The sequence below is a fragment of the Eulemur rufifrons genome, chromosome 3 (assembly GCF_041146395.1).
Source record: "Eulemur rufifrons isolate Redbay chromosome 3, OSU_ERuf_1, whole genome shotgun sequence".
Classification (NCBI taxonomy): Eukaryota; Metazoa; Chordata; class Mammalia; order Primates; family Lemuridae; genus Eulemur; species Eulemur rufifrons.
In genome coordinates, this window is record NC_090985.1 from 32,715,956 (window position 1) to 32,858,396 (window position 142,441).

A 142,441-nucleotide genomic window follows, 5' to 3' on the forward strand; every position below is an offset into this window, starting at 1 on the left:
AGTATCAGAAAAACTAAAAGATATCAATAAACATGCTTTTGTCATTAAACATCCTGAAAGTGTCTAACTGTGTGTTTTGGGGCAAGTCTTTGTCTCTCTGAGCTTTGCACCCTGTTCTGTAGGAGGGAATGATCTTGTCCTGCCTGGCTGAACTGCTTTGACAATTGTCAGATAGATGAGAAAACATCTGATATCGACTCTCAAGGGCAATTTTTAATGAGAAAATAAAAAGATGGCCCGGCGCGGTGGCTCACGCCTGTAATCCTAGCACTCTGGGAGGCCGAGGCGGGTGGATCGCTCAAGGTCAGGAGTTCAAGACCAGCCTGAGCAATGAGCGAGACCTCGTCTCTACTAAAAATAGAAAGAAATTATCTGGCCAACTAAAATATATATAGAAAAAAAAAAATTAGCCGGGCATGGTGGCGCATGCCTGTAGTCCCAGCTACTCGGGAGGCTGAGGCAGTAGGATCGCTTAAGCCCAGGCGTTTGAGGTTGCTGTGAGCTAGGCTGACGCCACGGCACTCACTCTAGCCTGGGCAACAAAGCGAGACTCTGTCTAAAAAAAAAAAAAAAAGAAAAGAAAAAGATGTCAAATGCCCACTTGATGTCAATTGGAAATCAACCCCATACATTTTTCCCTTCTCCTTTCTTCTAAAATGTATTTTACTCACTGGCCCGTGTAAATCATCACTTAATTATACCTTCACTTGTCCTTAAGTATTCATCTCCAACTATAAATCTTAGCACTTTACTATAAATCCCTCAAAAAGAGAGAAAACATCCATATTCCCCCTCCAAGCACCAACCTGGCACCAAACACACAATAATAATGGTACCTCCATTTGAGGTGCTTTTCCTGGGCTGGGTGAGTCCTTGGCGAAGCCCTTTATCCAATTGCATTTTATTAAATTCTTGCAATAATTCTGGGAGGTAGGTATTAATATTACCATGCCCAGTTACAGATGAGAAGACAAGTTCAGAAGGTGAGTGGCTCGCCAGGGTCACAGCTGGTGGGTGGTAGAGTACTAAGATCTGTCTGACTCAAAGCCAAAGAGTTTCCGGGGGTGGGGAACCCACGGTCTTCTGATTTCAAGATTGTTCTTTTTTAAGCATCAAAGGAGGCAAGAAAAGCTTCTTCTTTCTCTGTTGCACCCCTTTTAATAAAAGGATTTGTTCTGTAAAATTTGGATTCAGTCAAAAGGCCATGCTCAAGGATCTAGAAGGCCACCCATCCCCCCCCCCCCCCGGATCACATCACAAATGTCTTTCTGGGTTAAGTTTAATTTGTGTTCACAGTTGGATATGAGCTTTGAGAGAGTGTCTGTGGGAAGAAATGGCAGCAGGGTGACACTGTCCGCTATGGCCATTTTCCTGCTGGGGCCTCAGTTTTCCTCTCTGTGCAATGGGAATGCTGGATGGCCCCTTCAGTTGCTATCATGGCATGGGTACCTGAAAGAGACTCTTCACCTAACAGTGAGAATTTCAAGCTGCTCTGTTTTTTTTTTTTTTTTTGCGGCGGGATGGGGGGGGGTGCTCTTCAATTTTTTTTTTCCAGGGAGAAACCATAGACAGTCATTTTAATATTTGAAAAATTGCCCCACTCCCATGTGGTCACCTAACTGGTGGCCAGACAAGAATCATGACAAGGTCCCCTCAACTCACAGTGGCAGGGTCAACACGGTGCGTCCACCTCTGTGCCCCACCCAGCACGCCTGCGGTGGGTGTGGCGGGCTGTGTCAGGAGCTGCCAGGGCCCTTCAGGGAGACTCTCCTCCCTCAGCTGCAGGGAGTGTCGGTGGCTGTGAGCTCAAAGGTGAATCCCTCCCCATCTGGAGCTGCCCGTGGTCAGAGGGAGTGCCTCCCCCAAGATCGTGCTGCTGTCCCCAGGCTGCCTGCATCCAGCGACAGATCTGTGTAGGGCACAAAGCCAGGCCCTCTGGCCCCACCTCAGCTCACCCCTGCAGGACCATCCATCCATCCCCAGAGCTCCCCAGGGGCTGCTGAGGCCACAGGATGGCGCTGTGCCATCATGACTTCTTGGGAATTCAAATTCCCTGGGGTGGGGAGTTTCCCAAGTCCTTCATACATGGCCATTGTATTTTTATGACCATATTCAACACATGCCCAGTGAAAATATTAATAATAATAGCAGCAAGAGCAGCAATCAACTGGGGCAATTTGCTAGTCAGCTTCTACTTTGCAATGTAGTGCTGCATGTTGAGGTCTTTTGCATCCCGCCATAAGTTAGGAGCTGGAGGAAGAGAGAGTAGAAGGGAAGGGGGTGTTGTGCCTTGGAGCAAGGGGAAAAGGGAAGAAAGAGACACTTATATTAAGAATTCTTATAATAGAGGAGGCTGGGGTGCTGAGAATGTTGTACAACATGTGATCAAGGTGGCATTTCTGTACCCAGAGGCAGACATGTGTGAAAAGGCATTGAGCTTTCCACTTAAGGTTTGTGCCTGCTGTATAAGTCACTCCAGACACAGAGGGGAAGGGCCCCTGCCGTGTGATTTTCTACCACAGGCCATTTTCACTCGCTGTCTGAGCCGGTCCTCATCGAACTCCTGCGCGGAATGGTGCAGGTTTACAGACGAGGATCTAAGCTCTGCCATTGTCCATGCAAGCTCAGACTGTCTCCCAGAAACTCTACTTCTTTACCTGAAAGTGGCTCGTGTTAAATTAGATTGCATGGAATCTTCTGACAACAGTGGGTCACAGTGGAGGTGGGGCACATCAGCCTCTGTGGCCAACCCCCATCCCCGCTCCCTGCTGAGCGGTCTCATCCTGCTAACTGGTGTGGACACCATTGTCTGCCCATGAATCCAACAACAGGCTGGCTGTTGGAACAGCAGGGTGCCTGCCATACAGAGAGCGTTCATGTCCCACTTCCCCCTGTGCTTGCTGCTTCAGCCCGAGAGCAGCTGGAGCACGTGGAAGGATGGGCGGGGCTCGTTCTTTCTGCTCCATGTGAGATGTTTCCTTGCAAACTTTGATTAAGCAGTCATAAGCCTATTCAAAACCCTAGCTGGAAGGAGGCGGGCCCACTGTTTCCATGCTACTTGAAATAAGATTGCCCACTCTTAAACCTGGAAAACTGCTACCGTGTGTGTGTGTGTGTGTGTGTGTGAGAGAGAGAGAGAGAGAGAGAGATGAATGCAGAACACAAACACCCCAAATTTCTTTTATCTCAGAGCCTGTCTGCTTGCTTTTTCTGCTGAGCTGTTCGTCTGAGCAAAGGACATGGACAAACGTGTATTCATTAAAAATGCTCCTCCAGTGGCTAATTTGTGCAGGGGTTTGGAAGAACAGGCATGATAAGCCCAGAAATTAGGGCAGGGCTGTGTGTTATTCATAAGCACCAGCCCTGCCTTTGCCCACTTCAGCCTCATTGTGGATGCGAATGAAATGTTGGTTGAACTGAACTGAGCACAGAAAAGCCAAAAAAGAATCCTCCTCAACTGCGTCCTCCTGGAGATCAACCCAGGCACGCACAGATCTAACCAAGTCAAGTCCCAAGTCACCAAGTAATTGTTGAATTCCTACTATGACCCAGAAAATACTGTCTTCAGTTGGGTCCTCCTCTATTCAATGGGCATTTAGCTATTAAGTCCCTGCCTATGTGGAAAACCGTGCTAGGCTCTGGGGTAGTGACTGACTAAGAGGTAAAACCAGAAGCCTTGCCCTCAAATAGCTCTGGGAATGGACACATAACCTGATAAATATAACACAGTGTGCTCACTCCCGAGGCATGTGCGAAGTGCAGAGAAGCATCTTGGCTGGGGGCATTTGGAAGGCAGGCAGATAATGTTGCAAACTAATCTCAGTTGAAGTTCAGGAGTTCAGAAGAGGAAGGGGAAGAAAACAGGCATTGACAAAACTCTCCTGTGTTCCTGGCACTGAATTAGGGTTTCTCCACACACTGCCTAGCTGCTCTTCCCAAGACCCTTGTAAAGGAAGGGGTTTTCCTCCTTTCGTAGGTAATAACATGGAGGCTCAGAGAGGTGAAGATGACTTGTTCAAGGTCACAGAACTAGAATGCAGCAGATTCAGGTTGTGAGTTATGATTTTCCTGACCCAGGCCGAGGGGGCATACTGTAGAAGGGCTTGGAGGGGTTGGGGAGCCTAGCTGGGTATCACATCCTGCAAAGAGTTTACACTTTATCCTGTAGGCAAGATCGCAAATCGGCGGCCTAAGGGCCAAATGTGGGTTGTGGTGAGTCTGCAAGAGCGTTAATAGAAGTCTGGAGCGAGAACTCTAGAACAGATGTCTGGTCTGTGATTCCAATACCACCTCCTATCAGCTGTGTGATGTGGGGCAAGTAACCGAACTTCTCTGAACCTCATTTTCCTCATCCATAAAATAGACATTATATTCATGGCAGCACCTCTCTCCTGGGGCTGTCGGGAGGGTTGTGTGAGTTGTGTATGTTGTCCCGCACTGAGCAGTATCTGGAATATAAAAAGCACACAAAACGTGCTAACCATCTGGTTGGTTTCCAGCACCTAGCATGGTCTCTGGTACCTATGAGGTGCTTAATAAATGATCATTATATTTAGAATATCATATTTGACCAAAAATTACCAAATATCTTAAATGCTTAGTTAACCTATTTCATAATAAGGCAAAGAAGGGGTGTATTTTTCATCTTCTGATACCGTCTTGAAACAGGGGCATTCGTCTACACATTGAGCATAAAACCTTTTTTGACAGCGCAGGCGTTAGGGAAGAAGGGGGCTCACTTTCTTCACTCCGCGTGAGCTTCCACTTCCAGATGTGCAGCAGGGCCGCGAGGGACTGACCAGCCATTTACAGACTGTCCCCTTCAAGCTTGTCACGTGGGGTCCTTCAGCAGCCAGCTTGGAGTCAGTCAAAAGTCTCTTACTCTCAAGTGCCACTTGAAAAGTATCCCAAGGGTCCTGGGAAAGCCAGATTTTCCTCGGTCTCTGCCACCGACTTACATGTCCCTTTCCTGTTCGTGCTCTTATGTGATCTGTGTCACATCTCACCTCATAAATGGAAAAAGGACAGAAATTAAGAGACCCACCCAATTTACAGACAAGTAGCCTAAGGATGAAATTGAAATGAGGAAAATGCACCAGACTGGGGACTCCTGGCCAGGTCTGCGTGTCCGGAGGATTCCGTGCTGCACCGGGCAGGTGTATCAGAAACCCTCGACTCTACACGGCCTCTCCCGTCTGTGCACCCAGGGCCGCTTTTCCACCCCGGTTCTGCACTCGCTCAGCCCCTCCCACCGCGACAACCTGCTCAGGGCATCAGTCTTTCTGCGGCTTCCAGGGTGGGAGATGTCTGTCACCCAGCCATGGCCACAAATCGGTAGCCTGGGCAGTGCAGAGGAGTTACTGCCCCCGGGGCAAACCTGGGGCTGCTGGGAAGTAGGCACCAGTGGAGACAATCTTCTCCCTCCCTCTCCCACCCCCACTGTCTGTTCTGAGGTGCAGTGGTCCCTAAGTATCTAAAGGCGGTCCCAGGAAATAAGACAATGAGTGGCGCTTGGCACCCAGCGGCGGCCAGCTCCGTAACACAACCTCAGATCTGTTCCCCTCCTTCCCTGCCTGCCTCCCCTTTTCTCTCCCTCCAGCTTCTCTGGGATCATTCTCCCTGGTAAAGTAGCAGCACATAAGGTTTTCACCAGCCTCCACTTTCCAAGAAAGCCAGGCTGAGGCAGAGAGAGTCAAAGAGACAGTAACTTCTACTCTCATTAGTATTAATCATGATGGCTAAAAGGCGGGAGGAAGAGAATAAAGGGCAGGGGAAAGAAAGAACAAGAGAGAGAGAGAGAGATTGGCTGTATGTGGATATTAAAGAAGCATGATGTGTATTACAGGAGTTGAGAGCAGTTCGATGCACAGACTTTGGAACCAACACCCCAGGTTTGCATCCCTCTTGCAAGCCTTTAATTGGGCAAGTTACTCAACCTTCATTTTCCTTATCTATAAAGTACAGATAATAATAACCCTAAATGTCATAGGGTTTCTGCAAATATTAAATGTGCTAGTATTTGCAAAACTCCTAGAAGAGTGTCTAGCACACTGTAAGCATTATCTATGTCTTTGTTAAACATACAAATCAACACACGCCTCTCCCTTGAATTTATATGCAGGAGCCTGAGGAAGTCAGTGAGTTTCTCTGGGCCACAGTTTCTTTATCAATAAAATGAAAGATTTGATTTAATAACCTTTGAGTACCTGACCGGTTCTGACTCTTGATATTTTAAGGTGATCCCAAGCACCAACACGAATCTAGCACCTTTGTGGCTCAGTAATAGTCTTAAAATCTTATATAAATGATCTCAAGATTTATTATATTATGCCTTAACTAATCCTCATGAGAGCTCTGTGAGGTTGTGGTGGAGTTTGCCTGTGTTTCACAGGTGAGGAAAAAAGGCTCAGAGAGCTGCAGTGTCTTGTCCGCGGTTGCAGAGTGTACTATAGGGTTAGAATACAAACCTGGACGTGGGTGAGTGGAAAGCCCTGCAGAACAGGCTTGTGCTACAGTCCACTGACAAAGTAGAACCGTAGATAGCTAAGCTTTGGCGCTGAAGATGTGAATAGTAAGGCTGGTTGCCCTCTTGGCAATTTCTAGGTTATTGACTGGGTACCGTTCTGTGTACTTGTTAGATCATAATAAAAAGGGTGACAATTGCTAAAGGGCCTGAGGCAGACGTGTGAGATGGGATGGATCAATATTCGTGTTATGATATCAGGGTCTAAATAAAGAATGAAACAAACTCTGGAGGAAAAATACCATTTGGATTAGAATGCACACATTTGTTTCTCTGCACGCCAGACTGTGTGTTAAACCTGGCACATGGTGGTCACACAGCCCAGGACTCCATGTGGCTTCCATGTGCATAAATAAGTGGGTTTTTAGTTAGTTTTTTTTTTTCTTTTTACAAGATGCTGTGTGTTGTCATAAAATACTTCATATTTTATTAAAGAAACCATTGCATAAAATAAACAATATACAGTTTCTTTTGTCACCTTCACAGAAGAACGGCAATGGGAGAATTTCGGAGCCTTTGACTTCCTTGGTAGGTTTAGAAGGTAACAGTCTGTGAGGTCACAGGTGGGGAAGCCGAGGCAAAGAGCCAAGTACCCATGCTGCTGTCATTTCCCTCCCTGGGGTCTCATGTTTGTGACATCCTAACACATCTCTCCAGTCCAAGCTAACGGCATTGGCTGGGAGTTTGCTTTGACATTGCCACACTGTCCCCAGAGAGTGGCACTGACATGTTTTCTGTTCACCTTGGTATCACAGGACCAGATACATTGCTCACAGGTGTCAGAATCATTTCATGTTGACACCAAACCTGGGCATCTAAAGATTTCAAGGAACATGCTTGTGCTTCTGGGGAAGCTCAGACAGCCCCTAATGTCAGGGTGAGCAGACCCTGAAAGCCCAGCTATTTGGCCGAGATCACCTCCTCCTTTTAGGTCATGGTGGGCTTGCACTCAGGGAGATATGCAAATACATAGTGGATGAATTTGTTATTCTACTTAAATCATGTTCTTTTGAGCATCTTCTTAAATCACTCCTGTTAGGCATTGGGGATCCAGCTATAAAAAAAAGAACACAATCTGTGCCCTCACAAAACATCTGTTTAAGAGGAGATGCAAATTGTAGGCAAATAACAAAAACTCAAAAACAATGGACAAGGCTAGAATCTCATAACCTGTCTCCATTTTCCCATTTTCACTAAAGACGAATTGTAGTAGGAACAATTTATTTGCAAAATAAATTTTAGTGTCATTATACTTGTCCTGATTATTTGCATACAGTATAACAAGAATACTTATTGGCCATATAAGTCTTTTTTAATTGTTTTTTTTTTTTCATAAGGAATCTCAGGTTAGACTTAAAAGCTATTCTTTAGAAACCTCTATACCTCATTGAATAATTGAATCTTCATTTTCTGGGAGCTCCCTTGTATACATATTAAAATAAATTTGTATAGCTTTTCTCTTGACAGAGAAAGAAAGGAAGGAAGGAAGGAAGGAAGGAAGGAAGGGAAGGAAAGGGAGAGGGAGAAGGAGGAGAAGAAGGAGAAGGAGGAGAGAAAGAAAGAGGGGAAGCAGAAATTGACACCAACAAGCAACCCAGCCGGGAAAGTGCTCTAACAGCTGGGCCTGGGGAGGAAAAACACAGCAGAGAAGAAGATGTGGTCTGTGGAAACCAGTTCAGGAAGTGTTCAGGACCATAGACTCCGTGTCAGGGACTGGGCGGGCGGTCTGTTCTCAAGGAGGTCAAAACCGATGAGTGCAAAAATGGGGTTATGCAAAAGATGCAGTGGGCAGCAGAGGAAGCAATTCAACAACATACCTGGAGAAGTCAGGGACTGTTTCTGGGGAAGGCAGCCTGTGAGCTGAGGCTTGAGGACAAGTGGGCATTGCCAGTGGGCCAAGATGGTGAGGAGGGAAGGGAATACACAAGGTACGGAGGCACTGAGAGCATGGAAGGAACAGCATGTGGCAGGAGTGTAGATCTGTTGGAACATAAAGTCTGATGGGAGGAAGGAGTTTGGGATGGGGAGTAGACAAGGACAGTACAGGGAGGTCTGTGAGGCATGATATTTGTCACCTTTATTTTGCAGATGAGAGGGGATCATAGAAAAACATGTTAAATGGTTAAATACAATGTCTATGTAGTCCAGAGGTAGCAGTGGCTGTAGCACTGTTGTTGTTACTGATCTTCCTCCTCCTCCCCTCCCCCTCCCCTCTCTTCCTCCCCCTCCCCCTCCTTCTCCTCCTCCTCCTTTCTTTTTCTTTCTCCTCCTTCTTCTACTTCTTTTCAAATTGGCCCTTGTTGAGTATATTTTAAAATATATTGTAAAATAATGAGTTTATTTCCTTGTTTTAACAAGAGGATCTCTTGTGACTACCACAGATCCTCCTTGGACATTGTCTGGAGTGCGAAGTCACTATTCTGCACATGACCCTGATGGCCCAAGGCCACAGATGTCACTGGAGAAGGAGAGCAGAGCACACAAACCTGGAAGGATCCCTTAGCATAACTGAAGCCAGTGGGTTCTGAACCGTGTTATCTGGGCCACCCTCTTACCCGTGGAGGTGATCTTAAGCTGTGGCAGGTCAAGGGAGGTCAAGAAGGCAGGACCAGGGCTTTTTCTTCCTAAACCAAGGAAATCTTCTTTTATACTAGGCTTGCCATGGCCAGAAAACATTGCTTACAAGGAAAAGAAACTAACTCTAGTTAAAAAGTAAAGGGGACATAGCTGGGCACAGTAGTGTGTGCCTGTAGTCCCAGCTACTCGGGAGACTGAGGCGGAGAAGGCCTTGAGCCCAGGAGTTCAAGGCCAGCCTGGGCATCATAGCAAGACCCCATCTCTAAAAAAAATAAAAATAAAAATAAAAAAGAGGGGCAGAAGGAATTCAATGGGAATACATTGTTTCATTCAGATAATTGAAAGAAAACCTTAGTAACTAGGTCCCAGTAATAATAACATGGCCAGGAGCCGTGTCTAGAGCCTATAATATGAGCTATTTGGGAGGCTGAGGTGGGAGGATCACTTGAGGCCAGGAGTTAGAGACCAGCCTGAGCAAAATAGTGAGACCCTCTCTCTACAAAAAATAAAAATAAATTTTAAAAATTTAAAAATATATTATCTATGAGAGTAGCTTTTACACATAAAAATATAATATATATGGTTGATTTTTAAAAATGTATTAATATGAAAATAATAAAAATCCATTTTTACTTAGGTCTTTGAATTCATTTTGCCAATCCATTTAAACATGGACTATATTTTAACCATTACTTTCAAGGAGTCTCTTATTCAATGTTGAAATAAAACTAGCTAACTTTAAACAATGAGTTCAGATAACAACTCAATTCATTAAATCCCTTCCAATGTTTAAACTGATATGACAAGCAAAAGTATTCAAAACATCTGGTAAAGTGTTAACTAAACTTACAGATAGAGGGACCTCAGGTTCTTTTAAACAATCAAACATGGTAATTTTTTTTAGTATTTTCTTTAATTTTTTTCAATGAAAAATTATGTCTAAATTAAACTAATACCCAATTATATTTTAAATTGCCATTATAAGGCTAACCTGTCTTTAATATGTTAAAAACTATTTTTGTTATTATACAGAGCTCAAATACCAAACATATGTTGATTTCCCCACAAGCATTATGTCTGTGATTTACTTTCCTACCACTATATAAAATTCTAAATTTTCCCAGGGTGGAGAACACTAGAATAAACAGGTCATGTTTAACATCACGAGAAAGTTTCATGCTAGACTTATGACTTATCAGGCTAAGATTTCTGGCCAGAACACAATTTTTTCTTTATCTCAGTTGGGCATGTTCAGTCTTTTTTCTAGTTACTATGGCAACAAGAAACTCCAAGTCCACACTTTACAGACGGGACTAGTTTTTGCACCGTTGGCCCTGATTTAGTAGTCAAACCCCTTTTACCCTGCAGTGCAGACCCCTGAATACCAGTTCCCCTCAGCACATGTGTTCCCAGGATAAAGACTATATTTACCAGCATGCTTTGCAGCTAGACAACTAGGAGTAGCCTGAAGATTAAGATGTAGCAGAAGTGTTGTGGGCAATCTGTAGAAAATGTCCTTATAGGTAAAGGACATGCTCTTATCTCTGTTTCTGAATGTTTGGAATAAAGATTTGATGGCTGGAGCTAGAGCAGCTGACTTGGACTATGAAGTAAATGTGGGGAAGGATGGTGTTTCTTTATTATTTACTATTGCGGAACAGCAAGGTGGATGAAACCTAGGTCCCTGACACTGTTGAATGCCATAGCAGCCTTGTCTATTGAGATTTATGAAAGGGAGGAGTTAACTTCTACCTGATCAAGCCACTGATCTTTTTAGTTTTCTGCAGCAAAACCTGATCCTAATGCCTGCAGACACTATCACATGATTTGCATACATGAAATTCTGAACACTTACCCCCATTCCACACAGGATTCTTCCAGCTATTTTACTGCTTGATAAAATTCAGCCTTCTCCCCATATCTGCCTATACAACACATTCCTGGGGTACCCCAATGACTTAAACAATTTTACCTAATTGACATCCAATATTAGTTTTAGGATATCACATCTCCTAAAACTGAGGCCATAGCTCCTAATATAACTTCAAGGTAGATTTAGCTGCCTCCAGGATCATTAAATACATATCATTAAATTCACAAAGCTTACATTATTTTATATTTTATAAGAGTTTGCAGTTCAAAATATGTAAGTTAACATCAAAATATTGAGTGACTGGATACACATAAAAATAGCAGTAGCTAACTTACTGAGCACTTACTTTGTGCAAGGCCCATTTACTGTGTCACTTTATCTAACCTTCGCAACAGTCCTGGAAGGTTCATCCTATCACTAGCCCCATTTTAGAGACGAGAAAGCTGAAGCTAAATGTCTTGCCCAAGTTGACATAGGCAGTTCCATTCCGTGAACCACTAAGTGATAGAAGTGCCCCTCACTTCTGCATACCCTGAGTTAACTATCAAAAAAGAAAAAAAAAAGGTTTGTGGGTTCAGTAAGGAAAGTTAACCTATTAAACTGCCAAAAATCCACAAGCATAATTTCTGGGTTTCTTTTTAATTTTTCAAAACATATATAGATGTTATCTTCATTCTTTGTAAATGTGGACACTGTATATCCAAAATTGAAATACTTCTGCTTGGTTTCAGCTGGGAAAAAATAATCTGCTAATCTGCTCTCCTTTGCAAAAGCAAAACAAGAAAAAAGAACAAACAAAAATTTTCAGGCCACCCCAAGCACATATTGTAAAAAAGAATCACAGGGCTTTCCTCCCCAGAGAGATGCACTTGACCTGGCAGATCTCTGATATTTGGCAACTCCCAAACTACGTAATTTTCCATCCTCATTTATAAAACATTTGCAGATATGTTGACAAGTACAACACACATAAGAGAGCTGCTTAAATTAATAATGGCCACCATTTATTGAGTGCTTACTAAGTATCTGGCACTGAGCTAGTCATTTTCTATACATAATCTTTCTTCTTAAAGTGATTCTGAGAGGGAGGCACCATGATGCCCATTCTGCAGATGAGAACCTGAAGACTCAGACATGTCAATCACTGGCCCCACACATCTGGCGAGACGCTCAGCCACACGTGTGCGAGCCGGGAGCCTCCCCCTCTGCTGCTGCCTGCGTCACGCGGGGCTGTTTCCGTTTCCTTCATCTGATCTCTCACTCAATTTCCCAAGTCAAAGGGCTGATTTTTAAATGTCATCAAACCAAGACATGCCGCATTTTGGATCCCTGTGGAGCCCCACAATGTCTTTGCCAGAATGAAGGTGCTAACCTTGGAGTGTTAGATTTCAAATCCAGTCATTGCATGCTGCCTGAATGATTTTCCTCAGAGGTAAAATCATAGAAAGACATCATAAAACAAAAGGTTCCAGTTACAAGGACCCTTAGAGATCACCTAAGCTCGTGTTTTCCATCCTGCGAACGGTTTGTCCAAATGGCAACCCATGCGGAAGTGCACACATGCAATGTGAGCCTTTTTGTCCACTGCTGTGCTTTGAGTGCATGCGTCCCTCCAAAATTCATATGCTGGAACTTAAATCTAAGATAATGCTATCAAAAGATGCAGTCTTTGGGAGGTGAATAGGACATGCAGGTGGAGGCCTCATGGATGGAATTAGTGCTCTTATAAAAGGACTTGAAGGAATGAGTGTGTCCCTTTGCCCCTGTAAGGACACCTAGACAGCACCATGAATGAACCAGAAAGTGAGTCCTTGTGCTTCTCCTTTGAAACACCTTTCATGGTGATAATTAATCACTGATTCTGGAATTCCTGGCCTTCCCTCCTAGAACGTCAGCTCTCTGAGGGCAGTCACAGGGCCTACCTTGTATGCCATTGTAGGCCCACTATGCAGCCCAGGAACTGGAATGTAGCAGACATTCAATGAGTATTTGGTAAATTGATTGATGCAGATGGGTGTTCAATGTGGCACCCCTCAGGTTCCATAGAGCCTAGTTTGAAAACACTGCTCTAACTCAACCTCCTAAATGTGCAGATGAGAAAATTGGTGTCAGAAAGAGAAACTGTCAGAAGTCAGGTGACTGAAAAGTAGCAGAGCCAGGCCTTGAAGCCAGGACATCTTAACAAAAAGACTGCCTTGACCCCTTGGCATTTATGCAAGTGGCTAAGTGCTGACTTAGAGTCCCTAAGAGTGATCAGCCCAGCTCCTGCAGTCGTATTACAAAGGGACGGGTTTTAAAAAGGCAGATTCCTGGACCCCAGTGCAGGTACACTGTCTCAGTCTGTTCAGGCTGCTCTGACAAAATACCTTAGACTAGGTAATTTACAAATAACAGAAATGTATTGCCCAGAGTTCTAGAGTCTGAGAATTCCAAAATCAAGGTGCCAAGCTATTTGGTGTCTGGTGAGAGCCAGCTCTCTTTGCACTGCAGGTGCCTTCTAGCTGTGTCCTCACACAACACAAGGGGTGAATGAGCTCCCTGGGGCCTTTTTTAGAAGGAAGTAATCCTATTCTGCCCTGATGGTCTGATCACTTTCTAAAGGCCTCCCCTCTTAATACTACTGGGGATTAGGTTTAAACACATGAATTTGGAGGGGGGAGTGGCACAAACATTCAGACCATAGCATTTACTGTATCAGAGTCTCTGGAAGAGGGAGCCAGGGGTTTATATTCAGAATAAGACTCCTGAAGTCATTCCTGTGCATACTAAGGCTTGAGAAGCAGGACTGTAAGGGTTCCTTGTCTGTCTAAGGGTTCCAGGAGGTACCTGGAGGCTTAATCAACTGAGATCCTTCTCTTGCTTGGGCCAGCTTAAAGAATGGTTGACCTGGGGAGTTACCAAATACAGTCATATTCCAGAATGAATTATTCATTCCATAAGCTTTTACTGAGAATCGCCGTGTCTCCAGGGTTCCGTCCTTGGCTCTCTCTTCATTTTCTATGATATCCCCAGGTGAGCTCATCCACACCTGGCTTCTACCACCACCTGTTGGCTGTGAATCCAGTCTGGTCCGGCAATCCTGAAAATGCCACCGCCTGTGGCCGTATGGCTTTCTAAAACACAGCCAGAAACCCTTTGCCACTTTTCCAAGCAAGAGGCATGGGGTATAGTGAAGTCATGCTACGTTATTTCTGGAGCTAAGTCGTTAGAGGCATGTGGCTTCTATCCGGTTCCCTGGGGAGCCTCCCTCTTGGAATCTAGCTCCCGTGTTGCAAGAAGCCCAGGCCACGTGGAGAGGCCACACAGATGTGCTCCCGTGGGCAGTGCCTGCTGGGTCCAGCCTTCAGGTCAGTTCATCCCTCATCCTAGACACACGAGTGAAGCCTCCTCTAGATGACTCCAGCCCTCAGGCATCTGAGTTACCTTCAGCTTCGTCTTCCCAGATAGGGTGGGGCAGAGACAAGTCCTCTCTGCTGAGTACCGTCCACGTTTCTGACCCACAGATCTATGATCATCATGGAGTATCAGTTTTATGCCTCTCAATTTTGGGGGGGCTTGTTACGCAGGGTGGGCAACTAGCATAATCTGCAAGTGAATGTTCCACAAAAACTGAAATGTGACAAATAAGGACAATACTCATCTCCTCTCTTCCTTTCTGGGATTTCTAAAATTGCCACCATCTACCCAGTGTCAGTTAGGGTTGTACTTGTGTGACAAGTAACAAAAGCCCTACATATGGTATCTTAGAGGAATAGGGCTGAGTATTGTTGCATGTTTTCTTTCACGAAATAAGAAATCCTGAGATAAGATGCTGCTGGCATTGATTCCAGTGCTCTGGGATGATGGGATGCCTTCAGGGGCCAGAGATCTTTTTATCTCTTAACCCCATCTTTCTCATGCTGGGCTTGCCATCCAAGACGCCTGCTGCCTCTCCAGATACCACGTGTGTTCAAAAAAAAAAAAAAATAGTGAGGCAGGGAGTGGTGGGTCATGCCAATCACAGCACTTTGGGATTTAAAGTTTTAAAAATTAGTGTGGGCCTGTATTCCCAGCCACTTGGGAGCCCAGGAGTTCAAGGCCGCAGTGAGCTATGATCAGGCCACTGCCCTCTAGTCTGAGTAACAGACTAAGACTCTGTCTCTGGGGGGAAAAAATAGTGGCTCTCATGCAGGAAAGTAGATGGGTGCTAGGGACAGTGTAACTAGAAATGCCTCTCCAGCTCTGTTGGAAAACAGAATTATGAACTTTTCCCTTCTCCCTACTGCCCCTAGCAAATCATGGCTGTGTTCTATTTGCTCCACCTCTTTTGAAACTCATCTACCTCTTTCCAGGCTTCTGCCACTTCCTTAGGTCAGACCCCTGGCACGGATGATTGAAATCACAGTCTCATTGCTTCTAGTCTGGACAGCCCCCTCCCCACCTACAAGGCCGCTGAGGGGTCTGCCCAACACGCAAATCTGTCAATGCCCATCATGTAAAGCCCCCCAAGAGCTTCTCATGGCTCTCAAAACAATGGCCACACTCCACCTGGCCTCCAGGGTTCTGCCGGACTAGAGGATGCACCGCACACATCCTGCTCGCACACCTAGGTCACGGTGAGAGCCTGGGAGTAGTGACCTTGGAAGCTGACCCTCTAAGTGATCTCATCACACCTACTTGTTATCAGATCACAGCACTGCCCAAATGTGGTGACATAACCAGAAATTTGTCCCTTGCCAAACTGTGGACTTCCTGAGGATGGCAGCTGCGTTGTGTCCACCTCCACTTCTCCAGCACTTAGCACAGTAGCTGGCACATAGTAGGTGCTCAACAAATTTTTGTTGAATGAATGGATGAAGGAAAAGGAAGGAAGGAAAGAAGGATTGCACCTCTTCTTCAGGATCATTCCATCTAATAGGAAATACAACTTAATAAGCATGTAACCACAAAGGTACAAAGTAATGACAGATTTTAAGAGAGACACAGGAGGATTTTGTAAGTGGAAGGGCTGAAGGATGCATAGGGGTCAATAGTGAAGGCTTCACTCAGCAGCAGTTCTTCCAGCCCCCTTGAGGAGAGCCGTACACATCAGACAAAAGGGACTTGGCCGGTGGAGACCCTTCCAGGGAACTAACAGTCCATATGCAAAGCCTGGTGGTGGGTATTCTAGAAGGAATGGTGAGTGTTCTATTGACTGCTGTATGCGGAACATAGATGTAATAGGTATGGCAGGGCACTTTATTTTAATATTGGTTTGTGTGTTAGTCCCCTATATATTCCCACTTCCCCCATTTCAAGCCTGAAGTCAGGCCCTGGATGTTTCCTGGCTTCAAGGACTGCTGCCTAAGGGAAAATTAGAAGTTGCCGATGGTCTGGCTTCTTGGAAATCAAACTTAAACCCATCTACATAGGAAAAGGGGCCAGGAGCCTGATCCTGAGAACATTAGACAGAAAATGACAAAAAGGAACTCCAGGGCTGGATGTGAGCTGGAGCTGTGGAGCGTGGAAGCCGCCATGTAAGGGCCGCCCGGTGAAGAGGGCTGGGCAGGGGGAGATGGGGTGTCCCTGGTCCCTGGGTTGAATAATGTCCTGGAAAAAATGATGATCACTGGGAACCTCAGCATGTGACTTTATTTAAAGATGGAGTCTTTGCACATGTAATTGGTTAAATTAGTTAAGATGAGGTCAGATTGGATTAGAGTGGTCCCTGAATCCAGTGACTGGTGCTGTTACAAGAAGAGGGTGCACACACACACGCGCACACACACACACACACAGAGCCATGGGAAGAGGGAGGCAGGGACAGGAGTGCTGGGTCTGCAAGCCAAGGAATGCCAAGCATTGCCAGGAGCCACCGTAAGCTAGGAGGGAGGGGACAGTTTCTCTCTGAATCTCCCCCAGGAACCAACTCCATCAACACCTTGGTTCCAGACTTCTGGCCTTCTGAACTGTGAAATAAATTTCTGCTGTTTGTGGCCACCCACTTTGTAGTGATTTGTCATGGCTGCCCTAGGAAACTCATATATCCAGGACATCTGGACGCTATGACAAGGATGCTTATGAGCCACAGTCCTTATGGATCCTGCAGCCCAAGACAGTGAAAGGCACCGTGGAAGCAGTGAGGACTGCCAAGAGGAGGGGCTTCCTCACACCAGGCCTTGCGTTAGCCCTCTGCACTATTGATCACTTTGGGGGCTTTGCCAGCCCAGCAAGATGGAGACCTATGTTGATTTCAAGAACATAACAACATGTAATTTAGTCAGAGCTTCTGGTCTGAGTCACATCTGTTAATAAAGAGCTTGTGAAGAGGAGTATTGGAAGAAAATAAGTGAGATGCCACACACTGGGACTATATCAAGAAGGTCCTTAAATGCCAGACTCAGAAATTTGGACTTACTTTCCTAAACAACAAGGAGCCATTAAAGTCTTAAGAGTTTTTAGCTTAGGAATGACTTGCAGCAAGGAGGGGGCTTCGGGAATCCAGCCATAGTTATCAAGTGTTTGGCTGCAAGTAACAGAACTATGACCTAAAGTGGTGTAAACAAAAGAATTTTATTGACTCATGAAACAGAATGTCCAGATATGCTTCAGGTATGGTGTGATCAAGACTCTGGATCTATTAATACTTATCTTTAATTTGGTTTTCTTTACAGACACAAGATGCCTCCCAAAGAAACTGCATTAAAAATACTTTCTTGTTTATGTCCAGTTAGAAATGGGCTTTCCAGGGCTTACTCTTAAAAACATTTTTCCTGGAAGACTCAAGTATATTTCTATCTTTATCTTGATGGTCCAAATAGGGATTAAACCTATTCATTCCTGAGCCAATTTCTGGCAAAGAGATTAGAGTGGTCATGATTGACTGAGACTACTCAGCTGGCTTAGCATGGATATGGGGTCTAATACAGGCATGTGCAGATCAATGACAGAGATATATTCTGAGAAAGGTATCATCAGGCAATTTCATTATGCAAACATCATAATCATAGAGTTAACTGTGAAACAACCCCAGGTAGGTCCTACAGGAAGTATCCCAGAAGAAGGCATTGTTATTATAGGAGATGACAGCTCCATGTATATTATTGTCCCTCAAGACCTTCCAGTGGGACAAGCTGTGGAGGTGGAAGACAGTGACATTGATAATCCTGACCCTGTGTGGGCCTAGGCTAACGTGTATGTCTGTGTCTTAGTTTTTAATGAAAAAGTTTGAAAGTTAAAAAAAATACAAAGATTTAAGAAGAGAAAAAAAGCTGATAGAATAAGGATATAAAGAAAGAAAATATTTTTGTACAGCTGTACAGTGTATTTATAGTTTAAGCTAAGTGTTATTACAAAAGAGTAAAAAAATAAAAAAGTAAAAGTAGATAAAGTAAAGTTAAAGTAAGCTAAGGTTGATCTATTATTGAAGAAAGAAAAAAATTTTTTTTATAAATTTAGTGTAGCCTAAGGGTACAGTATTTACAAAGTCTGCAGTAATGTCCTAGGTCTTCACATTCACTCTCCACTCACTCACTGACTCACTGACAGAGCAACTTCCAGTTCTGTAAGCTCCATTCATGGTAAGTGCTGTATTTTTATACCATATTTTTCTATGTACCTTTTCTATGTTTAGATACATAAATACCACTCGGTTCCAACTGCCTACCGTGTTCAGTAGAGTAACATGCTGCACAAGTTTGTAGCCTAGGAGCAATAGGCTAGATCACATGGCCCAGGTGTGCAGTAGGCTGTACCACCTAGGTTTGTGTAAGCACACTCTGTGATGTTTGCACAAAGACCAAATCGCATAATGACACATTTCTCTGAATGTAGCCCCTTCGTTAAGTGATGCACGATTGTATGTCCATGTTGGTTGGCTTGGATGGTTTCTTTTTTTCATCAGAAATTTGCTTGTAAGCAGATAATACACTATGAACCTTTCTGTCTATTAATGAAAACCTTTTGGTGTTGAGGTCCATGTGAGAAGCTTATAAAAGTCTGCAAAATCTGCTAAGCTCTTCACTGTGAATTTTCTGGGGGGCTCTTCGTTTCCTTCTCCTGCAGTTTCTTTTTCTCTTGCCTCTTCTTCAGGTCCGCATTCCTATTCCAGTTCCAACTCTGCATTAGTCAGTCCCTTGGAAGCACTTCTGGGAGCTCCTTCATGTCCTCCTCACCCCCGCCCAGGCTAACGTTGTTTGTCATCTCAGCCACAGCCGTGGTGATTTTTGCAACTTCCTCATCCTTAGCACATCCTTTGAAGTCATGGATGAACCTCCTGAGTGTCTTCCTCCAGATGCCTTTCATACACTCCTCAGTGACGTCACAGCAAGTCCAAGCAAGGTTCCTGATGCAGTCATAAAAGTTATCATTCTTCCAGAATTGCATCAGTGTCTTCTCAGTGTCTTCCTTTGTTGCAGCAATAGCCTTGTCCTCCTCAGGTCATAGACCTTAAAAGCTGCTATAACTGCTTGATCTATCAGTTGGACCAAAGAGGTGGTGTTTGAAAGGAGGATGTGCAGAAATGATGTCAAGAGTAAGCAAACTCTTGAAAGGTGTGTTACTCTCCAAACAGTGCTTCTCCATTGGGCCGGCAGAGCAATTCAGGAGGGCATTTTGGAAGAGGAGCGGGGTCATCCCTGACTTCTTACTGCTCCTGCAGTGCCCTGGCAGTTTACTCACAGGCTTGCGGGTGCTGGGGTTCTCACCAGCCTGCAGCATTGCCCCCAAACAAGACTGTTATCCTGTCCTTAAAAGCCTTGAAACCTGGCACGGAACTGGCCTCCTTATGGATGAAAGTCCTTTCAAGCATGAGTTCCCAGAATAGGGAGGTTTTATTTGTATTGAAAATTCACTCTGACAAGTAATTTTTCTCTGTAACCAAAGATTCTTCAGTGGCCTTCACATCAGCACTCACAGACGCATCACTGACTTTCACATGATATGATGAATTGTTTAAGCTGCCCAGAACTAGCAGTAAATTCAACGTCATAGTTGGACCTGGCCTTTTCTTGCCACATTTCAAACTTTTTGCTTTGGCTGTGATCACCATGGTGCCAAGAGGTATATATGTCCCTGTCTGGTCTTTAATCCAGGCCATTAGAAGTTCCTCCATCTCCAACACAGGTCCTTCTCAAATTTCTGTACATCTCTTGCCTTCAATGAAGCAGATCCTTTCAGCTTTGTCCTTGTTCGAGCTCTTAGCTATGGTGGAGCGGGACCTGGCTGCCCGGTGTGCAATAACCACCACTGGTTTTCCACCTTTGCAGTCCTCAGTAATTTTTAATTTAGTCTGCAGCTCAATCATTTGAAGTGGCCTCTCGCTGGCAATGTGGGCTGTGGATTTTGCATGCTTAGGGGCCATGATGAACAGAACAACATCAGATTAAATCAAGCACAAGAGAAAATGATGCAATCAAGACATGGGTAAACATGAGATGTATGAGGCTGCTGCCGCTGTTACACGGGATACTATTTTACAGTAAACTAACTCCTGGCCTCAAGCAATCCTCCCTCCTGGGCCTTCCAAAGTGCTGGGATTACAGGTGTGAGCCACCACACCTGGCCAAGCCCCGTTATAATCTTATGGGACCAGGGCATACATGTCATCCATCTTTAACTGAACGATCATTATGTGGCACATGACTATATATGTAATAGTGTAGATTGTATGGGTTCTGCTAAATAGTTCTGCTAACTCCAACACCGACTAAGATCCTCACGGTTGAGGGGGACTTAAGGGCCACGTCTCCTATATTCCTTCAAATGCAAAATCTCCCAGAAGGCTCTCCCTCTACACAGTCGCCTGTGGAGGAGTCTCATGTTGCCTGGGAAGTCTATTCAGAGTTGGCTTGGTGACCCATGACCCTGTGGATGAGGCCAGTCAATCAGATTCCTCTCCTGGAAAAATTAAAACACCAAGTGGATCAACAGTAGGAAGTAAAACTAAGAGTGGTTTCCATAGTTGTCAGAATATAAAGAGGCTGGAGCCACAAACATGAAGAAAACTTTAGGGCAGGCTCCAGGATTTAACAGAGGAAGCCTGTGGGCAGGGACAGAATAGAGGAGGGGAGAGAGAGTGTGTGTTTGTAAGTGTGGCGGGGAGGAGAAAGAGAGACATAGAGATGAGCTGTTTCTCGCATTTCCAGTTTCCGTTTTTTGGCTCTGGTCTGCACATCCCTAAATTAAACAGCTTTTTTCTAAGGCAATCTGAACAAGTTCTTCACAATCCCAAGAGCTCTAAGTAAAACACTGTTCAGAACACAAAACGCCACATGCCTAGCACCTCTGAACTTGTCTCTGACAAGCAAGGCAGCCCTTTCATTTTCTGCACAATCACCAAAATGGGATCAGAACCCATTAGGATCTTTCCACTTTGCTGTGCCAAGAAAGGGGGTAGAAGAGGATGAAATCAATTTCCTTAACCATCATTACTAAGAGCTTTGCTGGTGCTCTGAAAACGTGGGAGGTGGCGGTGAGCACTAAATCAATGTCAGCCCTCCAGGGGGACCCACCGTGCAGACACTCCCAGTAATGACTGCTACACATTGTTCTCTGGCAGGGCATGTTGGGAGACACACTTGGGGTGACAAAGAGGAATACATGCACACACCTCTGACACATAGTCCCAGACCTGGGCTCTGGGAACAATCCTTGAAGCAGTCCTGGGTGGCAAGAGTGCTGCTTGCATGAAATGTTGCAAATCCAGAAAAAAAAAGGGAGGGAGAGGGGTAGTCCATGACACCTGGGAAGAAACATATTGTGACAGAAAGTGGAACTTGGAGAAAAGGCCTGACCTGGGTTAACCCATAAGAAATTGGAAAAAGATATATCTGATATACAACCTTTTATATAGATAAAAGGATGATTTTTGCATGTTTCACCAGTACCACTTAATAAGGAATTTCCATGTCACTATGGAGTCATCCAAGGTAACTGCCAAGAACCTAGAGCGGAAACTGAATTGCTTTTGGACCAAAGTGCAACAGCTGGATGACCTGGGGCTACTTAGCTTGCCTAATCTGATCCTCTTTCCACAGAATCCACTAGGATAGAGTGGCATAGTGTCATATTAGCATAGTATGTTCTATTTTTAAAAGTACTTTCCCATACATTATTTTATTTGATCCATGCAATAAACAACACTTCGTTTATCAATTCATTCAGGAACTCTTTATTGAGCATCTAATATGTAACCAGCAGCAAGACAGGTGCTGCAGTCAGCAGAACGCAATGCATTCCTTACCCACAGCAAGCTTAGAGGCAAATCAAGAGGCAGTCACCGCATACATAATCATGTATATCAACGGGGCACCGCAGTCAGTTGTCCCTAGGAGAACAGTGGGATCATGACTCTTGTATTTCAGACGATGAGGTGGGCTTGGATGATGCTCCGAGCCACACCTCCAGGTGCTATAGAAGCCCGAGTGGTCCAGATTAGGAGGTTTCCCTTACTGGAAGATGTTGCCACTGCAAAGGACAGTGGCGGATGCTGTTAGAACTCTCTGCTCCCCTCCTCCCACACATATAAGCATCTGGGTAAGACCAGGTGCAGTGAACACAATGACCCAGAGTTTCAGAAAGAGCAAAGCCCACCAGATGCTTCCAGGCAGGCCCTACAGTAACAAAAACCAACAGGGTCAGGCAAGAGGTCTCAGAGCAGGTCATGAAACATCCAAAACTTTTCTCTCTACCTCCTGGAGGGCAGGAAACTTAGCCAGGCTGCAGGCCCCCCCAAAAGGCAGATCAATGTGCTTTTTATTTGTTTTATTTTGGCTTTTTTTCCCTCCTGACATGTATTTTGCAAGTTTCCATTCCTCTTTTCATTTCCTTTCTAGTAGTTAATTTTCTGATTCTCTCTTCTCACTCTTTTAAAAATCTGCTTCTCTTCTACTTCTCTGAATATCTCTCCTTTTCTCCCCCAAGTCCCTGAAATCTTCCCCCAAGCCCCCCTCCCCCAACCTCTAGGGTAGGCCACCTTTCTCCAGGAGGCAGGGACCTGGCACTGAGAAGCTCACCATCTGCACGGCTAACTTTGCACACTGACTGTATGCTAAGTACAGTTCTAAAGGTTCTACGGGTATGAATTCACTTAATCATCACAATAACCTTGGCAGAGACAGACACTTACTAGGCCCTTTCTCACAGATGAGGAAACTGAGGCACAGAGCTACCGAAGGGATTCAGTAACCAGCCCAAGATCACGCACCCGTTGAGTGTGAACCAGAAACCTGATCCTGCCGGCCCTGCTCTGAATCCCTCCACTACAACGTCCCCGGGAGAATGCACGGCCAGGGTGCGCTCCAGCTCTTCCACTGCAAGAGCCTGAGCTCTCCGACTGCAGCAATGGGAGCTGGAAGGGCGCACTGACCCCGTAGGCCAAGCTGTGCCTCTTTCCTCTTAACATAGAAAAGTTGCGAAAGAGGCAGTTCCAGTAAGGCGGTAAAAGCAACCAGATTTACACGACTTGTGTACAGCATTCAGCATCCAAGACCTGCACTCTGTCGCGCAGCAAAGTCAAGTCTCCACCGCCTCCTCTTTCCCTCTACAAGAGGGAGGGCTAAATAACTGCAAACCCCGAGTCCCAGCCCCAGGCCGCCTTGGGGCCGACACCGGCTCGGGACCACACTGCAGCCTCTGCATCTGGGAGGAAAACACAGCGGCGGGCACGCGAGGCAGGGCAAGGGCTGGGCCGGGGCCGGGACCGGGGCCGGCCGCGGAGCCCAGCTCTGCAGCTCCGAACCGCGGAACCGGCCTCATGAGTCCCCGAGCTCTGCCACGCTCCTCCCTTCCCCCTCCCTAAATCCCACCTCGAGTCCCGCGCCCTCAGAGCAAGTCGCGGGCTCTGCCCAGTCGCCAGCAGGGGTATCAGCCCCGTCTCGTCACCGCGCCCCCGACTCGGGCTTTTTCGGGCACCGCCAAGTCCTCTCGGTGCGTGCCCGTCTTCTCCTTCCTGTGGCTGAACCCAGAGGCCCTCGGGCCGCCCGGCGCTCTTCCTTAACCTCGCCAGCTTGCAGGCGGAGGTCCAGGCGCGGGGAGGCACGGAGCTGTCCCCGCAGAGCCGCTCTCTGGGCGGCGATCCGATCCCCGCGCCGCCACTGCCGCCGCCGGCGTCACCCTGGCCCGGCCCCAGCCGAGCCCGCTGCGGTCCACGTGGCTCGGTGGAGCTACAAGGGGCTGGCAGGAAGCCCCAAGCTAGGGGAAAGCCGAGCGCCGGCGGGGGGAGGAGGCGGGGAGCGTGGGCCCCGGGGGCGGGCACTGGGCGGAGGAAGGGGAGGGCCGCGCTGTAGAGGCGTCTGCCGGCTCCGGCGCGCCCAGGCTCCGGGCCCCCGCCTGCCAGGGAAGGAGGCCCCTCCCCGGTCGCCCCGCCTCCCGCTCCCGTTACACCCGGGGGAAGGTGTTCCCGAGACCGCTCCCATCCTCACCCCGCCTCCCGCTTCCCCGGCTCCAACCTCCGCCGGCGGAGCCCACTATGCCAGACAGTTTCGACACTTTGCAAAGACAAAGAGCCCTAGACCGGAGGGAGGAGGAAGAGGAGGAAGAAGAGGCAAGAGAGAAGGAAGAGGCGATGTGAGCTAGGAAGGGGGCGAGGGTGAGGAACACCCCTTCTGGATTCTCCTCCGACCCCCCTCACGCTCAAATCGCGGAAACTCTAGCGTGTCTCCAGCCGCGGTGAGTGCGAGCGCGGAGCCGAACCCTGCTCGGGGTGCGCGGGGGGCTGCGTCCTCCGGAGTTGGGGCCGTGCAGTTTCGTGTGTGCTCTCCGAGTGCAGGGGCGACTGTCCGGACCCGAGAACAGAGGGATGGGGAGGGAACTAGGAGGGTGTGACAGTGGAGGTGAGACCGAGGACCGCAGGCGCCAGAGGGAAGACACACGTAGGGAGACCCCTTCCCTAGCCCGGCGACCATCGGTTCTGTGGGAGCGGAAGAAGGTCGGGGAGGAGGTTCGGGCTGGGGGTCTTCAGCCGTTAACAGGGGAAGCTGCCTGGAGCTCAGCGGGGAGCCTACGCCGCGTCTGGGCAGCGGTTACCGGAGCGGCCCCAGTGACATTGCACACAGCACCGGGCTGGGGTCTCCCCGGTAGTGGGAGGAGACCCCACTGGGCGGCGCGGCTTAGGCGCTCCAGCGGAGTCGGAGTCACTGGCTGGAACACTGCGGAGGCAGCCCAGGATCCCGACCAGCGGTCGTGGGACGGTATCCGGATCTGGTCTCCCAATCCGCTGCGAGCAGGCGCAGACCCGGGTGGTGGCTATCGGCCCCGGGGACGCCTCCTGCCCGCGCTGCTCCGGATCCGCGGTGAAGTTGGCGCCTGGGTTGGGGCGGCTGGACGCGGCGTGGTGCAGAGTGGGGGGTTCGGGTGGGCAAAGGGGAGCACGTCGGGGAGTGGTGTCAGTGGCAACTCGAAACTCCCGAGTCCGCCCCAGTCCCGTTAGGCGCCGCAGCTGCGGAGAAATAATCTGACAAAAGTTAGCAACTTGTCTGCGTCTGTCGCGTGTGTGACCTGCACGAGACAGGGCAGCCCCTTCTGGGAGCGCGCGGAGGCGGGCAGCTGTTACACTGGGGCAAGGTGCCCTGGTGGGGGTACAGCTAGTTTGGAATCGGGACGGTGGCGCAACTTTCAGCTCCTTTCTCTGAGCATGACCTTGCGGGAGGAAGCGCTGCTGAACTTGAGATGGGGGTTGAGGCTGCGCCTGAGCTTGGCACAGAGACGCCCAAACGCTCCTTCGCCTTGCCTTGCAGCAGAGTCCCCGTCCGGACCGTTTGGGTTCTGTCCATCTGCGGGAGCCTTGAGTCTCTTCTCCCTCGGGCCCTGCCTGGAGCGGGGCTTTATGGTGCGCTAGGCTAGGGAACCTGTGCGCACCTACTAGCGCGCAAGAGGTGGGGGCTGGGTAGGTCACTGCTTCTCCTGGACCTGGGGAGCCCCGCCGAGGGAGACAGCCGTGACCCTGGGGTCAGGGACTAACTCGCCGGCCGCATGTGGCGTTCGCCTGAATTTCACATGTTTGCTTTTTGGGAACACTGGCCTCACCCCGACTTGACTTATTCCTGTTGCTGGTCCCCAGGCCCGACGAATTTGTGACTGTATGGTTCCCCAGGGAGACGGCGAGCGCCCACCCCCGCTCTGCGGCCGGGTGTGTGTGGCGAGAGGGAGAGATGGGCGGAGGGGGAAACGGGATGAGCGGGGAACGAGGCAGTCCAGTCATCGCCACTGCTCCTGGCACGTAGTAGGTGCCAGTGCCATGTTCTTTGCCCAGGCGTCTAAGATGGAAGGTGTTGGCAGGGGCCAGGACGCCCCCTTTTCCCCTACCCCTTTCTACTGCTGAACTCAAATTTATCTACTCGGTCAAGCCCTTTCGGCTTCTAGACGTGCCTTGAGCACCTACTACGCGTCGCTCTCCTTCTGTCGTATTCCTAGAAGCTGCGGGCGCAGCCCCCCCTGGTTTTCTTTCGCGGGTGCTGCCCGAGAGCGCCCCGAGGCTCGAAAAGGCAAGGCGCACTGCCCCCTGCTGGCTTCTGTGGAAACTGCTGCGTGGCTGCGAGGCGGGGAAGGGGCGCCTGGTGCCTGTGTCACCCTGTGCGCCTCCTGGCACCTCCCATTCCTGCCCCAATCACCGTGGCCCAGGCCGTTTTCTGAAATCCCGTTGGTGGCTGAAAGGACTGACCAGAGTTCACCATTTCATGCCCCTGCTTCCAGCCAGATCTGGGTGCGAAGTGGGGTCTCTTCCAGTCACCCAATATGCGTCTCAGTCCCTCTGACTTTGGCCATGAGACTTAACCTCTCGGTTTCTCAGTTTCCATGTCTGCTAAATGGGGCCATTGCTACTATCTCCAAAATACGTTCTGCAGAATAGAAAATTGTGTGACTATAATACATATGTGAATATGTGTGTTGCATACATACATATGTTCACATATATATGTGGATGTATGTCTGTACCCATATACCTTGACTTCAGGTCTGAGGGGAAGGAGTTCCATCACAGTTTTTGCTGAGTAAATAAATGAAAGAATGAATAGAGAGCTCCTTCTCCTGACTTTCGGAAATCCCACAAGCCCTGGAATTTGTTGTCCCTGCATTTTGCTGGGTCTGCATTTGCTGTACAGGTGGTGCGATTGAGCAGGGTCTTCCCGACCTCCCTGGCTGGCAGGCCGTAGAACCTCACCAGGGTGAGAGAGAAAAACAGGAAGCGTTGGGGGAAGTGATAGCAGAGGGTTTCTTTAGAGGATGTGGATTCTGCACTTCTAGCGCTGCAGCAGCAGGCAGAAGCTAACTTCTAAGCAGCATTCTTGCGAACTGCAGAAAGGCCTGTGTTCTGGTGTGGAGGCTCAGGTTGGCCACTGCCCTGGCTGGGCTCCCCAGTATTCCTCCTGATGTCTGGGGACCTCCACAGAATTGCCTGTCACTGATACCGGGAGCCCTGGGCCCCCCTGCTCTGGGGGAATGGAGTCATCTGTGGGCTTGGATCCGGGGCCTGGATCTCTCCTCCTCCTCCTCCTCACCAAGCAGCCCCCCAAGCCAGGACACCACCCTAACAGCAAGCGGTTGGCAGTCCCCCAGGATGGGGCCTCTTGAATATGTGACTCTTTGAACATCCTGGTTAGTTAACCTTGCTTAGCTTGAGTCAGTTCCTGTCTAAAGGGTTGCTGACTCAAAGGATTTGTATTTGGACAGGGCTTTGCCGCATGGGATCTAAACCTTAACCCTCACCCCAGGTCCCCTCCCACACCACAAAAAGCAACCAGGAAAGCAAAAAATAACAGCCCCCAGTCATCTTGTAAAGGCTTCCCAGTGAGTCTTGTATGCATGTGTGTGCAGTTCACAGGCTGGTGGAAGAGCTGGCTTGGTCACAAAGAATTCTAGAATAAGGCTTCCGTGCAGCTTTGTTCAGTGGTGTAGTCCATGTGCAGACTTCACCACGTCCCCACGCAGACGGAGGGTCTGAGAGCTCTTTTATGCTGTACTTTGCTCACAGGAGCCCAGACCAGGGCCAGAGAGAGGCTGCATTGGAGTCCCAGTGGCAATGCTAAATGAATTTGCAGCTTGGCACCCTGCTATTCCAGGCTCTGGGTCTCAGTTTCACTCTGCAAAATGAGAGGCTTTGGAGTTCTGACAGTCACCTTGGGTCCATTAAAGCTTTTCTTTGTGAAGACAGCCCCCACCTCATCTATGTTTGCTACCGTCAGCACCACCCTCAAAACCCGCCTGGCATTACAGACAGCCCTGACCAAGGGAGGCGGTACTGTCCACTAACCCGTGCCAAGGGCATCTTCCCCCTCTCTCACAGAGCAGGTCAGGGCCATTTGGAGCCCCCACTCACTTGGCAAAGTCATTTTCCAGCAGTTGTAGATTTTGAAAGAATGCCCAGAAGATTCAGATTCTGAGGTCTTAAACCTGACAGAGCCGAGGTGACATCTCAGGGGACTCCCAAATGATGCATATTGCAGAGAGGGACAGTGGTGACCTTGCCAGGGCCTGTTCTGTTCCCATCTACAAGCTGAAAATGACCTTAGAAATAACTTTGTTCAACCCTTTCACTTCAATACAAAAATACCGAGGCTCAGAGGGGAAGTTACCGGACTGTAAAGACCAGGTTATTTGGTTTTGTTGTTGGTGGTGGTGGTTGGATTGTTTTGATTTTCAGACGAGCCTGAAATGACGTTCCAGGGCACCCTGCAAGGTGCTGAGATACAGAGAGGGAAGAACGAATGGTCCTTATCTCCTGCTGTCCCAGAGATTGCGTGTCCTGGGGAGGGGCTCGGGACATACAGTGCCGGGCATATAGAAATATGCATGTGCTGAAAGAGGATGGGCAAGTTTCCTTCCACCTTGAGGGACCCACAGAAGGATTCACTGATAAAGCCTTAGGTTTCTGGGGTGTTCTAGAGATGAGTTAGGCTGCAGGAGAGCAAAGTTATCTTCTTGAATGCATCCGATATCAAAGTGTCTTGCACACCCTTGGTGGGCAAGAAAAGTAAAGTAAAATAAAATAACAGATTGGCCACAAGCCTTTTCTGCATGGTTCTGAAGAGGTGAGGGGACAGGGCATTTTAGAGGCTTAGTGCTTTGGCCACTTTCCTTCCGGAGGTCCTGATCTCTGGTTTGTTTGCCTGGGACGATTGTCGCCTCCCAGCCAGCGTGCAGGTCCTTACACTAGGTGAGCCTCCAAGCATTACAGTGGTTGGGTATAGAACAGTGTCTGCTTTGCATTTGCTTTAAGAAATAAAACCCAATGCTTTCTTTTTAGTGCTTGTCCTGATACTTTATCTCAGATTTAAATAGCTGATTTGAGAGGGTGGAGTTAAATGGCATGGCAGCAGGTGGGAGAAAGTGCCCAGGTTTCCAGGGAGACGCTACTGCAGGCCAGGTAGCTGTGTGAGCTCTGGGGTGCATGTGGGTGATCACCCCTGGGAGGCAGGGGCCCTGGAAGGGTTAAAGGAGAGGAGGATGCTTGGGAGAGTTGTGCACATAGGAGTCCCTGAGCTCCAGATTCCAGCTGCGTAAGTCTGTTTATAAGAGAAAGTGACTGATTGCTTGGAGCACTCCAAGAACAGAGCCTGTGCCGAATGAAGAAATTGACTGAGGTTGGAAAGTTTTGGAAAGCTCATGGAAACATGAGGAGGCTGATTTTAATATAAAATGGTTTGTCAATGACCCCCTTGGAAGAAGCAAGGCTTCCCGGCTGCATTGGAATAGCATGCTTCTCTCATTCCTGTGGGCTCTGTAAAACTTGCTTTTCCCTAGGGCAGGACACAGAATTACTAGCTAGCCAGGGCCATGGCCGAAGAAGCTGCCCACACTGCTGTTTCCAGGAGCAGGGACGTGGAGTGCCCAGCACTGTAAGGCCAGGCAACCTTGCCGGAGCCTTTTCTGTGTGGCCTCACTGGTCAGCAGGGTGGGACTTGCATCAAAGTTCAGGACTCCTGGAGTGGACTCGGTCTGCTGTGGTTACGGCCTGCGACAACTGTTCGAGAGGGCCTGGTGTCAGGATGTTTCCTAGGGTCAGGGGGTTGGGCAGGGAAAACTCCGGCCTGGGACTCAGAGCTCCTGGGTCCTGGCCCTGGTCTCGTCCTGTCTGCTCCTGGCCGTGGACCTTGGGTGCATCACTTAACCTCTTTGACCCTCCACATCCTCAACTAGGGACTGGCAGAATAAATTCCCACTCTTCCTCTATCACAGGAGACCTGGGAGGAGCCCACAGGATGAGGCATGTGAACATGCCTTGCTGATAATAATTTTAGGAGCATTATTTGAATACTGAACAGGCTAAAAGGCCATCGTGGAGCACAACTCAACCCCACACCACCCTGTCTGAATCTCAACCTTCTCAGGAATAAAAACTAACATTTTTTATTGAGCATTTAGTGTGTGTCCAGCAGTGACACATATTTTAAACATCTTACCATTCTGGGTTCCAGCAGAAAATGACGAATGGAGAGTTTAATGAAAGGGTGTGTTTCCAGAGATGGGAGCAGCGTTTAGGGAGATCAGTGAGGAATGCCACGGTACCCTGTTACTGCCATTAGGAGGGGAGGTGCCGAGAGGGATGGGCTGGGTGGGGGAGGCAGGCATCTCCGTAGGTGTTGACAGAAGCCTCTGGAAGAGAGACCACAACTCAGCCTGGCAGGGGAGGAACCAGGAGGATGAACCCGCCATCTTGCCCTGGTCTGGCCTTCTCTGCGCAATCCAGCACCACCAAGAACTGAACCTGCCCAGCAGCCAGGGGCAGGAGCACCCCAGGACAGGGCAGGTGGAGGAGGCCACATACACCTGTGGGTCTCATTTGATTCTGCAATAGCTATGCGTGGGGATGAGGAGGGGGTGGGCAGGGTACAAGATTTCCAGGAGAGAAGCCCCAGAAACTGGAGGGTAACTCCCTAGGTAACCCCCTGGCTAAGGCCACACAGCTGGTAGAAGCCTAAATTTTAGCCCTTAGTTCTCTTTTGCCCCTAGAAAAATAAATGCATGTAAGATATTATTAATACCCTTAAATTGTTATCAGTAGCATCTTAATGAGAAGCATAATAGCGTAAGTATTAAGGTTTGCCTGGGTTTCAGTGGAGGTTTATTACTTACTACCCAGTGATCGAATTACTTACCTTGTCTTTGTCTCAGTTTCCTCTTTTGTCATGAGGATATTCTTTGTACAGTTGATGTGAAAAATAAGTTTATTCATTAAGGAATTTAGCAGAGGTCCTGGCATATGAGAGTCTCTTAACAAACGTTAGTTTTTATTCCTGAGAAGGTTGAGATGCAGACAGGGTGGTGTGGGGTTGGGTTGTGCTCCAGGATGGCCTTTTAGCCTATGCAGTATTCAAATAATATTATTTGAACATTTGTGTGTTAAAAGTTTCTTTCTTCCAATTATTCTGGGGATTTGGGGATCATTACTTCTGACTCTGTGTGTGTATTTATTTTTCCCCTCTCCTCTAAAATACATGAAAGTGTCAAAGCACAAAATTACAACAAATTTAAAGATCTCCATAGGTTTTCTGGTGATTCTCGAATCAGGCAACGCTTTATTCCCTGAGCAGAGGTGGTTGGCTTTACAGAGATGGGCTGAGGAAATCAGAAGCAAAGAACCAAAAGTGTGTTAGTTATTTTCAGACAGAACAATAGACAAATAGCTGATTAGTTAACATCGGCTTACTTCAGACTAACTTTTTTGTGTGAGGATTAAAGCAGAGGGAACTTTATCATCCTGCCCACTGAAGATTTAATCTGGCCTATTGGGGAAATTGGCTGTTATCTCTCTCCTGATTTCTCAGAAGTCAGATAACAACTTGGTTTGGGTTTGTTAACTCAGAACATTAGCATGGGTGACTCCATCTTGCTTTTTAATCTCATCTTTTGGGCCTAGTGCAGAAACTTACTTCCAAAGCAGTGGCCTTCTATAATTTTTATTTATCAGAGGTTATCTAACCAGCTAGATTCTGAAGCCCTTCAGGAAATATAAAATATGAATTAAAAATTACTTATAATAATTCAGAAAAGTTGAGAAGAAAAGAACATTAGTTCTAAGTTATTTGGCAGAATTAAAAAGGGGGTTGCAAGTGACTTTTGAAAAGTCCACATTCGGGTGTACAAAGAAAGTACTTTCTCTGAATTTCATTAGCTACATTTAAAAAAAAATTAAACCCAAATAGATAGCCCTGTAATAGATTTTGCTGCATTAAAAAAAAAAAAAAAATCCATTTGAATCCACAGTGAACTAAGAGACAGGAATGGCCAAAAATTCCCTTCTTGCATATTTACTTAGCAGAGAGTTCTTGAGAAAAACCCAACCGAAAAAACCCAACCAAAGCAAACCCAGCTACTTCTCTAACTGAGAGGGTAGAATGACTTCAAAATATTGTTTCATGCTCAAAAAGCCTAAAACAACTCCACATGAAAGACAAAAATCCGTCTAATTGGACATTTACCTTTTTAGAAATAAAAGACTCAGTGGAAAAAGAGAAAAGGAAAAAAAAAAACCCAACTTTTTCTTAGATTCCTAGAAGACTGAACTGGAGCCCCAAATAAATGCTCTGAATTTCTTTGGCCAAGTACTGAAGGGACTCATTCCTCCCCTTTCTCTCCCTTTAGTCTACGGGAGCCCTAATAAGGCCAGACAGCTCCCAGGGGTCCAGGGTAAATCAACTGACAGTGTTCACAGACATCAGCTTTCACGTCATCTGTGTGCTAAACTGGGATGCGGGTCTTCCTTATTTATCTGAAAAAGGCTTGGATTCACAGGGGGAAGTGACTTACCAAGGTCACAAGGGCTCTGCACCCAGACCTTCTGTGTGCCTGAAATTACCATCACACTGCATGGGTCACTTTTGGGCAAGGAATAAGCACGCACTTTGAACAGCCTAACAGTTCCATCACCTGTCGTCCTCGGTTTACACCTTCAGAGCCCCTCCACCCTTCCCACTCTGAGCTGTACAGATGAAGAACAGAGCCCAGTGAGGTGACCTGCTCGACACTAGGTCAGATGGCTGGAAAACGGCAGATCCAGGCCTCTAAGCCTGGCAGAGCCACCTCGCTCAGCCCCAGCCCCCGTCACCTTGCTGTCTCCACCTCACCTCCATGCTCCCCCTCTCCATCTGGTTGAGCCTGAGAACAGCGGCAGAAAACCATAAATCTTGATTTCACCATCCTAATCAGATCCTAGAGTCGGCTTTTGGAGTCAAAACTTCATCATCACAATAACAACATAACATAACATGACATTAATCCCCATTTACAGTTCATGTAAAGCAGTTACGGATGAACTGGAACCAGAAACAGATTTGGCCAAGGGCCAGTTTAAGCTTTAGGAAGCCAGAGCGCTCCGTCAGTGCCCGTGAGACTTGGGTGCTGGGGGGGGAGGGGCATGCAGGTAGTGGAGGGCTCTGTGGTGAGACCCAAGTGTAGGGGCATCACGGTGGAACCTCCAGAAAGGAGCTGTCCATGAATAACCCAGAGTTATTTTGCACGTAAATCTTTTTCTCACAGAGGTGGTAGTCAACAGCAAGACACAGCAGCCAGAGAGAAGGACAAAAGCCCGCAGACAGTCTGGGAACAGGGAATCTTGCTTGCACATTTTTAGGGGGTAAACTGGTTAACTGGCAGCAGGAGAGGCTGCTCTGGGCAAACCTTGAATAAGGTTTCGAAGAAGATAATTTCAGTTGATGAGTTTTCCAGAAGGCTTTACGAGTTGAACCGTGCAGTGTGCACGAGAGGTTGTCCAGGTTCCATCCGTGCAGGGCCCCCTGTGGCACCCCCGCCGTGGCCAGGCCAGGCTGCACGCTTTCCCTCATCCCTAGTCTTTACAACAGCAATGCAAAGTGTGCGTTTTTACTTTTTTTCTAATCCCATTTTATAGATGTGGAAACTGAGACTCAGGGAGGTTAAGTCACTTAACCAAGGTCATATAGCTAGAAAGTGGCAGAACTGGAATTCCTAAGTACCCCATTTCTGTCCAGAATCTCAGACCTCAGGCACCATGCCGTGTAATTCCCAGGGTCATCCTTTGTTTCTGCCTTGGTGGAGACTCTGCGAGGGAGGGACAGCTTCTCTAAGAGGTTTAGACAGGACGCTTGGCACACTGGGCGACTGTGCCCTCCCACGTCCTCCAGTGGCCGTGGAAGACGTGTAACATCCTTTTGGCAGGAAGTCCTGGTTTTTCTCTACTTGCTGCTTCCCAAGTCTTCGTACCGGCAGCTTCATGCTTCCAAAGGCTGGGGCTCCAAGTTTTCTCCCTAATTCACCATTTCTGGCTGGCTCTGTAGCTTTCTTTATTCTGTTAAAGTCTGGCTTGAATTTTCTTTAAAGTGGCTAAATGTGTCAGAATTTATTACACAACAATAGATAACACACATGAAATGCAAATATTTTTCCTAAGTTATAAATTGTCATGCTGATGGGTGTGTAGTGGTATCTCAGTGTGTTTTTCTCACTGATGCATACTAATCGCACATATTTATGGGGTACACGGTGAGTTTCAATACACACAATGCATAGTGATCAAATGAGGGTAACTGTCATATCTATCACCTGAAAGATTCATTTGTTTGTGTTGGGAACATTCAAAATCACTTCTGCTAGCTATTTGAAAATATATTATAAATTATCGTTAACTATAGTCACCCTACAGTGTTACAGAATGCTAGAACTCATTCCTCCTACCTAGCTGTAATTTTTGTATCCTTTAAACGGTCCCTCCCCATGCCATCTCCGCAGGGATCCACGAGTTGCTGATTGCAAGACCTCATCCTTTGGCTTGTAAATATAAATTGAATTCAGAGGTGAGCCACTTTGAGCTTGCAGGGGGCTGGAGACAGGCCTGAGTAGGAAGGCTGAGTATAAAGTTTGTCATCGGGCACGTAAACTTAGCCAGCTCCCAATCTAGACGGGTGCTTTTTGGGGGCAACCTGCTTCAAGTAAAACAAATGGTAAAACTCGCTGTTGCAACATAGGAAAATTCCCTTTTAGTAACATCTTCACAGTGGAGAGAAAGGTTTGTTGTTCTTATTACTTGAAAACACTGTTAATCCTACCACCTGGTGGAGAGTTTGATGAATAAAGACAGTTGCTTAGGAAACATATTAGCTGCCACAAACAAGAATGTCTTTGTGGGGTGTATTATTGCTTGTTCTTAAAGCATAATCTGAAATTTTAAAATTCAGTCTTTTGGCAAAAAAGGAAATTAAAATGAAGGGGAGACATTAGGCAGACAGTAAGGTTGTTCTTCCTTCCACCACCTGATAGAAATTTCAAATGAAAAACACACCTTTCAACATGCGTTGAAGAATTGGTTCCAACCTAAGGCCTGCTGTTATTTTTCTGTCTCTACCTGTGACATAGACAAACTGAGCTAAGCAAACATGATCCTTGAACTACAGCAGGTCCTCAATTAACGTTGCTGATAGATTCTTGGAAACCACAATTTTAAACAAAATGATGTATAAAGGACCCAATTTCACCCTAAGCTAATTGACAGAAACGAGAGTTAAGTTCCTTTGGCATACTTCTGGTCATAAACCAAACTTATAAATAAAGGCCCCAAACACCTCTAATATTAAATATCGAAATCTATGAGCTATTCATATATTTAAGAAAGATTAATAACAAGTAAGGTAATTATTTACCCAGTTATTCCAGTTCAGGGTCAAGGGTGGCCAGAGCCTACCCTGGCAGCTCAGGGCACATGGTGAGAACCAGCCCTGGATAGGACACCCTTCCATCCCAGGGCACACTCACACCCAGCCACTCACCCTCACTCAGAAGGGGGCCGTGTAGACACACCAGGTCACCAAACGTGCGTGTCTTTGGGCTGTGGGAGGAAATTGGAGCACCCAGAGAAAACCCACGAAGACATGGGGAGAACGTGCCGACTTCACACGGTGACCCTGGCCGGGAGTTGATTTTCTTTTCTCATCAACATTATAATGAAATGATGTTGAATGAAATGATGTTATTCAAGGACCTGCTGTGTAGGATTTTATAAACTGAACTGGTGTCTATACCAAGCCAACATCCAAACAAGGAAAAAAAAATGTAATGGCCTTGGAGACAGCTTTGAATATTGAAATACCTGCCCCTGGGATGGAGTAAACGAGGTTATCTCTTTTTCTGTGAGCCTTGGTGTCGCATACTGTGACTGTTACTTGGGGCAGGGGGCGAGGTACAGTATGTCTAGTTACACAGGTTGCCCATGTAGATGGTGTGGAACAAAGAATTGTAAACTCTTAGCATTTGCAAAGAGCCTTAGCAGTGCCCTTGTTCAGCCTTCTCCTGCTCCAAGACTTCAATTATTCATCTCTGAGTCATTCATTGATTCATTGATTCCCTCAGTAAAAGCGCTGGCTCTGCCACTTCCCAACTCTGTGACCTTGAGCAAGTTGCTCAACCTCTCTGTACCTTCATTTCCTCATCCATAAATGTGGATAATAATAGCACCTACTTCCCAGGAGGTACAAAGTGAGCCTTCAGTGGTTTCGTACTGGGAAAGCATTTGGGACAATGCTTGCTAAATATACGCCGTGGGTAACGTGTCATCATCATCACCTTCAACAGTCTCCCTCTGGCTCAGCTCCCTGGAGTGGTGTTTTCCTCACTGAGACTATACCCTGTGGTCATCCTGCACCTGCTGGGTCACTCCCAGTGATAGGGAGCTCTCTGCCCCACACAGTAGCCCTTTGACCTCTGGGCCACTCTGTGGATGAGGATGGAAACCTCATACAGAGTTTCCAACCAGAGAGGGCTTCCTGGAGGAGGTGGCAGGGAGGGGCTCTCTGGAGCTATATGAATTTAAGGCTAAGAAATCTGTCTGGGCTTACGAAGCTACGATGTGGTCTCTGGATATTAGAGGCAGATGAGACATACCTAAGATGTCAGCCATAAAAGGATCCTCAAGACCGTGGCACCTTATATTATAGCTAAGAAGACAGCTCGGACCAGGCCTGTCTGGTGCGACTCCTCAGCCCATCGGCGGTGCGGTGTAACGCTGCCAAGGCCTGCTGTCACCACTGGGCTCTCTTGTCATCTTGGGCAGCGCAGGGTGCCCCAGACGGCAGCCTCCTGTGTCGTCCTGCACACCAGAGCAGGCAGCAGGGGCAGCCACAGACCGCGGGTGCCGTCCCTACCAGGACCCCGCTGCGCCAGGGCCCGTCCCGCTGTTGTTTACGACACAGAGTCTCCCAGTCTCCTCTGGACCTCCCGCTGAGCAAGTCTGCGTTGGCTTGTGTGAATTCTGGCATCCGTCTGCCGCCTTTTCCTTCCTGAGTTTCTGCCAGGAAATACCATGTACTGGTCATTGTAGACTCTTTAACCTTCTAAACCTGGCTGTGAGCTCATTATCATTATCAATGTTTTTACAGCTCCACGTTGGGGTGGTTGAGTTGGGGGGCCTGTTACACACCCCTTTCCACCATATCACAATGTTTCCCTCTAACACACACAGGCCGATAAAAGGTTCAGGGACCCAGTGTGTCTGGTCTCCCTGCCTGCACAGCAGGACCCCTGCCAGCCTCCCTCCCACCACCCTCCACTTGGTTCCCCAGCATCAGTTACGAGGCCAAAGAATAAAGTCCCCCCTTCACCGAGCCATATTTCAAAGGGCTATAAATAGGACAGTTAGTACTGGTGCTCTGGGTCACATTCACCAGGGACAGACTTTGTATGATGTCAGCCCTGTCCTTGGGCCCAGAGTTTCCATGGTCAGTAGACTTTTTCTTTTCTCCCTCTCTTTCTTCCTTCCTCCCTCCCTTCCTCCCTGCCTTCCTTCCTTCTTCCCTCCCTCCCTTTCTTCCTTCTTTCCCTCACCCACAAAATCTTGTTTAAAGGTACATAGTTATGCCTCCTTAGTTAGCTGAGCTTGCCTAGAAAACAAATACATCTGTATTTCACATTCCTCCCAGACCCGAGAAAGGGGCAGGGTTCTGGGCAGACACAGCAGTGCCCATCTCACCCCTCTGGACGCAGTCTCAGGTGCCAAGCGGGCACCTCCTGTCCAGGAGGCCAAGGCCCCGGGGAGAAGACAGGCTCCGCCCCCTTGACGAGCTGTGGGATGCAGGGCAAGTGACTCCCACGTCCCAGCCTGGTTTCACCACTTGTGCCGTGGGGATAGCACCACCCATCTTTCTGGGTGAGAGCTGACATACATAAAACAGGGGCTGGTTGGCAAAAGCCCCAGAGATAGAGACAGTCTTCAGGCTGGAACTGGGGACACGGCGGGCCCTTCTGACAGCGGCAGTGAGGGTGGAGGGGAGCCCCATGGAGGAGCCCATCAGCGGAGCCAGGCACCCTCCCACTCGTGTGATTGGAGGGAAAGGGTAGAAGGAAGGAAAAGGTCGTGGCCCCACCGTGGCGGGGCCTGAATGGCCTGTATTCTTTCAGTGATGAGGTGCAATCAAGGTTTCTTTTTCTTCGTGCTGGATGGGATTTCATCAGATCCGTGACATTTTAGGAAAACCACTGTGGCCCAAGTTCACAATGGATGGAAGGGGAGGACTGATTGACGATCCAGGTGGGAGTCACCGTGAGCCACGTTTGGAGTGTTTGCCCCCGTGTGGGATTGGTGACTTCATCTCTGGGGTGTGAGAACAGAGTGCACTAGGGCGCGGAGAAACTAGACATGGAAAGTGACTGGGACAGTTGCAACCTGATGGCCGGGGGGAACTGGGGAGCCATTGGTGACCACAGGGAGCACAGCAACAGAGGTGCACACCAGGGAGCTGTGCTGCCCCTCCCATTACAGTCCTTCTGGATTGAGATGGGGGGAGAGGACCTTCTAAAGCTTAGCCAGGCCGAGGTGGGGGACGAGAAGCCACAGCAGAGGCACAGGGCTCAGTTCAATTGTGGCAAGGCCCAAGCCACCCCTGCAGCAGGTGGCCTGCTCCCTGCACAGGCAGCACGCGCCAGCCAGAAAGTTCCCTCCCCTGGCATTGCCTCCCCAGCCCCCAGAGCCAAGTAGAGAAACACAAGTAAAGGGGCTTGGGCCAGCGCTTGGGAGGATAGCATGTGTTCCGTTAAAGTTTCTCAGATCTGAACTGGGCCAGTGCTGCCAGGTGGCGGGACGAGGAGGAGGAGGTAATGGAAGAGGAGAAGGTTCCCTGCTCATTCAACTGAGAAGGTCCCGGGCACTAGGTGTGGTCCCAACTTTCTCCTTGGCATCGTTGGCCCCTTCAGAAGGGCCCCCTCCCGGATCCATCTGTAGTTCCTGCTCTCCAGCCTTCAGTCCCTCTGCCGGCCTCCACCTCTACCTCTCACCGTCAAGTGCGGAATTTTGGAACACCATTGGGAGGGCAGTGGAGTGGAGCCAGCCTCACCCCTGCAGCGTAAACACGTCTCAGTCATGTCATACGCTGCAGGGGGACACAGGGTCAGGGCAACCTGAGATCATGTGCATCCAGGCGTCTCCGTGAGTAGCCTGGTAACTTGGGGCAGGCAATCGCAGACTCTGAAAAATGGGTCTAGAATTTAACTCACGCTTAAATTTTGGAACAGCGCCTGGCACTTAGTAGGAGCCAACAGTGAGCTGTCCTGCTCCTTGAGGGCAGAGATCCTCCGCCGAGAGTTGAGTGCATCTTGCGATTCATGGGGCTCTGCTCGGGTGGAGTCTGGGGGAGCAGTAAGGCCCCAGATGCCCCCCTGCCCTCTTCTCCCTGTGTCCCTTGCTCCTCATTGCCTTGCTCACTGGATCCTTCTGGCCAGACAGTCTCAGTCTTGATCTCATTCTCCATGAGCATCATGTTCCGGACGGGAATTCAGGTTACGAAGCCAACCTCTTGTACATTTACAATGTTCCACTAGATACAGAGTGGCACAATTCCCTGCTTGTGAGCCTGCGGCCCCCTCCCCATACAGTGGGCTTTTTGAGGGCAGAGCCTGAGAGTGTATTGTTGTCCCCACCAGGGCAGAGCACAGAGCTTGGCACAGCCCAGGCCAAGGCTCTGTAAATGCTGCTGTGAAGTAAACTGTGTTAGTCCCGGACTCTGAGTCGAGCTAGGAATTAGTTTATAATTCAGGCTTCAATCTTTACTAGTCGTACGACCTTAGGCAAGTCACTTAATGTCCTCAAGCCCCCATTTACTCATCTTCAAAATGATGAAAGTAATAGTACACACATCCAGGAACCATTGTGAGAATTAACTGAGCTTTTGAGTATGAAGGGCTTAGTTTAGCAAAGTGCTAGTAAGCACTTAAAAATGTTACCTGCTCTTACTACTGTTAGTTTTGCTTTATTATTATCAAAGTGATTTCATGTTGTTTTTTATTCACTTGTTTTTCAACACCACCCTGAAAAGTGTAATTGAAGCAGATACAGTTTCCCTTTTACCAGTGAGTAAAGTGAGACTCAGAGAAAGGCTGTTTTTTCTAAACTCACACAGCTGGACTTGCCCAGCCTCCCCTGCGGGTGCACCTAGAAGCAGGCTGTACTATTTTGGAATATCACATGCCCATGGTCCTCGGGAGAGATTCCTGTAATTTAAAAACGCAGCAATAGTGTTCAGCCAGACCCAGTGTTAACAATTATTCAGATGATCATTTTTCGCTTGGAAGAGAAAAGCTATGATTTATTAAGCAAACTGGCTCTTGGCCTCCAGGAGTGATGTCAAGTTTTACTTCCATTTCGCTGCTCTACCCGGAGAAGACACAAAATTGGAGAACAAAATCTCTTAGGAGATTTATTGTATTATTAATACATTGTGCAGTAGCAAGGAACCTCAGATGGCACATGGGGGCTGTGAATGGTGGGTGTGCTAACAGGGACAGAGAAGGAAGGAATTATGGATCCAGAACAGGAAAAATTAAGTGTATAACTGTGATTTGTTTGACTGGAATTTGTCCTAATCTGTGCTCTAGCTGGAGCTGGTAGACATTTTTCTTGCTTCTGAGTCTCCTGGCTTAAGCCCAGCAGTTCTCTGCTTGGGTCCTGCGTTGGTGCTAGAGGCTGCCAGTCGGATGGGTAGAAATGTTGGATGAGTGGCTGGGGTAGGATGAGAGGAGGTCAGCTTGGCTGTGGGAACACTGAACCCAGAGTCTAGGGCCCTTGGCCCATGGTCCAGCTGTGCTGCTGTCCAACTGTGCGGTGGAGGAGCCACTGCTCCAGGCCTTGTTTTCCTTAACTGTGATCTTGGTGAGTCACATGAGCTTATTTCCCTGGTCCTCTCCAAATGGGGACTATGTCTGATTTGTCTTCCTTGTGTGGCTCATGTGCATGAACACACTTCACAGATGTTTCTTCGGTGGTGAGAGTTTAGCTGTTTTTAATTGAAATCAGTCATGGAAGGATTGGGGAAGTGGAGAACCAATGTAGAAAGAAGCATGACAACAGAGCATGGGTGAGAAGAGAGCTTCAACGTGGTATTTCAGGAAAGGTGGTCAGCGTCACGTTAAGACTAAAAAGCAATGGACATCTAAGTAGTACCAGGCTGATTCTAGGATCATCGGTAGAAAGGCAGTGGCATAAATGCCTTGCCTGTGTGTTTGACGCCCCTGTGCTATAGTCGAGAGGCTGAGAAATCGCAGCTGCAGCAGGCAGGCCACATGGGGGGCGGGGGTCTGGTGTTTAAGATAAGCCCCTAGATTGCAAGCTCGCCAATTGGGGATTGGAATCCAACACAATGGCCAACTTATTTTTTTAAAGCCAGCTCAAGACCATGGAAAGAATTGGTTTAGGATTATGTGTTGCCCCAAGAAGAAGAGTCTTAGGCTTTAATTGAAGATCACAGGTGGCTGCAGGTGCCAGACTGTGGAGTTGGACATCTGAGGCTCAGCTGAGAGCCCATCTCCATGTTTAGTTTAATTCATAGATTTCCCCCATATGTCTTACAGCATTGAGCAATTACAATATGTATCCCCACATATGCATACATGCATGAAGGTTTTTTGTGATGGTTATCAACTATTAAGTGAGATGGAGCATGCATAAGACTCAAACTTGGTTGTAGGCTCCTGCTACGTTTATAAATCAGCCACATCCCAACTGATGCTCTGAGATTCATCTGCTTGTTCATCCTTTCATTCATTGATTCACCAGTCATCATTTAGTGCCTGCTGTATTCGTACAATAGCCACTGGAGGTGAGGGTGGGAACATCTAATGATAAGTAAAACACAGCCCCCCTTCCCCACCCCTAAGAGGCTTGGTCTAGAGAGAGCACCTGATAGGATTCAGATGATGCCTAGTGCTTAGTAAGTTCTTGCTAAATGAAAGAATGAATGAATAAAGACATGAATGAAGCCATAGATACCCCGAGGGAGGGCCCCTAACTCAGCGTTGGATGGGGGTGTGTCAAAGGAAACATCTTAGTAGTGTGATACCTGAATTGTTTTGGTCACTCTCATTCAAGAAATAGCAATTGACTTTCTCCCACGCACCAAGCGGTGTGCTGGGCTGTGCTGACAAAGTGGGAAGCAGGGTAGACGCGCCCTCAGTGATGGGAGGGAGGAAGGTCTGGGTTACAACTGACAAGGATCCCACTGGCTACTGCTAAGAGAAGGGGTGGCTCTGGAGGAGGAGGTAATAGCAAGACCAGTTAGGAGGCTGTGGCAGTGAGCACCTGCCTTAATTCTCATTTCAGACAACGGGCTACAAAGGCAGAGTTTCCTTCCTATAGCTTTCCATTCCCCACCCCTGAGCCCTAACTGCTCAGACTCTGGCCACTTTTGTGTCTCTTCCATGTAAACATCCTGCCCCCATCAGCAGGCTCCAGATAGAATCTGTTTATAGTCAACAGCACACATGGTTTCCAGAGCCAGACAGACTCAGACTTTAAATAACTCTGGGCTCAGTCAGTCACTAAGTCCTGTTGATTTTACCTCTAAAATAGCTCTTGACTCTCCCACTCTGCCTTTTGCCCAAGGCCCTGCCTTCTGGCCCTCATTATCTCTGGACAGTCACCAACATGTCTGGAAGAAGTTCAGCCCTTTCTTCCTAACAAGTAAGCTTATCATTTTGCCAGGGTTGTAAAGATACCTTGGTGATTGTATCAGTTAGCTTTCTCTGCATAACAGACAGCCCCAATCTTAGGACTTTAAAACAGCAAGGATTTATTATTCCTCCTGACTCTGTGGGTTGATGGGCATTTCTTCTGGTCTTGTTGGAGCTTGGCTGGGGTAGGATTGCCTATGATGGCCCCACCCATGAGCCTGCGGCTGGGATGCCTCTCTCCAGGTGGTTTGTCCTCCTGCAGGACGTTAGCTCAGGCCTGTTACTGTGGCTGTAGAATGACTCCCAGCAGCCAGAGGGGAACTTCTAGGCATAAGCACTTTGTAAGCCACATGTTTATTTATTTGTGCCACATTTGCATGTTGTGCTATTGGGCCAAGTAAGTCACATGGCCAAGCTCAGATTCAAAGGGTGGAGAAATAGACTCCACCTCCTGTTGGAAGGTCAGGCAAAGCCACATGCAGAGGGGTGTGCGTGCACGTGGCCTGGCAAATCGGGGCCACTGCTGCACTGTTGGTTACGATGAAGACTTCGGGACCAGCGGGAATGGGGATGTTCTCTGTTGTAGTCTGGTCCTGGCCACTTACTGCCCTTGTCTTTCTGGGCAAGTTGACTCACATAAGCTCTCTAGCCTCTGCTGCCCAGCCACCGTATGGGACAAAGTGGGACCACCTCAGTGATTTCAGGGGAGGATCGGATGAGGAAATGCACGGTGTGCGCGTCTCAGGGCTGGGGACCAGCCAGAGCTGAGAGATCCTGCTGATCTTCCTGCTCTCCGAAGAAGCCTTCAGAGAGCACTGATCTCAGCCTGATTTATCCCTCTTCCTGATCTCACGCTTTTGTTAATACATTCATGTCTTACATGTTTCTTTTTCCTTGTCCCTGCAGACACTTTCCTCAAGTTTTTGCCAAGCAGCTCTCACTAGCACTTTATTCCAGGAGCTGCTAAAATGATCACCTCCTCTTTAAATTCTTCTTCCAGACTGATTTGGTCATTCCTTCCTCAGTTCCCCTCAGTGTCGCTCGCTCACCTCCTTGTACCGCATTGCCCTGCACTGTTCGTGTGTTTGTCTGTTTTCTCCGCCAGGCTGAGCTCCTTGAGGGCAGAAGTTATGACTTTCTCACTTCCTGTCCTGGCTCGTGGCTGCCTGTGTATGGAACAGAACAGGTGCTTGTTTAGAAAATATTGATGGATAAATAATTGAGCGAGTGAGTGGAACAAGTGCGTGAATGTCTTTTCATTATCTTGAGTCATCTTACAAAGACAGTGGATGAACTAAATGTCAAAACTGACTTAGATGTTTGTCCTTTTCCCTTCTAGCTGATACCATCTTCAGACCCCAACTTCCTGAACTGGAAATGCCAAGGAGAGGGAATTAGTGCCACCAAGAGCTGTAGTGAGCAAATGCTTTGAGCCTTTTGGCCAGGACAATCCCAGCTGTGGACCAGAGATGGACATCGCTCAGCCTATTGAGGTAAGTGACTACTCTGTCCCCAGCACGAGGGGGGTGTGCTGTCTTTTCTGGTTCCTTCTGTGGATGACGTTGCAGAGGTAGGGCAGATGTTCCCTGTTTCTTGGTCTCTTTGTGACGTGGCCTGTCTCTCCCAGAGGTAGCCCATAAAGACGAGTGCCCATGGAAGAGAAATACATCCTCCCTCAGGGGAAAAATGCAGACCTGTTCGAGTATCAAGCAGCCTCTCTTTTTCCTAAAAGGAGAGCTTTTTGAGCTCTCACGAACACCGGTAAATAAAAACCTGGATTGGGAGCATCATTTGATGACAAGTGCCTGTCATCCCAAAGAAGGCCTAGTGTTTCTAGAGCAAGCATCAGCAAACCGTGGCCTGTGGGACAAGTCTGGCCTGGCCTATTTTTAAATACAGCTTCGCTGGCACACCGCCACGCTCATTTGTTCAGGTATTGTCCATGGCTGTTTTCACACCGCGACAGCAGAGTTATTACCACAGAGTGTAGTGTGGCTGAATGGCCTGAAATATTTACTCCCTGGTCCTTAACAGAAAAAGTGTGGCAACCCTGGTCTAGAGCTGAGCTGTCCACGTGGAGCCCCTCCATATGGGGCCATTGCAATTTTAATTAATTAAAGTTAAATAAAATTACATATTTAGTCCTCAGACATGCTTACCACATTTCACATGCTCAGTAGCCAACCTGTGACTCACTGTGTTTATTGCTACTGGGGTAGCATTGCTTCTGGGCCATCTGGAAAGTGTGTGTGTGTGTGCACAGATGCGTGAGATATCCGTAGTACACACATCAGCCACAGTACACGTATCATCCAGATGACTTCTAAACTGACCTGTCTATATATTAAACCCACCATGAGTTCACTGATGACGCTGGAACATTGGGAGATTCATGTCTGTCTGAATGACGGTGAGCAGTCACTCCACTCCCACTCTCAACACCACCACCAGCCACCACGTTTGTTACGCTGTCATCAGGCCAGGTTCCAGACCTTTCCCTTGCTGGTATTGCTATAATAACGTCAACCCAGTGGCCCAAGTACAGACGATGAAACCAGGACTGTGAAGAGCTAATTAACTTGTGCAAAGTGAAATTAACTTGTGCGACTAAAATGGCAAGCTTACAGTGAGCACCTCTTTGCCTGTCAGCTTTTGATCAAGAGGCACAGGGAGACACCACTGTCCCAGGAGAGAAACTAGAGCAGAAGGTGGGGGAAGCATTTGTCCTCACTGACCAGAGGTCTCTGGGCCTCCTGGCAGCAGGCCAGCCAAAACACGTTGATGGACACCGTGTCCTTCATTGCCCGGGAACCATGTGCATGGTCTGCATCACTCTGACGGAGTCCTGTAAGGGAGTATGTGCAGGAGCACGTGGCAGTGAGTGAACACGCATATGCGTGTGAGGGTTTCCGTGGGAGTGAGGGCTGCCGTCCTGTGCTTGCAAAGACCTTGATCCAGTCGAGGGTGTAATTATAGAACTGGGCTTCTCCGTATAGGGAGCATTTCCTCTCTTGCAGTGGGGTTTTTTGAGAGAGCTGTTTCAGCATGGAGGCCTTAGTGTAAACACATTTGCATCCCCAGATCCCAGCAGAACATACCCAGAATGTGCACTTGATCACGCTGGCTTCGTGCCGGCATTGACGGACGCTTCTGAGCTCCTTCAGTGGGCCAGGCACTGTTCTAGTCTGACAAAGGTCCTAGCCAGGGATGTGGAAGGGGAAGAAATCCCCAGCAAACAGGGAAAATATCCATATGAGAGGCAGGGGCAGGGCACCTGGGGGAAGACACAGCACGGGTGTGCTGATGGTGGGGGGGAGTGTCTCCAGGAGATGTTTCTGGAACCAAGTCACACTGCTGATAGAAGATAACAGCAGGGAGGCTGTAGATCAGAGGACAGGCAGGGACTGATTTTCTCCCCTCCAGGGGGCTGTGGCCTCCCACTAAGAGCCAGACCTGTTTTCCTCCCTGGCAGAGTCACATGCGTGGACACTGTCTCTCAGAACGCAAGCATTTCCTCCAACGAAAAGAAATGTTATCAGCTGGCCCAGAGAAGGACAGCAGGCTGGGGCATTCTGATTAGATAAGAGGACATCCTGGCCATCATTAGATACTCAAATGGCGGCAGTGAGGAGCTGGTGCTGATAACCCTTAAGAAAAGAGCAACAGTTGCAGGAACAGGGGGAGGGCAGACCTAAGCATCTGAAAGGCTAGCGGGAGGGGGAGGCTTCACTTGTACAGGGTGATTTTAAGGACAGATCCAAATGGAATGAATGGAGTGAAGAGGGAGCGAGCCTCCCATGCTGGCTTGTGATTTACCTTCTTTCCTCGTCATTCATTCATTCATTCGTTCATTCAGCAAATACTCTTTGGGTGACTTCCAGGTCCCTGGCACTTTGCTGAGCCCTGGAGGTCAAACGGAATAGGACAAGAGCTATGTCCTCAAGATGGTAATAATTTAATGGGAAAAACAGACACATTAACAAACCAGTGGAATATGCAGGTGCAGTTCTGGTTCTGTGGGGCCTGAAGCTTGTACAGTTTGGGAGTCCTCTTTAAGGAAAAATAATACAAAGTTGTGAATTTATAATAAAATGCAAGCCATAGATAAGTGGGGTACAGCTGAGGGGCTTGGGGGCTTAATAGGGAGAATGCCTTCTCTCTCGGGGTATCTGGTGCCTGCTGGGGTGAACTGGGCACAAGCGGGTGTGTCCTGCCAGAGGCAGTGGGAATACTGGTGCTCTCTAGTAGGGTGGACTTACTCCCCATCTGGGACCTCTGAGTCCTTGTTCTTGGGCTTAGGGAATAGGGCTAAAGAGCTCTGGCCTTAGTGCTGCTGTGATTCTCAAAGGCACTTTCCTTTGAACACAGCCAGTTCTGCAGGCCGACCTAGTGGTCCCACTTGTGGGACTGCATTCTAAGGAATCAGCTGAACTGGTCATGTAGGCTGGTGGAATGTTTGCAAGGCCACTGTGGGTCAGATGCTTTTCTAACAGCCCCACACACATTGACAGATTTAACCCCCACAGCTGCCTTGGGAGCTAGCTGCTGTCATTTCCCCATTTTACAGATGATGGAACCCAAGGCACAGAGTGGTTAAGTAACCTACTCACTGTCACACAGCTAATAAACACAAGAGCTGGGCTTTAAAGGCATTTGGCCTATCTCCAGAGCCCCATCCACTTCCTGCCTAATTTTACAGCAGTCCACTAGAAACACTTCGAATGGCCAAGATTAGGAAATTGGCTAAATAAAATACAGCCATAGAATGGAATAATGTGTGTTTGATCCGTACAGAGTTTCTGTCAGCGTGGTGAAATGCTTTGGTTATTAGGGATGAAGGTGGGATGCCTCATTATGTGTGCCCAGAGACAGCAAGACTAAGTGTTAACAGTGCTTGGATTCCCTGTCCATATTTTGTACCCTCTCCTGGACGGTTGTAACAGCCTCGTTCATTCACACATCCATTCAACAGGTTTTTATTGAGTGCCTGACACTGGGGATAGAGTGTCACAGAACAGAAACGTGGTTTCTGCTGTCACGGAGCTTACCGCCTGGCCTGCTCTTTGCTCTTGCCTATACTTTCTTCCTCCCTAGTGCATAAGATCTGTCTTCCAGAAGCCCTCAGTGGTTCCCCAGGGCCCTCAGACCCAGCACCCCCACCCCTCGGCACCTGTTACCTCATCTGTAAAATGGACCAGGGGACCCACAGACCTTCCGCAGTTCTGAGTGTAGGCTCTGCTCAGTTGTTGGCCAGAGGCTTTGCAGTCGTAACTCTCATCATTACCATCTTCTGGAAAGGTCGGGCCCCGGCCAGCTGCAACCACGGCAGCTAGCAGCAGGAAGTGCCTTCCCTGGGCACTCAAAGATCCAGCCCTGGTTGACAGCCGGGCCAGAGGGAGAGGAAGCAAGAGTGCTGGATTCATAAGAACAAACTTGGAGATGACTCTGCTGCTTGCCTGCTATGTGATCTTAACTTGCTGGACCTTGTTTTCTTGATAAAATGGGGCCAGTCCCGTACCCCGGAGGAGGTGGACGCTGCAGAGATGTACGAGCTGTAGCGGGTTCAAGAAAGTGGACCTGGAGTTAGTTACAAGCCTGGCGCCCTCCCATCTGCTTCTCCCCAGCTCTAGGAGCTTGGGCGAGTATTCCACTTCTCTGAGACTCAGTTTCCCCATCTTGTAAGAGAGGAGGTAATGATAGTACCTACTTGCTAGGGTTTTGTGAGGATTAAATGACATGATGACTCAAAAAGCTGGGCACGGTGCCTGGCTCATAGTAAGTGCTGAGTAAATTACAGACATATTTGTCACTGTGATTTATAGCTGAGCCTCACGGTGCAGGAAATGATGAACTGCAAGGACAGGAGCCAGGGTCTCCCTCCCCGTCGGCTCGGGAGGCTGTCTGCCTGCAGCAAAGACATGCTTCCATGAAAGAATGGACTTTCCAGGGTGAGCCACTCTAGCCAGGGGTGCCTTGGTGACAACACCAGTGTCACAGGAAGAGAGGGACCACCAGAAGCCCGTATGGAAATTTTCTGTGTTGCTAGAAGCCAATCCCACAGACTGACCCCTTCTCAAAAACTAATTGTTATTCTAGTTATGCCTAACTGATAAGTATTTGTGAGCTGACAGATAACCTGTGTTCTTGAAGAGCATCCCATTGTGTCCTTCCTCCTTTCAATGCCCATAGGTCTTACGGCCCTGGGACAGAGTGCAGAACCTACAGCAGGACAGACAAGGCTCACCATGACCTGGGCCCCCCCCCCGCCCAAAGCCCCAGCCCCTCTCTGCTGTCCCTGCCCCACCCCACCATCTGCTAATCACAGAGTCCTCACAGCATGGACCCTGCAGTTGGGCGGCCTGAGTTCCAGTCACACTGTTGATTCTTACCGTGCCACCCTAGTCACAGTGCCCTCTCTTAATCTCAGTTTCCTCGTCCACAAGATGGACAGCATAGAGAACAATAGCACCAACCTCGAGGATTGAACAAGTTAACACGGGCGTACCTCTGCAACATTTCGGGTTCCATCACAGACCACTGCAATAAAGCCAATATCACAATAAAGCAAGTCACACGAATGCTTTGGTTTCCCAGTGCATGTAGAAGTTACATTTACACGGTACTGTAGTCTATTAAATGTGCACCCGTGTTATGTCTAGAAAACAATGTACATACCCTTAATTAAAAAATACTTCATTGCTAAAATATGCTAACCACGTGAGCAGATGCCATTGGAAAAATGGTGCCGATAGACTTGCTTGACGCAGGGTTGCCAGAATCCTTCAATTAGTAAAAAACAAAACAAAACAAAAAAACCAAAAAAAATGCAATATTTACAAAGTACAGTGAATCGAAGCACAATAAAACTAGGTATGCCTGTATATGCACAAGTGCTTAGAACCCTGCGAGACATATAGCGATCTCCAACATCCAGGGTTGTATATAAGATACATAGACATATATGGCTGTGGATATAGTCACAGACACACCATAGATACAGCCTGTGTTCCCATCACCCCACACGAAGTGCCTGTCATGCCTCTGGGGCTTGGTAGGTGAACTTTGTGTATGCTGTTCTGTACCTGGAATGCCTTTCTCTGCAGCCTTTCTGGTGGATCATCATCCCTTCTTCCAAACTCAGCCTGAGGCCCCACGTGTGGTGACTCACACCTGTAGTCCCAGCTACTCGAAGGCTGAGGCAGGAGGATCACTTGAGCCCAGGAGTCAGAAGCTACAGTGAGCTATGATTGTGCCACTGCGTTCCAGTCTGGGTGACAGAGCGAGACTCTGTCTCTAAAAACAAAAACAAAAGCAAAAAAAGCAAGCATCACTTCTTCTGGGACACTTTCCCCACTTTCCAGCCCCCAAATCCCCTGTATGTGTCTCCCTTTCATTTCACTGACCCCACTCTCTTGCTGAGAATGGCCCACGTGCCTGTCCATCTCCGCTGTTAGGCTGGGAGCTCCTTCGTCATTGAACTTCCTGGGCCATGTCCAGCTTTGCGTCTCCAGCACTTAGAACGGCCATCTGAGGCAGGCACCGTTGGTCCACTGGCTGTCTCAGCCACCCAGAGCCAGCCCAGCTGCTGGTTTGATAAACATGAAGTCTGACTAGCTGGCCACTCTGCTGGCTGGACACAGGCCTGGGCCCCATTGGGGATCACTTCTCTCCTCTTCTACTTCCTCAGCCTTTGACACCTCCTCCTCTGACCTCTGTCCCCAACTTTTAGAGAACTGGAAATGGGAGGGCCGCATGTCTGTAGGCTCATGGTCCTTTAACTTTGGGAGTGGCCCCCTTCCCTGCCTTGTGTGCCGACCAGAATACAGAATACAGAATACCTTCTGTATGTAGATCTTCATGCCTCTGATTAAGTTAAGCAAACACACCCTGCCAAAATGGCCCTGCTCTTTCTGTTATGGGCGGCTAGGGAGGAGGAGGAGGAAGGAGATGGGAGGGAAGCCAAGGCTGGCCTGTCTGAAGTCCATTTGACAAGCTCCTGTGCTGTTTACTCTATCCACAGGCCTGTGCAGGAAGACCTGAGCATTTTGTTCAATGCTCTTCATGTAAATACTCTCACAGGCACTAAAAATATCCTTTATGCTAGAGGACTGGCCGTCAGAAACAGAGAAGGAAGGGAAGGCTTTGGGGCTGGGGAGATGAGCTTGCTTCTTCTCATGGTTGAATAGAACGGGATGGGCTCCCTGCAATTTGCAGCCTCAGCAGATGGGCAGACATCTAAACGGAACCTCCTTGCAGGCAGAGACCACTTCCTTCCCCACTGAATCTTTGGTACTTGGGTCAGGAGGGGTCACTCAGGGGGTGTTTCTGGAATTGCCCTGAACAGTTATGCTACAGGGTTGTGGCGTATTTCATACTTCAGTATGGCAGTACCATATTTAAGTAACCGTCCCTCTCTGTTGCTGCTTATTTGTATGTAATATATATCAATGCATCTAATTATCGTCATCATGATAAATAGCACTGTGTTGCCTTGAGCATATTCCTTCATTTGAAATATGTCCTAGGAATAAGTTCCCAGGAGAGAGACACTGAACATGTTTTGAGGGTTCTTGCCACCTGTTACCCATTGTGGCTTTGCTGTGGAGGAAAGTCACAGGGAGGAAGGGAGGCTGGCACAAGAGCTGGAACACGACCCCTGCTGAGACTGGGGAAGGACGAGTGCGAAGGCCGGGGCACGGCAGCAGTGGGCTCATGCCATGGGCGGGTGGATCTGCCTTCGGCGGGGCCCAGTGTCCAGGTCAGGAGGATCAAGGGGTGGGGAGGGGTGGTGGCGTGAACGAAGAGACAGGAAGTTCAGGCAGAGGTGCTCACTCCTGATTTCTTGGGGGCTAATTGCAGTGATAGAGCTGGTGGGGGGTTGCACCCTCACAGCTGTGTGTAGGCTGGACTGGAGCCCCTGGCGCAACTGAAGTCGTTTGAAAAACTGGGGCCTTGGCAGTACACAGGGGAAAAGTAGCACACTCAAAGATCATGAAATTCTGGATTTCTGCAACATCTACAGTGCATTTGCCCTGGTCCTCAGGGTGCCACAGCCTTGAAGGATTTTGCAGAACTCTAGGGTTTGAAGGAACCATGGGTCTCCATGGAATCCAGAGTGCCCTTGGACTGTTAGGGGTTCCCTGAATCCCAGCACCCAGTGGTAATCCAGACACCCATGGCTCCTGAGCAATTCCACTGAAGAAAAACAGTCAAGAAAGACAGATTAACTTACAGACACTTCATCAGCTCTGACCCGGGACTTAATCAGTGCCTTAGCGGTTTGAGTGAATGAATATGGAGCGAGGAAGGGACAGGCAGAAGTATCCTTTTAACGCTGTTCTTCTCAGTCCCAAATAGGGTCTTGCTCCACGCTGGGGAGGGGCATGTTGGCTATCCCAGCACCTGGGGAGTCGTCCAGCATTTTGCAGGTGGGGGCCAGGGGTGCCACACACCTGCATCAGGGCACGAAGAAGGGTCCTGGAAAGTTGCCAAGATTGCCCTTGTCAGTAACCCTGCTGGACACTGGGACATAGAGGAGCTGCATGCTGTGGTGTCACACAGCAGCCCTCACACTTTGGGGGCTTGGGACCGACCCCTTTACACTGTTACTGCGGATGGTTCCAGTAGCTTTTGTTTCGTGGCATTTATCTATTACGTGGCATATTCGATATTAACATTGAGGAATTATTTAAATATTTATTACTTCATTTAAAAAAATAATAAATCCATCATGTGGTAACATAAATAACATTTCAGTGAAAAATAACTACTGACCAAAAGCAAAAAAAAAAAAAAATTAGTAAAAGTGGTATTGTTTTACAGATCTCTTTAATGTTGGGCTTAACGGAAAACATCTGGGTTCTCATCTCTTCTTCTGTATTCAGGCCGTTGTGAAATCAGCTGTCATTTCCTCCGGGAAGCTCCACTGGGCACATACATGAGAGAGAAGGAAAGTACAAAAGCCAATTATGAAAGTGGCTCTGACATCGTGCGTTCCCTGGAAGGGCCTCGGTGACCGCAGAGGTCCCTGGAACATAATTTAGGAACCAAAGTGCAGTATGAGAATGTGGCGTTTGAAGCCGGCTGCCTGGTGGGGGTGGGGAGGGAGGGGTCGTGTCCCAGGTCCACTTGCAACCAGTTGAGTCACCACAGGCGAGATATTTGACTTCTCTGTGCCTTCGTTCCATCCTCTGTAAAACGCGGTAATTGTTATGGTCTGAGACGCAGAGATGACCACCTAAAGACCGAATTGAGCCGAATCAGAGTCTCTATTAGCTGGCCAGCGACTACCCTCTGTACTGCCCAAAGGCGGCACAGAGAGCAGCAGCAAGCCTTTGAAACAGAAAGTTTTTATATTGTAAGTTTGTGGGTGGAAAATTATTAAGATTGAGCAAGCATGTGTGCAAAAAGCCTTGAGTAAGCATTATATCATTTTCTTATCTTTGGTGTAACAGGATCTGGGCAGTTTGGGCTCTGGGCCATATCTTGTTCACGCAAAACGTGAGTGTTGGAATAGCTTCATGCAAACCGTGGGGGCTGTAATCATTTTACGCAGAACATGGGTGTTGTAGTCACTTAGGAATATCTGTGTTGGGGGTACTATCTTGAGTAAGCAGGAGCAAACAGGTTTACAGTAGCAGAATGGCACTGCCGATTAATGATTTTTTGGCGCGAAACTCAGGCTGTAACTGGTACCTGCTCACAGATTATTATAGAGTTAAATTAATTAGTATTATACAGCTCACAGAACAGAACTATGTACATATTAAATGCTATGTAAGTTATGTATCTAAATCTATACATATATACATACTCTATACACATGTGTAGGTTATGTGCACACATACATCCTGGGTATATATACTACATGTGTGTATAAATGTATATGTACTATATATCATATATCACTACACATTCATGTGTATTTATGCTGTATATTACATATGCTACACATATACTAAAGCCAATAAAAAATTATAGGGAGTTACTGTAGCAAAAGTCACCCATTTCACATCATTCCTAAGAGTCAAACTATTTTAAGAGCCATTTCTTTTTGTGCCCTCACCAAGAGTGAGGGAATCTGTGGGGACAGCCACCGTTGTGCCCAGGGTGCTGCAGAGCATAGTCGTCCATGCAGGAGCCCAGATGACAGACCCGCCATCGGGGCCCCAGGGTCTGCACACCCGCCTCACCTCTTTGTGTCCCTGGAGCCCCAGATCAAGGGCTGGGTGGGTGACCACTCCTGGTCGCCATCCTAGTCTTCTCTTCCTCTATTTGCTGGTGAAGAATCTGTCTTTTTTTTTTTTTTAATTTCAGCTTATTATGGGGGTACAGAAGTTCAGGTTACATACGTTGCCCATGTACCGCCTATCCCCCCAAGTCAGAGCTCCAGGCGTGTCTTCTGTCTTCATTTGGCTGCCTGATCCCGAATGTCTGGCTCCGGGCACCACAGAAATCAAAGAAGGAACCTACAGCTCTGGCCCCAGAAAGTCCCCAGGAAGTCCCCAGAAACCCCAGGCTGCTCCTCCTCTCACACAGGGAGCCTTTTCCTGAAATGCTTTTTGTCTGGAAGCTCTCAGTGTGAGCTTTACAAAGCATATGCATTCCCTTAGCCTTTGAAAATACACATTGGTTAAAAAAAAAAAAAAAAAAGCCTTGGCTCCCTCAGTCTGAGCACAGCAGCGTTGGAGCCCTGGGGCTAGGAAGGACTTCGGAGGCCGCTTGCTCTGCCCTGCAGCGAGGTCCTTGGTATGCCGCTCACCCGGGAGGCGTTCTGGAGAGATCTAGGCTCAACAGGTCTACAACAGAGCTCACATATAGGAGATTCCATGGCAGGCAGGAAGGTGATAAGTGCGGGAGAAAGAGAGGGAAGAGGATTTGGGAGTGTTGGCAGTGGAGAGGGCAGGGCCGGCCAGGCTGAGAAGAGCGAGAAGAGCGGAGACTTGAGGTGAGCGTGTGTCCAGGGGGTGTCCGGGGAGCTGCACCCAGCGGAGGGGACAGCCACTGCCAAGCACCAAGGAGGGAGGACTGTGCCTGGAGAGCCTGAGAGCAGAGAACACAAGAGCCTTGCAGCCAGCGAGGGGCCAGTAGGTGAGTCAGAGAGGAGGGGGAGGCAGCCTGGGGGGCCTTGTTGACTGTGGGGACACTGTGCATTTCTGCGGGTGACACTGTGCCTCTTGCCAGACTGCAGTGACTTCTTATTGCTGACTTCCTAGGCTTCTCTGGGAAACCACCCCAGAGCCCATCACGGGGCCTGGAGCCTCTCTTCCCCGTACCCTGATGTCCCATGTCCCCCTCTAGCCTGGCGTCCCCAGCTTCTCATGGGAGTTAGTCCATCCTCCCTCCCATCTGTCTGCCCATTAGCTGGGCCTTTCGATTTTCTATCCCACCAAATGGGACAGCCGGTTGGTCTTTATTTTCATGACCTTGTACCTTTGTTTGGGAGCAGCACCCCCAAACACCCTGAGGCCCGTCTCTCCATCAGAACTGCTGACATTCTCTCTGGCCCACCTTCTGCCTGGCGTTTGCCTGTCGGATTCCACCACTGGGCGCTACATTCCACAGGGCGAGGACTGTGGCCGCCTCAGAGACTGAGGCCTGGACTTTGTCTGCATCCCCTGGTGCGCCGCGCCGTGGCTAGAGAGGGCCAGAAATGCACTCCCTGGCTGCTCTGTTCCGCCAGTGGGGAACCGTCACTCAAGCTGCATATGTCTGGCCCAGCACAGCACTTGAGTGTCCCCTTCGGCTCTGCTCCGCCACCGTGCGCTCTGCCCGACCTGTCCTATGTACTAGTATTTATTGCAGCACCCCATGCATCTCTGCACAGGCTGATCCCTTTGCCAAGAACACCCTTCCCTGTTTCTTCATCTAGCAAGTATGTCTGCTGGCCCGTACTAACTCAGCGCAAGGACCACCTGCATTGGGACACTGTCCCTGCTGCCCTGTCTTGGTGACATGTTCTCATCTGGCCCCATTGGACCGGGAGTGTCTGGTGTGCCTGAAGCTGTGCTGGGCTCTAAGGCAGCGAGGATTAATGTGGCCCTGCTCTTGGAGCCCTTAGAATCTAGAGCCCCAGGCAGCAAATGTTTTCTGTCGAGGGTCAGGCAGTAAATATTTTAGGTTTTTGTGGGCCAGATCGTCTGTCTCGTGACTGCTCAATTTTGCCATTATAGCACAAAGGCAGCCACAGACAATGCATAAACAAATAGATATCATTGTGTCCCAGTAAAACTCCGTTTACAAAAATAGGTGGCAGGGTGGATTTGGCCCCTTCATTTGCTGACCCCTGGTCTTGACGCAGTCTCAGCGGTAGAGGGGGACAGCTTGTACAGCTCAGTGAACTCACTAATTGCTAATTGCTAGTGCTCCCCTCGCTGGACAGGACGCTTCTAGGGCACAGGCTATGGTGCAGTCAGCATTGCACCCTCAGTGGCTAGCACAGCGCCTGACATGGGGCACCCGGGTGTGTGAACGAATCCATGAGCAAGTGGATGGAAGTTCTAGTAATCTAGGCTCGGCCCTGCTCCCTCCCTTTAGGCACAAAGTGCTGGGGGGGTTTAGATGTGGTCTCCGGGGGCCCTGGGAGTTAAACTAAATCCCTGTCTCCAGGTGCACCATTTCTGGGTCATTTTAATGAGCTCTGGGCGGGGTTGGGCTCAGTTTCCTTGGGTTGGCTGGAGGCGGCGGGGGAGGGGGCAGGATTCGGGCTCAGTCTTCGAGCCTCTGACCTGGGAATACCTCCCTGTGGACAGCAGCCTCCGATTTCTAAGCACCCAGCCTTAGCCCGGCCCATCCGGAGTGACTTCTCCAGGGACCTACGTACAGTGAGGGCCAGGGTGGAGGGAGGTGTTGGGGTGTGAGAGCCCCAGGGGGCAACAAGCCTTCTTTCTTCTGGGTCTTCCTGGGCTCTGCGCGGCCATATGCCAGGGTTGAGTCCTGACATAGACTTCTGCAGAGCCCCACGCACACAAGTACTGTTCTAAGAGCTCCACACACATTATCTCATTTAATTGTCACAACAACCTATGCAGTGGCCATCGTCATTATCCTCATTTTTCCCAGTGCAGACTGAGCCACAGGTAAGTTACTTGCCTGAGGTCACCTGGCAGCTCGGGGCAGAGCTGGGATCTGATGCTGGCGTCTGACTCCAGGGCCCTTCCCACCACCATCATTCCAAGCTGACACACACTGGAAGGGATTCGGAGCTGCAGGGAACCAGAGGAATCCATCCTACCACCCCCGCCTCTCCTCACCTCAGCCCCTTTTCTCCAGATGAGAACATCGTTACACAGAGAGCTAAAGTCATTTGCCCCAAATCACACAGCATTAGTAGGGGCAGGATTTGAAACTGGGCGATTCGATTCCCAATTCAATGCTTTATCCACAGCCCACGCTGCTGCCTTGGCTTGGCACCTGTAGCCAAAGAGGCAAGTTCTCTCCCTTCTTCTGCTCTGCCAACCTCACCCCCACAGTAAAACAACCCCTCACCTTGTCCTTTGTTAAAAAGCAGCCGCTGCACCAAGAAGTGGCCATGCTAATGTGAACTTTAGCAGGGATGGGTGCCCTGGGCCGGGGCTTGGCTGGATCTGGGATGAAGAATCAGTGCTCAGGTGTGCTTGGGCAAGTCCCCTCACCTCGCTGACCCTCTGTTTTCTCGTCCAGTAAGTGGGGATACAGGCCTGACTTGGCTGAGTTGTTCTGAGAGCTGAGTCCAGTGACGCGTCTGCGTGGCCGCCTGTCACACAGCCCTCTGCCTGCAGCAGCCGCGGCCTGGCCTCCTGCCCCGGCTCCCTCGCCCACCCTGCACCAGGAACAGCAGTGCATCCCCCCTCCCCCCTGTGCTAAGCTGCAAAACTCCACCCAGTGACTCCTCTCCTGGACCACCACTACAGGTCCTCTTGTGCAGCATTCTAAGTCCAGGAAACCACACTGGGCTATTTCCACCCCAGGCGCCGTGGCAGCTCATTTTTTGTTCTTGGCACTGTAATTGCAGGGTTTTACGGCGGTTTCTCTGTTGCCTGAAAGCCCCAGCATTTTCTTCATTTCTCCCTGACTTGTAATTGCATCTCAGGAACGCACAGGCCACTGGGCCCCTGGCTCCTTGGTGGCTGCCTTCTTCTCTAGAGACAGATGTCTGGGTCAGATGGGAGACATTGGCTGGTGGAAGCAAATTATATAGTTAGACAAACCCCTTAGTGAGGCCTGCATATGGATTTGGTGGCTCTGGGTGGTTGCTGAGCCTTAAGCGTCTTCATCAACTCTTTCTACTTCCCCTCTTTTTGATCTAGAATAATCTGTAGGAGCCCAGACTGCGGGCTCTGGCTGGGGAATGAGTGATGGTGGAATGCACAGCAGAGGGTGAGGGGCTCTGGTTTCTGGGAGACTCCAGGGCTGGGTAGAGTTCTCATGTTTGCAAAGTGATGCCCTCAGCTCCAGAGCTGGCCACAGTGCAGGCTCTCCAGAGCCCGGGCCAACCTTTCCAATTCAAGCCTACCTTTGTGGGCTGAAAGAGGTGGCAGAATCCACTCACCTGCAAAATGCTGATGTCACCTGAGGCGATAGTGTGGCCTGGTGTTCAGGAGCTCTGTCTCTGCGGAACACTGCCTGAGTCTGCGTCCTGGATCTACCACTTTCTACCTGGGTGACCTTGGACAAGTTCTTAACCTCTCTGTGTTTCACATTTTTATATGAAAAATTGGGATAACGATGGCTCAGTCAGCTTTCAGTAAGCTTAAGAAGTAGCTATTTTGTTATTACCTCCAGCTCTCTGCTTGAGCTGAGAGGGCCAGCTGGAGTCAATATATGGGAGTGATTAAGCAGGGGGTGTATCAGTCAGTTCTTGCTGCATAACAAACAGCTACAAAATGGCATACGAGCATTCATTTTGATTTCATGGGTCTGTAGGTCACATGTGGTGGACCTGGTTTAGTCTGGGTTAAGGTGGCCCCAGCTGGAGGGTCATAGGCTGCCTGAGGCATGTTTTTTTCATGATGGAGGTCAGAAGCTCCCAGAGGGACAGGCACATGAAGCTCTTATGATCGTGGTTCTGAGCTGGCACCCCCATACTTCTTCCCCATGCCATTGGCTAAAACACATCACAAGGTCAAGCTTAAGAGCCACAGGGTTAAAAATGTATCCTCCTTCCGAGAGACAAGGCCCCAGGGTCGGGTCCCTTAGCCCCATCTCTTGCAGCTCCCATATCAAGTCTCCTCCCGGCCTGTTGGTGCTTGGTCCCCAACCAGCCGTCCTTGCCTGTGTCCTAGGGACTTTGCGGCACACACTCCTTTTACTTCCTCGCAGGCACACACATGCACACAACACACCCTGGCCAGCAAGCAGCTCAGAAGACTTTTTTTTGAGTGGTCATAAGTCTGTTACCTAGAGATGGGGCTGACCCCTTGCAGGACTCCAGGTAGGTTCTGAGAATCCCATTAGAGTTGGCCGTGCACTTGACACAGCAGGAGAAGTGGCTGTCCTTGCAGCTCCTCCTGTTTATGGCAGGACCCTTCTAAGTGCTCTACATAATCTCCTGACCCGTCCTTGCATTGCCCCTTTGAGGTAGGTGCCAGTTCAGCATCACTCTCCTCACTTTACAGAGGAAATGAAGGCACAGAGAGGTTAAGTGACTTGCCTGAGGGTGCCCAGCAAAGATCTGGCAGGGCCAGATTCAGACTCAGGTGGCTTGGCTGTAGGGTCCACGTGCTTAACCAGTAGCCTTTACTGTCTGAGTGTAGAGGGAGCAATAACCACGTGCCTATGTGACTTGTGCTAGGACAGGGGAGGGCATGGGGGTGTGCCAGGATCTGTTTGTAAGTCCAGCCTGGACTCCCCCAGTCTCCTGTGTGCTCTGTGGTGTTTGGGCGACTGAGCAGCCTCCCAGGAAGAGCTTTGACACTTCACGCCCCCGAGAGCCCTGCAGCTCCCCTCTTGGCAGGGGAGAAGGGGCAGGCCCCTCCCTGCTCTCCAGGGCCCGGAGCAGGCCAGGAATGACCGAGTAGGCAGGGGCGGGGTGCGGCCCCATCTGTTTGGAATTAGATGCACATTGAGCACAGTTGGCCGGAAACTCCCTTAAGCCTGAAAGCTGAGTTTGGAAACATTGTGGCGAGTGTCTCCCCCAGCAGAGCTGTCTCTCCTCTGAAGATTCCGTCCCTGTCACTTCCCTCCAGTGCTCATTTTTCCAGCACCTTCTCTGTCCTAGGGTGTGGGGATAGACACTGAGAGACCCTTGCCCAGCGAGCGTGGTAGAGGACAGAGATAACCACGTGCTGGGGAGCAAGAACGGAGAGGGGCTGTACGCCACGGAGGACAGTGGTGACCAAACAACAATAATGGAATTTAGCGTGTACTTGGAGGGTGCCAGGTGCTCAACATTTTACCCTTTGGGTCAGTGTTAGGTTTGTCTCCAGTTGATGGATGAAACCTGGGCTCCCAGGGGCTAAGTAGCAAGATCCTACAGCCACCGGGTGACTCTGCTGTGCTTTCCCATGCCAGCGCTCCGCTCCGGCCCCGTGGGCCAGCTGTGGCCCGAGGTCCTCCTCCTACTCCAGGAGTCAGATCAGAAGGCCTGAGGTTCCACTTCCTGCTCTGCCCCATTCCAGCTGTGTGGCCTGGGGCCAGTCCCGGTGGCCTCTCTGAGCCTCAGACCCTCAGCTGTGACTTGGAATTGCAATACTTTCCCACAGGGGTAGAGATCAAACCACACCGTGCCTGGGACAGTGCTTTGAAGTAAAGAAGTGTGAAAGTGCCTGCCTTCCCACAGCCAGCTTCCCTGTGGAGCCTCAGAATCCGGGGACAGTGTCCCCGAACCCCCACTCCGAGGAAGCCATGTGTATTTTTAAGTTTTAAAAATTTTGCTGAGTCTGCATTTTCACCAGCCTCTCACCTTCTCTTTCTTGTTGATTTCCTATATTGCTTCCTGTTTTTTTCTCTCTGCTTTGGGCGAATCCTGGGATGGCTCTCCCGTCATACACGGCCCTGGGGAGAGTGCTCAGGGCAGTGACTTCTGGGAGGCGTCCCTCCAGGACTGGGTTGCTGTGGAAGATTTTAAAGGTGTCACCATTAAAAAAAAAATTCTTGTTCAGTAGTTTTATTTTCCAGCCAGGAAAGTAGACTATGAGCACTGAAGAAAATCCTGAAAAGAGAAAAAAGTATAATATGCCAGAAAAAAAAACAAAAAAACCCACAGAAATATCCCTCTCAGAAAGTACCCATCTCAGTATTTTAGGTTGTTTTCTTTCACTATATTTTACTTCCTCTGTGGTTAAAACACACTGAAATTGCAATGCTAATTCTGAAGTTGTTTCCTGTTTTTTCCCCCAGTTTAACAGTATAGCTGATACTCTCCCACGTTATTTAAAATTCTTCATGAACATTATTCATGATGCAGAACTTTCTGTCCTGTAACAGATATTTGAACATATCATGATTTGCTTAATGATTTTCTTAATGTAGAGCATGTAGGAGCTCTCTAACATTTCGCCATTAAAAATAACATGATAAACATCTTTAGGCACAAAACTGTACATTGAGCCATTTCCTGGAATAGATTCCTAGAAGGCGAACTACGAGGTGGGAGCACAGAGCACTTTCTGAGGCCTTCAGTGCTCCAGGTGAACGTCCTTTTGCTCTAGACTGAAGGCCGCGGTGCAGCAGGCTGGCCGGGACCATGACTGGCAGGGGGCTCGTGTTTCTGCTGAACAGAGATCAAAACCCACGTGCCCCTGACTCAGGAAGGGTACCAGATGGGCCCATACTCAGCATCTTACCTTGATGACTTGCATGATGCTATAGGAGTCCCGATGATCTAATTAAGTTTCACCTGAAGCTGAGACAACAGGGAACTCTCTGAAGGCAGAAGTGTCAGGACACAGAAGCTTCCATGGTGCCGGAAGAGGAGCTGTTTTCATCAAGATGGACTATATACATAGAATATATACATAGGTGCCTGTGCACACCACACCCCACTGCACACTCTGTCCCCAGCACCAGTCCCTACCCTGCGTCCCCCATGTGTGGCCTTAAGGACAGCTGACACATTCACTTCTATGCTTATTCTCTGTCTCCCTTAGAATTTAAGCTCTGTTCATCTGTTTTGTTCCTTGCCGTAGCCCTACCCCACCCAAAACATTACCTGGCAGTTGCTCATTAAATGTGTGTTGAATGAATGAATAATGAATGGGAAAAATTGTAAATACCCTCTGAGGTCCCCAAACGTGATCGTCATGATTGTTAGAAGTAACAATACTTGCCTGCATTCATTTATTGACTTCTTAACATGGGCCTGGCACACACCTCCCAGGTAACGCTGTTATCCTTAAGGTGACTCTATTGTTGTCCCATTTATTTCCTGACTCCTGCCATCTTGACATTATAACAGAACATTTCCCTATGCTATTTTAAGTTCTTTGTGAACCAGAATCTTTCTTCCTTTAACGTACATAAGAACATCCCGGAATTTGCGTGATAGTTTGCATAGTTCTGGTATTTACCCAGGAGTGGCATTGCACAGGCTGAGTACGCCTGTATGTAACCTGCCTTAGCGCCACCAGGGGGTTCCTGGAATGGCTAAGGAGTTCGCATTAGCAGGGCAAGAGGCCCATGTCCGCACACGCCCGCCAACACTTGGCATCTGGTGCCTTCTCATTTTTGCCAGGCTAATCGGTGTCAAGCGATGTCTCATTCTGTTTTCATGTGCATTTCTCTGATTGCAAATGAGCCCCACCCACACCTCTGTGCCTGCCCTGCCCTCAGCCTGGCCCTAAGCCTCCCTTCCCCCACCTCACGCTGGCTCCCTCTCTCTTCTACTTGCCCTTCAGAATTCAGCATCTGTGGACAGACAGTTGCCCCTTCAGCAGACTCTGGTCCCAGGCCTCTTCTCTCCACTCCTCATCTGCCATTCTAGGATAGCGGGCTGAATTTGTTTATAAACTCGACTCCAGAGTCTCACACTGCTGGAATCAGAGCCTACTCCAGCACTTTCGGGCTGTGCAGCCTCAACCAAGGGCCTTAACCTCTCTAAGCCTCAGGTTCTTACCTGCAAACCGGAGATTAAAAATAGCACCTCCTGGAAGAGTTTTCCTGGGAGTTAGGTGAGATAATCTATGCCAAGTATTTGGCACATAGCATGACCGAGCAAATGGTAGCTTTTGGGCTTTAGAGTCCTTGGAGTCCTTTGTCATTACGTTTATGCAACTGGCCTCCAAGCCTGGGAGGCCTCCTGGCTGGGGCCACCTTTGCTGCATCCTTGTATTCCCAGCTGCCAGCAGCGCTGGGCAGACAGTAGGACCCCGACCAACTCATGTGTGTCAACCTTGCTGGAGGAGATTTAAGCCTCAAATAATGCTCGAGGTGCCTTTTAAAATGTCTTTTCCAACCCTGAAATTCTATGATCAGGAAATTACCAAGGAAAAAGTTCTCCTTGCGAGGTCCTTTCTAAGGTTTCCAAATGGGGCCTTTATTACAGGCAGCAGGTAATTATAGGAGGCTGCAGCCACCGAGGAGAGCTCCTTGTGCCTGATGGCTGGTTGGTGCATTTCAGAGGCTATCATCTTTCTGCTGACCTGGGGATCGGACTCCTGGCAGAGGCAGGGCCTCTCCCTTCGGCAGGCAGTGGGAGGCAGCTTTGCAGGACTGAGCCTCAAGCTAGCTGGTTCTCCACTGTCCACCCCAGGGGATGGCAGAACAGCGTCTAGTGCCATGTGAATAATATCAGGAAAGTCATGACAGCAGGAGCAGAGGAGACCTGTAGAACACCCCGTCCAGGGGTCACAGCCTCACATGTCTTCAGGGGCCACATGGGTCATATGAATGGTTTAAAAATAAAAGGTATGAGTGAGACAATAGGGAATAGTGGGGTCTGTGGATAATTACAAAACTGATCAGGTGCTAACCAAAGGAGACAGCTGCTGCCCAGCCCGTGGGATTGTCCCTATGGAGAACATGAGCCCAGGTTTCCTGCACCTTCCCTTCTTTTTTCAAAGGAAGCCAGAAGTCTAGTTTTTTGTGTAAAAATTTCTTATTTTTAAAATTTTTAAAAAATTCTTTTTTTTTTTTTTTTTTTTTGACAGAGTCTCACTCTGTTGCTTGGGCTAGAGTGCCATGGCATCAGCCTAGCTCACAGCAACCTCAAACTCCTGGGCTCAAGCAATCCTACTTCCTCAGCCTCCCAAGTAGCTGGGACTACAGGCATGTACCACCATACCCGGCTAATTTATTATATATATATTTTTAGTTGTCCAGCTGATTTCTTTCTGTTTTTTTTTTTTTTTTTTTTTTTTTTTTAGTAGAGACAGGGTCTCGCTCTTGCTCAGGCTGGTCTCGAACTCCTGAGCTCAAATGATCCGTCCACCTCGACCTCCCTGAGTGCTAGGATTACAGGCGTGAGCCACTGCGCCCGGCCTAAAAAAATTCTTAGTTTTAAAATCTTCCTCTAATTCAGAGTTTTGTCTTGCTGTACAGTGCAGACAAAACACACCTGTGAGGAACAGCTTTCATACCTCTGATTTTAGCCCAGTATTTGACAGGTTGGGAAACCGAAGCTCAGCATTTAGGGACTTGCCAGAAGTCCCCAGGGGCTAGTGACCATGCTGCACACAAGGGACACAAGTCCTTTGCATGTCAGTTTGGGTGTGTTATCAACCACGGTCATGGGCTCCTACCCACCACCTGTTCTCAGGGCAGGAACTAAAGCCCAGAGAAGGAAAGGGACTTGCTCAAAGTCACACGGTTTATAACAGCAAAGTCCAGATTAGGACTGGGGCTTCCTGGCCCTCATCTATGGGACTATCCTGCCACTGTGTGGCCAAAAATGACCCTGTAATGGTTTCAGTAAAAGCCTAACCCAGGAGGTTGGCACAGGGCAAATTCTGACTCACCGCCAACCTGCAGGAAATGGCTGTTACGCCAGTGGGCAGGAAGCTGCTACGGTGCTAATCCTGCCTGGGGAGAATGGTTTCTGTGTGCGTTGAGCTTACACGTTCACCCCTGAAGGTGCGGAGATCAACTCCAGCTTCTTTCTGCGGGGTCCCCCCAGCTGGATGCCCGGAGCCAGACTGAGGGCATGTTCTTGCGCTCAATCTGGTGCTCTTTATAAGCCGCCTGTCAAATCTCAGACCGAGTGAGGGATGTTGATTCTTCTTCGTGATCAGCCACATGGCTTAGGAAATGACCCTGGACTTGCAGTTATGAGAGGCAGGAGCAGTTCCAGCTCATGAGGTTTTAGCTGTGACACTGGGCTGACCATTTTAATAACTGTTACCCTGCTAATGTCACCGAGCTACTGTGAGAGTCTAACTGAGCAGATGGATCTAAACCGCCAAGAAAAGGACTAGAGAAATGTAAACTGGTTTTGGCCTTATATTCCTCCCCTGGAAGGATGGCATTTGAGCTGGGATAGGAGTGATGGGAAGCAGTTGGAAAATTCAGCAAGTGCAAATGCCCTGAGGCAGGAGCAGGCTTGGAGAGTTCAAGGACAGATACGGAGCTAACATGACTGGAACAGAGAGAGCGAGGGGAAAGGCAGGACTGCAAAGCAGGGGGTGGTGCCCAAGTACTGCCAGGAGCAGGGTGTGGTCTTGGGAGGGCTACCTGTCTGGCATGTCCCCCAAGACGGTGGTGAGGAGCTCACTCTCTGAGGCAGGCCAGGACCATGGGTGGGAGAGCAGAGAGGTCCAGAAAATGGAGAAGCCAAGGGCAGAAGGAGTTGGGTCACCCTTGAACATCAAGACATTGAGGAGGGGAGAGATAGGTCATCTGGGCTGTGAAGAATGAACGGAGTTTGGCTGGACAGGGAGGGAGAAGGACTGTGCAGAGAGGGCCTGGGACCAGCCACGGGGCCAGTGTAGAAATGAGCAGTGTGGCCTCCCTCCCTCCGCACGCTGTGGGTGCTTGGTGGGATTGAATCGAAGGCCTGGAACCCTGCACTAGAAAGGCCAGGGACCCAGGAAATCTCGAGGGTCGTAGCAGGCAGATCCCTGCAGTGTCTGGACCCCCACCCCCTCCATCTAGTGCCCCAGGAATGCGGGACGCCCCCCTCTTTGCAGCCTTGCTCGTTTGCTCAGAAGTCAGGAGGCCCCAGAAGAGGATCTTACCGCCTGAGGATCCAGTTTGAGAGCCATTCAGTCTCTGTTATGCCTGCTTGACTGAGCCATTGTGTTAATAACGCGAATGCAGTCATAGGCGAAACGTACACAAACGTGTGCGGCTGTGTTCCAATGAAGCGTCACTGACGAGCAGGCTGCCAGCCGTGGTTTGCCAACCCCTGCCTTCGAGAAGTTTATGTTTCTTATGTATTCAGTCTTTCCTTTTATGTAAATATGGAATTTTACACTAAGCAGAGGCCTCCCCCCTACACTCTAAAATTAAATAAACGGAAAAAAAAACTAGAAAAGAAAAACAGTATTCGACAGTGGTAAAGTAAAATGTCCCAGGAGTGATGAGTTCTGACAGGTGGCTCTGGGCGAGGCCTCGAGGACGTGCTGGCATCGGCCTGCATCTTGGTAGGTCCCAAGATGGTAGGTCCCCTGCTACAGGCAGGGATGAAGTCACAAGGCAAGGGTCTGGGGGGACCCCAAGCAGGGATAGGCCAGAGTTGGGGACTTCCTCTCACCCTGTGCCTCTCCTGACCTTTGTTTTTACCGCTGACCTTGATGAGCATGTTCTCAAGGGACCCTGGGCCCATCGTGTCTTGAGAGATGTGTCAAGTCAACCACCAGGTCCCTGGCAGCCCCAGTGGGGCCCCAAGTGAGGACCCCCCTCAGCTTCTTCCATGGAAGCTGTCAGTCTCCTTCCTTCCCTCTCCATCCCCCAAATCTGGACCCTTCTGTGGGCTGGGTTGTCAGGTCTGATCTTCAGGAATCACATGTGAATTTTGCACTCAGCCAAAGAGGCTCCTCTGTCCTTTTCTCTGATCCTGCTTGGAAGGTATTCTTACACCCAGTGCTGTGTTCAAGATATAACTTTCCCACCCTATACAGGTTAATTATGAACTCAGAACCCAAACTGGTTTTGCAGAGGGCCGGTGGGGAGATATATTTGGTTCTCTGAGTGTGAGGAGGTCAGATGGATGTTCTCCCCCTTCCCTGCCGACCCTTGGCTTGGTTAGTCTCGGGACGTACTGGAGAAACTATCTGGGGGCTTGAGCAGAGTGTGGACTCACAGACTCCCAGCTCACATGTGACCTGGGAGGGGCCCTGGGATGATCACATGTGACGCAGAAGGTCTGTAGTAAAGGTGAAGTGAGACACACAACAGGGTGTCACGACTGGCATCACCTTTAGAGCCTGGTGACCTGGATTTGAGGACTGTGTTGTCTACTAGCTGTGTGACCTGGAACAAGTGACTTCACCTTTCTGTGCTTGCCTAAATGGGGGGTGATAATAAGGCATCTAATACTAGGTTGTTTGGAAGATGGAATGGTTTAATCCATGTAATAGTGCACATCTAAGCAGTTAGGAAATGGTAAAGTGCTGGGCACATAGTAGGTGTTCAACAAATACAACCGCACTTCTGTTATTAGATGTGCTGGAACAATTCCATTACATTAATCTTTGGTACTTTTGCAAAGACCGCACATTTAATGCCTGTCTCCCTCCCTATAAACACTGTTAATTAAAGCCCCCATCTCAGATAACCTTGCCTTTCTGTCCTTAGCAAGCTTTGTCTGGATAAAACTTTCAAAATGTGTTTGTCGATCTTTCAAAACCCCTGAAATGAGTATTTACTGCCAAAATGTGCCGGTGTATCAGAAGGATTTAATTCAGGCGCTGGATAATAACGCTGGAGATTTGAAGAAGGAAAATGTCGAGGTTTTCGTTTCTTTGCCCTCTATCTGCTGTGGCTACGAGCACTTCTGTTTATCACTTGAAATCCTATTTGAAAAGGTCACTGGTTGTTTGCGTGAGTCATGAATGTGAGGACTTAGGAAACAAGAACCAGAGACTGGCTGCCTCAGACGCCTGCTCCGTTCTCTGTCCTTCCCCAGTGACGGAGTGTGCCCAGAGTCCCTGCTGCTCTCAGCTTGTGGTGGCCCCCCCGGGGCCCAGGAGGACCACGGGGTCCAGTCCCATCATGCTCTTGGTAATGAAACTGTGCTCCAACTGCGTGGAGTTTTTAAGTCACCTTCGATCCACCGTCACAGTTAGTGGTGTCCCCACTTTACAGAGGAGGAGACCGAGGCTCCAAATGCCATAGCACTGGTTTAGCGTCGCCCGGCGAGTAGGCAGCAGGCTTGCTTCTTCGGTAGGCGTGAGCCGTCTCTGCAAGCACGAGCTCTGCCTCAGTTGCTCTCTAACTGTGTCCAGCAGGTGTCCCGAGCTTCCCACAGCCCGTGCTTAATGTGATGGGAGCCAACGGGGCGTTGAAATGTTTATTGGCCTCGTGTCTGATAGGTGCCTGCACATTAAGCCCAGGGAAATAAGCACTTTGGGAAGGGGACCTGGTGTTCAAAAGGCCACTGACTGGTTTATTCATGGGGCCTCATCTTTGGCACTGAAATCTCTGCCGAGGAGGACCTGGCCGGGGCTGTCCACTGAGGACAGGTGTGTGGTGCTGCTCCCGAGGACAGAGTGAAACTAGGTGGAGTGACCAGAGAGGGGGATGGTGAAGAGCTTTTCTCCTCTGCTGATTTGTTGGGTGGTGAGTCGCTGCCCTCTGGAGTGACATGATCAGCCCTGCTCCTGTCGCTGACCTTATCCTGTAAACTTATCCCTCTCACCCGGCACACCCGCCCCACAGCGGCTGAATACGGCCACGGCCAGCTCCCCTCCGCCCCAGGGTCTCCCACGGACCCCTCCTCTCCCTGAACGCTGCTCTCCTCGCCCCGTCTTTGCAGGTGACTTGCTCAGGAGCTCAGGCTAATGTCCTCCCCATGCTGCCCACCCTGTCACCTGCTGTGTTGTCTTGTGTGATCCTCAGAGGAGCCGCGGGAGGTCCGTCCTGTGGTTCTCATCTTACAGCTGAGGACATGGAACTCTGAGAGGCTCCTCCTCCCGGTCTCCTGGCCAGTGAGCAGCAGAACAGGGATTGAACCAAACTTGGTCCAGCCCCAGACTCTGTGCCTCAACTGCGCGGCCAATGCTGTCCAAGAGAACTTCCCCAGCAACTGGAATGTTCTGTGCTCCCACTGTCCAGTCGGCTTTAACTGCACGAGGTTGTTAAGCACTTGAAATTTGGCTGGTGCAACTGAGGAACTGTACTTTAAATTTTATTCAAGTTTAATTAAATTAGTTAATTTAATTACTGGCACTGATTAGTTAATTAATGAGTGCGACTGAGGAACTGTATTTTAAATTTAAGGTTTAATTTTAATTAGAAATAGCCACATGAGGCCAGTAGCTGTAAAGAACTGTGAGGAGCGTGAGGTGTTACCCTGCCTACAAGCTAACAAATTAGTCTGTTGGCAGATGCTGGCAGAAGACAGGAGCTTTCTGGATCAGAGACAAAGGACTTAATTACTCACAGCACAGCAGGCAGCCTGAGTTTCATGTTTGCATCATTTCTGTTTGCCCCCAAGTCCCACGGGTTTTCTGCAAAAGTGTTTATCGTTATCTGCTCTGTTATGTTTGCTGTGTAAGTGTTCAGAAGAGAGAGACTTTATCTTGTCCACTATTCTGTTGCCAGCATCACAAAAAGGCCTAGGACATTCTCGGGAACCCGTGAGTCTCTGCTAAATGATGGATGGCTTCTGGGTTCTCATTATAAAGAGAAGAGTCTGAACCAGGTAGCTGTTGAGGATCCTCTTTGCTCTTGTTCTCTGAACTTGAAAGAGTGCCCCACTTCTGAAGTTGTCTCTTCCTGATGGTTGCTGCTCAGACCAGCCTCACACAGGGGATCTCAGTTCCCCTCCCAGCAGAGCCTGAGGCAGGGGTTCAGTGCATGTGGCTGACTGAGGAAGTGTTCCGAGAGAAGGGGTGGGGTAAGCAGGACTGGGCAGGGGGAGTTGCCGAGCTAGGTTATACTCCCAGCTGCAGTTGACCTTCAACCTGATTCCACGGGGAACCCCAGAGCACACACTGCACCATGGGGCTGCCCTACTAGCTGTCCCACATTGAGGCAAAGGGGCCCAGCCTCATGTAGCCTCGTGTTCTTCAGTCATTGTCTGTGGGCTGCCCAGGTTGGTGGGGGTGAGAGGGTGGTCACCTCCCAGGTAAGGCAACTCCTGTTTGGCCACAGGAAATTCTCTGGAGCAAGAGGCAACTGTGAGCTGCCAGCAGCCAGTGGTCATGGCAGCTGAGGGGCGTGGCCCTGCCCAGAAAAGGCCTCTGGGCAGAGTGCCAACAGCGTCTACTTCGCAGGGAACCGGCACCTTCCAGGTAGCCTGACCCCAGCTAAGGAAATGAAAACCTGAAACCTGCCTTCCCAGGTGAAGTGACTCCAAGGGTCACTGGGAGTAATTTGCTACCTAAGGAAAGACCAGCGGCTCTTGGTTACCATCCTTGTCCCCTCCGTGCTGCTCAGGTTTCCTACGTGTCCTCTAGTTCAGCCCAGAGAAAAAAGAAGGTCTCCTTTTCTGAGTGTCTCTACTGTGTGCCAAGAACTATTCAGGGAGCTTGGCATATATTATCTCATCTAACTTTCTCAACAACCCCAAGAGGTGGGCCGTGCAGTGCCTGTCTCTGCGAGGTGGGACCCTTGGCTGGCAGAGGTGAAATGGCTGGAAATGGCAGTGCCAGGACTCATAGCCTGGTCTTCTGGACCAAAGCCTGTGCTCTGTCCCTACCGTCCCCACAAGCTTGGGTGGGGGAGAAGAGGCACCACCAGACTCTGCTTCTTTCCCATCTTTCTCCAGCCAGCCCCATAAAGCACTGTGGAGCTTCTGGGAGCAGAGAGGCAAGTCAAACCATGAACCTTTTCCTGTGGTTTCCCTTACTGATAAGTGGTGGAGTTGGAAAAAATGAAGCTTTTCCCAAAAGCATGGAAGCACACTCATTTCTCTTCCCTACTGTCACCCAGAGTCTGATTCACACACCAAATTACCTGCACTCCACAGAGTTCAGAACACATTTCTTATATTGACTCATTGGATTTTTATCTTTTCTTCCTGCTGCCTACAATCTTCTGAGGCTCCCAGTTGCCCTGGGGTCAAGGCCAAACCTTTAAGTCTGGCTTTCAAGGCCCCTCTGTAGTTTGCTAACTTTCTTCCAACCAGTTACATCTCTCAAGGTTGCCCAACACCACCTCCCCCTGTAATGCAAAGAGGAACTGGCGTTTGTTTATTTGCTCAGTGCCTAGAAATTAGCTCCTGGTTAGGGAATCCTCACCGGCAGCCTGGGTGGGGCTGAGCACTTTGTGTGTGTTGTTTTGTATGAGATCGGTCCTGTGGTTCTCGTCTTACAGGTGAGAACATGGAACTCCAAGAAGTTCGATGACTGACTCACAGTCTCACAGCCAGTGAGTAGTAGAACAGGGATGGAGCCAAAGTCTGTCTGGCCCCAGATTTTGTGCCTCAAACACTTGGCCATTGCTCTCCAATAGAACTTCCCAGTGACGGGAATGGTCCATGTCCTCACTGTTCAGTTCAGCAGCCACTAACCACATGAGACCCTTCGGCACTTGAAATTTGGCTGGTGCAACCAAGGAACTGTCTCTTAAATTTTATTCAGTTGTAATTAAATTAGTTAATTTAATTAGTGGCACTAATTAATTAATGAGTTGCAACTAAGGAACTGTATTTTAAATATAAAGTTTAATTTTAATTACAGAGAGCCACATGAGGCTAGTAGGTATAAAGAACTATAATAAGCCTGAGATGTCACCCTACTTGCAAGCTAATGAATTAGCCTGTTGGCAGGCGGTGGAAGAAGACAGGAGCCTCCTGGATCAGAGGGAAAGGACTTTATTACAGCATAGAGGGTAGCCTGAGCTTCCTGTTTGCACTATGTCCACCTGCCCCCAAGTCCCATGGGTTTGCTTCATAGATGAGGAACCATGATCTTTTATAATGGGCTGCAAGTAAACCCTCAACCTTTCTGCTGGAGGGAGACATTGTCTTTATTATACTGACAGTCAGCAAACTTGAGCCCTGCTCTAGAGGGAGACACTATTTTTGTGTTCCATGCTCTGTGCATCCTTGAAAAGATAGCCCAGAACAAAAACCGTTAGTGCTTCTGCTCATAGACACGCAGAAGTGCAAGAGACCCATGAAAAATTGCCTCTTAACAGTGGATGTTGGCGTTGGGTATTGCAGCTCCCAATCGTGTGCGGTGCCTATTCTGGGATGTTTCGCATGTGTTATATCACAGGCCGCCCCCCAGCTCACTCCCACCCAGCTTCCTGAACTTTCGTATCGCGGGTTCTCCTCCTGATTACCAACTCTCCCTCCTTCCCCTTGCTTCTCCCAAAAAACAAAAAGCCGGAATGTTTGTCTTCCTCCCTCCCTTTCAAAACTCTACCCTCTGAGGCTCTGGAATTCTTTTCCTCTCCTGCCTGGCCACGTTTTCCCATCTTTGCAGAGTGGCTGCCAGTTTCTCCCCCTCCCCGAAGCGCTCCGTGCCCGGCCCAGCCTGTGCTGGCCTCGCCTGTCTCTTCTCTGCCGCGGAGCATCCTGGCCCCTACTCTCCAAGGGCAGACCCTGTGCCTTCCCGTGGCCAATCTCTCCCAACGTTGCCCACCTCGGGGCTTGGGGAGAAAAGAGACCAACAAATAAGGACTCAAAAAAACAAAACCGGAAACCAACAACTGTGATTTCACGCCTTAAATTGACTTCCCAGTTCACTACTGGCTTTCCCTTCCAGGCCCCAGGGAGTGTGTGAATGGGCTTGACTCTTTCCCAGAAAGGGGAAATATTTTGAAGTGATTCAAAGAAAAGCTTGTTGAATTGTGTTGCGTTTTGGTAAATCCACCCACGAGGGTAGAGAAACTTGACATTTTCCTTCCAACCAGCCTAAGAAATGAGTCTCATTTCCTCCTAAACGAGCAGGAGGCAATGGAAGGATGCCCAGGCTGGTCCCAGGAGACCAGGTTCTAGTTCAAGTTCTGAGGCTGGCTGGCTGTATGACCTTGGAGACAGCCCTCTCCTTTTCAGGCCTCAGTTTCTCATTTGTGAGAAGCGGGGCTGGAGGTGGGGGAGGGGAGGCACACCCTCCATGCTTCAGTGATTCTCTGGGTCTAGGGGGCCTGGGAGGGAGCAGCCTTTGCTTCACAAGAACCCAGTGCCTCTCTGCTCCTCCCAGCCTACTTCCTGCTGCCCCCTGAGCAGGACCGGCCCTCCGCCACTCCCTGGACAGTGGAGACCTCCCACAGCCTGGCCGAGGGAGCACCGCTATGAGGAGCAGCACTTGATGCAAATCCAGCCCCTTCCGTCTTCAGCCCTGACACAGCACATCATCATCCTAAGAATTATTGGCACCGTGCAGGGAACTCTGTGTCACCTCACTGAATCCTTGCAACAGCCCCAGGACATGGGGACTCATATCATCCCTGTTTTGCAGATGAGGAAACTGAGGTTCAGAGATAGAGTGGCTTATCTGGCCACTGAGCTGCCACATGGCAGAGCCTGGGTGAAAGTCCAGTCTCCTGACCACCTACTCAGTTCTTACAAATCAAATGTTTGCTCGTAGGAGATAGAATCATTGTAGGAGGAACCCGGTGCTTGTTAGCTTTGCTGCATAACAAACCATCTCTAAGCTCAGTGACTTACAACAAATGCTTATTTCTTGTTCACATCACACGTGAGAAGGCTGTGTGGCTCTCTGCTGCAGGTCAGCCGTGGTACTCAGTGTTTCGTGAGTTTTCTCAGTCTCGAGTCCAAGCTGAAGGTTGTCCATCACCAGGATGTGCCGTCCTCAAACCAGAAATAAAAGAACCACACAGTCAAATTTCAGCCTTCTGCTCAGAGATGGCACATGCCGTAACTGTTCACCCGCTGCTAGCCAAAGCAAGTGACATGGCCAAGCCCAGCACCGTGGAGCGGAGAGGCATAGTCCTCCCACAGTGAGAGGTGATGGGCCGGAGGCAGGTGATAAACAGTCACATAACACAGTCAGCCACGCTGGGCTCTGCAGCCAGATGCCTGGGTCTGACTCCCGGCTCTCACGTGGTGGGCGTGTGGCCCTCAGCAAGGTCCTCATCTGTAAAACAGGGGTGATCCTTATAGCCCTGCATTGGTTTGCTAGGGCTGCCATAACAAAATATCACAAACTGGGTGACGGAAACAATAGAAATTTCTCTTCTCACAGTACTAGAGGCTGAGGTCCTAGATCAAGGTCTTGACAGCGTTGGTGTCTGGTGAGCGCTGTCTTCCTGGCTTGCAGACAGCTGCCTTCTCCCTGTGTGCTCACATGGTCTTTCTTCTGCGCATGGAGACAGAGCTCGGTGGTCTCTTCCTCTTTTTAGGAACAGGAGTTTTATCACTTTAGGACCCGATCCTTGGGACTTCATTTAACCCTAATACCTTTCCAAAGGCCCTGTCTCCAAATACAGTCACATTAGAGAGTTAAGGCTTTAACATATGAATTTGGGGGGACAGTTCAGTCCATAGCAAGGGCCAGTCTTGTAGGGCTGTTGTGATGGCTTAACTGGGTTAGGCATTTAGGACAGTGTCTGGCTCACAGCAAGCACTGAATAAAACTAGGGGTGCCACTAGTGCCCTGGTGGTAGCGTGTGCCACGTTATAAAGATTGGGCATTGCCCTGCAATGATAATGCCTCATCTGGTTTCTCTTGATGTCCTTTGGCACCTCTCCCGATTCTTGGCACAAACTAGATGCTCAGAAAGTAGATACTTGACTCCTACAGTGAAGCACAAGGCAGTTGACAGAGGCGACCAGGTGTGAGGAGCCCTGGGCCATGCTCCCCACTGCCTTGCTGACCTGCTTGTGACCGTGGCCACGTCGCTGTCTCATGCCAGCCAGGATCATCCCGTTAAGTCAAAGCTTGTTTTGCCAGCAACATCAGCAGATTTGCATTTTCTTGAGGCCTTTTGTGCCTGTTTCTAAGGAGTTGGGCAATGTTCACAGCCAAAGTTGACTCAGAGAGATCATTTCTTACAAAACTGTGCTTGTAAACTCCAAAGTGACCGTCCTTCCCCACCCCTTCCCATAGGTGCCGACCCCAGCAGAGCACCGTGATGACCCTGCAGGACCCAGCTGGGGCGGGTGGGCATTAGGAGAACTTAACGCTCGCTGCCTCGTGTCTGCGGAAGTTTCTGGGTCAGGCTTATAAGCCCGAGTGTTCTCTTGCTCCTGAGTCTCCACCCACAGACTGGGAACCACCAGGCTCTGGGCGCCCTTGGGGGACTGCATGGCCACTGAGAAACCCCAGGTTGCTTCCTCCTTCCTCACACATGTTACCCTTCCCGCATCTGGCCTTGCTTAGGAAGGGCTGTGTCTGAGGCCTCTGTTAGCTGGGGAGGGAGAGACCAAGGGACATGGGTACGCCGGCCTGTCCACACCCCCGCCTGGTGTGGCCCAGCCCTGCCGTGGCCACAGGGTGGAGAACAGGTCTGGGCCTCCTCCCAGCTCACTGCTAGTTAGTTCTGTGATGACTGATTCAGTGCAGTTTTGACCCTCCTAGCCTCAACTTCCTAATCTTGGAAATAGGAACTAGCACCTTCCATGGGAATGTGCAGCTTCTGGCCCGGAGTAGATGATGATGATGATGATGACGACGACGACGACAATTGCTGAGCCCTTAGAGAGCACTGCCCACATGCCAGGCATGCTTTACACTCTTCACGCATGCCAACCCTCTAAGTCTGCTCAGCGGCCTTAGGAGGTGGGTACCATTCTTCTTTACAAATGAGGAAACTGAGGCACAGCAGTGGTAAGTGACTCGTGGCAGGATGTGCAGCCAGTGAGCTGGGGATGACCCCGGCCTTCACCCCGAGGCCCTCGAGACTGTGTCCCTCCCGCCACCACCACCAAGTGTCCCTGCATGGGGAGAAGGGACACAAACCGCACATGCCACGTGTTCTGGAAAGTAACTGCTTTTCATTAAACTATTCTGTTGTTTTTAAAAATTCCTCTTTAATGTCCTTTTCCTGGCGAGTCAGGCAGGCCAGCCCCAGCAGCGGCAGTCCCGCCCCGGCACCTCCTCCAGGTGATATTAATGTCCCGTCCTTTATTGACGGCACAGGTACACTGGGGGAGTGGGAGACAAGGAAGCCCGAGGTCTACTCTTGACCCTTCAGAAAGTTCTCTTCATCCCCTTGCCTGAGGAGAAGGCATTCTACGCCCTCTCAGGTGACAGGAGCAGCAGCAGCTGTGACCGAGCCCGAGGGCATGGCAAGCACAGTGTCCGTGTCCTTATCATTTGTTGTTGTTGTCATTTACCGAGGGCTGTCCTCTCATTCAGCATTTAGGAAAAAAGCTAAGGCGGCAGCCCTGACCCCTCCCTGATTCTCAGTTCAAGTTCTGCTTCTCTTCACAAAATGCCCAGCAGTCTGTTTCCTGCCAGTTAGAAGAATATTCCAGCGTCAGAGCCGCCTCCCGCCCCTGCCCAGTGTGATCTGTGACCTGCCCCCAGCCCCGTTGCAAACGCCACCTGCACACTCGCCTCCGTGGGGAGGGGATCGCCTTTGACTTGCAGCCTGGGTGCCAGTCCCCGTCCTGTCCTCACTGCCCCTGGGACCCCCCCCAGCTCCTCAGCCTCTGGGCTCCCGTGTCCTCCTCTGTGTGATGGCGAGGCCGGAGTGACCTGCAGGGACAGTCGTCAGGTTAAATAATGCATGTGGAAGGCCTTAAGCCGGTGCCGGGCACACAGCCAGTCCAGAGAAGGAGCACGCCCTCCTCTCATTTTCTGTCTCTCCCAGCCCTCCTCGTCCTTCAGGGTTTGGGCCAAGAGCCCCGTGTCCTGGCCACCTTTGCTTTGTCCCTCCCCAACGCCCGCATTTTACACGCTGGTTGAAACTCCAGATTTAGCGTTTTTCTACAACAGGAAGCAGCCGTGGAGATCATGCAGCCGGAGCTTTCGTTTTAGTTTGGGGCCCAAAGCCTCAGCACTCAGGTCCCTGGGCTCCGGTCCAGGGCTCTCGAGGTGACCGTGCCCTCCTCTCCCCACACCGGGGCTTGGCAGGTGCTTCGCACAGCACTTCGTGTTTACGCTGTGCGTGAGCCGAGCGTGCTGCTGAAACTCCCATCAGAGCTCCACACTCCAGGGGGTAAGTCTGAGTACTTTTTCCTACTTTCCAGATGAAGAAACTGATGCTCAGAGTGGTTAAGGAACTCCGCTGAGGCCACACAGCTGGTGAGTGGCAGAGGTGGGGTTAGAACCTGTGCTCGGAGTGGCCTTGCTTTCTTTGCCGTAGGCCATGTCACGATGGTCGTCCTCCTCTGCGAAAGCTCAGGCTCTCACGGGGAAACCTGTGACTGTGTTTTCTGTCTTGCTCACACAGATTCCTGGGTTGATAAGGAAAGAGCTCCTGGCTCCCAGAATGCCCAAGGAGGGTGGTATTTGAGAAAAACAGCCTCATTCCCCACGCGTGCCTCGCTCAGCACAAACCCAGAGCCTCAGCCCACGTGGGTTCAGGTGCGAGCCCACCGTGGCTGACGGAGGCCCGAGCCACCCTCCGGGGAAGGTCACTCGGGGGCTCCAGGCTCTTTAGGAACCAGACCCCGTGGACCCGTCCTGTCCTCACTACCCGAGACCGGCCAGGTGCCTCCGTGGGTGCCGTGTGCCTCACATCCTGCCGCAGCCACAGGGGAGGACTCAGCCTTGCTTACTGCAGCTCTGGGCACTTGTATAGTCACACAGTGTGGTTTTGTAGTATTTTTGGTTTTGTTGTTTTTGCAAAAGCCAAAGGAAGTCTGTAGGCCGAGTTCTGCCTTCCGCTCCCTGAGGACGGCTGATCTGCTCTGTCAGAGACAAGCAAAGCTCAGCTAGGGAGGAAAACCTCCAAACACAAGCTGCAAAGATCAGAGGGCACCTGCCCCAGCCGGAAACCGCCCCTGGCTGTTGTGGGCAAGGCCGATTTGAATTTGCCACTATGATCATCCCATTTTCTGTATGAGGACTCTGAGGCCCAGAAATGACCACACTTCCCACCCCTCATGTGACACAAACCAGAGTGAACCTTTGCTCCTGAGCGCTGAGTGCCTGGCTGTGTCACAACTCACTCAGCCTGCACTGTTCTCAGCAGGGAGGACGTAGCAGTCAGGGGGACAGGAACTCCTGCCTCCTGGTGGGGGAGACAGACAAGCAAGTGATCCAGTGTACAACAGTGTTAAGTTCGTGATTAAGGCTGTGTAGGGAAATGCTGCAGAGCAGGTGGACAGAGACAACGATGGTATTTTAAGGGTGATCAGGGAAGACCTCTCCAAGGAGGGCATTTGGGCACAACCATGCATGCAGTGAGAAAGCAAGCCATGCAGAATCTGGGGTAAGAATATTTTTGGCAGAGGGCACAGCATGTGCAAAGGCCCTGAGGCAGGGAATATGCTTGGTGTACCATCGCACTCTTTGAGTTTGGTTCTCTCTGCATTTGTCCCCTCCACTCCTTCCCACACAGCTGCTACTTATTTCTGGTGTCCCTTCGTCTGTCATCTCCAAGTGTCTGTAGAAGTGTGGCAGGGGGATTGTGCAGCCTAGTAGAATAGAATAGGGCAGAAGAAAGGAAACTACTTATCTTAATCCTCTGCACAATTTCACTGTTTGGTGACATTTGAAATAGTTTCATATTCTTGCTTTACATATATTCTCAAAACATATTTTTTGACTAGGACTGTGAGTTTTCAGCCATCCACTGTAATCCACTATTTCAGGCCCATCTTCCCAGGCAGAGCAGGAGCCTGGATTAAAAAAACCACAGAAATAGAACAAGAAATAATCTTGGAGACAGCACTGCTGACCTTCTGCTGACCTCAGGGAGGGAGGTCCAGCAGGCACTCCGGGGTCTGGTGGGGACTACTGAGGCAGACAGACCTCTGTCCTGGCATGGCCACTGGGCTGAGGCTCCTGTCTGTGGACGTGGTTTGCCGCTCCACTGAGTGGTGACATGGGCTCCCACCTTGCTCCTGCCGGAGCAGCTCATGGGGCTGGGCGTGTGGAAGGGATGTGCTTGGGCGTTAGGGAGCCCGGGTTCTAGTCTTAGTGCCACCCCAGCCTAGTGTACAACCGTGGGCAAGTCACATCCTTCCCTGAGCCTCAGAAAATATGTGGTCGTCCGTGTGTTCCCCTGTGGTCCTGAAATGCTACACCCTTTGCCTCCCAGGCAGGTAGCAGCCAGTCACGGGGACAGAGCCTTCTGCCAGCTCCCCTTTGGTTTTGTAGACCTCTGGATCTTAGCAAAGAGATGCCCTGTGAAGGGGGGCACTCCCTTGGCCCTCCTGCCCGGACATCTGGACCACAGCTTCAGACCATCCTCACCTGTCTCTGACCTGGGACCTGTGGCCGCAGAACCAGAAACTCATTTCTGGAACAGCAGAATGTGTCTCTTTCCTTAGAGCCCAGAAGGACTTAGTGAGTCTTCCATTAACTGAATCTCATTCAGCTGGAAAAATAGTAATCAGAAAGCAATTCTGCCTGCTTACTGGGCTGTGCGCTCTTGAAAGTTTCTCGTAAGAAATGCTCAGAAAGCTGCTGCACTGTGGGACTCAGGGCCCAGCCCTGCCTGTGTCCTCGCCAAGGACCAGCAAGCCCATCACCGGTCAGCATCACTGGGTTCTCCAGCTGTCCCTCTGTCCACTAAACAAGCCCTGGAGAGGGGCTGGGTCAGGGGCACAGAACTAAGTAAGACGCTGAATGTGCCTCAGCGGCAGCTCAGCCCCAGCCTGACCACTTTGTCCATTTGGTAAAACTCCGGCGAGTTCTCGACTGTATGACTCACTATTCAACAAACAGCATGAGCTTCGTGTTTGTACCAGGCTCTCTTTTGCCCCCTAAGACCCCCAGGAGCCAGGCTGAGGGCCCAGACAGATGCCTGCATGTGCAGTGGGTTGCAATATAGGACAGGAACACCAGGCCGGGGGGATCCACCATTTGGTAGCAAACAGCCACAAGCCAGCTTTTAGTCCCAGAGGGAGAATTGCCACATACCTCGTGATTAGTTCCTGCAATCACAACCCAGGTACAGAGCAGTCAGAACCTTGCATTCTTAGTCTACCCAGCAAGACGTGTAGGAATGCAAGAGGCCCGTGGAGGAGTGTCTCCGAATTATAGGTTAGTGTTGGAAAAAATGCAGATTGGAATGCTAGGTCTCATACTGAGTGTGAGATTGGGTAGATCGCAATCACTGGATTTCTCTTAGCCAAAGTTTCCTTGTCTATAAAATGGGGGTGGTGCCTCCCTTTCAGAGGATCATCAAAGGTAGTGTGATCACTCTTTTAGAAACACAATCGGGAACAAAGGAAGGTCCCTGAGCACAAGGAACTATGGTGTTGGTCATTCCTGGGGAGAAGGAAAGAGAAGAAGCGAAAAAGGATCAGGACACCAGAGGGGGGGAAAGGAAATAGCTGGGGTGGCCTCTGTCTAGATCTTGTGCCTCTCTCCAACCCTGCGCTGTGTTCTGGAGAGAGCTGAAGTTTCCTACACAGTGTTCCTCACATGCAAACTCATGCAGTCCCTGCCTCTACCCCAGGATGCTCAGGACAAGGGTTTGCACTACCCCGTCTCATACATGAAGACGGCTTCTGGAGGTCACCCAGCTGGCAGAGTAGCAGAGTGGGAACTCAGATCAAGGTTTCTTGCCCAGTGTCCTGTGTGTTCTGCCACACCCAGGAAGCACCCTAGACCTCCTGCCCCGTCAAGCCTTGGTTTCTCTCTCAGACCCAAGGAGTGCAGCCAACCTTGGCCAGGCCCACCTCTCATCATTGCATTTTAGGAGAAGATAAAGCAACCCCTGTGTGTTTTAAAGGCAGTTGGGCAGAACATGATGCTTTTAAAATACTGAGTTCCTCATGTGGGAGGTCCTTTGATGGGAAGCCAGGGACAAGGTGTACCGTCCTCCTGCCCCCAGGAGGCCCCAGCCCTCAGGAGGGCTCATGGCGTGGATTGGGGGGTACACTCCCCGTGCTGAATGCCCACTGGCTGGGACGGAGGGGCCCCCCTGCAGCCCCTCTGGCCACGAGGGCATTTAACATCGCCAGCAGCCCAGCAGAGCTGTTTCCCCTCTGTCCTGCCAGACTCACTTTCTCATTGAAAGGAGGGCAAGTGGCATTTACGATCAACACCTGTGTGGGTGCACCTCAGCTGGGAGACGGCTCTGTCCAGGGCCCCAGGCTGCTGAGACCAGCCCAGGCTGAGAGGCAGATACTTAGCTCAAACAGCTTGGCCTCTGGAGCCAGACTGCTCCGTCCACCTTTGCGCTTCATTCTTGCAAAATGTACAGCCCTGGGCCAAGTGATTTAACCTGTTTATCTAATCTCCTATCTGCTAGATGGGCACGTTAATAGATTCCATGAGTTAACAGGCATAAAGCTCTTGGCCCACCCCTTAGACTGTACTGGGTGCAAAGTCTGCACAGAAATGTCTGCTTTTACCAGAGAGGGGATCAGATAGGTTAGTGGTGAAGGTGCTTCATTTCCTCGTTCTACTTTCTCAGAGCTCCTAGGGTATGTGTTGCTGTGTTCTCTGGTTTTGCATACAAGGACAAGATGTGGCAGGGTGTGGTCAGGCGGCTTGTCCAAGTCACACAGCTACTGAGGCTTTGGAGCAGTCAAGCCCTGTCCTTTTTCCACTGTCACCGTGGGGGGTCCAGGCCTGGGTTCTTGTCCTCCATCCACAGCTTAACAGATGCCTGACTCTGAGGATGGCCTTGAACCTGCCTGAGCCCCTTTGGTCAAATAAGAGCTGCACGATGCGACGTCTTCATAACTGTTAATTCCACGGGTGGGACGTGCCCATGAGGGGCTGGGAAGTTGCAGCCGTGTGGCGTGTTCCCCAGCCCCAGCGTCATCCCCACGTGGCTTTAAAAGCAAAGGCCCACAGGATGCGATGCTCACTGCAGGCTCAGCTAGTGCAGCACAGGCTTCGCATCTGCCCCTAAGCAGTCAGGGTTCATCACTCACTGTGTGACCTTGAGCATGGGACCTCGGCGTCTCTGTTTCCGTCTTTTCTCTGTGAAAGCAGAAAACTATTTTGAAGGTCAAACGTGAGACCTAGGAGAAGTGCCAGCTGGGTGCCTGGCACAGAGTTGGGGCACATTAGGGACAGGTCCCCAACAAGTATTTGCGTGGATTTCTCCAGGACTCACCAGCTATGGGAGCTCATGGGGAGACAAGGCACCGGCATCTCACGCCCTCTGTGGCTCCATGCCCCCGTGTCCCCTCCTGTCTGCAGCCCCGAGCCTCACCAGGGCTGCTGGCTTCGGCTGCTCTAAAAGCGCGCTGGCCTGTCATGCCAGTCCCTGCCCTCCCCTCCGGCTGCCAGTCCCCAACTGCTCAGCAATTGTTATGGACCAGAGCGAGAAAGTCAACCACGAAAGACTGATTGAAATTTAGTGAGTGTTTATTAGCTGGCCAGTGGCATGCTCTCCGGCAGGGAATCCCGCCGAGCTCGGAGTGCGGCCCGAGCACGGGTTATATGACAGCTTATATACACTTCACCATTGCACCATATGGAATATTAAACATATATACCTTGGGACATCTTAGGCAACAATTTCCAGCTTTAAGGTTATGAGATCATCTAAAGACCCTCTAGTCCTGATTAACTATTTTAAATAATTGAGTAAAAAGTAAGTTTACAGAAGTAGAGAGCATCAGTTAGAACAAAGTACAATTTCCTACAACTTAAATAAGCATTGTAAAATTTAACTTTATATAGCTGGGCAGTATTTGTTAAATTGACTCCCCCTTTCCTTGGACCTAGGACCTGCCTTGGGTCACTTTGATTATTTACCCATTGTACCATGCTGGTAGATAATCATCAACACAGTCAATAATCCCGAGACCTTCTTTCTTTTCTCTGCATCTGGGGTGGACTCTGGCCTTCTGCCTGACTGAAGAGACCAGAATTTATGTCTGCTTATCACACAATCCCTTGTCAAGGGCCAAGGTCTCCCTTTCCTGAGTGCAGGGCCAGGAGGGGCCCCACAGCAGATGGCTTGCACTGTTTCTGATAGAGCTGCCCGTCCTCTCCTCTGGGCCAGGGGGGTGCTGGGCCAGGGCAGTTTTATCCTGTGACCCCAGTGGACTCCGTGACACCCTGCAACCCTCGGTGTAGGGATGGTTCCTGCCAGACGTCTGCTGTCCCTGGTGCTCGCACCTGTCTCAGAACACCGGAGTGTGCGGGGCCCCGCCATGCTAGCAGCAGGGGTTTGTAATGCGATTTGAATCCGCATTCTGGACCCCACTGGAGGTTGCCCCCCAACTCCTTCAGGGGCCTTCTGGATGTCCCTGCAAATCAGCAGAGTAAAAACATTTCCACGGAAGTCAGGGGACTGCAAAGAAAGGTATCTCTTTAAGCCACATGTCAGACTTTCCGGATCTCAGCCTCAGGGTGACAAGGCCTGCAGCCTCTCCGTTCTACGTGAGGCTTTAGAACCCTTGACAGACCCCTGAGGGTTGGCGCGGTGGGGGCTTGGTAACTCTGAATAGTCTTTCCTTCATGGGGACTTCTGTGCCACCCAAATCAGGGAAATCCTTTCTTCTGATGACAGGTGTGAGCAGTGCGACTGCTTAAATTCCTGACCACATTACATGCTTCTGATGTCCCTTAGATGTCTTCAGGCTCCAAATTTAGCACCCCTCAATCCACACACATAAGGAGATTTGTGGATTTAAATTCTTTTTGTGCAGCTGAGAATATGAAAACATACCCGACTCCTGCTCATGTGACCCTAATCCCGGCTAATCGTGTTTCTCTGGGGCACTTCTCCACTCCGCCCACTCGGAACCAGGCTCTGTGCTCAGGGGACACTTTGTTTTCTCCCCCAGTTCCCCAGCAAAGGAACCAGTACGAGAGACTAGGGTGAGAGAGCACAACCAAGGGTTCTCCCACCTGCTGGCACCTCTGGGCTAGAGTCAGTGCAGGAGGTGGCAGGGAAACTGAGGCCCCCAAAGAGATGGGCTTCCCAGGTGACCTGAGATGGAGACTGGGCTGTTCTCCAGGCTCCCCTGGGGTGTCCTATACACCCCACTCCAGTCCAGCCTCATGCGCCAGTTGCGGTCACTGCTGTCCGCTGCTCACAAACCAGCTGTGGTTCCCCTTCGCCCACACCCCCAAGTTCATGTTCCTGAAGACGTCCACGATCTGGCAGCACGCACTGCAGCCTCTCAGGAGGGCACCCTGCTCTCCACACTGGGCTGTGTTCTCAGCGCCAGCCCCACACACTCCCTTGGGAGGCCATCCTCTAGGCCCCCTGTCCCCTGCCATCGGTGCCAAAGTGCCCTGTCTCCATTCTGGATCCGAAGTTGGCCTAGTCTGTGGCTTCGCTATGGAACAGTGAGGACAAACGTGCCGTCAGCTATGTTCAGAGCTACACTACAGGCACACCACAGCAAGAGCTGAAGAGCAGGCTCAGGAATCAGCTTGATTCCTGACCGTGTGACGTTGAGTAAGCTACCCACATCCGAGGGCCTCAGCTTTCCCCATCTGTAAAACGGGGTTATGGTACACCTCCCTCATAGGACCTGAAACCACCTGTTTCACACCCTGCCTGGTCTCTAAGAAGCTGCAAAGCCTCTCAGAGCCCAATTTCCTCCCCTACAAAGCAGAGGTAAGGGTGCTTGCCCTAAGGGCCACTGGGCACTTTAGCCAGGTGTCCACACAAAGAATGTGTTAGATGTTGACACTGTCTGAAAGGGACAGGCCGGTGCACAGATAAGATAAGATCACCTGCCAAGTAGATCCTGAGATAGGGAGACCAGAGGCTACCAGATTTGGTTAGAGAGATTCGTCGGCCTTTGTCTGCAGGAAAAAACAATGAGGATTCTCTTTGATATTTAGGCCCAGCAGAAGTCAGAGAGCAAACCAGTGGGAGAGGACAGAGCAGATCAGACCCCAAGAGGGGCTCAGGGTCAAGCTAAAGCTTCCAATCGGAGCAGCTGAGGGTGGGCTAAAGGGACCTTGCCCTGGGGCTCCACGGGCCTTGGCTGCATTTCTGTGGGAGACAGAGCTGGGGAGGGGCTGGTGGCTGTCACCCTATCACCAGGGAGCCTGGCTGGAGGAACTAATTGGAGCATCCCTCTGGTGGGACCTGGGGTGTCTTGAGCCTGCAACCTCAATGGTGCAGGGGAGCCCTGGTGCCATGCCTGCCTCAGCCCCTGTCAGTGGCCTGTGCCTGGAGACAAGACCACTGACAGGTGAGTGCCCCCAGCAGTTAGAGCAGGGTTTGGGAGAATTCCAGAAAGAACAGCTACCCAAGGCGATAGGGGAGCCAGGACTCAGGGAGTCCAGCAGGCCCAAGCCAGCTCTTCCTGCAAGTCCTCTGAGGCTGCCAGGAGCTGTTTCTAGCTTGGGTGTCTGGGGGGCATTGCAGGGACGTGAGGCTGGGCTGCATTCAGGGCATTTCTCCAGGGGTGGCGACTGCATAGACCATATGGTCAACAGTGCCACTTGGAGCTGTGCAATAAGCAGGACTGTGGGGTCGCCTGGGCCGATCAGGGTGCTGGCAGGACACCACAAGGGTGGCATTATTCCTGGGGGTGGAAACAGTGGGGATATTTCCAACCTTAGGGCTGACGGGACAAGAGGACAGAGACTGTAGAGGTTAACGACGTCTGCAGATGACCTTCCCAACAACACTGAGACTAACTCCTGGACACCGCGGCCTGCCACGCTGACACCTCGCATTTAACCATCGTAGCCATTCTCATTTTCCTGTGTGATTCCTTAAGATCTCAGCCTCTGTCCCACGCTGCAGTGTTGCTTCAGGGGGGTGGGGGTGAAGGTCGTTCTACTTTCTCTAACCACTGTTTTGTCCAGCACTTGTCAATGACCGTTAGACAGCTGCTGCCCAGTGATTGTTGAATGAAAGAGTGAAATCGAGAGAATCTGCAGAGCGGGTGGCAGTGTCAGATCAGAGGCGTTGCCAGGACGAAACGGGACGGTGGGTGCAAAGCACCTGGCACGCGGGAAGCGTTCGACTCAGACACGCCGTTTCTCCTGCGTTTTACACCTCACCATCCACCATCCACACACATCCTGTTCTTAATTTCTCAAAGGAATGATGTCCTAACACAGGTGACATTTTCCGGATAGTAATACTGATATTTTCAGGGATTGTTCTATGCACTTTACACACATCCACAAGCCAATAGCGTTGATTCCGGTGTGCATTAAATATTCAAGACTGTACATACCGTGATTGTAATAGAGGGGCTCTATCTTTGGAGAGTGACTGCCAAGTCTAGCCAGCTATCTGCTCATTTGTTCTCTCAGCTGAGTCGGGTGAGCACGGGCTGGAATAATTGTCTCATTTTACAGATGAGGAACTGACTGGCCTGAAGTCCTGAGGTGGCTCCACGTCACACCATGTGGCATGGAGGGTGGGGATGTCCCCTCCTCTCTCGGAAGGCACAGGGAGGAGGGGAGCCTGAGGGCAGCACAGTCGCTGGCTGGCTTCCTCTGGGACCTGTTTTCTCCTCTGTGGAAGGAGGGACATGGCCACCCCCAGCCCTAGCAGTGACAGGGAGCCTTTTGCCACCTGTCTCCCACGTGGTGGCCAGGGCCACCTCTCAGGCCTCCCCTCGCTGTGGTGGCCAGCTTCTCTTGGGTGACGTCTGGAGGGAACTGGGTCACTGCCCCCACGGCTGACTGAGCAGGGCCAGGTCTGGGCTCGCCCGGGGAACACAGCTGCCAACTGCAGGGGTGACTCAGAGCGGGCGGGGCTGAGCTGGAGCACTGACCAGGGAGAAAACAAAACAAGGACAATGAGGATTCTCGTCACCCCCGCCAGGCCCTGTGCAGGCAGCACACGCTAACCTTCCTCAGTGCTCACACAGCCACCGTGGGGTGGGGATGGTCCCGTCGCTCTTCTGCAGCTCAGACACCCAGGCCCAGGGCAGGGGTGGACCTTAGCCTGGCATTGCCCACTGGGCTCGGCTCTGCCTTGGCTCGAGTCTGAACCTCCCACCTTCCAACCGAGGGCCTTGGGCAGGGCACTGGACTGCTGAGGGCCTCTGTCCCCACCTCTGAAAGATGGCGATAATGCCCAGCATGTCACCAGGAGATCGCTGGGGGCTCGGGCACTGTGCGCCAGTGTTGTGCTTAGAACCAGGTCCGGCAAAGAGAAAACCCTCAGTTAGTGGCAGGTGTCCTCACTGCTGATAACATTAACATTATTGCTCTGTGTGGTCACCTTGGAAGTAGGGGTGGGTTTTAACCTCATTTTACAGATGAGGGACTTGAAGGTCACACAGTAAAAAGCTCAGTGCCCTTTGGATGTTCCCAGCAGGGCCCCACCCCGGCAGCTGCAGCCAACCAGCTCCCAGCCCCTCTCCTCCCCACGCCTCTGGCTGCGCTCTCTCTGATCCACTGAAGCCCAGGATGCCTCCTGAGATCCTCCTCCTGCCAAGGGTGGAAACCACGTGAGGGCTGCCACCCACCCATGGAATAGAGCAGGTTCTGTCTAAGGAGCCAAGCATGTCTTGGCGTTTGGGGATCTGGCTCTCTTTCTAGCTCTGGCACAACTTGGCTGTGTGTCCTTGGACAAGTCACTTCCCCTTTCTGAGCTCAGCTTCTACATCTGCCAAATGAAGTGGGACGGCAGTTTCAAGCAGAAGCTCTGGATTGAATTCCAGAGAACCGGTGCTCACAAAGTTGGTGGAAGGGCAGCCTCAGGTGTTTTGGCCACGCTGCTTCAAGCTGAGGCCCAGAGGCCAGGAAGCTTCCAAAAGCCAACACAGGATCCTCAGCTGCCTGCAGCCTGGAGGTGGAAGAGGGCAGGTCATGGAGTCCATCGCCCTCTGTGGGCAGCTACACAGCGGCTCCTACCACTGCAGGAGGGAGGAGGGTGCCTGCCTCATATCAGTCATCACTGGCTGAATCACTCCTATGTCCAGAGAGCAATGGGCAGGGGAAGCTGGGAAATGTAGTTTCCAGGCTTCCAGCCCCTGCAGTACGGGAGGGAGCACAGCGGGGTAGGACCATGCTCTCACTGCAGTAGACAGTGGCCAGCACAGCGAGCCTTGCTGGTGGCAAGAAACAGGATGGCCTAAGAGCGCTTGAATGCAGGCAGGGTTGATGCAGGAATTCCACCTTTGAATAGGGAATTAAGCCATATGAATTGCAGTACCGCCCTATCTCTAGCCCCATGCTTTGATCATAACTACAAGTTTGTTGAGTTCTCCTTGGAAGTTTCTGAACAATCTCCTATCACATCCCCTGTGTGTGACAGCCAGGGAGCAGGAAGGGTTAAGGACATCCGCAAAGAGTAGGCCTTGGGGTCCAGCCTGAGCAGCAGCAGCTGAGGCCTGAAGTACTCCCTAGCTGCGGAGGTGGACGGGGGGCAGGAATCCTGGGGGCAGGGGTGGGTTCTGCAGAGCCCAGCAAGGCTTCCAGGCAGGTGCCTCTCCCACTCTGACTCCCTCGGCTGGGGTTTCTCATTAAACCGATTCTCTGAATGTGGGATTAAAGCAGAGCTCAGACACACCCTTGCAATAACACAGAGGCCCAAAGGACTCTGCTGGGGAGAGTTGCACACGGAAGTTCCACACACTCAGCTTCCAGGGCATCTTATTCCTGGAGAGTGATGCTTAGCACAGTGCCGATGCTTAGTGTATGGGAAGGAAGGAGGGAGGAAAACATCTAGACGTGGATGCCAATCTGGGAAAACACTCTGTAGTTCATACAAAAAAACCATCTCCTGGTTTTAGGAACTCAATCCAGGCACTGTCTGAGCCTCAGTTTCCTCATCTAGAAATTGGCAGTGATGGTAACTCTCATGTGTTGAGCATCTATTAAATACCAGGCATTTCTGCACCTAATCCTCATGTGTCCCTTTGAAGAGATGTGAGTGTCCCCATCGTGTTGCTGCAGGCTCTGAACCCAGTGAGGTAGATGGCATTACCCAAGGTCCCTTGGCTGGGTTAGGAAACAGATTCAGGATTTGAGCCCAGGCCTGGCTGACCCCCAAAGCCTGTGTTCTGTTCACCACCGAGTGCACAGGGCTGCTGAAAGGCCCAAACGGGTGACAGCTGCGACTGTGTATTGTAAACTATAAAAAAAGTGCAAAGGACGAGATGGCCCCCAGTCCAACACTGACAGCTGGAGGTTGTGAGGGTGGCCCAGCCTTCTCTGAGGATGTGTAAGTCTTGGATGCTCTGGAAGACAGTGCACGTGAGCTTCCCAGCACGTGAGGAGAAAGACTCAGAGTGATTGGGGAGTGGAAAATTGGAGCAATCAGAGCCACTTGGAGGAACCTTCTCCCGGGGAGGTCAACACTGGTTGCAAACTCAGGTGGGCCCGACCCCGAAGCCTGTACACTGCCCTCTGACCCAAGGCATGGCTGTTGCTGAGGCTTCTGGGTCTGTGAACCCCTGGGAACCCTGACTTGCTCCCCCATGCATTAGGACCTCTTCCCTGCAGGTCCTGTGAGGTCTTGGCCACTGAAGCAGAAAGCATGAAGGGTTAACTGTCCAGTGCTTCTAGGACTTGACTTCACTAGTGCAGTCAGCTGGAATCATGATTTTCATAATACCCTGGTTTGCATTCTTTGATGCCTGTTGAGCTTTTGACAAATGAGGATCTGGAAACTTAGTGGGGAGGGACAGAATTGACCTTTGCGATATCTACTCTGTGTGAGGAACTGAGCCGATGTCTGCTGTGCCAGGCATTTTGCCCTACAGCAGCCCACCGTGCAAACATTATTACCCTCATTTTGTGCAGTCAGGCACTGAGGGTCAGAGAGGTGATGTGCCTCGCCCATGAGCACACACAGCCAGGAGGGGGAAAAGATCCCAGGTCTATCTGTGCCACTTTTTATTCCAACAATTGTTGGCCAGGATCCAAGAGCAAATTCTTCACAAAATCAGAGTAAATGGATAAAAAGTGTCCAGTGACCAGGCCAGGGCTGGAGAGCAGTTCAGGAGAGTCCTTCTTACTGGCAGGCCTGGGGGCCCGTCACCTGGCAGGCCTCACTTGGTACCACCCTGTGCCACTGTGTGAAGCCAGCCAGCCAGGACTCCGAAGGCCAGGATATGGGAGGGTCTGTTTTTCAGTGATGGGGAGGTTCGGGGCAGCTAAGTCCCTGGGTGTGTTGAGCCAGGAAGTCATCCTCACTGGCCCGAGAGGAGGGTGTGCTGACACAAAGTGGAAGCAGATGCAGCCGGGCCTCCTCGGGGCGGGGGCAGGGAGGTGGTGGCAGCTGCGGCTGCAACGTTCGCCTGCAGAGCTACCCCGTCCCCTTCCCTCCCACCATCTGCACACCCAGCTGGTGTGAGAGGATTTGCCTGGGCGTCTCTCCCGCCTCGCTGGGCCCCACCCTCTTCTCTGGATTTGCCAAGCCTCTGATACTTGCAGGACGCCGCTCCAGGAACTGGAGCACAGAGAGGCAAAGGAAAGAGGCTGTGGCTTCCACTTCTGGCTGTGGCAGAAGCTTGTTTCAGACCTTTTCTCCCACTGAAGACTATAAATCCTGGAAAAAAAAGTATTAGGTTGATGTAAAAGTAATTGCGGTTTCAGACTGTGAATTTTAAATCATTGTAACTAGTCTCAGACACATTTTTATTAACCAAAATAGGAACCATTACAATCAACACATATTTGCCAACCTGAAATAAGTTTGTCTGTTCCTGTAACCTAAAAATCTGTGCTTCAGGATTCCATGAACTCTTGGAAAGCATTTTCTGCATCCTGCTGGTTGTGGAAACGTTTTCCCTGCAAAAAGTTATCAAGATGCTTGAAGAAGTGGAAGTCAGTTGGCGAGAGGGCAGGTGAATATGGCAGATGAGGCAAAACTTCATAGTCCAATTCGTTAAACTTTTGAAGTGCTGGTTGTGTGACGTGTGGTCAGGCGTTGTCATGAAGAAGACTTGGGCCCTTTCTGTGGACCAATGCCGATGCAGGTGTTGCAGTTTTTGGTGCATCTCATCGATTTGCTGAGCGTACTTCTCAGATGGAATGGTTTCACCGGGATTCAGACAGCTGTAGTGGATCAGACGGGCAGCAGACCACCAAACAGTGACCATGACCTTCTTTTGGTGCAAATTTGGCTTTGGGAAACGCTTTGGAGCTTCTTCTCATTCCAACCCCTGAACTGGTCGTCGCTGGTTGTCATATAAAATCCACTTTTCATCACACATCACAATCTGATCGAGAAATGTTTCGTCGTTGTTGCGTACAAGATGAGAAGACAACACTTTAAAACGACGATTTTTTTGATTTTCTGTCAGCTCATGAGGCACCCACTTATCGAGCTTTTTTACCTTTCCAATTTGCTTCAGATGGCAAACGACCGTAGAATGGTTGATGTTGAGGTCTTCAGCAACTTCTCCTGTAGTTGTAAGAGGATCAGTTTTGATGATTGCTCTCAATTGGTCGTTGTCAATTTCCGATGGCCGGCCACTGCACTCCTCATCTTCACGGCTCTCATCTCCTTTGCAAAACTTCTTGAACCACCAGTGCACTGTACGTTTGTTACAGTTCCTGGGCCAAATGCGTTGTTGATATTGTGAGTTGTCTCTGCTGCTTTACAACCCATTTTGAACTCGAATAAGAAAATTGCTCAAATTTGCTTTTTGTCTAACGTCATTTCCATAGTCAAAAATAAATACAAACAGCAAGTAATAAGTCATTAACAAAAAAAAAAAATAAAGCAAGAAATGCACATTAAAATGATATATAACATAACCACATTTATTTAAGAATGTATTCCAATATGAAACAGCAAATTTCAACAGTGCTAAAACTGCAATTACTTTTGCACCAACCTAAATAGAAATCCAGCTCTGTGAAGGTATCAGAGGACAACCAAGGCAGCTGAGACTCGGGGGAGCAAAGATCCCTAAGAGAAGGGAAATGAATTTGGCACCCCCAGAGTTCTCTGCTCCCTTCCTGCACAAGCTATGTGCTGATTTGTAAGAGGGCAGAGGGTCCAGAGGACAAGCAGAGAGCAGCAGCTCAGAGTGTTTGGCAGCCTCGCAGGGCTGGGGAGCAAACAGAGACGGGTAGGCAGGTAGGTAGGTAGAGTGAGTGAGTGAGTGAGTTCAGGTCAGCCAGAACCCAAGGGACCAAGAACCTAGAGCAAAGTGAACCACAGAGAAAAGAGCTTGTGTTCTATGCTTTTTTTTTTTTTGCCTTTCAAGACATTTGCCAGTATTTATGTTGCATGGGTCCAGAATCTAAGAAACCAAGCAGAAAACAACTGAGAGGCTAAAAAGCTAAACTAAGCTTATGGTGATCTTGCAGTTCAGGGGAGACAGAAATTGGAGATGGGAGCCTGGAAGGAGGAGGCACCTTGATAGGCGTCCCAGGCTGTCCTTTGGGAGGGACTATGCCTAGGGGTCGGCAGACCAGAAACAGACCAGTCATGTGAAAAGTGAAACACAAACCCAGTTGGAACAAGGTAATATGCACTGGCTGTCCCTGCTTCCCAGGAGACAGCCAGTCCTCCCTGAATGAGGACAGCCTTGTGCAGAACCTGGACCTTCATGTCATACATATTATAATATCGACAGCAACCAGGCATGCCAGGAGACAGAACCAAATGATAGAAGAGAGAGAGAGAGAATAGACAATAGAAATAGACCAATGTTATCCAAAAATAGCTGTGATGAATAATTGCAAGAAGATAGATGACAAGATGGAGACATTCACTAGAAAATTAAAGCTATAAAAAAATTTGATGGAAATTCTAGAACTAAAAAATACAACTGGAATGAAGAATGTAATATATTATATACTTAGCACATAATTCAGATAGTGTAGGCATGGCAGAAGACAGGGTGAACACGTCAGTATCCATCTCAAGAAACTGGAAAGAAAACAATAAAGAAAAGAGGAAAGAAATGGTGACGATGAGAGCAGGTGTTGGTGAAACAGAATGATTAGCCACGTCTACACAGAAAGCCCCAGGAGGCGGGAACTGTGCTACCATATCGCTGTGTGACTTTGGATATGTCACTTGCCTTCTCTGGACCTCAGTTTCCCATTTCACCCACCTCACCCAGTGGATTGAGGGTCACATGGTGGGAACATGGCTGCTCTATTAGAAGCATAACTTTGCCAACTGCCTGTGTGGCTCACCCAGGTTCTCTCAGTCGCTGGTAATTGCCCCAACTCCCTGTTGCCAGGGGAGTTTGTCTTCATCTGGGACCCTCCTTAGGGAAATCCTCACTTTCCGAGTTGTCAGAAGGGTGCTGACATCTGTCAGTATGATGCTGGTGACCCCATTAGACTCTGTCATGTGCACGTTCTCTGTGCCTCCTCCAGCATGCCAGCGTGTGCCCGGCGATGACTGCCACTCTGCAGGGGCAGCTTGTCTCCCTCCCTGTTCTCCTGTTCTCTCCCCTCCCGCCCTCCTTCCCCTCTGTTTTAGGAGGCACCTCCTGCTGCTTAGGCACACTTGGCATGCTGAGATCTTTGGCCTGGGGTGTCTTGGCCTGGGTTCCACCTCTGGGAGCCAGGGCTGATGTCCCCACACCCTGCAGGCTGCCTCAGAGCAAGCGCAGGGAAGTCAGCAGTCCTCCTTTCTTCCCTGGGGCCTGGGAAGGGGTGGGGGGTGTTCTGGCCTTTCCATTGCAGTTTATTCCAGGGCTTTCGAAAGTGCTAATCGATGCCAGCCCAGGAGCCTCTGCTGGTAGCAGAATCTGCCTGAGCACCCTGGCCTCAAAGATGCAGCTCCAGGGTGCCCCAGAGTGGAGGGGAGTATCACAGGCCACCTCTGCAGCCCAACCCTGCCATCTGTCCCAGCTCTCACCCATCCTAGCGTCGGCCCAGAGCTTTAATATGCCACACAGAGCAGGGCGTCGTGGGGAACCTAACCTCTCATGCAGAGCCTTGTTTGATCAACACGGCTCACCAGTCTGGTGTTTACGGGAACTTGTCCCTGCCCTGTACTGCGGGTACAGTCAGTAATGGCATCTTGGGTTCCGCTCGTTGTAAAGACAAATGTGGTGAGACTGTGTCACTGCCCTGCTCGGCCCTCCAGTGGGTTTCTGTGTCTGAGTCTTGACTGTGGCTTGTCTGGCCCAACACACTTTCATGCCACCCATGTGCCTGTGTCCTTTCTCACCCTGTCACCTTCCCCTCCCTTTCACACTTCCTCTGATCTGGCCACCCCAACCTTGTTTCTCCAGAAGGCTCTGGGTTCCTGTTGATGCCTGGGAGTCTCTCACCGTAGAGTCTCTCACGGTGTATCCCAAGCAGCTCGCCCAGGGCCTGGAACACCGTAGGGACCAGCACCCACGCAGCCAGTGCATGGGGTGAAGGGACACACCTTGATGGGTTGGCAGCCCTGAGAAGCAGGCAGGATCTGTGTTATCAGCCCCGCTTTCCAGTTGAAGAGACGATTCAGAAGCATAAGGTCCCTTGTGCAGGATCACGGGTGAACAGAGGGGTGCAGCTGGTGAGAGGCAGTTTCCTGACCCATGGTCTGTGCTGTCTTGCTCAGTTCTCCCTCTGAATTGTCGGCCCTTGCATTTCCCTTCATTCATTTCTGCGTTCCGCCGTGCCACCAGCCCCCGCTGAGCACCGAGCGTGTGCTGGGTGACAGGGCCATGGTGAGACTGAGTTTCTGTCCTCACGTTGCTCCCAGTCCAGGGAAGACAGTAAACCGTGCAGGCAGAGCGGAGCCAGGAGAGGCCCCTGACTCACCCCAGGGTCGGCAGGGCTTCTTCCAGGAGTTGGCACTAGCGGAGCCCTAGAGAATGAGTAAAAGCCGTCGGCCAGACTGGGTGGGACGGGTTTTCTGGGTGGTGGGGACAGCCTGGGCAGGGGCGCAGAGGCAGGAGCAGCTCTGGCCTGTGAGTCAGTCATGTTGCTTCAAGTTACAGATAAACTGCTTTACACAATAAAGGGGATTTATTTTCTCATGTAACTGAAAAGTCAAGGTGTAGGGCAGGCTGCAGGTATGGCTAGGTCAGCGTGTTAACACCCTTTGTCTGGGCCTCATTCAGCTCTAACCTCTTCCACGCAAGCTTGCAAAATGGCCAGCATGCTACATCACAACTAAACAACAAACCAGCTAGAGCAAAAGAAAGTTTCTTCCCTTCCTACAAAAGTCTGGGGTCTCACTCTGATTGGATGAATTAGGACACATGCCCATCCCTGGACCAATCAATTACTGGGGTAAGAGGGCTGGGAACCCCCTGCCAGCCGAGTGAAGTCAGAGCCCACCTGTGACAATATGGAGGTTAATCTAACTCAAGTGATACAGCTGCTCCTTGCTGGGGGAGGACGGGGGCGGGGGGGGGGGGGGGGAGACGCGGAGGGAACACCTGTGGGCACCAGTAGGTTATAAATGTGAGGCAGGTCATCGTGAAAAGTGAAAAACGGAGCAGTGGGCAGGGGCCAGAGCCAAATGGCACTGCCCGCTGAGCTGAGGATCTGGGACCTCATGCTGCGCACGCTGGGCTTGCAGTTCAGGAAGCTGTAGGGGGCTGCACCAAGCTCACCTCAAGCCCTGAATGTCTCCAGAAAGGCTCTGTGGGTTTAACCTGGTTTGTGAACTGCCCCTCTTTCTGCCAGAAGGTAATCAATCTCCCTTGAACTCTCACTTTCCTGGAAAAACATACCCTGCTCATTGACGATCTACACCTTGAGGATGGGGAGCAATTGATCAGACAAGTGGGGGTGGGGAAGCATTCCAAGCAAAGGCCAGAGACGCCATGCTCAGGTGCAGAGGTGTGACCACCGTTGCACCCTACAGAAGCCCCAGGAAGCCAGTGAGGTCTTGGTGTTGTGCTGTGGGTGTTTGAGACGTCTCGTGTGCTTTCTCTGGTAGAATGCACCCCCTTTTGTCTATATCCTTCTAACTGTGGTCATCTGAAGACCAGTTAACAAGTAGGCGTCAGCTCCAGGGTAGAGCCCCCGACCCCTTGTTCCTGGTCCCCGACACCTGTAGGTGAAAGGAATCAGAGGGCTGTGGATTTGGACTCAGATCCTGCTTCCTCCTTTCCCCATGACCTTGGGCAAATCATTTAATCTCTGTGAGTCTGAGTTTCTTACAAGACAAAGAAGGAAACTAGTATCTAGCTGGCAGTATATTTTGAGGATTATCTGAGAAGATAGATATGCATGAATATATCATCCTGTCAACTCTTAGGGGATCATCAAAAAATATTCATTCATTCATATATTAATAAAGGCAAATTAAAGTTAAGCCACTGCCCAGTAGATACCAGCTCAGCATGCATCACTTATCTTCATAGCCATTCTATATGTAGGAGTGTTACTATCCCATTTTACAGAAGAAGAAACTGAGGGCCAGGGAGGTTGAATACCTTTCCTAAGGCCACACAGCTGGTAAACCAGAAATTGAACCTGGGCCATCTAAAGCCTCTCTGTGGAACTGGGGCTAATTGGCAGAGCTTGTTGTTGCTGAAATTCAGAATCCCGAAGAGAATGAAGGAGAAAGAGAAGAGAGAAGTAGCATGTATTTAACAACCCCTGTGTACGTTGCACCATGCATGCATCGCTGACTCACCTCACAAATGTTCGTTGACTTTCCTAAGTGTCCTAAGTTCTGGTTGTAGGAAACACAGAAGGGATACCTTCTGTGCCCCTTAGCAACCTTGTAAATGGACGATAACATCCTATTGTACACCTGCACACACTGAGATTCTAGAAGATAATTAAGTCAGGCAGAGTCACCTGCCACGTTGGTTTGACGCCAGAGGAGAAGACCATGGAATGCATCCTGGTGGAGGTGTGGAGGGAGAAATATTTTGCTATAGCAAGGTCACAGAATCTCACCCTGTTTTCTTCCTCCTTTTCTGTGCAGATGACAGACAGCCAACCCTCTGCCTTCATCAAGCTGGCCGCTTAACCGCCACATCTCTGGCGGCAGCACGGGAGAGACAAAGCTCTAATTAAGGATCATCATCGCAAACCACATTTTGCGGAGGAAGGTGGCAAAGACCCTTCTTTCAAAGGCCTCACCCTCGAGGGACCCTGGATTGTCACAAAGATTAATTACCACTCAACCCCTTTGGATGGGAAAGGAAATCACTGATTAAAGCTTCCTCAAGAGACATTATCAGCTCTTTAAGGATTGCAGAAGCTGTAGGCTACTTTATTTTCTGAAAAGACAGATACACGCCAGCAGAGCCAACACACCACGAATGGCCTTTGTGTACCGCACGGTGATGTCGGGGACACAGGGGTGGCCATGCCCTGGCAGGAGTGAGGGTGGCCCCAGCAGCCCCTGAGTCCTCCCTGGGAATTCCCACCATCCCTGCTGATCGAGCCTCCGTCCCAGGATTCTTCTTCTGTCTTCCTCCTCAGTCAGGAGCCCGTCACAGGAAGGCCCCACCAGGTAGCAAAGATGGTGACCACGAGGAAGAGGACCCTCAAAGTGCTCACCTTCCTCGTCCTCTTCATCTTCCTCACCTCCTTCTTCTTCAACTACTCCCGCACCATGGTGGCCACCACCTGGTTCCCCAAGCAGATGGTCATGGAGCTCTCGGAGAACCTGAGGAAGCTCATCAAGTACAGGCCCTGCACCTGCGCCCACTGCATCGGCCAGCGCAGGGTCTCCGCCTGGTTCGACGAGAGGTTCAACCAGACCATGCAGCCGCTGCTGACGGTGCGGAACGCGCTCCTGGAGGAGGAAACCTACGCATGGTGGCTGGTGAGACTCGGGGCTGACGGTGGGATGGGGGCTGGGCGGGGGGTGGGGAGGGACCCAAATGCTCTGTCCCCAGCGTGTTCCTGGGCCCTGTCGGGCATTTAGCAGGATTCGGATTATTGTTCTTTCATTTATTCAGCAGCTATTTATTGAGGATCTAATATATATACGTCAGAGCAGGAGGCTCTGCGTTAGTTTCCCATGACTGCCATAACAAATGACCATAAGCTTGGTGGCTTCAAACAACAGGAGTGTATTCTCTCAGAGTTCTGAAGTCCAGAAGTTCAAAATCGAGCTGTTGGCAGGGTTGGTTCTTCCTGAAGTCGCTGGGGGAGAATCTGGCCCGTGCCTCTGCCCTAGCTCCTGCGGCTGCTGGCAATCCTTGGCGCTGCTCGGCTCGTAGCTGCATCCCTCCCGTCCCTGCCCTGCCTCTGCATGGCTGCCCCTGTCCATGTCTCTCTCTGTCTCAAGCCTCCCTCTCCTTTTCTTAGGAGGGTGCCTGCCATTGGGTTTAGGGTTCATCCTGAATCCAGATTGAGCTCATCTAGAGATCCTTAACAAGTTCATCTGCAGAGGGTCTTTGTGAAAATAGGGTCACAGGCACAGGTTTCAGGGTCTAGCACTTGGACATATGTGTTTGGGGGCCACTATTTCACCCACTATGGGTATTGAAATGAGTCAAATCCTTATTCTCATGGAATTTGATTGTGGCTGGGAGAGACAGATAAGAAACAAACAAGGTAGGCTCCAGAAGTGCTTTGAGGAAGAGCGGATGAGGTTTGTGATAGTGAGAAACCAGAGAGGGGCCTCTGAAAATGGGGCGGTCTGGGGGTCTCTGAGGTGACAGGACTTGAGTTGAGACCCAAAGGCAGAGAAGGCACCAGCCCTGGGGACATGCGGAGAACATGCTGTGGGGTCCCGGGTCCACCAGTGCAGAGCGCTGGGTGGCATCAGCTGGGTGTGTTAGAGGCGTGGGAAGCTCTGGGGGCCGGCAGGGGTGGGGGTGTGGGTCCGGCAAGGTGCTAGGAGGGGGGTCTGAGAGCGGGCGCCACCCAGGCAAGGAGCCTGGGGTTTGTTCTAAGTGCAACAGGAGGCCACTGTAGAATTTTTTTCAGGGACTTCTGGGGTCCCTGAAAAAAGGGATCTGGGGTAGCCATTTGAAAGGTCATTCTGGTTGTCGAATGCAAAATAGATTGAAGGGAGCAAGAAATATCTATTCGTTCCTTATTTATTGAGTACCTAGTAAATGCCAAGCACCACTGTACTGAGATGGAAAAGATAGGCTTCCCCTTCTTGGGTTGCAGGTGTGGCAGAGAGAGAAGGGAGAATGGACAATCCCAAACTGGGGTGATAGGTGCTTCGTCTAACCCCCCTTGGGGTCTGGGGCTATCAGGGAAGGCTTCCTGGAGGAGGTGCTGGCCAGCTTCAGCATGAAGGATTCAGAGAGATTATCCAGACAGATTTTGGAGGGACCAGCCTATGGGCTGGAGGCGTGAGAATGCATGTGTGGGGCAGAGGTGGAGTATCCTGGCTGAAACTCACCTGCAGATGGGGCCGTTGCTGCATCTCCTGACGTCCTGCACATGCCATTGCTAGGAGAAGATGGAGTTGAGGGAGGCTGAGACAAGCAAGGAGACTTCCTGCCGGAGGCAGATTTCCCCATACAGCATTTTCTTTAAGTAATGCCTGCGCTGGAGGAGCTTACTGTTTATTTGACACGAAGAGAAAATGTGCATGAGACTTGGAAGGGTGCAAAGTGCTGGACTGTGAATCAGAAGACCGGGCTACATCCCGGCTGGTCAATCTGTGTTGAGCATCTCTGTGTGCGGGTCCTGGGGACAGGAAGGGTCTTCGCCTTCTCAAAGATTGGAGGGCCTGGTGAAGGAGGCAGAGAACCAAGCGTGGTAAGCGTTAGGGTGGGGTCTCAGCCTCCACCCAGGGATACTTGGGGCTGGATCGCTCTTGTCATGGGGGTCTGTCTTGTGCATTGTGCAGTGGTCCTGATCTCTACCCACTAAATGCCAGGATCACTCAGTCTCCAGCTGTGATAGCCAGAATGTCCCCAGATGTTGTCAGATGTCCCAGGCAGGTTGTGTGTGTGTGTGTGTGTGTGTGTGTGTGTGCACATGTGCAAAGTTCCCTGCACTTGAGAACCACCGGGGTGGGGAAGTGAAGATACTGATGGCAGAGGTGGCTTCATACGTATCCCTTTTCCTGTCTGGGTCTCGGATTCCCCTGTAACAGCAGTTGGAGGGACCAGATTGAGTCCAGTCTTCCCCTTCAGAGCTTGGAGTCTGTGATTCTCAGTCTCACCGTGGGATTCTGCCTACAAAGGCTTTTCAGAAACAAAAGCATGTGTACACAGCCTGGGCATGAGCCAGGCTACAAGGGACTCTGCCAATCAGCAGATAAAGAAGAAACTTGGAGGCCCTTATCCTCGTTTTGCAGATTAGGAAACTGAAATTCAGAAAAGTTAAATGACTTGTGCCAGACAACACACCAGTTCCAGCCCCTAGCAAGACTTTATTACAAACAGTTCTGAGAGTGGCTAACCAGGGTGATACTGATTTTTCTTCTCCAAGGTCCTCAGGGAGGGCAGTTTCTAAAAATTCAAGGCTGGTTTAGCCCTGGAGGGATGAAAAGGTGTAAGAGGGGAAAAGGATCTTGATAGGACCTGTGCATCTTCAAAGACCTAGAAATTCAGCCCTGGCATCAGGGTCCCTGGGTTTTGTCCCCGACTTTCTAGGTCCTCTTAAGAGTGACTTTGAAGAACCTCTTTGTCTCACTGAATTTCAAATTCCATCTCTGTAAATGGAAGGGATGTTAGTCACATCTCCAGGTTTCCCTACAACACTGCAAACATTAGTTTTATCAGTTGGATTTATTTTTGCTGGTTTAATGGGCAAGTACTACTGACTTGCATTTTGTGAGCACTAATTGAGGTGGAATCTGTTTCCACGTCGCTGTTACCAGTTTATCAAATGTCCTGCCCCAACCCCAGCCCAGCCCTCACCTGCAGTCCTTTCTGAAGTTCGGCCTCTGGTGGCTGGTCCCAGGGCAGCCACTTGGAGGGGATGAGTATGGAGGGATGGGGCTTCGATCTGTGGAAATCAGCAGAAAGGAGGAATAGGGCTTTGGAGCTTCTGGATTCTAAATAACCCACAATCTGGAGACACGTGCTTTGAATAAGGAATTGGGACGGTGGCCTGGAATATTTGACATCAAAACCATCCCGGAGCTCCAGGCTGCACCATCACTCTCTTTAAAAGCCTGAAAGCTGCCAGGACAACCTCATGAATGGAACTGGACTTAAGTCCCCACCGCAGGGCCTCTGGGGGGAAGGAAAAAGTCCCTGCCTTTGAAATGCCAGGAGCCTGGTGGGAAGGCCAGCTGCAAGAAGGTGGTTTGTGCCCACAGGCGCAGAGGGCGGACACGCTTTCTCAGACCCACATTAGAGCAGACAAGCTTGAGTCCACGCCCTGTTCTCCCACTTTTGGTCTCTGTTGGGAGACGGACACCGGGAGACGTTAAGGACTCAACTGAGGTCACACAGCCTAAAGGACAGAGCCAGGCCTGGGACTCGGTCACAGGCTCTGAGACACCTTTGCTTTTCTTTCTGGTGCCCACAGCTACCCCTCAAGGCGCCACAGAGAGGAGGTGTCAGGGCAGACGCAGGGAGAAGCTGGCAGCTACAGGCTGCGGTGTCTTGGGAATTGCATAGTTCCCGTGCCCTGCAGGGTCAGGGCGATGCTGGCCTCCCTTTCCAAGCACCGCCTGTCCCGGCTCTAACTTGTCCACTCCGTATAGCATCTGGCACACGGTGGGGGCTCAGTTGTGATGGGCTGAATGAATGAATGTGTGTTAGCACTAGCTAGACGTCATTCACTTATTCAGCAGACACGTTGAGCATGCACTGCATGGCCTGTCTGTGCTGCCTGCTGCCCGGACGCTGACGGGGGCAGACAGACAACCAGTGGCAACTGCGGGTTAGAATAAGGCCTGCAGGGGATCGCTCGAGCCCAAGAATTTGAGGTTGCAGTGAGCTGTGATGCTGCCACCTCACTTTAGCCTAGGTGACAGAGCAAGACCCTGTCTCAAATAAATAAATAAGGCCTGCAGTGCTGCTAACCACCTGTTTAAGGCTGGAGACTAATGTTTCCGGGCACCGTGGGAGGCTTCCCAGAAGCTGATGCATCACACATTGGACCTGGAAGTAGGAGCGAGCTTCACAGGGTGGAGAAGGGAGGAGGTAGGAGGGAGGATGTGACTCTTTTCAACACTTGCAGGGGATGGGTGCAGCCCTCAGGCACTGATGACCAATAGAGGGAGGGAAAGAGGCCGGCCATTGTGCCTCAAGGCGGGACAAACTTTGCCATAGTTCACCCTCCAGACCCCCACCCCCACCCCGTGCAGTCAGGGCCAAGTGCAGGGTGCGGCGGCAAAGGAGGCAGCCAGGGCTTGAACTTCAAGGAGATGCCTGCTCTCAGGTGGTTCCTGGAGAGTGAAAGTACCTCCTTAACTGTGTGCCCCACACCTCTCTCGCCTCACCCACCCCTGCCCCAGGCTCTGCAGACCACGCCCTTTCTTCCCTGACCCTCTCCAGACAGTGCCCACCTTGGTTATCTGCATCCCTGCCGCAGCCTCTGCTTCCAGGGAAGCCGACCCAAGACACGGCGCTTCCTCAGGGAGCTTGTACCTGTCAGCAGGCATTTATTAAGTGCCAATTGTATACAGAAACATGTATTGGAAACTAATCAGGAAGGAAGGGGAGGGGTATCCTTGAACTTCCTAACATTATGTCCTACCAGGAGCCTTGTAGTATTTTTATTATCATTGCCAAAGGCAGGGAAATACAGAATGTTCCTTCGCAGGGAAAACAGTGATGTTGCGTGGAGTAACCTGCCCAATCTGACTCCGCTGGTGAGTGGAAGGTTTAGGGAGCTGATCTAGAGAGGGACAGCTCGGTTTCCCACCCAAGCTCTCCCTGGCCCTGCCATTGACACACTCACTGTATGACCTCAAGTAAGTTCCTTCCGGGGTCCAGGCCCCAGTGTCCCCTTGTGCCACTGAAGGACTGGAGCACATCGGAGACCCCTGCGGTGTGGAGCGTGTGATGCCAAGAGATGCAGGGCAGAGCATCAAAGGGCATCACGTCGCAGAGCGAGGAAGCGATTCCTGCTTCAGTTCTCGTTCCATCTCTGCTGTGCAAAGACTTTAATTTGGGCGGGTGTTTCACTGTGCACCTCTGTAGCACTCGTCAATCTTGTTCTCGCAGAGAGAGGACACTTGCCTGGGCAAGCAGCAGGGTAGAGCTGGCACCAAAGGGGGTTGTTTTGTCTTCATCTTATCGTACGATTGCTGTCTTCCATCTGCCAGGTAATCCCTGCTTTCCACTTGTAGTAGAGGTGTGAGGCTTCCTTTTCAAATAAACTCCCTTTGTGTTCTTAAGTGAGTCATTAAAGCAAAGTAAGTCAGTAATAGGCGAGACGATATGGTGCTGTGTGCTCACACCAGGCGAACCATGCAACCTGCCACCAACACGCGTCCCCGCCGGCCTCATGTCTTCACCCCTGGGCCTCCGTGGTGGTGCACACGTGTGCCCAGTAGGCGCTCAGCGAGAATCATTGCAGGATGGATACAAGAATGCCATGTTGGTCCTTAATTCAGCACACAGTGCCACGCTGCCTTCTGACAATGGCACAGCGAGGAGGGTGCTCTGTGGCCTGAGCACAGCTTCACAAGCATGGGGAGCACAGCAGCACTTGCTGGTTGGGGACCTCTGCAGAGGTTCCTGCAGGGGGTCTCGGCTGTGGTCCCCTACCCCAGGGGTCTGAGAGTGTGGTCCCCACACAAAGAGCAGAGCAGCAGCACCTGTTAGAAATGTAGGATCTTGGGCCTCAGCACAAACCTCTTGAGTCAGAACCTGGGTCTTAGCAAGGCCCGAGGGGATTGTCTGCAGATCGGGAGCCTGGAGCTGCCCTAGGTGGTCCTGTCAGAAGCAGATGTTTAGCAGCCAGGCACGGTGGCTCATGCCTGTAATCCCAGCACTTTGGGAGGCTGAGGCAGGAGGATCATTTGAGTCTAAGAGTTCAAAACCAACCGGGGCAACACAGCGAGACCCCATCTCTACAAAAAATAAAAAAAACTAGCTGGGCACACCTGTAGTCCTAGCTACTTGGGGGGCTGAGGCAGGAGGATCTCTTGAGCCCAGGAGTTTGAGGCTGCAGTGAGCTATGATGATGATGTCATTATACTTCAGCTTGGGTGACAGGGCTGAGATCCTGTCTAAGAAAAAAAAAGCAGATGTTTAATTTAGATATTGTTTTTTTGTGGTAAAATATACATAACATAATATTTATCAATTTAACTACTTATAAGTGTACAATTCATGGCATTAAATACATTTTCAGTGTGATATAACTATCATCACTATTTCCCAAATGTTTTCATTAGCCAGACGTAGGCTCTGTATCCATTAAGCAATAACTGCCCCTTCCCCCCTCCCTCTCATCCCCTAGTAACCTCTAATTTACTTTCTATCTCTCTGAATTAGCCTTTTCTAGATATTTCACGTGAGTACAGTCATTGCATTTTGTCTTTTTGTGTCTGGCCTTTTTCATGTAGCATAATGTCAAGGTTCATTTCTGTTGTAGTGTGTATCAGTACTTCATTCCTTTTTGTGGCTGTATAATACTGTATAGATATATCACATTTTGTTTATCCATTCATTCATTAATGGGCCCTTGGGTTCTTTTCATTTTTTTTTTTTTTTTTAATAGAGACAGGGTCTTGCTCTTGCTCAGGCTGGTCTCGAACCCCTGACCTCAAGCAATCCTCCCACCTTGGCCTTCCAGAGTGCTAGGATTATGGGCGTGGGCCACCACGCCCAGCCTTCATGTTTTAGCTATTAGAAATAATGCTGTAATGAACGTTAGCATGTGAGTTTCTGTCTGAGTCTCTGTTTTCAGTTCTTTGGGGAATATATTAATACCTAAGAATGAAAATGGTAGTTTTGTATTTAACATTTTAAAAAAATTTTTTATTAATACATAATAATTGTACATATTCATGGAGTACATGTTATATTTTGATACAAGCATATAACATATAATGATCAAATCAGGGTGATTGGAACTTGATTCACCTGAAACATTCATCTTTGCTTTATGTTGGGAGCATTTGAAAACTTCTAGCTATTCTGAAATATAATGAATTATTGTTAACTATAGTTGCCCTATTGTACTATTGCACACTCGAACTGTTTCCTTCTATTTAACAGAATTACGCCTTCACCAACACCTCTTCATTACCCCTTCCCACCACTCTTACCAATCTCTAGTAGCCACCATCCTATTCACTACCTCCTTGAGATCAGTTTTTTTGAGGTCCCATATATGAGTGTGAAAATGCACTATTTGTCTTTCCGGAACTGCTGACCGGTTCTCCACAGCGGCTGCCCTGCTCTGCATTCCCACCAGCAGTGCATGAGGCTTCCGTGTTCCCTGCACCCCCACCAACACTTGTTATTTTCCATTTCTTAAAATGAGAACCGTGCTAGTGGGTGTGACGTGTGATCCGGATCCTGTGGCTCCCCGTGGCATGTCTCCTGGTCTTAGGCCAGAGAGGCCACATTGTCTTACCTAGAGGAGCAGTCCTGGTTCGTGGGAGCCTCTCCTTGGGGGATTCTGGCTCTTTCCCTCCGAGGTGGAGCTGGGTGCCCCGGGGATCTCCCTGAGCATGTCCCTGGTCACTAATCTCCTAGTAGTAGCCAAAGCCACTCTAGCCACTTCTTCTCCCAGCCACTCCCCTGTCCCTGGGGCTGGGATGAGCTGATGGCAGTCACCTTGCAGCCCACCTGTTCCAGCCCCAACTGTGGGGCTGGGCTTTCTGAAGGTCAAGATTCCAAGGGTTGGAGGCAGTAGCTGTGTTGTGGGAGAAACCTTAAGTGGTTTTCTAGAAGCCTGGGTTCAAATTCTGATTTGGATTTGGGACAAGTCACTCAATCCATCCAGCCCTGTGCGGTAGCACTGTGGCGTTGTGACAGGGTCAGGTGCGGCACTTCTTACGAAACCTTTCCACGATTACTGTGAGTAAGGAAAGCAGATGTATCAGCTGGCAGTCACTACACTGTGTGGCCAGTTCCACCTGAGCCCATGCAGGGAGGGGACCCCTAGGGTGACCAGCTTGTCCTGCATCCAGGGAAACCCCTCAGTCCTGGGAATACCAGGGTGCTTGGTCACCTTGGGATAAAGCCAGTGTTCAACCTTGCCTGGAGGTCAGGGAGGGTGTCTTGGAGCAGCTGACCCTTGAGCTAGGCCTTAAAAGATTAAAACAGTTTGCCAGGCAGACATTGGAGGGCTTTGTGCATTTGGCAAATGGCTTATTCTTTGGTCTGACTGGAGCCCAGTGGTCCTGGGGCTAAGGGAGCTGAGGGGCGGGCGGGGAGGTGGCACAGAGGCCCCGTGACCCTGGCTGGGACTGGAGAACTGCCACCGCCACCCACTGCCTGCTCTTCTCCCTAGGCGTGAGAAAGGGCACACAGTCCCCTAGACCTGTTGTCTGAGTGGGGGGCAGGCGGGTTGCTCATGAGATCCACGCAGGTAGGTGGAGGGTCTTTTGGGGGGGGGTCCCCCTGAGAAGGAGCAGGTTGGAGGAAAGGTGACCAGTTTTGCTTTGGACATGTTGAGTTTGAGGGGCCTGTGAAACGAGGTGTGAAGGTCCAAGTTCGATCACCTGAGCCTAGTCTAACGTGGCTGCAACAGTGCCTAGCACACAGTAGGTGCTCAGTAAACATTTGCAGCCTGCATGAATGGTCTCTTTCCTCCGTGAGTAGCACCTGGGCTCCCCGGAGGATGGGGTGGGGCAGCTGTATCTGAGCAGCCTTCATCTCCAGTGCCCAGCAGGAAGAGGGGCACACGGGAGGCCCCAGTCAGGAACCCACAGGAAGCCGGGCCCGCCAGCCAGAGGCAGCCCAGCTAGGCTGACCTGCTTCCATCCTCGGCCCACAGAGGCTCCAGCGGGAGAAGAAGCCCAATAACTTGAATGACACCATCAAAGAGCTGTTCAGAATCGTGCCTGGGAATGTGGACCCCGTGCTGGAGAAGCGGTCTGTGAGCTGCCGGCGCTGTGCTGTCGTGGGCAACTCGGGCAACCTGAGGGAGTCCTCATACGGCTCGGAGATAGACAGTCACGACTTTGTGCTCAGGTGGGTGCTGGGACCCTCACCCCAAGCCCACCATGCTGCTCCGAAAGGGCCTCTTCGAGCTAGAGGCAGCACTTTGGCTCATGGTCAGAAGGTCAAGGTTTCAGTCCTGGTGTCTCTGGACATACCCAGGGCACCTCCTTGCCTCAGTTTCCCCATCTCTGCATTGCAGGATGGGATGGACTAGAAAGGCCTCTCTGGATGCAGAGAAGAAACCATACACAGTGGGCCTCAAGCATGGCACGGGGAGGCTGGGAGAGGGCAAGACTGATGGGCAGACTCTTGTTTTGCCCTTAATGTTCATTGCCTTTGGCCATCTGGGCCACGATAGAATCGCGTATGCTTTTCATGTAAAATATATTTTCCCCGTCAACAGATATTCCTGGAAGGTGCCCCGAGTCTGTCCTGGGTTTCTCGTAGTTCCCACCACACCACTCACAAGTGCCCCAGGACGAGGAGCAGTGCAGGGGTGGGGCAGCCCATCCCGGCAACCTTCTAGAATGGTCTCTCGTTTCTGTGATCTCTGACTGTGGTCCTTAGACCACTCAGCCGGCCTCTCGGAGCCTCACTGTACCTGGTGTCCAGTGGGGGTGTCAGTGGTGGGGGGTGGGGGGGGCGGAGCTGGGTTTCCTCGCCCACAGAAAGGGACTGTCACATGCCTGCTGGATACGACTCTACACGACAGGTGGCCGATGGCGGTGACAGTTAAACTCACGTGAAGTCATAAGAAGAGAAGGAAATCGCCAAAGCCTTCGAGCTGCGTCTTAACGGTCCCCATTTTACAGATGAGGAAACCGAGGCCCCGGGGAGGGGGGTGACTGCCCAGAGGTCGTACCGCAGGCGTGTGGAGCTGAGGCTCTCCAGGAACCGGTGCCCAAGCCACGCGGCGCAGCTTTCTCTCCCTTCTCCTCCCAGGATGAACAGGGCGCCCACGGCGGGGTTTGAGGCTGATGTCGGGAGCAAGACCACCCACCACCTGGTGTACCCCGAGAGCTTCCGGGAACTGGGGGAGAACGTCAGCATGGTCCTGGTCCCCTTCAAGACCTTGGACTTGGAGTGGGTGGTGAGCGCCACCACCACGGGCACCATCTCCCAGTGAGTCCCCTCCGAGCCGCCTCGCTGCCCCTCCCCCAGGCCAGTGGGCACTGTCCCCCACCCGGCTTTTCCAATTGCAGAGGGAAACTGCACCGGGAGGAGGGGGAGTGCAGTCGCAGCCTGCCCCCCCCAAGGCCAGGGCGGCGCTGAGCACGGGGCTGTGGCTGGCCTTGCTGCTTCCTTGACGGTGAGGCGCTCCGGTGCTCTGCGCCGGCACTTGGCACGTGTTATGGCATTTAAGCCTCACAGTGGCCACTATTGTTAGCTGCCTTCTCCCAGTGAGGAAACTGAGGCTTGGCCACGCCACTTGCCCCAGGCTGAACTGGCCATGGCCTGTGCTCCCACTTGGCTCCAATTCCTAAGTCCCTGACTGTTCCCGAGGTCAAGTGACTGCGGTTTCCAGGTTTCCATGGGCCCCTTGTCTTAGGGCAGGTTTCCTGGGTGCAGAGCTGGCCCGGGGACTCCAGGTGCAGGAGACTGCAGGGCGGCACCCTCAGGCACAGCGCTGGGCAGGGGAACCAGGCCCAGTGCAGGTGGGGCCACAGTCGCCCTCCCAGCTTGGAGTCAGCGCCAGCGTGGAGGCTGAGGGTCACACTGTGTGCTGCTGGGGGCCTCACGGGCCCCGCCCACTCCTTCAGGCTGTGCTGGGAGCAGGTCCCCACCCAAGCCTCTAGGGAAGTGAGGGCGTGACAGAGCGCTCCTCCAGTGAGCCAGGAGCGCCCTCTGCTGTCTGTGATGGGGCTGCCCTGGGCCAGACTGGCAGCGCAGGGGGAAGCATCCAGAGAGGTCAAGGCTGCACCCACCTCCCGGAGCTGCATGCCCAGGAGCCCCCCACCCTCCATTAACCAACTTTTCTTCCTCCAACTGCAGCACCTATGTCCCCGTCCCCACGAAGATCAAGGTGAAACAGGATAAGGTGAGTGGAGCTCAGGCCCCTTGAGCTCTAAGCTCAGGTTCCGTGTCTATGGCTCTGCCAGGAGAGGCCTCCAGGCAGGTGGAGGCGGCAGCCACTTAGCTTCCCTGCTGGGAGAGGGCAGGAAGAGGTCACACACTGGGAGAGGTTCTCAAAGTGGGGTCCCCAGACCAGCAGCATCACCAGGGGGCTTGTCACAGATGCAGATCCTCCGGCCCACCCCAGACCTGCTACATCAGAAACCCTGGGGGACGCCCGGCAGTCTGGGTTTTAATAGGTCTCCAGGGACGCCACTGCATGCGTCAGTCCGAGAACTGTCCCTGTGCGGCCTGAGCGTCTCTCCATGTCTTTCCTGCCTTTGTCCTCCCCAGTGGGCCCCTGACATGGGTTGGCCAAGAGATGGGCGAAGAGCGGGAGGGAAGTGAAGTGCCCACCTTACTGGCCCTTTGCACACACTGTGAGAATTAGACAGGCTCAGAGAGGTCAGGTAACATGCCCAGGGACACACAGCTCGTCCGTGATGCCTAGAACCGAGGTTTCCGTGTGCCTCCAGGCCCTGCCCTTTGCACTGGGCCACGCTGCCCGCTGCCACAGAGAAGCAGCCCCAGGTGTGTCTTATAGGGTGGGGCTGGTAGCAGGGGGGGCCTCCCAGGGAGAGCAGCACCTTGGTTCCTGACAGATCTGCATAAGTCACCCTTCCAGTCCCTTCCTTGGGGCTGGAGTTTGGCTTGCCCGCCACTGCCTGAGACGTCCCTGACACTGTCCTGGAGGCAGCCTTCGGCGGTGGAACCAAGACCAAGCCTGACACCGGGACCCCTCCCAGCTCGGCCACTGTTGGCTATGTGACACTGACCATGTCACTTCACCTCTCTGAATCTCGGTTTTCTCATCTGTAAGACGAGGAGAGGGGAACCTAGGATCCACAGTGATTCCAGCCAGTGCCGGCTAGACCGGGTGGCTCTGTGTGGTTCGTGCAGTGCCACAGTGTCGTTCTCTGGGAGCCCCTTGTCCTGAGTGGCCTTACGTCCCACTGCCCGGCCTCCTTGGATTTTTATTTGAGCCTCACCTCAGGGGGTTTTCTCTCAGTCCTGGGGGTCTCCTCTGCGCCATTCCTCCCACAGCGCATGTCCCCGTCAGCACCCGTCTCAGCGGGGGGAGGCGTGCCCATCTCTTCCCACCAGCATGGGAGCCCACGACGGCAGGGAGTTTGTCAGGTCCACGGCTGTGTCCCCAGGGCCATGACAGTGTGTGGCACCTGATAGGTGCTCCGTGTCCTTTGCCCACCAGAATTCACTGAGGGCCACGCCCTCCCCTCCCCGCAGATCCTGATCTACCACCCGGCCTTCATCAAGTACGTCTTCGACAACTGGCTGCAGGGCCACGGGCGGTACCCGTCCACCGGCATCCTCTCCGTCATCTTCTCCATGCACGTCTGTGACGAGGTGCGTCACCCTCCCTGCCCGCCGGGCTGCCTGGAGGACGGGGCTCGCCGGGCCATGTTCCCGAGAGAGGTGGGGGAGAGGGTAGGGGCAGGCAGGCCAGCCCGTCTCTTCCCGAAGCCCAGACTCTCTGTCTCTGTGGCGGGGCTTGTGAAGCCTGTCTCCCGGGGTGTTTTAGCACGTGACAGCTCTCCATGAGAAAACGCTCAGGAGCGCGAGTTCTGCACGTTCCGGGCAAGTGCCCACGGCAGAACCAGGACGGATGGGTGGTGGGAGCTCAGACGTGGCAGCAGAACAAAGGAGCGGATTCTAAATGGAAGTTTGTCTAAGGCCACGGTTCTCGGTCTCAGTTGCCCATTGGAATCATCTGTGGGGCTCCACTGCAGCACCCAGGCCACACCCCAGCCCCGTATCACCAGAATGTCTGGGAACCAGGCGCCTGGGAGTCCCATGATCCACGGAGGTTGAGAGCCAGTGATCTCGAGAAGCGTGCGTTTCCCCTCACAGATGTGCCTCCTGCGCCCGGCTGTGTGCCGGTTTCCATCCGTGCTCAGGGAGGCAGCCCTGGGGAGGGGAGCCGGAGGGTGGGTCACACCACCCCCCACTTCCTTCCTGGCCCTGGGTTCAGGCAGGGCATTCAGGTGTCCCTTCTTGTCACACCTGGCCCATCCCAGCCCCACCCCACCTGGCTCATGGTTGGAAATCCCAGGAAGGGGTCTAGGGCGCTGCAGGGCAGGTCCACGGTCTTGGCCTTGGTTGGTGTCTCACCCGCCCTTGGGGTTCTCGCTCAGAAATACTACTCCCCTGTCTTCATCCCATCCAGCCCTAATGTCCCTGCACTGGGGTGGGCCTCTGTCCATGGTGTAGTCACTGAGGAAGCTGCATGTGGCATGGAGCTGTCCCCTGCTCTTGCTGTGTCCCCACTCCTCAAATCTGTCCTCCACACCGCAGCCCAGGCAGCATGTCCTCTCCCTGGAAGCCCCTCCAAGTGCCCCTCCCTGGTCATCTTCTACTTATTTTCTAAGACCCAACCGAAATGTCACCTCCTGGGAAGAGCTTCCTCTCGAGGCACCAGCCCCTCCCTCCTCTGTGCTGAGGGAGCCCTGAATTTAGCCCTTGTGCCGCCAGGGACCGCTCAGCCGATGCCTGCCATAAACTGTAAGCTCCAAGGCTGAGATCTGACTTGTGTCCCTAATTTCCTCAGCACCTGCCCAGGTGGCGCCTGAGGAAGGTCTGCCTGGATTCTGATATGTCCAGCACAGTGCCTGGCACAGAATAAGTGCTTGTCACACGTGTGAAAGGCCCCTGGACCAGATGGCTGCTGGGCTCAGGGAAGAAAGGGTCCGCACCTACCAGCTGCCCTGTTGTCATTGTGATTCTGGGTCTAGTTTTCCAGGTGAGGAAAGTAAGGCTCAGAGAAGTGATTTGACGTGCCCAGGGCACCGTGCAAGTGGCAGAGCTGGGGTTGGGCATTTGCTGGGCTGCAAAGCCCTGCTCTCCGCTCCACTCCCTCCTTCCCACACCCGCCTTCTGTGGCTCCTCGAGCCTTGGAGAACAGGTTGCACTTGCCACAGAGGTGAGACCCGGCCTCCTGAGGACCACCCACATCCCCTAACCTCCCAGGGTGCCTCCTGCCATTGGACTTGGGTTTCACTTAACTTGCTTTTGCTTCACCAACCCCCCGAGAGTGCCAGCAACCTAGAGAAGGGATTTCCTGTGTCCTTGGAAGTGGCGTTTACGGTCGCATGGGATTCCAGGATTACCTGCAGGCTCCCTTTCCTAGAGGTGCCACCTGCAGCCCTGCGTCTGCTTCTCACCTTTGCTTTGCCCCCACAGGTGGACCTGTACGGCTTCGGGGCAGACAGCAAGGGGAACTGGCACCACTACTGGGAGAACAACCCATCAGCGGGGGCTTTTCGCAAGACAGGGGTGCATGATGCAGACTTTGAGTCCAACGTGACGGCCACCTTGGCGTCCATCAACAAAATCCGGATCTTCAAGGGGAGATGACGCCGCGAAGGGTTTAGGATGGATGCGCCATCATGCCTCTGGATTCCAGCTCCAGCATCTCGCCAGAGCCGTCCCGTCCAGGAGCTTCGAGGGCCAGCCTCAGGGGTGTGCCCAGGTGCCTCCTGCCGCCTCTTGCACCCCAGCCTTCGGCAGCCTCCACTCAGCAAGGTCGCCAAGCTCCACCAAGACTGCAGAGCACGTTTCAGAACCTGTCCTGGGTGGGTTCCACTGCTGTCCCAGGGCTGGGGAGACTCTGGGAAAGCTTCAGTCTCCAAACACTAAAATCATTTTGGCTTCTAGGGCGGGGTTGGGGGGCGAATCTGAAGACTCCCATACTCTAACTGACAAGAGGCTTCCCAGGAAAGATGGGGGGAGAGACTTGCTGCTGCCCAGGGGTCCAGAGCTGACTCTCCAGCTCCGATTGTCGCTGGGATGTTTCTGAGTGATGATTACCTCCAGGACAGAGCCACGTCGGGCCACGCAGGTGCTGGGGGCACTGTGTGGCCCTTCTTTGCACGAAGCCTGGCCTCTCACTTGGTGTGATAACCCTGTCATCCCTTTCTTCCCAGAGTTCATTTATCATGGCCAGGAGAGACTTCCCACCCCATCTGCATGTTTCTCCCTCCTGCAGATGCCTCTTCCCAAGCAGATGTCCCTTGAGCAATCAATCTCCGTGGTTATGATCGTGGCCAAGAGCAGCTCTGCCTACTTCCATGTGCCTTTGTGTTTGGGGAAGAAATGCATGCGTTGGCTGAAATGAGGCAAAAGCTCCTACTCAGGAAAGGGGGCCCCCACCAACGGCCCACCCCTGCTCCAGAGCTGGGAATGTCTTTTCTAGATTCCTGAGACGGCACCCAATTTGGAATAAAGCTCAGATGACACTCAAAGCCACCCAGGGGCACATCAGCTGGGGAATACTCTCTTATGTTCTTAGACTGTTGGATTTGGTGCCTGTAACCTCCAAGGCCACACAGGGGGCTTCCAACGGCACTTTTCCCAAGGGCCTGAGCTCTGGGCCACGTCCCTGCAGGCCACCTCTGGGGTGTCTGGGGTCTGGTTGGGGGCCTCCAAGAATGGTGGCTGCACTTACCTCATCTTCTCACTCTCCGGCTACTCTCTTTCTCCTCAGCCTTCCTGATTATTTATTGATTTATTTTCTTTTTAATTCAACTGACATTGTGTGCACCCTGGCTCTGTTGCTGGTCCTGGGGTTTTAACTAAGCTTGCTATTGCCGAACCCAGCAGCAGGGGAAGGGGTGCTGAAAGGGAGGCTTGTAGGAATTCTCGGACTTGGGGTGTTGGGAGTATCCAGAGCTCGGGGCCGGCAGGTGGGCAGATCTTGTGGTGTCGGTCCTTGGTGACTTGTGCAGTGCCTGCACCGCCCTCCCGTTCCAGCCCAGCTTCCTTCCTCCTTGTGGATTTGGCATCGTTCTCAGACTGAGAGTGTCCAAAACTCAGTGAAACCTCATTGCGGCTGGGTGGGGAGTGGGACAGGCAGAGGAGGACAGCGATCGTTAGCTGCAGCTCTGAGGCTTCATCAGAACAAACCACTTTTCCTATTGAAAACATTTCCGAAAAGGCCACTGCTGCTTTGGGGAGGTGTGAGCTTTTAGGATGCATTCTCAGAAATTAAGTGACCCACTCCTCCTGGCTGAGAATCCCCCTCTGCACTCCGGGTGGGAGGAATTATGCTGGTTCAGGGGCCTCAGTCAGGTGTCACGGATGGCTTCAGGCCATTCACAAGAGTCCCCAAAAATTGCATGCCAAGTTTTTTTTTTTTTTCCCCCTGAATTCTGTGTATATGAGCATGTTTCTGGGGAAAGGTCCCACAGCTTTTATTAGCTTCTCACATATTCAGAATCCAGGAAGTGTTAAACAGACAAACCTGTTTCAGCTTTAAAAGCCTCCCAAACCGAAGACTTCCTTGACTGATACTGGCTGGTGTGTTGCTGCGAGTTGTCACTCTGAGGTCATACCCCTCCGAGGCTCACAGCTGAGTCACATGGACGCTGATACAAGCACCGTGGTGACTCTGGAACTCTTCCCCTTCTCCTGCAAGCTGAGTCTGGGGACGACAGGTTCAGCAGAGCAATCTGCTTGGGCTTTACTGATGAAGAACAGGTCCCCCCAAGGGAAGAAGTGTCCGTGCCTGAGCTGGCTGCTGCCTGGGCGGCTGTCTGGGCTGGGTCTGCTCCTTCCTCCCACTAGGATGTTCAAGCTGTGGGATACCTTCTAGTTTACCACGTTTGCGCTCTCATTTTACACTGAGAAAAGTGTGGCCCAGAGAAGGGAAGTGACTTGCAATAGTAATCTGATTATAACAGCACAAGTCAGAGTTTGAGCAAAAATACGGTGTTACTGGCTCCACGTTTAAATTGTCCAGAGGTGGGCTTTCCCAGCGAGACTCCAGCCAGCATCTTGAAAAAGTGTAACTGTCATGTAGGGGTCTGCTCTGCTCTCTCAGCACCGAGCTCCACCCGCAGGCGACCCTGGTGGACAAGCTCTTGTCTCTGCCTTCTCGTGCCATAACCCTCCAGCAGAGGAAATGGCATTTCTCTTTCCCATAGCCCAGCGGACTCTCTGTGTCTCGCCGGCTTAGCAGTGGGTACTGACCTGAATAAAAGCCAGTCATTGTGGCCAGAATTAAATGCACCAATTGATGCAAGCCATTTGGAACCCATGCCTGGGGTGAAGGTGGCTGAGAACCAGACAAGAGTGTTTCCCAAAGGGCACTGGTTGTGCTGTCAGCAGGAGAACAAGAAGGACCCATGCTGGGCAGGCAATGGCAGGGTGCTCCCTCCGGCCCGTGAATCCCAGCCCAGGGCTCTGTCCACTCTGCAGACAGAGATCCCCTTGGACACCAGTCCTGGGCTGTAGGCAGGGAGCAGAGGGGTCCTCGCCTGTAGCACACAGCGCTGAGCCTAAGGCTGCAAAGGCAGGGGCTGATGAGCCTGGCCCCTGAGATCTCAGCAACATCCCAGCCTCCGCGGTTCCCCCAGCAGCAAGCCAGGAGGTAGATTCTCTAGAGCTGGAACCACATGCCTCTCCCCCGCCCTCTCCCAACTGCTACAGGAGAAGGGAGGGAAGGTTTGTAACCTCTGGCTTCACATCGGAATCCGGGAGGAAAACTGAGTTCATAAAACAAAAAAATAGGGAAACCAGACAAGGTGGAGAAGGCAGTTAAGATCTGGGTGGTTCGTTTATGGAATCTCATTCTCTGCTGTGGCCAGAAGGGGGCGCTAGAGGCCAAGCCTGCCTGGCCATGAATCACAGCAGAGGCAGAGTCCGCTGCGCCTCTCCATGGGCCCTTCCGTGCCAGAACCACTCAGATCTCAACCGCCGCCTCCACCTCCACCTCGTCTGGTTTCCTAATGTTTTACATTTTATTTTCTTGTACCTGGCTTTTCCCACTAATCCCAGCCCACATGGTTTGCTGCATGAGAGCTGGGTTATTTGTTAAGTGTCCTCTTCAAGCTAGCCTGACAACAAGCAAGGTGGAAACCCAGAAAACCCACTCTCCCTCACCTGGGTATGATCAAAAATACTTCCTGCAGGGAAACCCAAGCCCCGGGTGGCCAGTGTCCAGCTAAAGACATCTGGATGCCTGCCATGTGCCATCGGGAACCAGCAACTGTCCTCGCCCCTCTGAAGAGCTCGGGGACGTCACTGTGTTCATGGTGGACATCTGGGTTGCCGCAAACTTGGCCACGTGCCACCAGCCTCATCCTGTCCTGTGGGCTGGGCCAGGCAGTTCTGAGACAGAGTCAATTTTCCTCTTGTTTGCATGAAAACACCAGCTCTTGCGCCCCTGGTTGCCACCTGACACTGCAAAGAAAAGGAGAGGGAGGAGGAAAAGCAGAGTCAGGACAAGCAGCATCTCACGGCGTGTCGGGGTCAGGGCATTAGCAACTCTTACTTTCTTACCAAAACAGCACTGAATTCCTACAGGCAGCCAGCCTGCTCCACACCTCCCGTTCCGCCTGCCAGAGCCCACCGGGTCGTCGCACTGGTGTGGAACCCAGCACCGGCACGCAGCTTCTGCCCTAAAACTGCCATCCATCAGTTGCCGGTCCAGAGCTGGGACGTCAGCTTTAATCCCAGTCTGAGTCAGGGACCCCTCTCCGTCGGGGTGGTGGCGGGTTCATTCCCTTCCTCCTGTACAATCGCTTTAACACTTCCCCGAATTCCCTTCAAAGCCAAAGTTTCTTGAGCACTTTTTCCTCTTTGCAAACTTGTGTGTTTGGTTGTTGGTGTTTTAAAATTTGCTTTCTATTCCCACTCGCCTCTCTCCGTTCCACAGCTGAGCGTTGATCTGGGTGCATTTGGATGACGGTAGCAAGAGTCTACTTTCCTCAGCCCCTGCTCTGTTTTATTTATTGTTGAATATTTCCAATGACCTGAATCAAAGTGAATTAAAAAAGAGCTATTTTATCGTTTGGGTGGGCGTGTTGTTTTCTACAAGGGCCGTGGCGTTAGTGATGCCTCTCTCTTGCTGCTTCCATTCAGGAGATGTTTTCCATCCTGAAATGGCTCAACACTTCATCTCCAGGGGGCCCCCTGGGCTGGTGCCCCCACACCAATGCCCAGAGGCTCAGGAGACAGACAGGAGCCTTAGTGTAGGCCTTGGAGAGGCCTCTTCTCAAACCCAGCTGTGCTGTTCCCTGCTGGGTGACTGGCAAGTCACCTGACCTCTGAACCTCGGCTGCCTCATCTGTCAAATGGGCGCAACCATAACCGCCCTCAGTGGATGTGAGATCAAAAACAAAAGCACCTGCAGAGGCCCCAGTAGATACACACCAGCTGCCTGAACGTTTGCTGAGTGAAATCAGCTTGGCCAGGGCCTAATGTGGCCTGGGCTGGTGTCTGTCCTCCCCCGACAGAGTCGGGCACACCCACGGGTAGACACACGTCTGGTCCAAAGTTGGCACTGATTTTCAGTTGGGGTTTTGTTTTGTTTTTTAAGGGATCCAGAAACCCTTTTTGGGACTCTATAATGTAAAAAATGGTGTAAATAGTGATGACACCTCCCAATTTGTGCAGCACTTTACAGTCTGTACAACACCTCCCTGGGCATGATCTTGAATTCTCACAGCAGCCCTGCAGGCTGGGGACGGATGAGGATAGAGGTGCAGGAGACCGAGGCGGGCTTCCCTCTCTAGTTCTGGGGGTCCTGTCTGCCCTGCTACCTCCCAATCAGAGACGTTTGTCTCTGGTGACCCTCCGCAGGCGGTCCCCGAGGCAGGATGGTGCAGAGAGTCACGCAGGTGCCCTGGAGTCCGGCTGCCCAACCCTGCTCATTAGCTGTGTGAGTTTAAGCAGGTTACTCGGCGTCCCTGTGTCTGATCTCCTTATGGATAAGGTTGGGATGACGTAATGCCTACATAGAAACGCGTCGAGGACTAAGTGAGTTAACACATGCAAAGGGCTTACGAAAGAGCCTGGCGCATAGTAAGCCTCCAACACGTGTTAGCTATTATTAAATCAAGCACTTGAGCAGAGGCGCTCTCAGCAACACTGAAATGAACAATGAGGCTCCGGTGGGGAACTCAGTGTGATTCCTACTCCCTTCCCCCCTTCCAGCCACCTCTGTCCTGCCTCCTGCCCCACTGCCTGGGCCTTCATGTTGCCTCTGCCCCTCCTCCACGTGGTTTCTTCACCTCCACAGTTCCCTTTCTCCATGTCCCATGACATCTCTAAGACGGCCCTGCTCTCTCTCCTCTATTGTCAACACGCTCCGCTTCGTTCTATGGGAGAACTAGCGCTGCCGGATTCTCTCCCGGTTGGCCTCACATTACAGCCGCAATGTGGACAGGCGGCCACGAGGTGGCACCACACCACAAGCGGCCCCCGGGGCACAGCTCCCCTGTGTGTCACCCGCTCGTCTCAGGCCGGAGCCCCTGCAAGGTGCCTCCTCAGAGAGCCCTGAGGATCTGAAGGCATTCAGGACGCCCCGGCACCTGCCTGGATCCAGGGGCCAGAGCCAAGGCCCACCTGCTCTGCATCCCACCCGCACCCCTCCTCCAAACAGACGCTGAGGGCTTGGTCCTGGGGACCCTGGGGAAGTCCTAGGAACGCCCCTCGGGCCACTCTCCCCACGTGCCTAATCAGCAGCAAAGAGCAGATGGACTAAAAAGCAGTTCCTGAGTAGGAGCTTTCTGCAACAGTTTCCTTTCTCCTTCTGAAGGATGTTTAAATGCGCTCAGGGATGGGAAGGCGAGTGGAGTGACGCGTCAGCCCGTTCTGTAGATTCAGCCGTCGTTAGTGTTCTCCAGGTGGGCCCTCATTTTCTCTTCCTTTCTTCTCCGTTGCTGACTTCCCCTGGCGTTTAGGGATGAGCCTCAGATGCCGCTTTGCCCCTTGAGTGTGAGTGAGCAGCTCTGCAATGTGGCCGTCCTGCCGGACGCAGTGTCACCTGGCAGAAGACAGGTGGCCCCATGGGGGCTCCCTGTTTGTCCTCTGGATGCCTTTGGCAGTTGGCTTATTCACAGCAGGACTCACTAACGGTCCTCACGTCACAAAAAGAAATTGTGTGCGTGTGCGTACGTGTGTGTGTGTGTGTGTGTGTGTGTATACTCAGAGGCCCACCCCTCACTAAGGCACAGAAGCCATCTGAGACATGGCCTGGGTGGGAGCGGAGAGTGCGCTTGGTGGGGATGGGGTGAAAACTAGGCTGGGATCGCCGGAGTCCCCGAGACCAGCATGTGGAGAGGGGGGACTAGAGCAGCCTCCGCCACTGCCAGGAGCCAGTGGCGAGAGGAAGGCACAGGATGCTGCAGGAGAGAGGAGGAGGAGGGCCCCGAAGGGGAAAGAGGCAGGAGGGACCCCCACCTCCATCACAAGGGGACGGCGAGGGGCCACTTGGAGACACGAGGGCAGACAGCTTTGGTGGCAGGAGGGTGAGGTCGTTGCCATCTGACAGCTTCGATTTCCCCATGTGTCGGGGGTGGGGTGGGGTGGGGTGGGGGTGACCTGCAGGTGAGGAGGAGGAGGAGGAGGGCGGAAGCAGGGAACAACTGGGGACAGTCTTCGCCTGGGTAATTGGAGCGAGCTGACTGTGAGGACAGAGGCAGCTGGTGGCCGGGCGCAGGGCCCGGCTGAGGTTGGAGAGGATGAATGTAGAGGCGCCCCAACTGTGCAAGGTGCAGGGATGGAGGTGGACTGCTGGCCTCCAGAGGGTGCGCTGGGAGAGCCTGGGAAGGGACACGCTGCAGGGAGCGTGCGCCCATGGAAGCTGGGTAGCAAGGGAGGAAAGGCGGGAGACGCAGACCAGGTGAGCAGAGACCTGAAGGTGGCAGGACACAGTCTCACAGAAACCGCTGGAGGCTGGAAGGCGGGGCAGCCCGGGCACTGGTGTCTGAGCAAGGTCTCCAAGCTGGGGCAGCTCCGAGGGACACAGGGGACATGGGGAGAAGCAGTGAATCCGCAGCCAGCAGCCAGGGGCTGGAGGGTGGGTGCTGCACGTGAGCTCCAAGGAGACCCACGGCACACGCTGGGTAAAAACATGCTCACCAATCTGCAAAGTCTGCTGCAAGCGCGGGGATGCAGGCAGCAAGGTGGTGGTTGCTGCGGCAGAAAACACAGAAAAGCGGAGCAGCCAGGTGGCCGAGCAGCACAGAAAGGCCCAGAAACGTCCACGTGGCCAGTGAAGGTGCAGTTCTGCCCCACACTGCTGTTGGAGCAGGACAGAAGTGACCGTAGGCCAGGATGTTGTCAGGGGGCGTAATTTTGGACCCCCAGGACCCCCTGGCACGCTCCACAGGTCAGGAAAGCAGCCTGCCCCTCTGTGGGGCCGGGGCCTCCCTGTGACAACACAGTGCCAAGCTCCTCCTGCACAGAGGACCCTAAGTGACAGGATCAGAACACCCTCTTCTGAGCCCTCGGAGGTGTTTCCATCGAGCCTGTTGCTGTGGGCAGTTGAATGTCCTCGGGACTTCTTCAGAGCCACAGACACCCAGGCGCAGCTCCCGAAAGTGCCTGAGCACTCTGAGAACGCCTCCCCCGATGTTTTGTGACATTGGGACTGGCCTTTCTGAAGCTTTGGGGGATGTCTTCCCTCTGGAAGCCCCCCAAGGGGAGGCTGTGGCTGGATCAGGAGCACCCACAGGCCCTGGGAGTCGAAGGCTGGGAGCCAGAGACAGACTCTCTCTGCAAAGGGAAATGACAATTCCCGGCTCACCTGCCTCGCAGGACTGGGATGAGCTGATGTGCTCGACATGCATGTTTCATTTGACAAATGTGCCCTGAGGGCCACTGGGGGCTGGAGCCCCAGGGGTGGGCAAGACAAGGTCTCTGCCACCAGAAGGTCCGAGTGACTGGGGGCACAAGCAGACAGCCGGATAGCGGCAGCACCCACGCAGAAGGGGAGTCTGTTAACAAGGCCCACGCAGGTTCCCTTTCCCGAGCCGCCGGCAGCACGGGCTGAGTGCTCCACCTACGTGAATCCCGGTTAATCCTGCAGCAATCCTGCTAGGAGGCATTCCTCTCTCTAGAGGAGAATTCAGAGAGTAAACAGCCTCAGGGCAGTTGAGTTGGGGGGTAGCCAGGACGGGCTCCTGAGTCTGGGGTAAAGATTACAAGTGTCCCATACCGCCCAAGGGCTTGGGGACAGCTTTGCTCCAAACCAAAGCGCGTTGGAGTTGAGGGGCTGGTTCCCTGCGGTAGAGCCAGCCCTCTAAGGGTGCATTCAGACCTTGGCCGGAGCGCCGACCCGTGCACCTGGTGACGGTGGCCACCAGAGGGCGCAGCGGACCCACCTTCTGCCAGGTTTCTTTCAACGCAGGATTTGGTTGGGACCCAGACACCCTTTAAAAGCACAAGAGAAAAGGCACCACGCGGCCACGTGTAAGGTCGGATCTTAAAAAGACTTGACCTTAGTAGCACGGCCAGCACCTTCCAGATAGGGAGATTTTTATCTCTGTTATGCGGCCAAGAAAATAGGTCAAGAGAAAAAGTCTGGGCCCTGCTGGAAAAGATCAAAGCCCCAAGCGAGTGTGAGTGTGAGCTGTCTGACAGTGTCACATGGCTTCGTGCTGCCACATAAGCAGCTGGCCCCGGCCCGCCTGGGCCTCCAGACCTTGGAATTTCTGCTGGCCTTCCCCTCTGATCCTTCTCCCTGGCTCCCCTGGGATTTATTACCTGCGTGCCCTGGGGAGCGGGGAGGGAATCCTGACCTCTTTGAATCTCAGTTTCTTAATCTGCAAGATGAGTATTAAGTGGCATAGTATATACGAAGCAAAGATGGCAGGCCCCCTTTGCCAAGCATGTCACATGCATTTTCTCTCGGAATTCTTGCAACAGCCCGGAATTCCCTGCAGAGTATTGTCCCCACAGAGACTGGAAGTTACTTGCCTGTGGCCACACAGTTCGTAAGGATCGACCAGGATTAAAGGCCAGGCCTGACTCTGCCTTCGTCAGGATGGGGGCAGGCTGATGTCACGATACCAAATAAGCCCCCGAATCCCAGTGACTTAGAACAACAAAGGTTTCTATCTTGCGGGGTCGAAGTCTGATGGGCTTGGCGGTTCTCCCACAGGGGCCTTGCTTGTGGTAGCTCAGGCTTCCCAGCTGTTTTTCATCTTGGGACACAGCCGACTTCAACTTCAGCCCGGGGCCTCCAAGGTCGCTGCGCAAGGGGAGGAGGAGATGGAGACGGTCCCCTGGCTCCTAACTGTCTCCACGTGGACCCAGTGCCCATCACTTCCCTTCGCGGTCTAGTGGCCAGACCAGCTGCAGTGTCCAGACGGAACTGCAGGGGGAAGTGGAAGTTGTGAGGGCGCATCCGGAATAGCTGAGGGCCACCAACCGTCTCTACGCACGCCTGTCCTTGACGTCGAGGACACCACACCGTGGCCTTGGAGCTGCTGGGCAGCAGCCTGCTGGTGCCACCCTGGTCAGTTCTAAGTGAACCTGGGCAGAGTGCTCCGTGCTGCAGGCTCAGTGAGTGGCAGACAGACCAGGGCAGACATAGGAGGGACCCCAGGGTCAGGAGTCCGGAGTCGCAGCACGGTGGGATCAAGCCTGTCCAACCCAGGCTCAGCGGCTGCTTTCTATCATCCAGAGGGCTGGCGTGTGGAAGAGAAGTTTGGGGCTGCTGGTGGCTGTCCCTATTCTCTGCCCGGCTCATTCTACACAGACTGCTCTCAGTAAAGACTCTCCCACACAGCCTGGGCTGCTGTGGCCTGGGGGACCTGAGCCCTGTCCTGGGAGTTGTACGGGCAAAGGATGGAGACCCACTTCCTGGAGACGCTATAGAGCAATCTGGAAAGAGAGGGTGCATCCTGCTACTTAGTCCAAGCCATCCCCCTTCTCGCAGACAGCTGCAGTGCTGCTGCGTGTGCTGGCTTCCGGAGCCTCAGTTTCCAAATCTGCACTTTGGAGGGCTTCAACAATATCCATGTGTCTCAATTTTTTTTTTTTTTTTTATCTAATCCCTCACTTGCGAGCATAGTTACAAACAGAAGTTCATCGAGGGCAGGAACATTCTCAATTCTTCCCTTCTAAGTGCCCAGCACCTGGAACAGTGCCAGGCACATCCTAGGCATGCAAATAAAGATGGTGTGGATTGACTAGTGGCCTTTCGGAATTTACTCGATTTAAACAGAATGAAAGGTAACATACACTGAGTATTTAACATGCTACCAACCCATTCTGGGTATTTGCATGAGGTCACGCATCTGTTTCTCACACAACCCTGGGGGCAGGGAGTCTCACTGATGGGCACATTCTGCAGATGAGAAAGCGAGTGTTCCGCGAGGGAGACCCCTCACCCAGCTGCACACTGCTCGGCAGCAGCAGACCCTGGATGTGAACCAAGCTGTCAGGCTCTGAGCCTGCACTCCAAGGCCGCCCCACAGAATCCCCAGATAGCCGTCAAACGTACCTTCGAGGCGCCTGATGCTGTATTTGGCCCAGCAGAGGTCAAGCTGCTGGAGAGAAAACATGCTGAAGTGATATGGGTCCTGGCTAATGATTATATGTGCTCCACCCCCTCTCCCCAAGGCCGTGGGGACAGGGGACTTTCAGCTTTGCTCCAGAGGCACTTTGGAGGTGAGCCCCGGTGGGCTGATTCATCACCAGAGATCCAGCAGAGTCCAGGGAATGCCAGGGCCTTCCAGAAGGTTCTTTTGGCCAACAGCACTGACCAGACCCAGGTGGAGGAGTGTAGCAGGAAGCATTGCCAGTGCTAGTGCAGCTCAGAGACGAGAGGGCAGTCGCCCTGCACTGGGTGCTGAGGGTATAGTGGGAGTTTACCAAAGAGAGGGATTGACGGGAAGGGCCTTCCTGAATGAAGGGCCAGCTGTCTTCCTGCAGCCTGATGGCACTTCTCTGTCCTTGTTTGCCTCCTTCTGCTCTGAATCCTTCTCAGGCACCTTGCAGGCTCCTCATCCCCCAAGCCACCATCAACTATCTGGCTTGCCCGAGACTCCCTCCTTGGCCCACTTCCCTCGAACCACAGTTACACACACTCCATTTTCTCTCTCTCCGCACTCAGGTCCCCATATCTGAGTCTTCTGAATAGCTTCCCTTCGATGTCCTGAGGCCCCTTCAATGACCAGAGTCCCAACCACACTCCCCACTGTCTTCCCTGCCCTGCTCCTGCTCCTTGGGTCCCCGTTGCAGGAAAGTCACTAAGTTTAGGAATAGTTTGTTACATAGCGATGGATAACCAGAACCGATGGCTAAGCCATCAAAGCATGTCACTCATTCAATAAATATTTATTGAGTGCATACTAAGCGCAGGTACTGTTTCAGGGTTGAAGATATGGCACTGAACGAAACACAAAAACTTCTGCCCTCTTGTAACTTACATTTCAATGGAATTCATCTGTCTTCAGCGCATTTATTAAAGGACAGTGACATGGTGGCAAATATACAGGCCTTTTTAGCCTGTTAACAAGATCCCTTGTTAATCCTGATACTTTTACTTAGACTTGATATTCTTAGCTATAAAATAAGGAAACATATAAGGGGCACTTAAAGGGTTAATTACAAAGCAATGTGTGTACGTTTAGTAGATATGCAAGAATTTACTTATCTTGGTCAACATTATTTTTGATCTAATCCTGAGGAGATAAAAATAAAGACAGAGCCCCCTCCAAGGGCCAGGAGCCGGTCCCAGCCCTGCCCACATTCCACAGGCCCCACCCCGGCTACGGCTACGTGACCTTCCCGGAGAGCCCAACTCAGCATCTGCTGTCGGCATTTCTTAAAGTCCTCTTTCCACGCTACTTGGTGTGGCCAACCTTCCGATCCCAGATTCCACGTCATCCCTCTAGAACACCTTCCCTGACTTCCCCCTGGGGAGCACAGAGGCCTTCTGAAGGGTTCCCAGCTTCCTCCCCACACTGTAGGAATCATTTCTGTGCTCACCATCTCTAACCTCAGCCTGGGGCTCCCGAGACCAGGATCTGGTTCGTATTTGGTCTGATATCCCCAGAGCCTGGCACCTGCCTGGCCCGGAAGAGAAGCCCAAGCAACAGGAGCCTTGAATGCCCAGTGAGCACCTACTCCATCATGCACTGAGCTGGGGGCTCCCATGCACCACCTCTAATCGCCATGGCAACTAAGGGCATTGTTTGCTGCATCCTACAGCGAGGCGGTGAAGGAGCGAGGCTGCAGGTGCCAAGGGTCAGCCCTGCAAACAGAGAAGGAAGTGCATGGGGAACTCTGCACTGCAGTCCCAATGGGCAGCCTGGCCATCACCAGACATCCCCAAGGCCTCCCCATGTCAGGAAAAGGCCCCTCCTCCATCCCTCAATGGCTTAAGCCACTAGAACTCACGTCGAGCCCACTTTCTCTCGCCCGCCGCTGCCGAACTTCAGTCCACCCACACAATCCAGGAGATCATCCTCTGCACACGCCCTTGGGGTTTCTGTCACTGCTTCAGCCCGTCTCGATCTCACACCTTGTCTCCTGCCCAGTGCAGGAGGCCTCTCAGTAAACAGCAGCACTCCACGGATGCCCATTCCTTCTCTCAGGTGATGGGAATGGAACGCCGTGGAACTCAGAGGGTCGTGTGAGGATTAAGTGAGGGAGTGGGCTTGAAACCGGTGCCTGGTGCACAACAAGCCCTGCCTGTGGCTGTGGTGGAGGTGGCGGTGGCGGCGGTGGCGTTTCTCGTGGTATGAAAAATAAGAAGGAGGCTCAGAGGCTGAATGGCCCAAAGTCACACAGTTAGTGTGTGACAGGGCTATGATAAGGACCGTGTCTTCCCAGGTGTCTTCCAGAGGCATCCAAGGCCTCCCACAGAAGCAGAGGGTGGTGGCGTGGCTGGCATCCTCGCTTTCTCTCTGGAGCCCACGTGTGACCAGATTTGTCCATCCGGGGTAGCGGGATGCCATGGAGGCCGGCAAGAGGAGGCAGAGGGGAAGGCAGGCGGCGTGATTCTCAACCCCAGCTCTAGCCCAGCTCTAGGACTGGATAGACAAGAGCCCAGGGTCAAGGATGGTGGGCAGGAGGCTGGAGGGCTATGGGCTGAGGAGGAGACTTATATCCTGCAACCGTCACCTACCTCTCTGCACACGAGCACCTCAGGGCTTGGCTGCAACTTCCTGAGGTTTACGACAGTAACTCTGGCCCTTACCTGAGGACACAGATGCCCCACGAGAGCCTGGGACTGTGTTTATTCATGGCACCCAAGGTTATTGATCTCAGAGCACTGTGACACTCATGAGAGGATGCTCTGTGACTGCCTGGTGTAACCCATGTGTTCCCCTAGTAGAGATGGTCAAACAGCCATCAGAAGACAGTGCAATGGGTATCTGGAGAAGCTCAGAATTCCATGGAGCACAGGGCCTGAGCCCATCTAGGAAGGTCAAGGAGGACTTCCAGGAGGAAGAGGCCACTGAGCCCAGATGGGAGGGATAAGGATGGTTGGCCAAGCAAGAGGGAGGGGGAGGGAGTGCCCGGCAGAGGACAGAGCACTGCAGCGTCCAGAGGTGGGAGAGCAGGGCATGGGCATGAGGAGGATGAGCATGGCGGACAAGAGCTGAGTCTCTCAGGACCTTTTAGGGAAAGTGGGCTTTATGCCAAGAAACATGGGGGCCACCGAAGGGTGCAGAGAAGGGCGGGTAGGGGAACCTTGAGTGCCATCACTGAGAGGAAACCTAGAATGGTGGTTGAATGTAGATTTAAATAATATGCACATTTAAAAATTTCTTCACATCCTTCATCTCAGTTGAACAGTGCCCCGCAAGGAGCGACTGAGAAAGGTGGGCTCTGACAGGTGAAATACCTGGCCTGTGACACCCCAGACACTGAGAATGGGGGAGCCAAGGCCCAGTGTCCAGCCTCTCTGCTCCCCACTCTCCAGACAGTCCGGCTGCTATTGGGATTAGGGGAGGGGTGTGCGTCTCCCCAGCCGGCCTAGGCATCCCCCAGGACTGGGTCCACCCCCGGGTGTCCACAGGTGAGTGGAGGGCCTGGTTCAAGTGCATAATGCATGTGAGCAATTGAACTGTTTGAACTGAAATGATTTATAATGGAAAGACCCACGTTCAAGTTCTGGCTCTGGGGCTTCTATCACAAAGACTTGGTCAAGTGCTTTCTGCACTTCCAGGCTCAATGTCCTTCAGGTGGGCAGTGGGCACCGAATTGTTGGAGGATGGCCAGCTCTGTCATGCAATGGAGGCGCGGTTTGGAATGCTTCACTGTTAACCACTCAGGCATCCCAAAAGAGTCTAAAAGTTCTAGAAGTTCTTACTGGAATCTCTTACAGAAAATACAAGATCATTTCTCTTTCTCTGTGGGGGGAAAAAAACAGAAAGAGAGAAAGAGGAAAGAAAGAAGAAAGGAAGGGGAGGAGAGGGGAGAGGAGAGAAGAAAAAAGAACAAGAGAAAAAGAAAATAAGGAAACAAAAAGAGGGAAGGAGGGAGAGACAGGAATCCAGTAGGTGGCCCCTCTTGCCGTTCCTCGCATGTGCGGGTGTGTTCTAACAGAGTTGCAGCCGTAGAGGGGGTCTATTTTTTGCATTTTATATTATTGGCTTGTTAATTTACAACCCATTGTTCTCCACACTGAAACATTATTTCCCAATCCTCATTTGAATAGCAGTAAGAACATTTATCCAGGAGACGTGCTTTATTGAATGTCCACCGTGTACCAGGCATGGGACCATGAAACAGAGCGGCCCTTGGCCCTGGCCATCAGGGATTGGGAGGCTTGGAGGGGTCCTCAGTGGGGGAAACATCACAATTAAATAGACAAGCCTAATAGGGAGGGGGCAGGATGCCCTAGGTACCCAAAGGATGGCTCCCTCTGCTAAGCCCAGGCCAAGCGTAGGGGACAGAGACAGAAGGGCTTGGGGAAATGGGAGGCAGCAGGAGTTAGCCAAGTGAGGAGGTCAGAGAAGGGGGTTCAGGCAGGCAGAAAAACACAAGCAAAGCCTTTCTGCTCTTCTGTTTCTTCGTCTTTATAGTATGAATGACACTACCTCCAGAATAAATCAGAAAGTGCACATAAAGCTCTTAGCACAATTGCTGTTATAGAGTATAACCAGTGTCCTAAATCCATCAATCAATAATGAATGAACAGTAAATGAGGCAATGCAAAAAATGTAAAAGCTACTAATACATAATGTTTTCTTTTGAATTATTTCAAACTTGTATTAAAAATAAGTCCTTTTAAAAGATAAACTACAGAATTGGAGAAAATATTTGCAAATCATATCCCTGATAAGGGCCTAGTCTCCAGAATATATAAAGAGCCCTTACAACTCAACAACAAAAAGTAGAACAACCCAATTTAAAAGTGGGCAAAGAGCTTGAGCAGCTATTTCTCCAAAGAACATATTACAAATGGACAATAAGCACATGTAAAGATGTTCAATATCATTAGTCATTAGGAAAATGCAAATCAAAACCACACTGAGATAACATTTCACAATCAAAAAGATGAAAAATAATAAGTGTTAGAGAGGATGTGCAGAAATTAGAACTTTTGTGCCTTGCTGGTAGTAATGGAAAATTGTGCATCTTCTGTGGAAAACAGTGTGGTGGTTCCTGAAGAAGTTAAACATAGAGTTACTCAGATGACCCAACAATTCTACTCCTAGGTGTATATCCCAAATAATAGAAAACAGGTCCTCAAGCACATGACCATGAATGTTCATAGCAGCACTATTCACAACACCAAAATGTGGAACCAACCCAAATGTCCATCAGCACAAGAATGGATAAACAAATTATGGTATATACAGTTGTCCCTCAGTATCTGTAGAGGACTGGTTCCAGGATACCAAAATTTGCAGATGTTCAAGTCCTTGATATAAAATGACATAGTATTTACACACACTGTAACCTGGCACATCCTCGCATATACTTTAAATCATCTCTAGATTACTAATACCTAATACAATGTAAATGCTATATAAATAGTTGTTACACTGTGTTATTGTTTAGTGAATAACGACAAGAAAAAAAGACGGAGCATGTTCAATACAGACACAATGTTTTAAAAATATTTTCGGTCTGTGGTTGGTTGAATGCACAGATGTAAGACCCGTGAATATGGAGGCCAACTGCACACACCCTGGAATATTAATTATCTATAAAAGGAGTGAAGCACTGATTTATCCTACAGTGTGGATGAGCCTCGAGAACGTTATGCGAGTGAAAGAAGCCAGATGCAAAAGGTCACATGTTGCACGATTCCATTTATATGAAATACCCGTAATTTGCAAATCCATGACGACAAAAAGCAGATTAGCGGTTGCCAGGGGCGGGGGGTGAGTGGGTGAGCGGTGGGTTGGGGAGAACGAGGAGAACTGCTTAATGGGTACAGGGTCATATTTTGGGTTGACGAAAATATTTTGGAACTAGATAGAGGTGGTGGTTACACATTGTGAATGTACTAAACGCTGCTGAGTAGAATGTTTTCAAATGGTTGACTGTATGTTATATAAATTTCACCTCAATTAAAAATTAATAATAAATAAATATATTTCTCATATATTTTTTCATTAGATAAAATGAGCCCTGTGAGGTGGACGGAGATGTGCTAACAACCCCTTTTCATGGATGTGGGAACCAAGGCCCAGGGTGGTTAAAAGACTTGCCAGGAATCTCACAGGATCTCAGCGACAGTGGAAAGCTTAGATCCAGACCCCTTACCTGTCCTGCTTTGGGGGAGAATCCAGAGGCCGAGTGTCCCCCTTGCTGGGCCCCGTGGCCAGAGGTTCGGGAGATGGGAGCCCAAGCTAGGCTGGGTCTCAGGGCATCTGTCCCGTCCTGTGTTCCATGGGTGGGGATTCTTCTAAAAGCCCTGATCCAGGCATACAGGTCACACATTCCCAGCAGCAGCCCTTTTGGATAGACGGGGAGGGGAGGGGACAAGGGGGAGGCTGCGAACCAGGAACAGTGAAAGAGAGAAGCTGAACCCTTCCATTGTCTGCTGGCGGAGGTTTCATTTGAGTTTCTGAGGAAATCGGAGCCATGGAATTGTTCCACAAATAGAGCTGTGACTGCATGGCACGTCCTGGAAATCAGACTTCCTGTTACATACGCGTGGCTTCCCTTTACCAGCTGAACTTTCCGAATAAAAATGGAAAAAGCAGAGTGCACAGCCACTCTGGGTCACATTGTGCACATAGCAGGAGTCTCCTTGTCCTGATGCACGTAGGCACAGCTGAGAGTGGGGGTGTTAGAAGAGCAGGGCTGATCAGGCTCTCCCTCTGGTCAGGAGAGCTCCCAAACCCCGAGCTCCCAAACCCCTGCAACATCAATCCAAGGTGTGGTGGAAAAGGCCCTCTGCCGCCCGCCAGCACCCTGCCCCCAGCTCTGGAGCTCATCGTTTGTTATGGACTGTCATCGGCTGTCACGGACTGTCTCCGCTCCTGCTTGTGCACTAGCTCATCTGAGATAGGGGCAGCCTCCTGCTCCACTGGAAAATCACCTTCCGCTCTCTCCAGACCACTCCTAGCCCTTATCAGGCTTCCAGAGCCCCCAGTGCAACCATTGCCCTCATCTTACCAGAAGTGCTTCTTTGCTTTCTATCTACTGCCTTTGATGGGGAGCTGGGAGAAAGAGATGTGTGAGTTCTCTTTGTGTTCTCAGTGTCCAGCACTGTGCCTGGTATCTAGTAGGTGCTCAATAAGCGTTGGTTGCATGGAAAAGGACACCACTTTTTTAAAAGTTGGATGGATGGATAGATGTGTAAACGGAAGGGTTGGAGCCCAGCGTGAAGGGTAGGGGCCTAGGAGTTAAGTTCAGAGAGTCTGACTTTTCCCTTATACGTTAGTGTCCACAATCATATTTGCTTCCTACAACCCCTGCAGAGAGCTAGGGAATAGAGGCTGCCAGCTCCACATTTAGGGAGGTACAGAGACTTATTCAAGGGCTCAGTCCTGCATTTGACTTTGGAAGTCTTTGTTCAAATGCAAAACTGACCTAGGAGAAGGAGCTCAGTAAGTCAAGATGCCCAGGACTTCTGTGTGTCAATTAGCTAGCATCCTCTCCTGAGCCCCTGGCAGGGCGTGGAGGGTTGAGGATGGGGTTCAGGTATGTTTAGAAGGAGTCAAGCCTGGCTAGGAAGTTCCAGAATGCAGCATGCTGCACACTTCAGTGCTATTTGAGGGCAGGGGGTCAAAGGAGCAGCAAAATGAAGGCTGAGAGTGGTGAGGGGGCAGGGAGAGGAGGAGGAAGCCAGCGCTGGTGGTACCCGAGGGCCAAGACAGGCATCAGGAGAGCTGCTCCTCCCAGCTTGCTTCCTCCTGCCCTCCCTGCGACCAGGATGGGCTGGCATCAGCTCTGCACAATCAACTGCCTGCCTTTCAAACCTGCTCCTGGTGAGACCCACAACATGGGCCTCTTGCTAACCTCTCCTGGCTCTGTGGCTAGCATCACCCCCTTTTCTCATCTCCTCCTCACTGTACCCCACATCTCACTGTCAGCCCCACCTGTGTGCCTGCCCTCCTCTGTGCCTTTGCCCTGGCTATTCCCCACCTCTAATGCCCTTCCCCATGCTCTCTACAAGACCAGCCCCTCCTTGGTCCTAATGGGAATGCCAGTTCACCCCACAGCCAGAAGTGGTCCCTTTTGTGCTCTGTGCACCCTGAGACTAATGACAGTGCCTGGGTTAGTGCTCAGTATGACATGCCCAAATGGTGGGCTCACTGGCCAATGGCTTCTGGCTGTGTTGAGCCAGCAGCAGGCACTGGGGAGAGATGAAGGCAGGAGGAAGGTAGGGCATCAGGCAACATCTCTGCAGTGGCCGCAGCTCCTCTCTGGCCCCAGCCTCTGCCAGGCAGCCCCTGCCAGGGTTCCAGCTCTGTCCGGCAGCCTCCGCCCCTGGACACTGCTAACACCCTGCAGCCCCTGGAAGGGAAGCTTCCTGCTGTTCTAACCCCTAGGTTGCCTGGAAGTTCTCCCTGTGAATGAGGCAGGCTGTCAGAATTGCAAATAAAAATACAGGAAGCCCACTTATATTTGCATTTCAGAGAAACAACGAATCATTTTTTAGTATAAATATCCTCAAATGTTGCATGGGACATACAACATTTTTTACCCATTTCTTACGGGTAAAAAAATTTGTTGTTTCCCTGAAATGCAAATTTAACTGGCTAATCTGTATTTTCTCTGGCAACCCCACATGTAGAGCTACTCAACTCTTCCAATACCATTGTACCTAATTCTCTGTATTAAATTTCCTCTATTAAATTTCCTGGTAGGAGCACTTTTATTGCTAGATGTTTGATACAGATGCTGGGTCTAACGTGAGCCAATGCATATTTCTGGAATCCTGACGTCACCCCTACCCCAGCCTGCTACTCACCTTCCCACTCCCAAGGAGTTCAAAGAAGAATTTGGAACTAAAAACCAACATTAATTGAGCATCTTGTGTGCCAAGTACTGAAAAACTTGGCAGAAACAAAACACTTTGCTGTCTTAATTGCTGTCATCAGAGCACCTCTCGGGGTTTTGTTTAGGGAAATACCTTCACAAGCCACTTGGGGCAGAATGTGACACCCTGAAGGCAAGGGCCAGGACAACAGAAGAAATGAGTACACAGCTCTGCTTAAGAAAATGAGGGGAATCAGTTTTGGTTTTTTGCCTCTGAGAGGCAGGGAAGGGATGCTCCAGCTGCCATATTGCTGTGCAGCAAAGCACCCCAAACCCAGTGACGTGGAACCACAGTATTAGTAGGCTCACAGGTTCTGCGAGCCAGGAACCGGGACAGAACACAGCAGGGGTGGCTCCTCTCTGCTCCACGATGTCTGGGGTCTCAAATGGCAACATGCAGCTGATTGAGGTGACTCCACAGCAGGTGGCTGGAGCCATGAAAAGGCATCTTCAGTTTCTACAGATGGGGCCTTGGCTGGGGCTGGTGACAGAGCACCTGTCACAGCCTCTCTGTGTGGTCAGGGAGTGCCCACAGTATCGTGGCTCAGGGCAATCGGTTCTTCTGACCTGTCAGCTCAAGTTTCCAAACGCAGAGTCCCCGTGGAGGAGGTGGAAGCTGCGTTGCATGGAGCAGTACGTCTTCCATACTTTAGCTGGGGGGAAGCATCGCAGGCCCGCCCAGGGGCCAGGGAAGGGGAGGAGAACCCGCCTCTGGGAGGGTGGCGAGGTCTCCATATGGTAGAAGACCATGCGAGATGGGATAAATGGCTGCAATATCTTCGGGGAAAAGTACAATCTGCCACCAGGGGATAGAGGGTAGGTGGGAGGGGACAAGAAGAACCAGAAAGCTGGGATACGGTTACAGCAAAATGTGGAGGGGACTGGCAGTGGGAATGGCCTGGGTGGGGAGGGGTGGCTCTAGACATTTAAAAATGGGTTGTTGACTTCATTTGGAAGTTGTAGGCATTGCTGTGAGGTGAATGCTTTCCTCCGCCTTCTGTGGACTTTAGTCAAGTATCCTGCATGCACAAAGGCTGCTGTCTCTGTGTATGTGTGTGTGTGTCTGTGTCTGCGTCACAGAATATGATAGAGTTCCACGTCCAAATTACTGTAATGTGAATAAAGATTCACATTGAGACCCTTAAGATTAATGAATTCAACACAAGGAAAAGCAAAATGCATTTTCTGAGTCTTTGAGCCCAAGTCCCTAGAAATTGGCAGAGAGTTGGGGTGAGCTTTGGACTTCTGTAGAACATAGAAAGGGGAGTCGGGCCAATTTTATTTATTTGCTCATTTATTTGCTAATTCAGCAAGCTTTGTTTGGGCACCTATAATGTACCAGCGACTGCTAGTCACTGAGGCAACAATAGGGACCAAGATGGCCAGGACTGCCCTCATGGAGTTTATATTTTAGTAAGAATAGACAGGCAGTAAACAAGTAGGAAAATACCAATAAAAAATGTCAGGATGGCCAACAACTGCAAAATCTCAGTGGCTTAACACAATAGAAATTTATTTCTTACTTCCTCTCGCATTCGAATGCAGGCTCCACTATCTCATGACCCTGCCATTGGCTAGGAACTCCTAGTCCTCACTGAATCCTCCGCACTTGGCATTACAGACAGGGGTAGAGAGAGCATGATCACACCCATTGGCCAGGGCATTGTCATAGGGCCAACTCTTCACTGCAAACAAGGCAAGGAGACGTAGTCGAGCTGGATGCCCAGGAGGAGAAGGAACGTGACAAATGTTATAGAGGAAATACAGGAGACGGGGAATAATTGGGGGAACTAATTCATACTGAGTGGCCCAGTCAAGCCTATCTGAGGAGCTGGGCCTTGGCCTAAGATCTAACCAGTGATACGTCGTCAGCTATTCAAATTTCTGGGGAAGAGTGCTCCAGGAAGAAAGAACAGCAGGGGCAAATCCCAGAAGTGGGAACTTGCTATGGTTTGCATGTGTCCCCCTGAAGTTCCCATGTTGGCAACTTGATTGTCATGATGGCAGTGTTAAGAGGAGGGGCATTTGGGAGGCTCTGCCCTCATGAATGGATTAATGCCACTGTTTGGGTGTGGGTGGCTTAGTTATCTCGGGGTTCAGCACCCTTTTCCTCTCTGTTTCACCCTCTCTTGCCTTCTCTTGCCCTTCTGCCTTCCACCATAGGAGGACAGACACTCACTAGGTGCCAGTGTCATGCCCTTGGATGTCCCAGCCTCCAGAACTGTAAGAAATAAACTTCTTTCCTGTATAAACTCCTCAGTCTGTGGGATTCTCTTACAGCAACAGAAATTGGGATAGGACAGACCTAGTTTGGTGTGTTGAGGAAACAGGGAGGTCAGTGTGGCTGGTGCCTGGCGAGCCAAGACAGGATGATTTGGGGTGAGATCAGAGAGGGGGCAGGAGTCGGATCATGCAGGTTCCCACAGGCCCAGGAGGGAGCCTTTAGGTGTTTTGTTTTTTCTTTGAGACGGCGTCTCACCATGTTGCCTGGGCTGGTCTTGAACTCTGGACTCAAGCAGTCCTCCCGCCTGAGCAGAGTATGGGCCCTTGCCACCACAGGCAACTTTAGGCCTTAGTTGTAAGTGCTGTTACAAGCCACTGGAGGATTTAAAGCAGGGAGTGCCAGAATCTGAGCTGTGATTTTCAATATCCTGATTCCAAGGGTCCAGAAAACTTGACTGGTTTCTGAGTTACGTGTTCACCATTTTAACCCATCCTGACAGCAGCCTTGGGAAGAAATGGAGGGTCCTTTTGTGGCCCACGAAGAAATGGAGGGTCAGAGGTGGCAGTAATTTGTTCAAGGTCACTCATGACCTTGGCATGGCCAAGTCTGGTTTTCAACCCAAGTCCAGCAGAGAAGATACGGTTGTGAATAGGAACCAAACTCGATCAGGAGCCAAGGGCAGGTAAAGCCCCAGAGAGGTACTGGTGAGGGCCCAAACTGGCAGCACGAGTGTCTCCCACCTGGAGGCCTGGAGGGGCACCTTGCCACCCAAGGGAGGTGTGTCCAGTGCCTGTCCCGCCAAGCCCGGGGTACCGGGGAGGGGCCCCCAAGGAAGGAGATGTCTGGGATGCCTGTGCCTTTGGGTCACTGGGGAGCTTGGTGACGTTTGGGACAAAGGATCTGTCAGTGATCATTGCAGAAAGAACTCAAACCCACTATGGGCTGCTGAATAATGGCTCCCAAAGATGTCCATGTCCTGATCCCCAGAACCTGGAAATATGTTACCTTGCGTAGCCAAAGGGATTTTACAGATGTGAGTAAATAAGAATATTGAAATGGGGAGTTTGCCTTAGGTTATCTGGGTGGGTCCGGTGTCATCACAGGGTCTTTCCAAGAGGGAGGCAGGAGAATCAGAGACCAAGAAGGAGACGTGGGGGCGGGGTGATGTGGGGCCCTGAGCCCAGGAACAGCAGCAGCCTCTGGAAGGTGCAGAGAGCATGGATGTGGATGCAGCCCACCTAGATTTTAGCCCATGGAGATGTGTTTTAGATTTCTGACCTATAGAACTTTCAGATAACAAATCCATGTTGGTTTAAGCCCCTAAGTTTGTGGTCATTTGTGACAGCAGCCATGGGAGACTCATACATCCACCAACCAAGACAGTGGTTGCAGGACTCTGGAAATTCCAGAACCTTTTTTAGTTGCTGTTTGCTTCCCTTGGTGGTCATTTTCTTCCCTTTTTTCTATTTTTCCACAAAGATTATTCATGCAAACTTTGAAGCCAAGAAGACTTTTGAGCTTATCTTGGGGTTGCCAAAGAATGCTACCCGAGTCCCTGACTCTGATCCAGCTTGAGGGCCAGACTGGTGGCGGCAGCTGAGACCCTGAGTCCAGGGGGAGGGAAGACAGCTAAGCCCCCCAAATGTCCCTAAGCAATGCAGGAGGAAAGCCACTTCCTCACAGTGACCCTCATGGGGTCAGAGGAAGCAGGACTCAAAAGACAGCTTTCCTGAAAAGCGCCCAGCAACTGTACCTTCCAGAGGTCCCAGGAGTCGGCACCAAATCAAGAGCCCACTGCTAGTTCTCATGATTCCCAATGAGCCGGGCCTGGAAAACAAGCTCAGCCTTGACCCTTGGCCACCCTGGCAGAGGCGGGGGCTATAGCCTCCTCCAAGGCTGCTGAGCAGCTGGCAAGCCGGGCAGGAGGGGGTTGGTTAATCAGTAAGGCTCTTGTTTGTCTGGTTTGGCCTTTTGGTGACTTACCACCCATTGGCCTATTTATGAGGGTTTGCAATATCAGCATTTAATGAAGGGTAATGAGTAACCGGTGTCCGGAGGCTTCCACACCTGTCTTTTACAAACACAGCTGATTAGCCCCATTCTCCCTGGGGACTTTGAGCTGGGGGCAAGTTGGATGTGGTTGAGAATGTGTGGCTTCCTGCAGAGACAGGGGCGTGTGCTCTGACCCAGGTAGTCTTGGGTTCAAGTTCCAGCTTTCCTTATCAGCTATGGAACCAGAATGTCATTCTGAATAGAGCCTTCATTTCTGTCTCTGCAGGGGCTGTGCCTTTGTCCCTTTAACCATAAACTCTACAGCTGATGTTAAGGGGTATACGATATAATAATGGTGGAACAGCAGATGAGACAATTTTTGGCACCTAAAAAGGACCCGATGGATGAAAATTCCCTTCCCCTGAGTCCATAATGGTGGTGTGAGTCTTCACTCAAGGGCTCCCAGAGGCCCAGGGCCTCTAAGAGAGGAATGTGGGGTGGCGAGGGACACATTTAAGGTGAATATGGCACAGGGCTTGCCACCCCAGTGAGGTCAGGTTGGGCTCTGTGAGCAGGTGGCACAATACATGGTGCTCAGGCTCGGGCATCGCAGAGCTGTGTCCTCAAGCAAGTGACCCAGTGTCTCTGAGCTTGGATCATTTTCTCATCTCTAAACTGCGGATAATTAGTCATGCCTCCCAAGATTTTTAGGAGGATCCAATGAGATGATTTGCAGAACACTGTGTCCTGTGTGGCTGGCTCCTTGTAAATACTTAGTGGAGGATGGTTCCCCCTTCCCCTCTCCAGCTCCACTGCCTTCACACACGCTCTCAGAACCCCCCAACAATGGAAAGCCCCATTCTCCATGGTGGGGCGCTCCCCATGGATGGAAGCATTCCAGGAGAGACTGGACCTATACAGGTGGGGTATTAAGAAAGGATTGGAAGATATGGCCATACTTGGTGGCCTGGGATCCTCCTGGGCCACAGGGAGCCAGCAGGGTATCCCCAGGGATGCCAACACTGGGGAAACAGGGAACCATGGTGGCCAGAGGGAGTGGAAGTGAGGGGTCACCAGGGCTCTCTCATTCCACAGACCTGCCTCCTACCAGGACATGGGGGGCTAGGCAGGGCATCCTTGCTGGAGGCTCCTGAGTGGCCACCTGAAAGGACAGCTTAGTCTTGAGGTCCAGAGAGTTTGGAAGCATCAAGGACATTTCACAGTGTGTCCACTGATACAATCAGAACACGTTAGAGCTGGAAGGAGGCTCAGATACTATCTGGTTCGAACCCTCCTTCTACAGATTAGAAAATTAAGCCTCAAAAGGTGAGGATTTTCCCAAGGTGATAGCAAGGAATTCAAGCAAGTCCATAACCAGAACCAACCTGTGACCTCAACCATGCCAGCTGTGACCTCACAAGCTTCCTTCAGCATCCCCAGGTTCCCCAAACACCCCCGATGGAGAGAAGGCCCCATGCTCCATGCTGGGCACCGACAGCCAGGATCATTCCAGACCACGGGTGCGTGGACGTGAATATGCCTTGGCTCAGCCACCAGGGCTGTGGTGGGGAAAAGACAATCCCCTCCGGGAAGCTATGGCAGGGCTGGCGTGGGGTCTCCACAGAGGGCCTTGGGGGTGGCAGGCAGGAGGATCCTGTGCAGGCAAGTGACATGCCACTTGAGCTGGGGTATTACTGAGATTTGGCCCCAAAGAACAAAGGAAGAGAAATATTAAGTACCATCTATTGCATTATTAATTACTTTCTATATCACAGGCATTGTGCTATATCCTTTATATGGTTGCATTTGATTCCTAAATATCTTTTCCTTAGAGAGGCCACTTATTTAAAAAAGTTACTCTTGGGGTTACTCTCCATCTTGGCTCCTAGCTCAACTTTTGACGAGTTGGGCCTTTCTTAAAAGGCGTTCATTCCACACATATTGCTAGGTACATATTATCTGTCAGGACAGAGTGAGAAAAACTGTTTGAAAATAAACCGTCCCTGCTATCACAGAGCTTCTAGTCAAGAGGTAGGCTATGGACCATGTAGGACATGTCTTACATTTTATACAAATAGCTCTTGGTTTCCTCCCGTTAAACCGTGGGCTCCACAAACACCAGGGCCAAGCTTGTCCTCGTGGGACAAGTGGTGTGCTAAAGGCCACACGGGTCCCAAAGCTGATCGTTAAACATGCAGGACTCTTGCCAACAAGCTCGCCTTTGGGTAGCTTGACGCTGGACTGGGGGGAGTATTTACACCACGGAAACTGGCAAAGGCCACAAATCAGGGTGTTTTTTCTCCCTTTGCAGAATGTGTTTTGCCAGCACAGCCTCTTCCCTCTGTACGGGGGCCACCCACGGCAAGAACTCAGTACACGCTCGCCTGATGGACGCTCACAAACTCCGTCCATCTGGGAGAGCCACTGCTTTACCTCCAGTTCTCAGAGGAGGAAACTGAGTTTTAGAGAGGGTTAGTCATTTGCACAGTGGCTAAACCACACAGCTTGCGAGTGGTGAAACTGAAATTCCAACTCAGGTCTTTGGCTCCAAAACTGTGCTTTCACCTGTTCAAGGCCCGACCTGCTGGAGAAAGAACCGTCTACACAGCAGGAGGGAGGAGGAAAGAGCCTGGTGTTCCGGGAGACCAGGGACTGCCCAGGTGAGGCTAGGGCAGGCCAGGCGGGGGGTGGAGGGCCAGGGAAGGGTTTGTGAGATCTGAGTTTCCAAAAGCTGGGACCAGGCCCCTGAAAGTAGAGCCAGAAAATGCTTTTGCCTATTGTAGATGAGCTTCGTTTCCAAACCTATCAATGTCTACCTAGGGGCCTGGAGCCCTTCCCAGGAAGGCGTGTTTGAAACTGATGCTGAGCGGTCAGCTGACATGGGGGTGCTGACTGCTTAACCCGCAGCTGTGGGCAGAGCTGGGCAGGCAGACCTGTGTAAGGTTCTGGGTTCCTGGGCCAGCCACCACTTTCCCCTCCTCCATACATCTGAGAGTTCCTTGAGGGAGCTCACACTAGGTTTTAATCATCTCTGTGACTCCTGACTTTATGAGTGCTAATCGCATAGCAGGCACTTGGCGGATGTTCTGAATGAATGAGACAGTAGATCTCAGGAGTGGCTTAAACAAGTAATACCTATGTTTCTTCTGACTTAAAAATAATATAAACTTAATGTACAGTTATTTTGGGAAAACACAGACAATTAGAAGAAGGTGAATTAAAAGCAAAGAGTCAGCCGCAGAGATATTCATGCTTAACATTATCATGTATTCTTTTAAAAATATGTGTGTATATACTCATATATATGTTTGTGTGTGTGTGTGTGTGTGTGTGTGTGTCTTCATTGAATCACACAGCAAATACACATTTGGATTTTGCTGTTTTTACATAATCCTTTATCAGAAAAAAAAATCATGCTGTTAATGTCTTATAAAACCTTTATTTTACAGTCATTCAATTTAGTCTATGGAATTACCAAAATTTATTTATCTGATCTCCTAATGTTTGACACTTGTGCTGTTTCTTATTTTTCATTCTTCTATAATAGATAGCACTGTAATGATGATTTTTCAACATAAATCATTGTCCAGATGTCTGTTTTGGGTTTTTTACCCTGGTTATTATGATTCCTTAGAAGCAGAACTAGTGGATCACTGGGTATGAAGTTTTTAAAGTAATACATGAGGCTAAGTTGAATTGTGAAAAATTTGTTCCAGGACTTTCAACAACAATGGGTATTAGCATTTTTTTAACTTTGCAAATTTGCTAGGTAACCAGTGTGTGTTTCTTTGATTGCTAGTAGGGAACTGCTTTTTCCATTTATGCAGGAAGGATTCACATTTCCTCCTGCTGTCTTTGCGTCCCTGGGGGCCAAGGGTGCAAACCTCACGTGCTGACTCTGGAGAGAGCCTTGGTGGTCACACCTGGACGGGCCACCCCAAAGCCGTGGGGGTTCAGCCCCACTCAGCCACCTCGAGCTGCCTGCTCTCCTGGAGGCAGATCACGGCAGCAGAACGGGAACTTGCCTGGCACAGTGGGCAGGCAGATTCCAGAAGAATCTGGCACAGAGCAAAGATTTCTGGGAAAAGCCGCAGTCCACCTGGCTAGGACCTGAGGCCGACTTGGCACCCCAACTCTGACCCGGCGCCCCAATGTCTCTCCTCCTCAGTGGGAGGCTGGGATGGGTGGGGGGAGCCCCTAAGAGAGGCAGGGTGCAGCCTGGCTGGCTCCAGAGCTGCCTCCCAGGGCATTTGGCTCCCACAGTGGCCATTTTCCTTAGTGCTGATGGCGTCTTCACAAGGAAGGAAGGAAGAGAGAAGAATAAAAAGGAGATGTGGAAGCCCGAGAAGAGATTCCTGCGTCTGGGGTCTGGATTAAGGAAGGCACTAGGATCATTCTCCCTCAGAATCGACACTAAAACAGCCAGCCACTGCGTCTCTGGAGCATAGAGATGCAGGTCTCTAGGAATCTTTCATTCAGGGGAGCAGCTAAGAGCTGGGGCTCTGGAGCCAGACTGCCTGGGTTCCAATCCCCGCCAGCCACGTCCTACACACGTGGTAGTTACTTCGCCTCTTTAGCCTTCAGGAGCCAAACGACTTAACAAATGCAACGTGCTGAGCACAGCGGGCACGTAGGAAACCATCAGTGTTAGCTGTTACCATGTGCGTTGGTCTCCTATGGCTGCTGTAACAAATAACCACAAATTTAGTGCCTTAAAACAGCACGAACTTATTATTGTACAGTCCTGGGAGTCAGCCGTCCTAAATGTGACTCCGTGGGCTCAAATCAAGGTGCCTGCAGGGCTGCACTCCTGGAGGCTCTGGGGGAAATTTTGTTTCCTTACTTTTTGCAGCTGCTGGAAGCTACCTGCCCTCCTTGGCCCTTCCTCCATCTGCAGTCAGCAGCCACATCACTCCGACATCCGCTTCCATCGTCACATCTTTTCTGCCTCTTCTGCCTCCCGCTCCCATCATTTAAGGACACTTGTAATAACCTTGCTCCAACCTAGGTCATCCAGGACAATCTCCCAATCTTAAAACCCTTAACCTAATCACATCTGCAACGTTCCTTCTGCAGTGTCAAGTAACATACTTGCAGGTTCTGGGGACTAGGACACAAACATCTTTAGAGGCCATTCCTCTGCCTTATCACACAGTTACATTTTGAGACATGTCTAGTGAGTACTTACTCTTTGCCAGGTGCAGTGTCTAATGCTGAGCTGAATAAGATGTAGGTCTGTTTCCTTAAGGAACTCACAGGCTAGTGCGGGTGATGAGCAGGTTAACAAAAAAGGAAACTGAAGAGAGGCCCAGGTGTGAATGTATGCAGGGGAAAGAGGGATGAAACGAGGAGAGAAAGAGACCTGGGGGAGAAGTAAGTCCCAGATAGAGGGAGCAGAAGCATAAAGGTGGGAAGATGCCAGTTAACAGTCACGCCAAGGAGGTCAGTACAATTCCAGCTTACAGCATGTAGGCACTTAAATAAAAGTTGTGGTTCTGAGAAAAGAACTTAGGGAGGAAGGAAGAAACCAATCATAGAGCACATCGTATGTCCCAGTAAAGAGCTTGGACTTTATTTAGTAGGCAATGGGGAGAAGACGGAGGGTTGAGAGCATGGTGCCACATGGTTACATTTCTAGTTGACAGTGATAAGATGGGGTGTGCATCGTAGAGGGTGACACTGCATGAGAGACCAACTAATCTACCACCATCCATCATCATTCACGCATCCATCCAGTAATCCAACTGTCTACCCATCCATTCTTTAATTCATCATCCATCCACCCAACCCTCCATCTCTCCATTCTTTAATTTATACAACGTACATAAGGCATACCTCTTTTTATTGTACTTTGTTTTGCTGTGCATCACAGATACTGTGTTTTCTCAAATTGAAGGTTTGTGACAATCCCATGTTGAACAAGTCTATTGATGTCATTTTTCCAACAGCATGTGCTCACATATCTGTGTGTCACATTTTGGTAATTCTCACAATATTTCAAACTTTTTATTACAGTACATACATATATGCATGCATGCATTCAGCTGATCTATCTATCTATTCTTTAATTCAACATCCATCCACCCAAGTATCTGTTCATCCATCTATCCATTCGGCTATTTACCTATCCAACCTGTTACCACTGGGTCTTTTCTATCCTCTGAAGAACTCTCTCTCGTCGTCTTCTGTGATCAGCTCCTTCGTTCCATTGGGGACCATCTTACTGTCCATGTAGCTCCTGTCAGGGCTTCCAGTTGGATTATCCCCCAACCCACAAGAGTGGCCATGTGACTTTAAACATCCTAA

General features: G+C 50.9%; 1 protein-coding gene across 2 annotated transcripts; it reads left to right on the plus strand.

Moving 5' to 3' along the window:
* Positions 1 to 24,355: 24,355 nt before the first annotated feature.
* On the plus strand, positions 24,356 to 114,071 carry ST3GAL1 (ST3 beta-galactoside alpha-2,3-sialyltransferase 1). Of its 2 annotated transcripts, XM_069465394.1 has the most exons (9): positions 24,356 to 24,599; positions 43,933 to 44,067; positions 44,167 to 44,320; positions 96,579 to 97,427; positions 106,433 to 106,629; positions 107,542 to 107,721; positions 108,592 to 108,637; positions 109,957 to 110,076; positions 111,910 to 114,071. In XM_069465394.1, exons 4-9 carry the CDS (start codon positions 97,122 to 97,124, stop codon positions 112,081 to 112,083), a joined length of 1,023 nt encoding a protein of 340 aa, XP_069321495.1. In that variant the 5' UTR covers positions 24,356 to 24,599; positions 43,933 to 44,067; positions 44,167 to 44,320; positions 96,579 to 97,121; the 3' UTR covers positions 112,084 to 114,071. The 2 variants fall into 2 exon arrangements, with proteins under 2 accessions (XP_069321495.1, XP_069321494.1); XM_069465393.1 differs by lacking the exon at positions 43,933 to 44,067.
* The last annotated feature ends 28,370 nt before the right edge of the window (positions 114,072 to 142,441 follow it).

What these genes read in the sequence shown, in the direction of transcription:
- ST3GAL1 (XM_069465394.1), top strand. Translation starts at nt 97,122, where the DNA reads ATGGTGACCACGAGGAAGAGGACCCTCAAAGTGCTCACCTTCCTCGTC. An exon ending in ACCACGGGCACCATCTCCCA is followed by an intron (nt 107,722 to 108,591) that starts GTGAGTCCCCTC and finishes CTCCAACTGCAG; the next exon opens with CACCTATGTCCCCGTCCCCA. An exon ending in TCAAGGTGAAACAGGATAAG is followed by an intron (nt 108,638 to 109,956) that starts GTGAGTGGAGCT and finishes CCCTCCCCGCAG; the next exon opens with ATCCTGATCTACCACCCGGC.